Source organism: Hippocampus comes, unplaced genomic scaffold (genome assembly GCF_001891065.2).
Source record: "Hippocampus comes isolate QL1 unplaced genomic scaffold, H_comes_QL1_v1.1 scaffold78, whole genome shotgun sequence".
In the NCBI taxonomy this organism is placed as follows: Eukaryota; Metazoa; Chordata; class Actinopteri; order Syngnathiformes; family Syngnathidae; genus Hippocampus; species Hippocampus comes.
Genome location: NW_017805798.1, coordinates 2506600 through 2646097, shown reverse-complemented (window position 1 = coordinate 2646097; position 139498 = coordinate 2506600). Strand labels below are relative to the sequence as shown.

Sequence of the window (139498 nt, the reverse complement as noted above, 5' to 3'; positions counted from 1 at the left end):
CAAAGACAGCTTCAAAGTTCTGATATTTTGAAGTACTCTAAGATCTGCTATTGCGTTGTAACACTCATGCACCGCATATTGTCCAATCATATTGAGAATAACAGCAATGTTCAAAAGTGACTTGAAGCCCAGAATCCTCAAATCTTTTTTTTTCCCCCCCACAGTAAAGCAGAATCTGCAAAGACAGCTTCAAAGTTCTGATATTTTGAAGTACTCTAAGATCTGCTATTGCGTTGTAACACTCATGCACCGCATATTGTCCAATCATATTGAGAATAACAGCAATGTTCAAAAGTGACTTGAAGCCCAGAATCCTCAAATCTTTTTTTTTCCCCCCCACAGTAAAGCAGAATCTTCAAGCATTTCTTGGGGATTTTGTGTCTTACTCGCTATACTTCAAAAACACTTTGAGCGTTCCGAAAGGAACTGTTGAACATAATGCATGTGCTTTTTTTTTTTTTAATGTAATCAGTTATATAACTAGTAGGCGGGGTTTGACTTCATGATCAATTTGAGCAACCTGGGTGCCATCCAGTTGTAAACACATTGAGAATAACGTCGATAGCATTAATCCACGAGGAGGATTTCAGGTGCAACGGTAAGCAGAAGCCGCAATTAGACTTCGCCGCGCCAGCCGGGGACGTACAGGGAACCAAAATTCTGTCCTGTAATATTTGTCGACGGGGGTTGGGTGGAGGTTTCAGGGGTGAGGGGGTTGCGAGCGGACACGTGCGCTGGCCGACATGCACCAATGACAATTCGGCCTTTTTCAACATCACAACCCGTTTTGAAAATGTTGATTTATTGACCATTGATTTACCATTGGCATCCATGATTCTTTTCTTTTGTCACTTTAGTAACGGTTAAGAATGTACTCCCAAAAAAAATTGTGGCTCATCTGCAGTGCGTCTGGCCTTAACATTGTCATCTGGCCCTAACAAATCCACATGACTTGTTCATTGTTTGAATGTCCGAACACTAAAAATGCTTCTTTTTATAAAAGTGTTAGAAAAAGTGAAATTTTAACCCGGGATCAGGCTGTATTTCTTTTCAAAGTACTCATGGATCATCATATGTTCATTTTTGTGACTAATTTCAAATGAGAGCGTTTTCAATTCCCGTCACTTCAGGCAGGAGCAAACCATTTTTTTATTCTATCGAGCATTCTGTTTCAGGCGGTGTAGAGTATGGGCACGCAAGTGACTGAAAAGATCAATGGTGTCAAGTGAGCACTTTGCCAAAGGAAATGTACCGAGGACAGCACCATTACCTCCATAATGAGACAATAACAATCACACACACACACACACACACACACATACACACACACACACACACACACACACACACACACACACACACACACACACACACACACACACACACACACACTACTATCTCATCTGAATCCACTAACCCTAACCCCTAACCCCAACGCTAACCCCTCACCCTACCTTATTTCACAGGATCACTCAGCTTGGAAAAAAAAAAAAAAAACACACTTCTCACTTCCAAAATACTCTACACAACAGCACACAAACACTTGTTTTTTTTCTTTTTTAATTTTTTTTTTTTTGTTTGGGGGGAGGCGGAATCCAATTTTTCATCATCAATCTATCCACTGTAATACCTTCTCGCCCACTCAATACTCCCCACGCAATTTTTCTCACTTCAGGCTATTTAAAAACATGCGAGAAGAGCGGAACTCTCTCTATTGTATCTCCACCAAGGACCAGAATTCTCCCAACATGCATTTTCTATTCACGGTCACCACCAAGGCTGGAGTCCATCCCGTCTGTCTGAGAGCAAAAGGCAGACTGCACCCTGAACTGGTCGATAGTCGATCAGAGGACGCTTGTGAATCGAGGATTGAGTGGAAATTGATTTCAACCCAGCTGTGTGAAAGGCCAGAATGTCAGTCATGACACTAGCAATGGTTCGGCCCTGCCGTCACCCTTCATTCAATCAATAAATCCGTCTCATTGCTTTCATAATTTAACATCACGGAATTTGTCACTGCAAAGCATGCAAATGAAATCTGCAAATGGAATTAAATATATTTAGCCACTGATGACAAAAATATTACAGTAACTTCGAGCAGCTGAGTTTCAGGATCCCATTCAAACAACCGCCCCCTCCCCCAAAAAACCCACCTCGCTTCTGAACAGTGTTGCGTAGACTTTTTTCATATCCGCTTTAACTATTAAAAGTCCTCGAGGAATGAAATGAGGTAATCGATTGCAATCACCACACATTTTATGTCGATTTGAGGATAATTCATAAACGGTAACTGTAACAAATGACAGGGATGGTAAAAAAAAAAAATTTAGGAACCACAACATGCATGAGTCATCGCTGTGTCATTGTCCACATTGTATGTACATTCTGCATACAGTCCAACACGGACTTCTCTAATGGCTGAGCTGATGGGAAAGGGGATGAGGGGATGTGCATAAGCAGATGGACGAGAGCTCGGGTGCATTGTGGGTACATGTTTCCCACCCATGTCTGGACTAGCCTGATAAGGCAAAAAAAAAAAAAGCTGGCAAAAGACCAGGCGTGTGAAAGCTCATGTCTGTCTGTCTGACTGTCCTTCACCCCCTGATTCATGAGCTGCTTCTCACTCTTCATTCTGACATTTCCACAGTTCCCGTGTTCCCTCACAAGAGTTAGACCCTGGTGAGAAATCTCTTGCCGACAGTTAATCATATGTCAACCCAGATTATTTTTTTTTTTATGAGGCTTTCCTCCAAGAATGGGCCCAATCTTACGTCTGTCACTTATCAAGGGCATAAATCTGATGGGCAAAGAATTCAATTAGGTCACAGCATGTAAAAATGTCTTGAGGTGTCAAAGGTTACAAATGGTCAAGCCTTGGCCGAGGTGTCTTGTCTTGTTCTTTTCTCATTGTCTCGGCAAGACCTCTTCACTCACCTCCCTTCGCTGAAATGTCGTCTACGGTCTCCAAGCACCTTATTACTACCCGTAGCCTTGACCCGCCTCTCGGCGAAATGCTTTTTCCTCCTTTCCTGTCTTTGTAGCGCAGAAGTACCGAATCATCTTCCTGATTACAGCTCTTCCCCGGAGTCCCTGTCTTTGGCTCCCCACGCTGCCTGACCACAACTGTCAGGTGGAGCATGTGGAAGACCCGGGTCGAGGGGCAGTTGAGGTGCGGATAGAGGATATGAGCTCAAATCCAAAATGCCCGGGTGGCTTGTATTGCCAATTAATTTAGACGACGTGCTGCAGTTCAGAATGTAATAATCCCCATTTTTTTTAATTAAGGCTTGCCAACCTGTAATTGTCAGGGGGAAATAATGCCAAGTCAAGTGGGCAAATGGGACAGACCACAATCTGAGTGCCGATCCGTGCCAAGAGAGCAAAATTAGACTCAACAGCTAGAAGATCGAATCTGTAAAGCTTCAAGGGAGTTGTTTTCAACCAGATGCTCATTTTTTTTCTTCTTCTTCTTCTTTAAGCTCTTAAAAAGGGTAGAGGGAACTCTTGGTTTATAACGGTCCAAACTTTGGACATTTTAATAACAAAATGAACTAGTTTGTGTAACGGCGACGCAAACAAAAAAGCACACCCAGCTACTGAAGTATTTACTGCTTTCATCTGACTGCTTTCTATTTACGACCCAGAAGTGTTTTTTTTCTTCATCAAAATATTTACTGACATTTTGATTTTACACTCCATTAATTTAGGTTATAGTGTTCCGACTTGCTATGACCAGTTTAATTAAGAAGCTTTATGTCCATCGGAGATGGAGTGCCGGAGTACAATTTATACTATCCACGACAAGTTTGTCGGAACGGGATCTGGTCTTGACAAACCACTCCAACACCAGACTCCTAGCACAAGGCGTTCACATTTGCGCATTCGTGCGCTTGAGTGGGTTTATTTGTTTGTAAAAAGGGAGCATTGAATAAAGATGACGGCTAGGTTATCTGCTTGCAATCGCTGCTAGCTAGCTGTCAATCTAGCTAGCGATCTAGCCACCTACTACTAAATCAGAATCATAAACCGAGAACACCTCCAGTGTGCGAATCTTTTACATTACGTTAGTGGTTAGCTTCATTTTATACATGCGGGTTTCCTTCTATACATGTGTGGAAAAGCACGTCACCAGAATGAAACGTGTTCCTGAGTCGTCATTAAAATGAAAAATGTTCAAAGCAATTTTGTTTACATTTTACGTGACGATATCTGTGTCAAAACAACCGTATGTGACGACCAAGCGCATGCAGAATGAGGCGTTAGCTCGCGCGTGTTTGTCGCTGGCATCGGCGTGTCACGGCGACACGTCTCACGGTGTCACGGTGAGGGTTAAGTGTAATTAAACCGGGCACTGACTCCATCTGATGCTCGGCAGCACCGCTGCCATGTGACTGCCACTTTAATTGCTTTCCTCTCCCTCTATTCCCACCTGACTAGCCCGTTCTATCAATTTATTCAATTCCACCGGGGACATTCCTCCGCACAAACATGCAAATAAGAGAATAGGGATAGTGAATTCCAACGCAACACACGACCTGGAGGATTTGTGCTATGCATGCTAAACCGTGTTACGGGCCCACAGTGTGATTCAGGTGCATTTCTGAAATGTGGAGTGTCCCTAAATAGATCCTCCTCATTTACAGGCTCACTGCAGGCTTTCTTCGTCTGCTTCCATTTGGCACAAGACACTCTTCTGCACCTGACCCTCTTATACAAGACGAACACGCTCCCTCACGCGTGCACGTATGCCAGAACACACGTGCAGTTGAGGTCCAGCAGCCTTGTTCTGAAACGTTCTCGTGTCAAAACATCTGAGGGCCCTTTTATGAATTGATATAAGATGGATGAGGTCTCTTCACAGCCTCGTGGAAAAAAACTGGGAAGCCGTAAGGGATGGAATCAACGAACGTAGCGCTTTTTCTGGCCAACCAATCGAGACCACACGTCGCGGGGGTTGAGACACCGTTGGCATCAAAAGTGTGTCAAGGATTTGCTTTATGTAACCTGGGAAGATTGTTCCTGCACATTCGGTGGTATCCGCAGCCATTTACATATGAGAAACGCTGAATGGCTTTCAAATGTTATTCCTTTTTGGCACTTTAAAAACAATTACGTCGAGTCCAGCGAAATCATGACGATCAAAACCGAAGAAATCCCTGTTAAAAAAATAAATAAATAAATAAATGCACTTTAAAAACAATTACGTCGAGTCCAGCGAAATAATGATCAAAACCGTAGAAATCCCTGTAAAACAAAACAAAAAAAAAAAAAAAACGCAGACATGTAATTGATTGCTTAACTCTGTAAAAAGTCACCCCGCTGCGCTTAATATATTATTTAGCAAAGGATCCAAATGCTACAGAAATGACCTTTAAAGTACATATTTGATGGATCTTCCTCAGAGAGAGCCTATTTTAATGTACTTGAGAAAGGTTTCATTCCAGTACTAAGAAACTGCCCATGTCGGCGCCCCGGAGGATGTGCAGTTGCAATTTTTGGGAATGACATGGCCAGAGATTGAACGCTGCCAAACCAGACGTCAAGTCCTCTGCATGTTTTGCAAAACTTCAGCCCAGGTCGCATCTTTAAGGTCTCCACGGATATACTGAATTATTTTAGGAGGGCGAGCCGTACCGGTGAGGGCAAAGAGGTGTGATGTGAGGACATCCATTGTACTGGAATACTTCGATGCGATGCGCACGTCTCTGTCCAGGCTGCTCAGTAAAATTACAAAACGGAGTCAACAATCGTCCTCTAAGAAAGCGGAAGGGAATATAAATGTAACAAAAGGTGAGTTTTGCACACTCTTTGCTAAAGTGACTCCCCGTCAGCAGTGTCGGTCGCCGGTCAACATTTTTTCCTTTGAGTCATTGTGAACCACAGTTTATTCATTTTTACACTTGTATAAGCTGGGAATCGAAAACTGGCTCTTTTTTTTTTAACCGGTTCTCTGTAAATCCTTTTTGGGAAATCGTTTGTTATCTTGTCTAAATATTCCGCTTAATGACTCTTCTTGGGGAAAAATAAAAATAAAAAATACCCAGCACCATGACCGGGGATTTGCCACTAGTGAGGCGACTCAAAGCGCCAATTTATTCGCTTTGATTGGGGTTTCGTCACGGCCAGAATGACGGAATAGCGAAGAGGAGAAGAAATTTCGAAATCTTGAGAACCAAATGCCACAGAGCCACGTGGGGGGATTTCACCACTGGGAAGGTGATTCAAATTTCTCATCACCTTCAAATTTGTCAGGCCTCCTGTCTCTCCAGAGGCTGCTGTTCCTCTAAAGTGGTTTTCTACATAGTCATGCATAAAAATATTTTTCCAAAACCAGGACAAAATGGTTTCTGTCTCAATGAGTTGCGGATCACGTTAATTGTAAAAGGAGCACTGTAAATAGTTCCAATTGTTAGCAGCCAACCTGTCATATCAGGAAACTTAGCCAACGAAAAAAAAAAATGTGTATATGGATATACACACTGTATAAAAGACGAGAGCCAGAGCGAGACTCAGCCGTGGTGCTTTTTAAGGACCTCCTGCTCCACGCATCTTTGTCAGAAGGCAGAGAGTGCCGCAACAGCACCGCTCGCCATGATGGCGTGACGGCCACGGCGCTTCATTACATAAGGTTGCTGGCAGGGCTGGAGACACAGAACACCCGCCAACTGTCCCACAGAGCAGCGGGCGCGCATTCATCACAGGACAGGCTTCCCGAATCCAATTTGCCATCCCTCTCTCTGTCCGCCCGCTCATTCATTTCAACCTACTTGAATTGTCTTGCACTGTTACATTTCTGATTGCTTGTTATTTTTCCCTTCATACTTTATTTTCTTATTTATTTATTTCTATATTTTTAATTGATCTGAGCCTACTTTTTTTTTCTGTGCCCCTAGGGATCGGGCTGCGTGGCAAGCAGCACTGCCCAGTTAAAATATAATTATAATTAATAATAATAATATACATCCATTTTCCAATCCGCTTATCCTCACAGGGGTCGTGGGGGGTGCCGGAGCCAGTCCCAGCTGTCTTCGGGCAATAGGCCGGGGACACCCTGAACTGCTTGACAGCCAATCGCAGGGCACATAGAGACGAATAACCATCCGTTCTCAAGGGAGGGGCAAGGAACAACTTAGGTATAAACCGATGCTTAAGACACTTCTCATCTCATCTTTGCTGCATTTTATTTTGACAAATTGTTCTTTGGTGAGACAACATTCCAAATATTGTATTTCATCCTACAAGCCAATTCCCACCCTCGATCTGCCTATAACGCCACAGGGGACACGCTCCCCCGATAAAAATCGACTACTATTTTGGCCGAAGGCAGAGAGTTGAGCCTACGACCGCAGATTCCGAGTCGTCTGCTGCCCAAGTTGCTATAACAAAGATGAAAAGGCGCTGAAGTGGGGGTGGGGAGGGAACCCTGCATGACTTATGCGGAATTATCCTCCAGTGTAAGCGGTCTACTTTGGTACAGCATGAATAGAGACATTTATAGAGATGGACTACATAGACAAATGTTATGTAATAAATCAGGGAAAGACTTTGGGACTTGCAGACTTCCACAGGGCATTCAAAATGTTTTGGAAGCTTTTGATTCTCGAAGACGGACGGCAAAGGAAATCATGCTATGACTGTTAACGAGTCAAGACAGAGACAAATGCGTTATTTGCAAAAGTTTGTCGGAAATTGTACAAAAAAAAAGGTGAAGCTAGTTTACTATTATTGAACAACGGAGCCTCTCAGGTGGAACGCAGTGCATTCCTTTGCTGGATGACATCAAATGTGCCCATTTTCAAACATTCACCCCCCTCCCCCCACCACCATTTGAAATACTGAAAATAGAAAATATTACTTCAAGGTTCAAATTGTTACTGTGCCACAATAAAATCTGTGAGTTAAGCACCACCACAGCCATGGAACTGTTTTAATTGTCTCCTTTAATAACGCTTGCTAAGCCTGGTGCTTCTTTGTGGCCTCAAGAAGTTCGCTGAGGTATGTCTCCTTTAATAACGCTTGCTAAGCCTGGTGCTTGTTTTAGCGTCAGTGTTGGCCTCAAGGAGTTCGCTGAGGTGTCGTGATGACAATGATCCAATAAGAATCTGTTCTCAATTGCCTTACTTAGTTATTTAAACAATGGCTGGATGAAAAACAGAAATTCAGGGTCATTCAAAGTTCTGTTTTGTTTTTTTAATTCAGCAACATGAGCACGAAAGTGATGGGATACGACAGTATCTAAATATATTGGCCACGTCGGGGAGAAGGAGAGGCGGGGCAAAGAAGAATCGAGAGCGTGACAAGGACTGAGAGATGGATAGGAGGACGGAAATAGCGCTGGTGGCCATGCCTTTCACCTTCATTTTCCACATCGCAATATCCAATTTGTAGGAGCCACACACTCACAATCTGGTTTACTTTTACGACAAGTCTTGCATTTTTAAAAAAAAAAATGTAATACTTGCACATATTCCACGTGAATTCTGGAGGGCACATTGAGACGTTGTCATCCCGCATCAGCGCTGCAAGATTTAAAGCTTGTCGTTATAGTTTGAGGGAACATGGAACAGTGGTGATAAAAATATAAAATGGCACACAAAACAGAGAAAGCACGGACTGGACATTGAGAGAAGCGTTTCAAAGTGAAGGCTACAGTTGGGGGGGCATTGGGAGGGGGGCGGTGAGTGCCTTCTTGTTTGTACTGGAGAGGCAATTCATTTCTACGAAACGGAATTAGGGCTCTTAGCCAGAGTGCTCTCCTGTTACGCTGGTTGAGGCAAAGGAATGTGAACTCTGAAAAGGTGAGCTTGTCTGTGCGGAAAGACAATGTTTCGTTTGTATTAAACGCACTCCGACTTCATTGATTTCTTGATACAGAGTGCATTCACTTTTCTTGGGTGATCTGTTCCACGTGGATTTCCACAGAGGTTGACTTTTTTTTTTCCAAATTAATTTTTTGCCTTTATCACGAACCCCCAACACACGGTTTTTAAGCTTTTACCAAAAGGCCCTTTTCCAGTTCTTACTACTCAGAGCAAGCAAACCAGACCGCAATTCTCTCTATGTGCCTTAAATTTGTTTTCTCCAACTAATTGCAATCAAACAACAATAACGCAGCGGTAATGAGGGTCACTTGCATTTACTCCTTGACCTGGGACGAGCGAGAATAAAGTGACTGAGCCGAGAGTCAAACAGAGAACCTCTCAACGATGAGGCGCACATTCCGAACCACTACTCCGCATTCTGCCTTGCCGCTGTCCATGGTGCTACATTTCGGGCCGTTCAAGCAGTCCTGCCCAAGCAGCGCAAGAGTTTGGGCTTCGCAAACAACATGAACCGCAGCTTGATTGATCACCTCCGTCTAATTCGGCGCACGGCTTGGGCTCTTCCCCAAAGAGCTCCTTTCAAAATTTAATGTCCTGAGGGGGAAGCCATTTCAATCAGTGAGCCTTTTCATTACCTTAACAGCCTCAACAGATAAGCAAGAGCAAGTCAACGGAAATACATCGACGAGTGCATTTACTAGCGTGTGTACGGAGTGATTGAGTACGCATCGATCGGCCGTAAACAATGTCAAAAGGAGACGCGGGTGTACGCGTGTACTATGAGCAACCCATGCAGGGCTGTGTGGCAGATTAAAGTAATGAAAGTTTAACTTCAGGCGAGGAAAAAGTCATCTGGGATAGGCTCAGAGACGCGGGTGTACGCGTGTACTATGAGCAACCCACGCAGGGCTGTGTGGCAGATTAAAAGGGAAGAGTGTAACTTCAGGCGAGGAAAAAGTCAGCTGGGATAGGCTCACCGCGACCCTGTTCAGGGTAAGCGGTGTTGAAAATGGATGGGTGGTTGGACGGAGGCCGCGTGTATCCGACCGATACATCATCAAAAGCGCCACATGCAGGCAAAGGAGAGTGCTCGGGAGGGAGATTGTCCGTCAAATTTACAAGGTTGTTCGAGTAAGGGTGTTGACTTTATATTCGTCTTTAATTTAATCCCACTTGAATCATGAAGCATAAAGTGGACATTTGTAGTAACAGTAGTACAAAGTAATTCGGTCACACAGACACTTTAGTAATGACGTGACGTCTTGAATAGACGTCTCCATATAATGAGGAGCTCGAAAAGCCTTTGCCTCACTCCACCAAAATATTTCTACCTCCTCCCAAATGGATCCTCTGTAGAGATGAGATGATAAAGAGATGATGCCCTTATGAGCTGGACCATATTTGCTTCCGTATAAAGTGCCGCCTGCCATCATGGATGTGTTCGGTTCACATGAGAAGGCGCAGTTGATTTTGGAATGTGAATGATGACATATAACGATCTTTGAGGGACACCGGTTACTACACTGGATACCTGATCATGTTATTAGGTTACAGGGTGCATGAAAGGGTGAATAAAACAACGTGGCACACCAGCTTTGCAAATCTAGCAAAGAAAAACATATATCATAAAAACAGGACGCCGTTCGAGTCAAAATCGGCGTAACGCTACATAAATGGTGCCGGCCCGTGCTGCACATACAGTACAATCGTCAGTGTTCCCATACCGTTTTACGACAATTTACTGGCTTCATGATTTATTAATTAGCCCTCCATCGACAGTAAATCATTCCCGCTAGCTATTTAAAGGTGTGAGGTCGATGTTTAGACTTAATACATCCACTGCCGGTGTGACGTAAGTAGCGGTTCTCACGACAGTGTGGAAAAAGTCGGTGGATGGCTATAGATAGCGGGGCGTATTTGCCTACTGGTGTGTGGGAACTATCCACAGCTGGAGGTGTTTTTCCAAATTATGCATTTATTCAGAAATTTCAGGTCCTTTCAGTGTCTCATAAAAGATTCAGCAGCCGAGCGGTGAGCAGATTCATCCTGTACTGTCTGCGTGTTGCCTTCATTCCGGACAAATGCATTTCCGAACACAAGCAACAACAACAACAATAAAAAGAAAAAGCACAAACATGCGTGACAACCATTTGTCTCTTGGTAAAAGAAGACGGATGTTTTAGCAAGCAGAAAAGTTAGGTGGCCGTCTCTCCTAGCACGGGGAAGAATCCTAAAGGGGAAACGACGGACGTAAATGAAAGACGCCTTAATTGGCAGCTTATGTTTTCGCCGCGGCTCATTAGCGGCATGATGATTTTTTTGAAACCGTCCTAAATGGGCTCTTTGCTGCTTCGGCGAGATGCAAACAAGCGAGCGGTGAGGAGGCATCCTGTGAACCTGGTGCTTGCCACCCAATGGGAAGGACTGTGAAAGGGAGGCAAAGCCGAAAGGTGCGGGCGCGCGACAAGGCACTCTTTCCTCCACTTTGATCTGACACATCGTATCTGCTCTCCTGCACTTTGGGTTGTGTCAGGAAGTGTGACAGGAAGAGCGAGCGGGAAGGCTGACCTCAAATGCACTACTACGTGTTGGGGAATATGACTGATGTCTACCTTCGAGCTATTCTGACATCACATCCCAACCAGAACCAGGCAGTAAATCGGGTGCGTGTGTCAAGTTATGATGCCACATGGAAGTGTCGATGATATTTCCTGTTTGGATTTTTGCAGTAACTTCCTGTGGTGTTGTTGCAGCCAGATGATATATTACCAACGTCCTATTGTCTTGATTTTGATGATTTTGGCGGCGCTGCTTTTGTTTTTACCGTAAAAATTCGGAAGCACGGTTGTTAGCGGCTCGCGCATTTACCTCACAGTTCCGAGGTTCTGGGTTTTGAATCTTGGCTCTTTTTTCATAAATGTGTAAAATAAATAAATGAATGAATGAAAAGAAAAGAAAAGAAAAGAAAAGAAAAGAAAAGAAATTGTGCGACAAGTAAAACTGTTTGTGAATGTCTTGTGAACGTCTTTACAACCTTTGGCAATATTTATTGAACCCTGGGAGAAAAAAAAACCCGTTTGCAAACAGTGAGCTATCCTCTTCAAATTTAGTGGGAGCTTGATTTGCTTGACTTTTGCCACAGTAACTTTGGACGTGCTTGCAATTTGCACATTGTGGATGTTACTGTTCTCCCACCGACGAGACGGCTATTTTTGCTGCATGGCTTTCTAACTTCTGAATGTAAATTACAGGTCGAAAACAAATGTGGCAATTACAATGATGACAATAAGTCACGGAAGTAACGTCTTACTATTACTGCTCGGGATTTAAACAAATAAGGCGGTGACACCCAACATTTACGCTCATGTTTTTTGCGTGTGGTAGACTTTGATAAATTCCACATATGTTATGCAATGGAGGACATTTTTATGTCGGCCGTTTATTTTTAGCATGAGACAGATCTATTTATTTTTCAGCAGCAGCGTGCCTCATGTATTTTGCATAAGGCAGTGTTATATATGCTTTAGGGTTGTGTGGGAGGGAGAAACAAAGAGGAGGAAGAACAAAGGGACCGAAGTGTGGCTTACAAAAAGCAGCGAATCAAGGAGGACTGAGCGACATGATGGAATTTGGAATTTAACAGTCCAAAACTGGACTTTCTGTCAAACAATGGCGACGGAGGCACCACATTTCCATCTTCGTGGCTTTTCAGGAAATACATTGCGCTTCTTTTTTAATCCCCTTGCATTAAAATTAACCACGGGGATGGCGGGTATGCTGTTTTTCAGTCTCGACACAAAGATGAGAACGCCAGATATTTCTCAGCAATCCCCATCAATACCTCAAAATGGGCCAGCGGAGGTACACTTTAACCAATGACATATGTCATATCACATCAAAACGACGGGGATACGTGACCCGAGTTTCAAAAAAAGAGCTTTTAGGTGCCAAATAAGGATGAAATGATTTGTCTGTTTTCCTTGATCTGTCAAATTTGACTCGTGTTCACTTGATCCTTTCAAATGTGAAGAAAAAAAAAACTGTCGTAAAATTGTAAACGTGTCAGCCGTCAATGCTGCCTACACCTGAGAAGTGCGGCGCAGGCAGACAGCGATGAGATTTCAAGTGTCTGATCAAAACTTCAACGTCTGTCATATGCAATGAAGGAAATAAATGGAGGGGGGGCAAACAAGAAGCGGGTATCGAGGCTGTCTGAGCAAAGCAACAAGTTACACGAGGCCGGCACAAACAACAAAAAAAAAATTGTTGCAACCGTGATTATAATGGGGAAAAAAAAATACAATTCTGTAAATCTGGCAGGCATTAAAAAACAACAGTGACGCAATCTTTGCAATCCCGATTTTCGTAGACAGGTGCACATGCGCTCGGTGTCAAAACTGGCGTATCTTTATTATGATGCTGGGGCAAGTCTAGGTTACCGTGTTTGTGAATTTGCCAATCGGCATTGCTCCTCGTTGGCCATTCCGGCAGACCGAGGGCGTTCTCTATTAAATGTCCGCGGTGCATCTGACAATTTGGTGACGGAAAAAAGACTTGACTTAAGAGCGGGTGAAATCAGGTCTAAGTTGTTGCGCAGATGGTGTAACGCAATTTGGGTGGATTTGATCGAGATTCTGCACTCCGCTGATACGTGTGGTGAGTGCCATCGTATTTCAATCAGAAAATGTATGCCATTAATATGCGTTTTCAATTGGCTTGGAATCAGGTCGGATGTGCTCACTCCCACAACGACGCAAGCGCCTATTTTTACCTGCACCCGTCAACGAAAAATGCCAAAAGGAAGTAAACTCGTGTGCAGCGGTAGACTGAATTTTGTGCCACACTTGAACACACAAATGATATGGGGGGGCGGGGGGGGGGTGCATGTCTGGTTTTATATTTGTCGTAAATATTAGCATTCCAACACATGCTACAGACACCTACAGGACTGAGGTGTAACAGCAACAACCAAGACAGTACAGTGCGATCAGTCAAGTCGTAGCCCTCAAGCTGCACATTATTGTGCGAGCGCTTCAGTCGTTAGCTTTGACTTTCTGTCACAGGCGATTTACTCACAGAGTGCGAGTTGGAATTTAAACTTCTCCCAAAACCAGCTTAAGGAGGCCATTGCTCTTGTGCAGTGACACCACCCAACCACGGGTCGATGGGAACCTGTTGTGGTGCATTTAATTACTCGCTAGATCTTATATAGCATGACAAATGCAGCTCGTGGTGATTTAAGCCAAAAATAATAATTAACACAAGTGGAAAAAAAAAAAAGCAATTTGATGATCTGATTTTTTTTTTTTTTCCTTTGGACCTCCCTCACTGACGGACAAAGTGTCAATCAATCAAACGTGTTTGGACAGCTTTCGATGCGGCATGATAAGCAGTCCCATTACCGTGGCAAGAAATTATTCCATTTTAAAATGCCACGAAGAATGTCGACTGCACGATACAGTACATACCACAATGGACGCAATTTAATTTTGTTAAAAGAAAAGGCATCTTTTGGCAAAAAAAGATGGCCAGTGCTTGCCACGAAACCGCAAGCATGTTTCGGTTGTTTCTTGGCAAGCACGCATTTGAAATGCAAAGAGAATAGACACGGAGAACGAAGGAATAAACTGTTGTTAGCTAACGCTAACATGCAAATGACGGCAAACACAGCCAAGCCTTGGATGTTGTTTGGAGAGCAAAGATTGTAAACAATGAGGATGCGCCCCTGAGTAAATAAAATGATCGCTATCTCAGCCCACCTGGTTGGCCTTAAGAGCCCACACACACACACACACACACACACACACACACACACACACACACACACGCACATTTCCACTTTAAATCCTCAGCATCCGCAGAGGATCCTGATGGATAAAATATAAAAGGATGACAATTTTTTTTATTGGCTCCCTATTGGTCATTGGATTTTTTAAAACGGCCAATGTCGTCGAGGTGCACCAAAATTCCGAATATCCGGCCCAGCCAATAATTGGTCAATCACTGTTAAATACCCACTGAAGACCTTATTTTGACACTTCATTACAATTAATTTCATAATCCCCCTGTACAAGTCACGCGAGTTTTACGATGCCAACCTCAAGTTTCAATCAAACCAATTCCCATGAGAAGACAGTCACCAAGATTGACAGGTCAGCCTTTTATCACGCGTGACGTGTGCCATCAAATCATTGCGAGTAGAATATGTTAATCGTGAAAAAAGGTTGTGGTGCTTTTAGTAGCACTTTGTCACTCAAAGTAACTTGTTTTGTTCAAATGACGGCGTAAGAGACAGGCCGTGCGTTTGCTGCAACATGAACTGTATCAGCGGGACTGCAATCAAAAAGCACATTTATACTGGCTAAGGAGGACAGAGAACACATCTGACAGATGACACATTTGCCGCCTTCACACTCACGTACGTGCGCATCAACTAGAGGGCAGCGCTGGGCAGGTAATCTCTGGACACGGGAGGAAAACGCTTGCCACGCAAAAATCTGCGTGACGGGCCTGTTGGATTCATTTCACACTGACACAATTGACGTCTGCCTCTGAGCATTTGAATATAATGCCGCGGTCACACCACTGAGAAGTTACGTTATCTATTTTTATACATTTAATAACTGCATTGAGTTGAGAGTCGATACGACTCAACATTGTCGTTCGTTGTCTTTAAGTGTTGTAATCCGTGTTTACCGGCACTTGAAAATATCGCCACCATCGTTGACATTGCTCCTTCCTGGGTGGTATATATCAAGATGGTAAAGTGGTCACAGTAGCAAAACATTTTTATAAATTGCAGTATGAGTACAGGCGGAGGTACAGTTTTTGGCACTGATGACCATACCAGCAACGGTGCATCCTTCCTGTTGGTTGACTGCTGTTGGTTAAGTGGAAGTCATCACATGACACATCTGTGACAGTGAGCTGTGAGGTACAGCGCGACCCATCCATGGATTTTCTAATTCGCTGATCTTCACGAGGGTCACGGACGGGGCGTGCTGGAGCCTATCCTAGCCGTCTTAGGGCAGTAGGCGGGGGACATCCTGAACCGGTTGCCAGCCAATCGCAGGGCACACAGAGACAAACAACTATTCACGCTCACAATCACACCTCGCGACAATTTCGAGTGTTCCATTAGCTTGCCACGCATGTTTTTAGAATGTGGGAGTACGGAGTACCCGGAGAAAACCCACGCAGACACGGGGAGAACATGGAAACTCCACACAGGAAGGCCAGAGCCATAAGCTAACCCCACACCTTTGCACTGTCAGACCGACGTGCTAATTTATATATCTATATCCCTGGAAAAGATGACTGCACACAAATGAAATTTACAGGATAATGCACTGACAGTAAAACTTTCATTCTCCCCGAAAGTTAGGTGGGTGACAACTCCCCAGACACGGGGAGAACATGGAAACTCCACACAGGAAAGCTAACCCCACACCTTTGCACTGTCAGGCTGACGTGCTAATTTATATATCTATATCCCTGACAAACGAAATTTACAGGATAATGCACTGACAGTACAACTTTCATTCTCCCCGAAAGTTAGGTGGGTGACAACTCTCTAGAAACCCCAAAAATGACAGCAGAAAGCAAGGCAGGGAAGCCCCCTCTTCTCAATAAATTACAAATTCTGCTATAGTCTGCATTTCACAGTTGTAGAGTTTTGTGATTGCTTTGGCATTTCTCACAGCGCCTTACGCAAACTGGCTGCAAACTCCCATTCATCATCTCGTATAATATCGTACACCTCATTTCACATTAATTTCGGCAAGCACTCTGAGCAAGCACACACACACTCAAGATAGCGCAGTGTTAAATCCTCTGGCTGATTTTTAAGGGGTACTGGACATTGGATTGGAATATTTGGGGTGAGAATACAATTTTGAGCTCGGAAATTGAAATCATTATCAGTTAAAGTCACTGGAGCAAATCCTAAAAGTGTGACAGGATATTGTCATTTATTCAAAGCAGAAATGAAGAACAACCACGTGTCCGACTGGACATCTTCTGGAATTTTATTTGCCATGGCGCACAAAAGCCCAACATGATCCCTTCAAAAAATGCTAACATTAGCCAAAACTGGCAACCCTGTCATTGTTATTGCCCAACTTTTCAGCAAGCTCACATAGTTTGCGGTTTGTATGTACATAGTAGGACCGGGGGAGGGAAAAAGTCGACCAGTTCGACCAAGTCAATCACAAAAAATGGTCAACACAAAATTTTTTGCCCCGAGGAATTGCCGACACCATTTCCAGTCCATTGTACTTAACTCAAAACCACTCTCACCCCTTTTGCAGTTTATTAGCACTATCTCTTGGTGGAAAATTGACACTGCAGTCAATGAGATTTTCCATGTTAGGGGCACGTCTCGTAACGTGTCGCCACAGTGATTATATGTTTGGTAGTTTTTGAACCAGATTTCCTTCCTGATGAATCCCACTCATTTTTTATCCGGGTTTGGTTCCGGGTAACACAGGCACTGATTTGAAATTAGCATCTGGCTAATCATTAGCATGTTCGAGTTGATGACGGGGATTTGAACCATGATCTCCTGTGATTAGTCGATTATTCGAAGTCAGTGTTGTGATCGTCAATTCTAAAATGACTGGACGGTGACAGACCTAGTAAAAAGTCTTCTTGAAGTTAATTTGCCCCCCCCCCCAAAAAAATTGGAGGAGCTTGACCAATATGCACCTCTAACAGCATAACGTCTACGTGATGCAATGAATATGAAGTGTAATAATAAATCTCTGATTTTTTTTCGATAAAAGAGGGACGTTTCAAAGGCAGCTCATGATGATATTGACTTAGATAATCCTTGGCTGATCTGCGTGCTATCGAATAAGTGTCATGAAAATGCCAAAGAAAGAAACAAACCAAGAAGCCCGAGACAATCCTTTGATGCTCAGGACTGAGCTCCAACAACGTATGATGAGGTCTCACATGATCTCAGACACAAAAGCAGTTTTTTTAATGCATCTTGGTTGAAATATTTCATCCCAAAATATTTTTTACTTAGACAACCTCAGGTGTGGTCGACTTCAGAGGTTTGCGCGAATGCGCTGGGAACACACCAAAACACCTGGTGTGAGATTGAGGGATCACAGCAACTTGTACATATTGAGGAATGCTCTCACACACACACACACACACACACACACACACACACACACACACACACACACACACACACACACACACACACACACACATATGCGCACGCACACACACGTACTCACGTTCAATCAAGAGTTACAGCGAAATCCTTTTTAAGCAGGCTATACATATGCAAATGCTTAACATTCGACACCAGCTGTGTGCTTTTAGATCAGAGCGAAGGACTTCCTCCAAGAGCCTCTCGGATCAAGAGAGGGCAAAGTGGCTCATAAAATCAAGGTATGAAAATTAGCTAAACACGTGCCTGTCAACAAGTAATACAGACTGTCACACGATTCACATGGAGAACTGACACACTGGCCCTGAGTTGAAAAAGATAAGATGTGCTAGGATGACAACTATAGCCTAGTTTTTTTTTTTTTGAAAAACAAAAAAAAAAACACTACTGTCAAGGTGCGCTGTTGCTCTGTCAATTTAAAAACATGCCAACTTTGGTTTCACGCTGCACAGTGACATCGTCGAAATCGTGAACCTCCTCAGTGCACCCGTCAACGTTCATTTAACATCTCGCCTCATCCGTCTGCACAAATCTCTTCTCGTCCGCCTCTCTCTGTTCAAATCAAGCTTCCACTTCCAACGCAACCATGAGCGAACCAAACTCCACACTCACACTTTTCCCCTCTTGGATCTTGCATCGTTCAGATCTCGAATCTTTGAAAAATCTCCCCACTGTCCATCTTTGTCCTCCTCCACAACGGCACTTCTGCCACACTCGTGTATTACTGAAAACGTCAATTCCTGAGCGCATTCAAAGACATCCAAAGACTTGACACAGTGCCCCCAGAGGCATTCAAACATTTGCAACCTCTTTTATGAATCCGATGCAGCTTTGCGCTCTTTTTACCTTGAGCAGGCGCACAGATGGCAGGAAGGCTGCGTGGCACAGTTTCCTGATAGTCCAGTTGATTGGCCGCGGCGCGTCCAGTTGGTTCATGGCGCCCACTCTTCTCGGTGCCTGGAACCTTCCCCCGGCACCAGGATCAAGGTGGGGCAGAAATGGGAGAAGATCTCCAGCTCCAAGCACCGCAAAGCGCACAAGTCCCAGGGCATGACCCTCCAGGCGCAACCATCAACCACTCCTGCCAGCGGCACCACTTTTGAAGCCTTTACTTCCCAGAGGAGATGAAGCGCCCCGTCCTCAGGTCCCTCGTCCCTCTTTCCTTGCCCAACACAACCCCCCACCCCACCCGACCCCCTCCTCAGGCCCACACAGATCCACAGAGTCGGGGGCAAGGCTGGAAAACCGGGAGCATTACTTTCCGCTTCCACCCGCGGCCACGCAAGACAAGAAACAAGACTGTGCGGTATTTCCCCAAGTGGAGCAGAGCCGAGGAAGAAGAGATAAGAGCGTGCAGAGCGAGGGGGATGCAGGTAGAGAGAAAAAGCGAGAGAGGGTGGGGGGGGCGTGAGAAAGAGAGAGGCAAGCAGCGCAGTGGCGAATAGCGCAGAAGGGAGAGCGAGATGGAGCGCAAAAACGGAGCAGCGTGACGGGCGACGGGTTACATTTTCAAGCTGCCTTTCCGCCGCTGCCTCCCAAGATGAGATCGAAAGACGGAGCGAGCTGAAGGAGGTGACAGAAGGGGAACATTTGCTAATCAAGCTGAAATGAACTCACAATTGAGGTTGGGGGCGGGGGGCATGTAAGAAAGGTTGTGTTTCAAAAAAAAAAAGTGATGAGACTGAAGAAGACGGCACGATGAATTGGAAGGCAGTGCGGCAACCGATGTTGGTCAAGAGGGAACTGGCGGAGGGGCACCAGTGGCAGCTCGCTTCCTTACAAAGAGAATTCTGGTGGAGCAGGAAAATGGAAGATGGAGAAAAAATAATAATAATTAAAAAAAAAAAGAATATAGCCACTATGTCCACAAGGAGTGTGACCTACTTACTGATGTGCAGATGCTCCTTAAATTGGCTACGCAAGGTATCAAAAAGCGAATGTCAATTTTCTGTCTCAGAATCCTCGCCGGCTTCCCCCGTGATGAGCTAATCAGGCTTTCCACAGCAGGAGTGAATTTTTATAAACAGGTTGAACCGGTGTACGTCCTTCCATGTCACATCATACAACGGTTGGCGGTTTCTCTCCCAATTTATCGACACATACGACTAGTTAGTGGACCGCAAGCGCTTTCTCTCAGTCAAGAAAAGGTCACGTGCCAAGGCTACAAGGGCAGCACGCTGGAAGGCATAATTACAGAAAGCTTCATTTACTTTATGATACACTCCGGAATGTTTTGTGGACATACTATCGGAAATTGACTTTTGACTGACTTATTTACAATTAGCGGGTCTCTGGAGTGCCTGCCCGTCCATCAATACGTCGTCTTCTCTTTGGCCCACTTTAATGCAGCAGTGGGGCTAATTGACTTACCCACACTTACATTGGGTTTTCTCCGCCCATAACATGTTTACGAAGGCTGGGCTAAGATCTCAGTCCACTTTCAAGCTATAGCCAGAATCAGGAGCCGAACGAAATAGCATTGAGCAAAAATGCACACATCCCCCATGGCGGTGATGCCCCTTTACAGTAAAATGGTAAGCAGAGCTGCAGTGTGTTTCATTGGGTGCACAGATTAGTGTTATCTTTTGATACCCTGCAACTAGTTGACTACTCTGTGTCGTGGGTGACGTGGTGGTAATAGTGGAAGCATCTGTTTGGTGATGTGTCCATGTGTCACAAATGCACAATGTGGTGTGTGAAGTGCTGCCTGCATGAGTGAAAATGCCTTAACTCTATTTATAGCCACTCAAATTTTATGTTAGGTGTTCATTACGAAACACATAAACAACCCATAAAAACGAACAAAACGACCCCCCCCCCCAAAAAAAATGGACCTACATGTTTTTCACCGGACAGCGACGATAAGTGAAAGTGGAGTCACCCACTCACAGCAACACGTTCGTGTGTGTGTGATGTGCTGTGTTGAGATGATCGGAGCGCACCAGATACCGTGAGATCATAACTGTTAAATGCCTGATTTTCTAATTTCTGTAAATGACCTTTAAAAAAAAATCTCTTGAGATTGACCAAATCTTTATGTGTCCACCAGGCCTTCAATAAGCAACCAACTATCTGGAACACAATTCCATCCACGGTGCAATCAATAAAGTTGTCTGACAACAAGCCATCAAGGAAGCCATCCACATCAAACAAAGTCGTCTCCGAAGAGAGGAGGGGGGCTGGCACCCTCAACTATCGTCTGCTTGGAACAATGTCCTTCCATCCCTCCCCAACGGATTTTCTCCTTTCATGGGAAGGAGCTGTTTCGCCATCAGCAGTTGAATTGATTTTGAGTATATTTTTCTCGTCCGATATCTAATAACGGCTTCCATGCAATAAAGTCCAACAAAGAAATTTTGGTAAATTCCAACACACTACAGCCCATAGTCTATTTTTGCACCTTTTTTTTTGGGTGTAGCTGTTCTGTATGAATGGCACAAAAAAAAAACGACTGGTGGGACAAAACTAAAATTTTCCACGTTTGGCGCTTGCAACAAAAATGTAAAGCAGAGGCCGGACAACAATGCCGGTACGAAAGGCAATTCCACAGTGACACGATGTTCACTTCTCCCCCGCTGTTGAAAGGGGGGCTAAATGATAAATGTCGTCACACAATTGCGATGACCTCATCCTGAGAGATGTCTCTTCACATCCTCAAAGCTTCAACTAAGGTGAGCAAATCAAAGCAAACATTTAAAAGCTATCCTCTTTGCAATTTCATGGAGTATTTTGTTGTGCTTGGCTTTTTCAGCTTCAGATTACTAAGTGGATAATAAAACACTCATCAAAACAAAGCCTGAGCAGAACACAAATGACCAAAGTGTGATGTGAAAGATGATTTTGCATGCCTGGATTTGTTGGGAAGTGAGATAAAGTCACTAAGGGATCACACGTGTTGATGACTGGGGACGGGGGTGGGGGGGAGGTCACTCTCTGCATGCATGCACGTGTAAAATTCATCTTATAATTACAAACCTGAAAGGGGAAAGGAAAATGAAACTAAGCCGTCAAAGAGCAAACAACTTTGAGTGGTTGTTATGTCCATTGAAGCACGACGTCTAATGTCCTAACACATCGACGACCATCCTCCCCTCGTGTATGCCATTGGAATAACTGCATATCAAAACTAGCCCAATTTATCTTGAGGCCAGCACCACGTTGTCACAGTGGGTGTGTTGCGCTGTTGACGGTCAGCGAATGACATTAAGAATCTTCACCTGACCACCTCCCCGGGGGACCTGCAAGACCTCAGAGGGGCTGTCCATCATGTGCATGGAATTGCTCGTGTGTGTGTGTTCAGTATAGCAACCTTTAACTTGCCACCTTTTGTGTGTGGATCTTTCGTTTTGTGTGGCCCACACAAGAAGAATGCTGCCTTTCCCCCTATTCGACCGGGTGTGCATGTGTGCGTGACTTCTCATGTCAACCCTGAGATAGGACTGGAAAACATAACTCAACCTGCTTGTGTTCCCTCCTGACTCTAGATGGCAGCCTCTTCATGCAAAAAAATACCACCTGAGCCTGGGCTCACGAGAAAGCAGAAAAAGTGTGAGATGTGACAGGAACTGGTAGACTAGGCATCGGTGTCTGATCGTTAAATTCCTGTTGAGAATGTTTGGAAGCAAAACGATTGCACTGCCTGGGCCTAAACAAAAAAATGAAATGGAAAAAAAAACAAAAAACAAAATTGTTTCCTTGGCCACAAGGGGGCACTACACACACACACTGGGCTCCTCTTCCAGTTTCAATATTTATCAGCTTCAGTATTTGACGGGGTGGTGAAGGGGTATAACTAATTCTGACAACATTAATATATATTCAGGCACTTGCAGCCAATAAGACAAGGCAAGATGGGATCACAAGTGATTTATTCCCCTCACGGGGAAATTAACTTGGAAGAGCCACTATTTTTTTTTTTCTGAATAATTAAAGGGTTTCATTTCTGTGGGCATAAATCAAATACACGGGAACAACCATTTTTTTTAAACCACATTGCTTTAAATTATTGCCCTCTTGAACAACAATCAAGAAAGCAATTCTTCTTTGCTCTGATGGTTTTACAGAATTTGCATTTCCTTGTTCCATGGCAGGTTTTTCCAAGTGGTCATCATGTGAGGCATGCATATCGTAAATTACACAGTGGACTGTGGAGCAGGAGTGAATCTGTGTCCAGTGCCATCCGAGCTCCTCGCTGAGGCACAGCGCAGCGCGACGTGCTGACCCTGTGACATCATCTATCTGCCCAGTGACAGGAGTGACAGCAAGGTCCTTTCCCACGTGTCAATCAAACAAAACCGAGCTGTTTGTTTCCGGGGGAGACGGCACGCACAAGGTGGTTGAAGTTAGAACCTTGGTCAACGCATTCTTCTTATGTCATCAACCCAGCTTTGTCGAAAAGGATGTCCCTGAATCAGTGAAACAGGGTGCCAGGGAGACGGCACGCACAAGGTGGTTGAAGTTAGAACTTTGGTCGACGCATTCTTATGTCATCAACCCAGCTTTGTCAAAAAGGATGTCCCTGAATCAGTGAAACAGGGTGCCGCACTGTGAATTTAGAGCACTGAGCAATGTCTTCCGGGATGCTGACTCACATCTTCTTTTTTTTTTTTTTTCATGGGAGAAATGGGAGAAAATGTAATCCATTTGTGATAGCCAATCAGAAAAGCAGGCAATTTAAATACACATTTTGACATCCTTTATCTCTTTGAATGAGAGTGCGTGTTAACGGTCACATGACATTTTTTATTTCGGTTTATTCCGTCTCCTCGTGAGATATATCCTACCTGTTTTAGAGCCCTCCCTACTCCAACACGCCTGATTCAATAGTTCATGCTTGTTTCGGGCCTCTACAGAGCTTGCTGATGAGCTGGTCATTTGAATCTGGAGCGCTGAAGTAGCTGCGATTGGCTGGCAACCAGTTCAGGGTGTCCCCCACCTACTGCCCGGAGACAACTGGGAGAGGCTCCTGCACCCGCCCACCCCCGTGACCCTTGTGAGGATAAAGTGGATTGGAAAATGGATGGATGGATAGATGGATGGTGTTGAAGTAGAGAGAGAGAGAGAGAGAGAGAGAGAGAGAGAGAGAGAGAGAGAGAGAGAGAGAGAGAGAGAGAGAGAGAGAGAGAGAGAGAGAGAGAGAGAGAGAGAGAGAGAGAGAGAGAGAGAGAGAGATCTAAAATGGGCATGATATGGCTCTCGAGGAGCCGGAGTTCCCGATGCCTCTTTTAGCACAATGTGCAGGGGACATTTGAGAGCGAGGACAAGGGCTTGATTTCTCATGATTTTGAAGCCTCGTTTTCTGTTTTTGATAGTATATGGTATATTTTATAGACTTGCAGATTCAATTTGTTCCATCTTTCCAATCCGGTAGGGGTTGGTTTGTAACAATACGTTTCCGATGTCAAAATTTGGCAGTAATATTTATTTTTGCCATACAAAGACTGACCTACACGACTCACATTCCCATTGGTTTTGTACTGTACAGTATGTTATGGTCGGGGTTGAGAGGAATATCACCTCGGTGATTGACCGGATCCATCAAAAAGTCCATTTTCCACACGGCAAGTAATACGGTCACATTTCTGGAAAAACACGTGACTGAAGGCATGCGCTGACAAAGTTGTCCCTTATGGATGGATGGCGGAATAAGCTCTTATCTAATTTGGCCCGCCTCTGTGTGATGCTTTCCCCCAGGAGGATGCTTGGGATGTGACAGTTCAATACCGCTCTGAATATACACACACACGCACAGCAGCCCTCTACTCCCGCTGCCCGGAGGAAGCAGGAAGACCTCTGCTGAGTCGAGTATCGTCCTCCATCTGGAGAGAGGCAACGATTATGAGCCTGCGTACGGTTTCCGCACCATATCCATACACACACATGCTTTCTCACCCAAATATCTTGTGCATTTGTTTTTTTAGTTCTTAACAAAACTTCCTGCAAATGTCTCGAGTCAAATTTCAGTGCTGTGTTACAATTGTGGTAATCTTTAGCGTTTAGTATTTGGTAAGAAACAGAATTTGTGCAAATGTTTTGTTGGGTGGAAAATATCTGATATATGGGCAATGACATGCATTCCTCACGCGGTCGGTAAAGTTTCAGTTTCGATTTATTCAACACTGCCGAGCACAACAACAACAACAAAAAAAGCTCCACGAGCCTCATTGGGGTAGGCACAACAATCCACGGTCACACACACACACACACACACACGCACGCACGCACGCACGCACACAGGAATATTTGATGTCCAACCATCTGCGCACACACACACACCTTGGGACAATTTAGAGTTTTCAATCAGCCTGCCACGCATGTTTTTGGAATGTGGGAGGAAACTGGAGTACCCGGAGAAAACCCACGCAGGGAGAACACGCACACTCCACACAGGGAGGCCGGAGCTGGAATCGATCCCTGCACTTCTGCACTGCGAGGCCAACGACGCGCTACCCACTGGACCACCGGGCCGCCTTTTTAATCGTCTATAACAGTAATTGTTATGAAGTGATTATTTCAAAATAGACACTATTTTGGAGGAATGCAGATAAATGTCAACTCATGCCGGAGCGGCAGTTCCCCTTAGAAAATGACATTGTGGAGTCAACTGGAAGGATAATTGCTTTTAAAACAGCGTTTCCCCATCACGAGATCATCCCAGAGCAGATGACTCGTTTGCAACGTACGCGAAGTCTCGACGCTACTGGGAGGCCGTTTAATGGAGGCAATGGAGGTCCAGTGGGCTGCGCCATTAACTTGTTAATGCTTCCTTGAGAACGATATCTTTAATGAACTGACAAAATGACTACCTTCAACCCACGTTTTACATCTCCGCATGTCAAAATGTGCCTTTTTATGGCCCTAGTCAAGTAAAATCATGACGGCATCGCCAAAGAGCAATTGTGAAACAACTCGTGACACCTTAACAGCACTCGAAAACTGCAACGTGAAATGCTGCCACATCTGTCCATTTACATTCAAAAGCGTGGACTGATGGTGGAGGCGCCATCCCTGCTCTTAAGGAGAAATTAAGGGTTGAAGGTCTTGCTCAAGGACACTTTGCTATCGTCTCTGGAGGAGGGAGTCACTGAAATTCCAATTATGTGACAACCACTCTACCTCCTGATCCTGGGTAGGGGGGGGGGGCAGGGGGGAACAACAACAACAAAAAACACAGAAGGCGAGACGCGACACATTATGGATTTGGGGAAAAGAAGTGCAAAAAGCAAGTTCGCTACATTTCTGTTCACACCTCCAAGTTGTTTGGTAGAATTGCTCTTTTTGCATAATGTGGCCGAGTTAAAACAAGTGAAGCGGCAGGAAGCTTCGCGGAAATGGCTTTGAGGAAGAGAACGCTTGAGCTTATTTGTACTTAAAACAATATGAGCAATTCACCGGGGCATTGTGGAGAACAATGAATATGCTGAAACCAAATCCGCGCAAATGGTGCATTTTTAAATTCATTAGTCTCTTCACTGAAGGCTTACGACTGCATACAAATGACATGCTTATTGATTTTGGAATTGCAATGGTGTGAAACGCGTGTTCTCAAAGGAAATGCGCATTTTGATGGGATTCAAGCCAAGCTCTAAACTTGTTTGACATGGCACTATTGGGGACATTACCATTTTTTCCGAGGCCTCTGGAAGTGCCGCTAAGTTTCAGTGGTGAAACCAGTTAACAAGAAAAAGTTCCTCAAACATTGTCAAAAGTCACACGTGACCTCCTCCTAACCTATCTTTGTGCCAACTCACGTTCATCAAGAGGAGAAACATTTATTTCCCCCATTGAGCGCTGACCTTTACTGTCACTTCAAAACAATCAGAAGCCTGACAAGCTGAGAAATGAAGCCGCCCCTTCATCAAAAGATCAAGATTGTTACCGCGATGATGACGGATTGGAATGCGACGAAATCCCAGATGGAAGGCTTGGCGAAGAGCAAATTGAAATGATCTAGTCAGGCACACAACAATTAAACAATCCGTGAACAGCTGATAAATGAAAACATATGAACTCAAGAGGATTAAAAGAAACACCTTGGACGTTTCCGGGGCTATGCGGGCCAGACTCGAGCTCCACACGAGATTTTGAAAATACATTTCATAAGGGTAAAATCTGTTTTTGGGGGTGGAGAGGAACGATGAGGGAACATTTAAAGGCCTTTGTTTGAGAGCATGATGGTCCGTTGGCACAAGCTATGGTCGTGCCGACCCAATTTAAGAGTAGTCCTACAGTATATTGCGCGCTAGACAGACATGAGATCACTTCAGTGCCCATCTGTTAATACCCTCAGCTCCCCGGTCTATGCTGTCAGTTCAGGGATCTGATGGGAGATAACACACACACACACACACACACACACACACACTCCTTCTTTGGACCCCGTGAGCCTTTGCTATGCCAGCCATCAGGTTTACGTCCAATTTTAAGTACACTCTGTTCCACGGGTATCAATTGGAAGCTAACCACGGGACTAGTTGGAATATACTTTAAATTGGGATTGAGAAGGGTTTATTTTTAGGTACTCAACCCTTAGTTCAGATAAAAAGATTGGGGAAAGGGATTGGGCCTGGGACGTAGAAAAGAAAATAGCCACGGGGATAGGCAAACATGCTAAACATGGCCATGGGTTGAAGTGGGAGATTCCAAGAAACAACGATGGAGGAATGTCATGAGCCGACAAGGTTGGCAATGGGAGAAAATGCTTCAGTGTCTTGCATCTGGCAAAGAATTAGCTCAGTAGAGCCTTAAATAGATGGGCTGACTGACTGACTGGCAGAGTGGAAGCCATTGGGAGAGCACACCATTTACTCACCGTGGCACTCTGCCAGGTAAATAAAAAAAAAAAAAAAAAGAAGTGTATTCTTTCATTTTCTTAAGTCATGCCAGTGTTAGCTGCAAGCCATGCAGATTCTGTTATTTTAAAAAGAGACAGATCTTTGGTCATGTGGATCAGTCAAATTCTAGATGTGAACTACGACAGCTTAAGTTCACAATAAATAAACTCTTCCCTCGCCCGATTTTGAATCGGTCGACTTATTTTTGAATCATAGCCACTTGTAGGTCATGCCAGGCATCCAACGGGAAGGGATCGACAGCTCCAGGTCAGTCGTGCTACAGTCGGCTGAATTTTTGACGTGTCAGAAAAGTGGTCAACTGTAGCGATAAGATTTCTCAAACTCTGAGGTTTTATCTCGCCTGTCCAAAAAATGGACAGCATGCCAGAATCGTGTCATAAAGGTCATCTTTCTTCTGATTTTTTTGGGTTTTTTTTTTTTTTTTTTGGGCAGATTATTTTTGAGCATGAGCATTCCATGTCCACAGACTGCTAGCCTTCACCTTCTCCCCTGCAAAAGTCAGAAAATGTCGATTTCCAGCACTTAATGTTCCTAACCCTTTGAGGGACAGCGGTTAGTTACTACAGTGGACAGTTTATCATGTTATCAGGTTACAGGGTGCATGAAAGAGTTAAGATGAACGGAAGTGGCCCTACCAAAGAGCCAAGAAGTCAAGTCGTGACTCTCAGGTGGTCTATGAAGTGCACGCAAGCACTTGCCCAGCTTTAGTATTCTCTATCGTATGTTTACGCATGGCCCTAGAAAATGAAAAAGGCACATCAGATATGTGGATTAAACTAGTCAAGTGAAACAGCGCATGATATAGCCTCCTGGTCACTATAGCAACATGGATATACCATGATCATCATCTTGCGCATTATTAAAAAAAAAGAAAAAAAAAAAAAAGCTATACCATCAGCTCAGTGCGTCGCAAGCATTTGGCGATGGCTTTTATGGCAATGAGGATTATTGCCACACGAAGCATGTCAAGCTCCAAAGCAGACAGCTCTCGGCATCAGACGCCTCGACTTCAAAGCAGCGGTTGAAAGGGAGACATCGGCGGATATCCATTCATCAATGTGTCGCTAGATTCAAATGCCAAAAAAAAAAAAAAGACAAGCCTCAATCAAGAATACATCAGTCCATGTTTCGGCTACACTGCCGCAAGGTGAGAGCTGCAGGGTCGTAGTTTAAGAGACTGTCCATAAAGGGAGCCCACCTGTGTTTTACGGCATTCGGTGGCATACAATGTTTGGAGGTTATGAACAAGTGAAATTCGACATAATTGTGTATTTAAGCAATTGAGGATGAATTGAGATGCATCCAAAAATGGTATGATTGATTTCGTTTGTGGTCCAAAAAATAAAAAATAGTATGGTATAGTATATGGCCCAACTCCTCCTGGCAGTATTATTCAGCGAGTGATATTCCCACAATTCCGTTCAGAACATTTGGAGAAAACCCCATGACAATTCAAGAAATACAAATTCCATAATCAATCGAGGAAATGTGCTTTGTAAGTCGAATTTCGATCCCGCCCACTCCGAGTCAAAACGTCATCAAAATTGAAGAACGACATAAAACTGTTGGCCCACGTTGAGGTCTCAAGTGCCTTCCTCTCTGACCGCTATTATGGAAATTTGCAGACTGTCGTACAGTGCGTAACAGTTTGTGCAAAATCCACTAAATACTTGTGAGAAGAGAAGCAATGATGCAATCAATACTTTGGACAGATTTTGGATTTGGCATTGTCTGACCACTGCCCACACACAGCCACAAAAAAAAAAAAAAAAAATTAATGAGGGCTAGAGTTTTTGAAAGACAGCAGCAGGAGGGAGGCGAGAGATCATATTTCTGCATTGAAAAATTGAATGGGAGCCGTCTAAATGGCAGCTGTCTGGGGTTGAAGCAAGACTGAGCATCTCTGAAACATTTCTCTCTCTCTCGGGTGTCTCCACTGCTGTTCCTCTCCTCCTGCGCCTGAATGAGAATGCATTAGACGAAGAAACTCCAATTACAAAGCTTTGATCAGAGCCCAGGCTGGAAATCTGACAAATCCATTTGAAAAGCCACTCATATGGAGAGCGTGTGAAGAAACACGCTTTGGAAACAGCACTCTGGGTTAAGTGCCTTTGCCACCCAACGAATGCAAAGTGAGGGACTAAAAAAACAAAAAACAAACTCATTTAAGTCATTGGTATTTGGTGGAAGAGCTGTTAGATGACAAATATTACTTCCGTATTCAGTTCACTTAGGTAATGGGCTATGATTTTTGGGTAAGCTCATTTGTGATGTTACAATTCAACATGATGTTACCAGAGGGAATATAAAAGATTACAAAGAGGCAGTAGGCGGTGGACAACCTAAACCGGTTGCCAGCCAATCGCAGGGCACACATAGACGAACAACCATCTGCGCCGAGGGACAGTTTTGAGTGTTCAATCAGCCTCCCATGCATGTTTTTGGAATGTGGGAGAAAACCAGAGTACCCGGAGAAAACTCACACAGGCACAGGGGGAGAACACAGGAAGGCCGGAGCCGGGATCAAACCCACAACCTCTGCACTGTGAGGTCGACGCGTTAACCACTTGCCCACCAAGCCGCCCACATACGAACTTCGACACACATGTTATGTGTGTGTCTATATACCCGCTGTGTCATTTTCGCCAGAGACAGAAAATTACGTTGAACACGCTGCAGAAAAATCAATGGTGATGTGAGGGTGTCGGGCATACAAGAACTTCCTGGACTACAAAGTCCAAGATTCCTTGCAGATAGAGGAAGAGCATGCGCAGAACACAAACCAAATAACGAAGGAACTAACTCAATCATGTTTGAAACAATGACCCAATGCCTGGGTTAGAAAAGGAGTAACCCAGGGGTCATATTTGGGTTTTAAAAACCCGAACAAGGGTATTTTCAGTCTTTGGGGGAGGGTTTTTTGCGCTTGTTGACATGGCCTTTAAAAACCTGAATACTGCCAATATTTGGGTTTTTAAAGGGTTATTAACTGCATGAAAACACTCTAATCGATGCTCAATACTGCTCCTGACAGAGTTTTGTTCTCTGTACCCTTTTCCTCTGTATCAACCATTTACAATACCCGATGTATTTTTTTCCCTTTGCTATTTATAGAAAGTTTCATGCCCAGATGGCATCATGGTCAAAACGATCCCCATTCGCACGGACCCTCCGAAAACACAAAACCATTCTAACGCGCGTCACGCAACTAAGTGGCGACTTTTCTTCTTCACACCACGAATGCACGCGGTTCCAACACCTCCCACCACATTTGCTGCTCAAAACAAACTCTTCGTGAGACCTCCAGCTGTTTCCAAGTTACCGTCGCTACGGGTGTCAGTCAAGAAAACCCCCAACAGACAACATCAGTGTCTTCAAATAACCATCATAGTTGTCCAATCAACTGAAACGTGTTAAGCGGATTACATGTCAGTCAAGTCTCAGGTTCTCTGACTCAGCTCACCACCTCAGTGAAGGAACTGAGGATGAAAGGTGGGGCTTGAATGCCACAGAGGCAGGCCAATTACTTGGATCTCACACACACACACACACACACACACACACACACACACACACACACACACACACACACGCGCGCGCAGCATTCGCTACCACATGCTGCCTACCTCCACAGGACATCTTTCCACTTGCCTTTGCTTTGTAAATTAAATTCCCTTTAATTAGAGTAAGGTGCATTGTTCAGGTGACGCTGATAATTTACTAATTGGTGGCGGGCAGGATCGTTCTGCCGCTTAGTTAGGTCGTACCACTGATTAAGTAAATGATGCCTTCGCGGAAAGAATATGATGCTAACTACGCTTGAAAAAAATGAACATTGTTTTAGATTTAGAGCAGGGGTGTAAAAGTGCGATCAATCAGATATTTTCAGTCCAGTTCTTTTAATGGTGTCACAAATCGCTGAGGCGCTAAGCACCCTCACTGGTGACAATGTGACCAAAAAAAAAAAAAAAAAAAAAGGTGGACTACAGACGTGTGTTCATGCGAGAGAAGCGATGGTTTTATTGGGTCACTGACAGAAAAAATATTCTGCTCAATTACTTCTGCTGGCAATCAACATGAAAAATGATAGACCCCAGATCCATCACAGAGTGCAACTCGAAGGATAGCCACGTTCCGGGAAACCGATAATGACTTTGGCGTGTTGCGACAAGCTGTCCCTACGCATACGACGACATGCGAAGCGATTGCCATCTCCCAACCTATAAAGCGTTGAATAACTACATGAACAAAAAACAACAGAAAAGCTCATTGCTTTATGATGTCTGTGCATTACGAAATGACTCCTGGTTGCCAGAGGGGAAAAAAAATTGTACGGTTTTCTTTCCATGTGTCAACGTTTGTTGTTCGAGGACCTGATCATTTTCAACCGAAACGAGACATGAAGTTGTTTGATTCAAGCAAATGCCATTCGCAGACCATCTGCGCTGTTGATCGTCGCTCTTCCCACTTATTATTTAACACTACTCTGCCGCGATGAGCCACGTCACCCACATATGTCTGCCAAACAGCAACTGTTAATCTCCATTTGTAACAAAACCAAAATCTCGCCCCCTGTTTTGCGCAGCGACTATGGAAGAACAATGCCCTCGCGCTCTCAAGTCCCACCGTAAGAGCCGCAATGGGGCACCTAAATGACATGACCGACTGAATGAATAGTCAAATTAATTAGCTTTGCGAAAGCCTTCCCTAAAATCTTCGGAGAAGCAATCAAAGATGGGATACGACGCTTGAACACAGGCTAGAGGAAGTGGAAAGTAATAAATAGATAAAGCAACGCTGAATAAGAAAAGCTGTGAATCATTAAAGATGACTCCGGCGACTATCCATTCGAGGTCTTGCTTCATCTAGAATGTCACTCGGATGAATTCAAGCCGGCTAAGAGAGTTTAACTTTGATCGTCGTCTCACACTGCCTTTGCAGCAGCAGCAGCACACAGTCAGAGTCTGCACACGGACAAACGACACTAGCAGGGGAAGTCTGTGTAATTACTACGACAAAATTCATTATTTGCAGTAAAAAAAAAAAAGGTAAATGGAAACTAGTACAGCTGCGTAATGCTGTGGCCACGTATCGAGTGACAAAGCTCATGACAGTACGGAAACATTTGCTGGACAAACAAAAGACCATTGGAATTAATTATATTTTTAAAAAGACTCCAAAGGCTGTAAATGTCAATAAAGATCCTTTCTATGAGTCCGGGAAACACTTGGAGATGAATCTTTCCTGGATAGAAGGCACCATCCTTTTTGCGGGCGTCAAAATCTAAGGTCAAAACATTTTGGTGAGGGCAAAATTTGCTTGCGGATTTCACTTCAGGACTCTTGAGAGAACGCCAAGACGCTAGCAGATGTTTAACTGCAATTTACAGTAGTCTGTCAGCAATATATATGCTGCAGCATGATCTGTTTCCATAGAAACCACTAAGAACTCGTCAAGTATACCAATGTGCTCGGATTAAATTAAGATTCCAGTAAATTTGTATTCCCCGGGGACACGAGAAGCAAGTCCTTAGCATGCTAACAATCAATGTATGCAAGATGTCAACAGAAGAGGCCATCGACTTGATAAGAGGAGAAAGTCGGAACCAAACGCACAGTCGCGCTGTTTTTTATTAGGACTTTGTTTTGCTTCAACTAATGATCCATGGCTAAATGATGCTTTGCGCTTATTTAATAGCTGCCGGCGGCTTCATCTCATTTGCAACAAAGCTAACCAGCGCTGACACTTGGCAAAACGAGCTTCCGAACATGCGGCGAATGTGCGCGTTGTAAACATCGGCATTCGGGAACGGGCGCACACGAGCGCGTGATGCATTGTGACAACCTAATTACTATCTACCGTTTTGATTAAAGTGTGACATAATTGGCTATTTTCGTTTCTTGACACAAGGCGGCCTCGTCGACTCACTAGCAAGAGGGAAGGGACATAAATGGGCCAGCGCAGAGTTGAAAGTGGGGCTCGGGTGCCAGGGGACGGATGACAGTGGGCAACGTGCCTGTTTTCAACACTACTGTGGTCCAACTGTGACACAAGATGACAGCCAAATAACACTTGGTCGGTGGTGAGCCGCAAGGGTGAGACTCCTCACAACATGGCGGCTCACACAAGACAACCGACACGAGCTGAAAAAACCTGCCCAAGTCCAAGTCTGGTTGTTGACGGGAATTTAAGCTAGCCTCACTTAGCACGCTTCACCCATGACCTGTGGATGGTTTCGTCATCGGCAGGGCATTTTCAAACAATGACGCACATGCCACAAATACAATTACAGAGGCATATGCCCCTTTTGTCCGCCCGCCCCCCACATCGCTGGGATAAGCGGTGCAGAGGAATGGATGGACGGGTGTTCCATTTAAATTGCCACCGCCACATGATGGTGGGACAGTTGGCAATCTTATGCGTTGGTAGGAAGTAGATATGATGTGGCTTGAAGAATCACAGGAGCTCCTCTCAACTTTTCATCGACACTTGTGAGGCACTGTGAAGGCTTTTGGGGCCAACATATTTTTTAAATAATTCTCCCTATGACAAACCCTCATTCCGATGACCTTGGAACATGATGGAATATGTAACTAAAAACAGAATACAATGATTGACAAGTCCTTTTCAACTCAATTAAAGTACACGATACGACAGCGTGATCAGCGAGATTAGACAATGGAATTGATCCGAGAGATCGCGTGCATGCGTCCGTGCTGCCGTTTTGTTTAGCAACGGCGATCTAACGGGCACAACGGTTCACAAATGTCCGCGTAAAATCAATAGAGTCAGTGAAACGAGGTAACTAAGATAACAGTTGCTGACGCTTTTTTAATGTCCCCGATGGGAGTGGGAAGGCAGATTTATGAGTGAGACGATAATACAGCCGAGACTAATCGGGGAACATTGTCTATGAGAAGGCGGGCCGCCATTTGTGGAATACTAATATCACTCTTTCAGATGCCGTCGACTGACTGGATTGTCATTGTTTCTTTTCGTTGGTAGGACGACAGAGATAGCAAACAGGAGCTCATTTTGTGAGCAGCCACTGAAGAAAACTGCCGTTTGTTTGGAGCTTGTCGTTCTGGGTGTAATGTGCGGGAAAACATCCGTCTTTTTTGCTTCTAATTGTGCCACCGCATTCCACTGTAAATCACAGACTGTCTGTTGTTGCCGAAACAGATCTCCCTTTGAAATGAGTTGCTCGCTGCTGCCGAAAGCAAAACAATGAGCTTGCATTTGGAAATGATCAAACTAATTAGGTGGCAGATATGAGTTATGAAGCAACTTTCCGCAGTTTGGGGGGAGGGGGGTGAGCCTTCAAGAGGATGACACCATGCCTGTGAATATCAATTAGCCTCTGTAAATGATACCCTCGAATTTCCTGATAAACCCTCAAAGAGGTGATCCGTTATCCATTCAGACACGCGCTTTCATTATTTTGGTTGAAATTGAACAGAAGTAGAAATGCTCAGTGCTTTACTGTGCTACATTCCACAGGCATCCAACAATATTTACAGAGAAATGCAACATGCACCCATAACTCGGTGTACGGTTAGGCGGGCATGACCACCTTGAAGGGGAACTGATCAATAGAATGCCAAACGGTTCGTAAAGTTGATCCCGTTGTGGAGGAAGTAGCACAAACAGATGCCAGGCTCTGGAGTAGCAAAGCTTGACAGGTTGAAAGGTTTGGAACTGTCACATTTGCTGCTTTTTGTGCAACTCACTCACTCACTGGCCACTGGATGCTTCACTATATGGCAAAGAACTGAGGATTTGAGAAAGAAGATGGTTACTTAGTTTATAATTGGCAACACAAGGGGGAAAAAAAATATGCAACGAGACCAACACTTGAGCGCAAACCCACACCGGGTGTCAATTACCTTATCAATTCTTCAGTCCAAATCTTTGTAAACTTAAGATGGCTCCAGTCACACTTAGCGGCTGATAACCCAAATCCATAAATGTTGGCAGCGAGCGGCCAATTCTGTACGCTCTGACCTTCATTCACAAACGCCAGTGATGATTTCAAAAATAGAGCAGAGGTTTCATCATCACCACCCAGGCTGTCTTTGGGGAAAACGTATCAAAGCAGACATGGCATTCCATCTTCTCCAACCCGGGCGATCTATGCTAGCACTATGAGCACAAATGATCAAGTACAAGTGTTCCAGCATAATTTGAAATTGCATCCTACCGGAGATGGTATTATGTCGTTGGCAGCGCAAAACTGTGAATTATCGATGTCATACTTGAAGGAGTCTTCAATATTCACCGAATCACTCACCAGTAGCCAGTAATTGTCATCTGAGAAGAATCATGAGCAAGACTTTGGAGATGGCTTGACAATGTCGAACAGCACGGAAGTCAGCATTCCGAGTTCACTCACATCATTTTAATTTGCAAAATATGCCTCCCAAGTTGAAAAATCATTGCCTTGACGGAAAGAATTCACTTCCTTGGTGTGCTTTTGACTCGTGCGATGCCACCACGTGATGGCAAAGGGGACAAGAGTTCAAACGACCAAAGAACCAGAAAAACAGAACTGCCGCGTTCACTTGAACAGGCTCAGATTGGCCAATTGAATCAGTTCATTCGTGAGCAATTTCAGTTAAGATCCTGAATATTTAATTCTTCATACATCTTGTGACTTTTTTTCCTTTGGTGGCGTGCCGTGATATTTTTTCAAATGTAAAATACGTGCCTTGGCTCAATAAAAGTTGGGAAACACTGGGGACTGGGATGGCAGTTCTTAGACAATGACAGTTTTACTCCTCGGCTAAAGCATGGTTTCATTGTCACTTTATTTGAAAGTGTTTGAATGATTGGCTCATTGGTTTAGTCTTCATTGAATGTTGTGTGTACGTATGTAACTTGCGTGCATGTTTCTAAGAGGAACTGGCAACTGTCAAAAATCCTAATCAGATTTTTTTTTCTTGTCTTGGAAGATACGTCAAAACGTTGTCAAGCACGTATAGTGATAAGGATGTTGCCGAGCCTAAATCATCTCAAGATCAATACTTTGTACTTAACAACACATCACTTGTGGAAAAAGACAATTCGGCATCAGGGGATGCCTTAAGACGGACTTATATTTGAGCCAGAATTTTAAGAGAGACTACAGAAGCAAAACTAACATACAATCATTAGAACACATTTTTTTTCTTCAGGAATACTAGTCAAGAACTAACAATATTAATAATTATATTGAATCATATATAATCGGAAACATTAACCAAAATGTTACTCTTGAAAATTCCCATATTCCTTCACAGCTTGACTCGCCGTCACGCTTTACTTAGTTGACAGTCCCGGCCGGGTCCTCCTTGACCCTCCCAATCGGCTGACTGATGTCTGGGGAAATCAATGGAGACCAGCGTGTGTGCGTCCTCAAGAACGTCTTACCGGTGGCTGCTGAGAGCCCAGCGCCCCCCTTTTGGTGGACCCCCCTCTGGAGCTCAGCCTCTTCCAAGACTCGGAGAAGCGCCCCCTGGCGGTGGGACGCCCCGGCCCCGACGCCCCAGATGCGACGGACGCATCATCGCGGGTGGAGAACGCTTGGTCCTTGCGCGTGTCCCTCCGCTCGGCCCACTTCTTCTTGGAAGCCATCGCTGTCGAAATGTGGTGAGGAGGATGTGCGAAGTCGGGCGGCCTTCTTCATCAAACTGGTGCCACAGGTGGCATGCCCATTTTTTTTTTCCAAACTCGCCTGTCAACTGAGCCAAGCTGACAATGAGTGTTTGTTCTCCTCAGTCCAGGAAATGCTGAAAGAGAAATCTTCCTTTTCCTTCCTTGACTTTGGTCTCAGCGTCTGTTTTGTGATTTGGGGTGGGGGGGGGGTGAAAAAAGAAAGAGCAGAACAAGTGCTCACTCGGCGCTGAACTCTGCTGCTCTTCTCGTCTCTCTGGTAGCCCGGTCGGAGAGGAGAGGCGGCGACACAGAAGCTGCACCCTGTTGCATGTGCTCGGAGTGCGGCTCCTTTTGCCTCCTCGCAGAAAGAGGGAGGGTGGGAGGGAGAGGGGAGGAGGGGGTCTGAGGGTTTCGGAGATCCAGGTGGATGATTAAAAAAAAGAAAAGGTAAAAAAAAAACCCCAGAATGGTTTCAGAAATTAGGAGATCCGCTTTGAATGACAAAGAGCAACAGATAACGACACAGGTAGAGAGGAGAGGAGAGGAGGAAAGGCTCCTGGAAAAAGGGAGGGGTGATTCTGTGGAGCCTCGGCGTTAGGTTGTTCACTCTCTCCCTGAGACCAATCTGAGCTCCAAAACCTGAATGCTCGTCCTCCTCTTTGGCACGCAGTTAACACAGCTCACATGAGCCTCGTTTTGGTTCCTGCAGGCAGTTTCTGACGAACCCGACATATGCGACGTCGCACAGCACAAGAAGGCACCCGAAGTTACCTTCTGCCTTACTTGCTATTTTTCATTCGGTTCATACGAGATGTGTCAGGATTTGTGTCAGTTTCTCCTTTCCAAGTCCTCTCCCTGGAGTCTACTTTCCCGGCATTTCTGCCTTTTTGTGCACCGCTGGAAGTGTTCTTGTGTGTGGTCACAACTATCTTGACGTCGTACATGTCTTCAAACTCGATCCGCTTGGTCAATCTTTTGAGGTTGGAGAAGAGCGAAGGTGCGGCAACACACAGAGCTGGTCAGCTAAATTGGGAAGTTGCTCCAGCAAGGTGACGTTCTTCTTGGCCAGGAACTGTCAGATGCTCAGGGCGTTGTGTCATGGTGAAGCGATGTGAGTTGTCGAGCCACAACTCTCTCCCTCCACGTTCTTCAGAGTTCCAAAATATTTTCACATAAAAACAATTCAATGAGGAATCACCCATTCCAGGTTCCGTTGCCCTCTTAAAACATTCAATCATCCAGGCTTCTTTTCAGAGTTCCAAAATATTTTCACATAAAAACAATTAAATGAGGAATCACCCATTCCATGCTCCATTGCCATCTTAAAACATCTTTCAATCATGCAGGCTTCTCGACTGTCACCCAAACATTAAAATAGGTCAACAGCTAACGTAAAATGCAAAACACTCTCCCCTTGATAATAATTAAGCCAGTTGGTGGTGAACGATTATTTAAAAGTCAATTATGATCACTGGTCTTTATCATCGCTTCAGACTCCAGATCTTGACCCGCCGCTGCTTGTAATTGATTGCTGATTAATCATGTCTTAAAGCAATTAAGACTAAACGGAGAGCATGGCTTAATTGCATCCGGCAGAGGGACTGCTGAAGCAGCCTCACTTAGCTTGACATCAAAATGAAAAACAAGATATAGATGACATAATTGCTAGCGACCAGTCCAGGATGTACTCCGCCCGCCGCTTGTTCAAAGTCAGCAGGGATCGGCTCCTGCTCACCAGCTAGCCAAGTGAGGACATGCGCAATGGAAAATGAATGGATGGACCGTAACAGTGGCCATACGTTGGCATAAAAGCAAGAGTTCTGCTCCAACCATAAAAATAAAACAAAAACAAAAAAAAACTCTCAATGAATTCATCATTCCTTTCCCACTGTTTCCTAACTGTACAAATATTTGGGAAACTCCAGAGCAATTCTCTTATTTCACATTGCCCGGGTGTTCCATATAAAGTATCTCATCTCCAAGCTCTCAGTGGGAGTCTCTGATTTGGGCGGCAACGATGAAGACATTCTTCTGCTGCAACGCAACAAACTAGGGAATGGACAGACACATGTAAGAAGAGGCGGTAGCGTCAAACTCTGGGGACACTGTTGCCGTCGCCCACAACAACCATTCGACACCTGGGAGATAGGCTTTTGACAAGTGTGTGTGTGTGTGTATGTGTGTGTGTAATACATACAAGAAAATAAAACAACACAAACTCCCTGAAGGCAATGAATAGAAAGAGTCAAGTGTAGGAGTAAAAAACAAATCATATGCACAGACAAAAATTGATTATGACCACTGGTAGGATCTAGAGTACAGCACATGGCTACATAGCCATAAAAAAAAAAAGACGCATTCTGTAAGCACTTCACGAGTGCTTCAAATAATAAGAAATCATGCCGCATGTAACATATTTCTGTATAATTTGTACGAGGAGAGAGGCTGTATGCAAATGTCAAAAGGCAAAAACAATTTTCACTGAAACACTTGACTCTGAAATTCACTGACAGAATGACAACTGTCGCCGTAGCCACACTATGTTTTGCCTGCCTGACACGTAATAGATGTTGACGGCCTGTATTTTTGTGAAAACGTTCTCTGAATTTAAAAAGCGCCTCAGAGGCATCGGAGGTGTTCCATTGTTGCAGAATCCCCCCCTACTTGAGGGAGATAGGGTCCCAACTCTGCTGCAAATAGTGATGTGAACAATCAACACCCTCATAAAGTTTGCATAAAAGCACTTTAAAACGAAAGGATCATTAAGCATCAACACCCGGCTGCATTCACAGACATGAACCCAAACTCCATAAAGGACTCTATTTAGCTGGTGAAGGATTCAAAACAAACAAACATAAAAGTCACATGAGGCTCACCTATAGTATAGAGGGCTCCGTCCTTTTAGCAATTACCCACAATGCACTACCGGCGGCCATATTGGAGGCCTGTTATAAACAAGCCATACACGAATTCTATCGTGTATGGCTTGTTTATAACAGCCCTCCAATATGGCCGCCGGTAGTGCATTGTGGGTAATTGCTAAAAGGACGGAGCCCTCTATTAGCACTGCAGTCTCCTGTAGATACACAAACAAGCAAATATGCACACGGGCACGACACAAATGGCATCATAATACCAGTGACAAAAATTGAACATCGATTACACGGGCTATTAATCGTGAAAAATTACTGCATTTGAGGAGCACCTACAAAATGGACAGCTCGACCGCAGATAAAACTGCATCAATGAATGAAATCGAACCACAACAAGATTCCACCAGATGGCGCCAAATAATACGTTGTTTTTTTTTTTTTAAATTCCCTAAAAAACAATTTGCAAAAGTATCAAAAGAAATGCGCTTTCGCACGTGTTCCAATAGCTGATGGTCTGTTTTAAGAATTTGGGACACTGTGTCGCCTCCCACACGCCCACCCCTTTTCTTTACCATCAAGCATCCGCCTCCACATGGTTTCCATAGCAACAACGTAGAAAACTTTGATGTTGCATCATCGGCTCTTGATTAGAATCATCCCGTGCATGTATCACCTCGAGCAGTCATGACCTGTTTCTGCACACTCGCAGCACCATTATTACGTTTTCATTTACCGAAGTTGATGAAGCCCAAAGAAAAATCCATGCATTACAAAGTATGCCGCATAAAACTCCTCATTAACGGTCACAAATGTGAATATAAGAGGTCATTCCGGGTGGATACTAACAATCAGTTTTTCGGGAGTCTTTTTTAATTGGCCTGTCGAGGCGCAGGGGATATTGTTTCTTTCTGGGTGTGCTCTGTCCAATTGTGATGAAATAAATACAAGAGAAAGAAAACAAGAAAAATGTGTCAGTGCAAAAGCGGCTTGCGGGGTCTGGGAGAGCAGCACGACACCCTTTCACGCTTTATAATAGATATTGTCGCAGAACGGAGAAAAGAGATGGATTTTCCAAAGTGACACTCGACATGCAGGTGTAATAATTTCCATCAGTAACCGCTTGAAAGTGCGCTGGAACATTTGAGTTGTCATGACTTTCTCCAAATTTAAATACAGAAATTAAGCTGCTGGTCGGGAGGCGGGGGGAAAAAAATGATTGTGCGCTTCCTAATCCAACTTTTATAAATCCGTGGCTTAGTTTTCCGGGCTTAAATCTGAGCTTTTGAAATTGCTGCCTGAAAATCTTGAGCATTTATCACCCACTTACAGACATTGAAACTCAGCGACAACGATTTTGCTCTCCCTCGGTTGCAAACATTCAAAACGCAACAAGTGCAATGATTCTCGAGCGCAGATGATTACATTGGTTGCGTGATGAACACAATTAGTGTTTTGTCATTTGCGATCAGTTCCGGAGAACACTGGAAATTGTAACAAGTGACCCCCGTGCATAAGAGGGGTTGGTAATGGCAGCACTTCAAATGCAAAGGAGCATAAAGCATCAACACCATGCTTCTAGTACGTAGCCAATTCTTTCTTTCAGTATGGTGCCTAGACAAACGAAAAACTGAAGTGGCCGCAGATAGGAATTTTATGTGAACATTTGTCAATTGGTCTTTTCAGAAACAAACGTAGCTTTTCTGAAGAGAAAGTACACGATCATCAGTACCGACAGTATCAGTACGATGCCTTTCCCGGCCGGGCAAAGATAAAGTTGTTTCTTACCTTGATCTCTGTACACAGTGGGGTGAGAACTCTTCTACTGTGAGACTTCCTCGCCATCTTCCTCTGAGGAATGAACCCCCCCAAAAGGAAGAGAAGTTGGTAAGAAAACATTTTAGAAAGAAAAACGCTTCCAAATCGTTTTCGGGTGATGTGAGGAACACATGAGAATATTACATTTCGATCTAGACAAGTGAATGCTTAAAAGCTGAGGCCGGACCGGAATCTTGTGCACTTAAGTGAGGAACGATGTGGACTGGTATCGACCGATACCATGACACGGTCAAATGTTATGATGCGGGGCTTTTGTTTTGAAAGAAGTTGAACAGTAAGAAGTTGGAATGGTTTGAATTGGTGAAGGTGTGTGGAAAATGGTGATGAATTTGGAAAAATGCATCCGTTCGGGGCTTTTATTTTGAAATCTTGTTAATGAGCTGAATCGATCAAGAAATGTGGAAACTGAAGGTAAATGTGATTTTTTTTTTTTTTGTTAATGAGCTGAATCGATCAAGAAATGTGGAAACTGAAGGTAAATGTGATTTTTTTTTTGAAAAAAAAATTATTTGGGGCTTTTATTTGGAATGTTTGGGGAATTCGGGGGGCTGGGGAGGTGTAAATAATTTCCTAGATGTCCTTGATGAGGTGAGAACATTTGAAAGTTGGAATGGTTTGAATCGGTCAAGAAATGCGGAAGTTGGAGGTAAATATGTTCTATTATCTTTGCTCGGAAAATGATATGGATTCTCGAAATGGAAATGGAACTGTAGAGATCCTCAATGAGATGAACATTTTGAAGTTGGAATGGTTTGAATGTGTCAAGAAATGTGGAGGGTGGACGTAAATAATGTACAAATGGACTAATTTGGGAATTTGACATTTCGGGAAATTGGGGAATGGTTTGAATAGTTTCAAAGGTGGTTTGAATAAGCTGAACAGTTTGAATTTGAAACTTTTTATTAAGGTCTCACTGGGACTGAATGATTTTTTTTTTTTTTGTGGAAGTTTTGGAATGTGAAAAATATGAGCACAATTGTCCAGATTGTCGGGAATATGTTGAATAGATTTGAATCAGTTGAGTGTCTTCAGCAATCAATAATCTGTTTCCAATGTAATTAGCTGGTTGGAAGTGTTTCACCAACATCAATAAGAGCGCGCATGAGTGTTTGGCGAAGGAACCTATAGGTTCTCTTTGCATATCCCATCAAAGCCTCGCCTCGCACTAATGTCTCATTTGGATTCATGAGCAGACCTTGGCATCGGCTCAAATACTAACAAATGAATCTCATGCAAGAGGCCAAAGTGACCGACAACTCTCACTCAGGACTCTTTGTGCTTCTCTACCAAAATTTCACCACATCCATCCTCCTTTGCACTCATCTGATTTATTTATCCACGAAAAAAACGTGTGTGGCCTCCTTCCTCAATGAATAAATGTAATCAAATGTATTTCAGAAAATGACTGGGATGAATGCCGGGTGGCCTTGTTGAAGCGTGACAAATCCGGTGTTCCGTAAGTGGCTCATTCATGCCTTGTCTCATATTTTGTTTTATTATTCATTTCATGTTAACAGATAGCTCGGCTTTGAACATGGAAAGCAGGGGTGGGGAATCAACAGCCTGTCTGCATAGTGAGAGTATTTGATCTGGCCTGCCCAGTAATTAAAAAAATAATAATAATAAAATTACAACTTTTCACAATATGCATACAATGTTTTCATTTTTGGAATATGGCAAAGCAAAGAATCAAAGATAAGTATTACATGTGGAATACAAAAGTTGGAAGGTATGTCTGATGGAGGACTCAATGCGACTATCCAGAAGGAAATTTGAGTGTCAGAAGTGGACTGACTGAATCAATAAATAGGTAGAAGGAGGCACCGATGAATTTCTTGAGGGTATGACTTTGATTCAACACAAGGTCGAACTGTGTCCATGGGCGGAGTTTCCTTTCTCATGGTATTTTTCGTAGACACGTGCTGGTAGAAATGGGCGTTTGCGCCATTGTGGGAGTGAACACAGCTGACTTGATTCCCGGGGCCAATCGAAGCTGCTCATCTCATTCCATTTAAATTCACCGCAGCAGAGGCATACGGTCTACATGATGCACAATGAATAATGCAGTCAATGGAGCCGGGTCTACAATGATTCAAAGGGTTCGACGCACACTGTTGTCATATGTATGAATGAAATATGATGACATCCACAACACATATCAGCGGAGCGCAGAATTTGTCTGCCTGCACTTTGATCAAATCCACCAAAATCACATTACACCAACAGCGCCACAACTTAGACCTTGCTTTAGTCTATTAGATGCTGTCTACTTTCTCTCACCAAATTGTCAAGTGCGTCAGGGTCGTGTACGAAAAAAACAGCATTGTTCCACCGGAGCACCCAGCGTGAAGTACTGTGGTTTGCCAAAGTATGAAACACAGATGCTGTCTACTTTCTCTCACCAAATTGTCAAGTGTGTCAGAGGGGCGTGTACTAAAAAAACACCATTGTTCCACCGGAGCACCCAGCGTGAAGTCCTGTGGTTTGCCCAAGTATGAAACCCGATAAATTGAGACGAAAATGAAGACGCGCCATTTTTCACACCGAACGCACATCTGCCGAGCTTCCAAAATAGGGACCTTGTGGAGCTGCTTTATTATTTGGGATTGAACCAGTAAGTCAACGACTTCATTACTGGTCCATGGTACAAAAAAAGGGGGCATTGTACTGTGATGAATAATATCAACAATGTCATAAATTAAAAACTCATTCACTCCCAAAGACATATTTCTTTTAAGACACATTCAATCCCAGGTACTTATTTATATATATTTTTTCACAACCCCGGGTAAAAAAAAAAAAAAAAAAAAAAGAGTCTGAAAATGGCTGGTACTGAATTAACTTCAACTCAACTACTATTAAATTAAGGTCGACTACTATTTAGTCATTTGATCCAATGAAACACATGAAGTAACTAAAAAAAAAAACCAAAAAAACAAACATCTATTTCTTATACATGTTTAAAATATGGTAACAATTGGACCCCCGAAAAAAAAAATAAAATGAGGACCCCTGAAACTTTCTTGAAATGGCCGCTTCAAATCAAAATGGCATCCAACAAATCTTTTCAGGACGTAGTATGATATAAAAAGCAAAATGGCCGCCGAAAGGAAATCACTTCTTTTGTAAACCAACCGGTTGCTGAAATGAAACCCTTCATAATTACGATTCAAAAGTTACACTGCCATAAAAGTACCCGCATCTGATGCCTACGCCACCGCAACATCCCCACACTAATTATGATTTACTCTTTGTGGTTGACGGAAAGGTTGGGGATGCATTTTTAAGCAGGCTGCCGCCATCAATAATTCATGTGCCGCCTCTATATACAGACAATGAGGGCGGGTGTTTCTCTTTTGCAACTATTTGTACATGTATCCGAGTTCGCCGGCTTTGTTGATCGGGTCCATGTTTACACAAAATACTCGAGGGGAACGAATCCAATCAGAAAGCAAATTGACTGTGCAGCTGGGGCCATTTCCTTTGAACGTATTAAGAAAACGCACAAATACCTCCAGAGCACAAGGTGGGATTCAAGATGAGCGCAAAGCAAAGGCGGCGTTCGACAGGGGAAAGAAAAAGGCCACGTTGCTTGACTTCCATGAGATATGATGGACTCACCATCGGGTGCTGGTAATTTTTTATTTTTATTTTTTGTACATATAAATCGGAACAGACCTCAGACTCTAATGAGGGAACAACCTGTCTGCAGCATAAAGCCGCCCGGAGGCAAAGTCCCATGTCAGTGTGTTGTGGATGAGCAGAGATGTGCAAACACACCAAAGTTGTAAGTCAAAACCTTTCAAGAAGAAGCGCGCATTACATATGCTAGAAGGTGATTAGCAAAGAGCGCCCAAAGTGTAAAAGTACAGCAGATCTTTGGAAGGAGAAAAAAAAAAACTGAACAAAACAAAACAAAAAAAAACAAAACATAGTTGTTGGATGTATTTATATTTTATGCAGCGGGCTACTGATAATAATTTATACATGTCGAGCATATGGTCGTGCCTGCATCCAACAGCCAACAGATGGAGGGTCAAATCAAGAAACAGAGAGAATATGGAGGCAATTATCATTTATTCAGTGCATTGGACTACACTCGTTCCCGACCACTGTTTGTCGAATTCATTTTTACGGCCAAGTTGGTGAAAACACTCGTGGAAATCATTGAGTTAAAACCGGCTGGTTTCTTACCACTCTCGGTCACCGAGGCTCCTTGTAGGACTTACTCCTTGACCTTTTGAATCCTCTTCTGGGGGGTGGGGGGGGGGAGAAAAAGATCCCTCTTATCTTCAAATTCGGTGGGGAAAAAAAAAACAGGAAGACTTAAAAAATATGGAAGAGATGAGGAGAGAGGAGAAGAGCACACGGGTTGATTGGCAGAGGAGAGGAATGGAGGCTAGGAGAAGATGGCTGGCTCCAGGAGTCAGGAAAAGCCACAGGTGGGCAAGGTGCCCCTGTGTGTGCGCGCGCGTGTTTGTGTGTGTGTGTCACACTGTCAATCCGTATTAAAACACATCTGTAGGTGCAGGAGACCAACTGTGACAACCTGCGCATTTCCCACACTCCTCCTTTTTATTTTTTTTTTAGCCTCATCCTCATCAAATGGATCTCAGTCACTAATCATTGGATTGGTAAAATGTGGCTGACGGACAAGATTTGGGGACTCTGGGCCTAAAAAGAGGAAAGTGACCTCATTTGGCTACCATGGAGACCACATGGATGATTTCGTCTGTGCTATTTGGTCATAAAGTTCGCGGTGCGGACCCATCAGGAGACTCGGCCATCTTGTAAGGGGGGTAATTGGAGAGCCAAGTGTGTGTGTGTGTGTGTGTGTTTTCTGAACATTTGAGCATCTCTCCAGGGCCAGTTGCTAGGTGAGGAAGCTATGAAGCTCACCATCTCCCTACCAAAACACACACACACACACACACACACACACACACACACACACACACACACACACACACACACCTAAACCACACAAAGACATGCGGTTTGATGGGTAGGAAGGTTAATGCTTGCAAATAAAGCAAAGTCAACAGTGGGTGGCTAAACATGTGTTAATTTGTGCCATGAATTAATGACGACATCCCTGGGATGCCACAGCAACTCAGGAGAAGGATTCACGTGTCGGGACGGCCATGATTGGTCTCACTGATTGTCATTTAGAGCCCCTACATGCCTCTGCGTTGTCTGGCAACATGAGTGTTATGTCATATGGAGATATTAACATGGAATGATAAGGCTGTATTTTGCCAACCGTATCAGCAGTATCGCGATAATCAAAGCAATGATAATAAACGGAACTTTTCCTGACATCACTAAAAACTGAATCCATCAGAACCGTATTTTGGCATAAGGCGGTGATTAGTTCACGTTCTAATTAGAGAATCACTGAGCTATAGGAAATAATATCGCGGCGCTCAGCATCGTAGCAAAATCAAAGTATGATGGGAGCAAAATCAAAGTATGATGGGCAATCGGTCATCATTACAAACAAGGAGAATTTGCTTTCCCTCGAAATATTGTCGGGAGGCCTCAAGGAAGTATTCACTTGGGAACGTGGACTGAGGAGGTAAGACAAAAGGATGCGTGTCTTTCACACCAAAGGTGACGGTGTGGGTGGCTTTTAGCTTTGATGGAGAACAATAATCAGAACATCTGTGAAGGACGGAACGATGATTTCTACGCTTTCCTTCTTTTGGCGCACTTCATGGTCGCCTTGTTACGGCAACAAAAATTGCAAAGGAGAGAGAGAAGAAAAAAAAACTCCCCAGCTGCGGCACAGAGAGACGAGCGTGTCCTTTCAAGCACGCTGAACGCTAAAGTCAGCACACCGAGACGATGATCGACTTCTGCAGCACAATGTGCTCTGAGGAGAAGTCAGGAAAAGTAAAGCACTCTGTCAGGTCTGAACTCAACTCTGAGTTCCAAACCCAAGCCCTGCAAATGACAGTCTACTGCCCCGCTAAAAATATATTATGAGCAGTTAGAGTTAATGAGATGAAATACAAACATTCCAAAGCCACTGCTAGTAGGGAGGCCCTGTGGCCGCTTTTTTTTTTTTTTTTTGGACCCAAGTAATCGTTTCAATTTGGGCTTCTCTCGATCCTTAAAACGTTAGCGAAGAAAAACAATGAATGTGCAGAACAGCATGGCGGGTTGACAAAAATCCGCACGTTGTGATAGTAACATGAATGCACCAATGCAACAGTTTGATCATACTTCCACAAATTCACTCAGCAATGTGGTTACACTGCGACTAAATGGCTTCAGGAGGGCCTTCATAAGTCCCACGCTGGGTTGTAGCATTTCAACGCCGCGGCTGCCTCATGTCCTAATAACCAAAGTGAATTGAAGTCCATCGTGAAAACACAGCGTAAGCGCTTTGGACGACAAACAACTACGTCGTAATCCCGTTTTTATTGCATTACTCCGGGCCTGATTACAAAAGCGCCACACCGTGCGGAAAAGTACGCCGCAACGCTGCTAAGAATAGCACAGACCACAGGCATCGCATCCAAACTCGCTCACGCGCAGGGTGGATGAGGTTGACGGGTTGAACCCCATCTGCATCTTTTTTTGGGGTGGGGTTTCAATATCGCCAACCTCAGCACAATAGCGTGTCACATTGTCGTACAGTGAGGTTCATATCACGATAATTTCGTATGGTGACAGTTTGGATATCGTTACATCCCGAATAAGTTCACTGCTCAGTGTCGACTCGCATGATTCGTCCATGCTCCGCATACACACACAATGTAATGAATGAAGTGCTGCCTCTTCAAGTGAAAATACTTTCCACGACATCGCTTGCTTGCTTGTTTGTTCAATCACATAGCTCCACCCATGGTCGTCATCCTCTGTTATTAAGTTCTACTTCTGCTTCTATGAGTGTCATGTTGTCACTTTTTTATACCTCTTTGCACTTTCCCTTTTTTGGCAGTATCAGAACAAGAAATAGAAAAAAAAAGACCAAAAACAAAAACCTAAGACCTGATCTTAAAATCTGACAAGATGTGCTTTGATCTATCTCTTTTTGTTTTTATGTTCCACTTTCGCGGGCCGTCAAGGTGACAATAAGTAGACAGCAGATTGACATCACTCCTCGGAGAGGAGGGGTCGCCATGGAGACGGACCCCCGTGAAGCAGTCTGAATCCTTTAATTATTCAGGAACGGCATCAGCGGGGGAATCAAGTGGAACCGCTCAAACCATTAAGGGGTCATATCATGGGGTGATTTGCGAGAGGGAGAAGATAAACGAACCCGTTGAAACAGCTAGGAGGAGAATCCCGTCTCCATTAGAGGCTCAAACTGGCTTAACATCAGGTACACCATTGACAAGAAATTGTCCATCATAATCAGTATGTTTTTTTTTGTCAGCCAATTCTATACAATTGCATTTAGTTAGTAGTAAAAAAAAAAAAGTGAGATAGTACATACAGCATTGTACATTATCCTTTTATTCTGTTTAATTAAATACAATCAACAGGTTGACATAAAATATTTTCAAGTCACGAAACATATTGTACGAATTTCAAGTTTTATAAATGTACGATAATAATGTCATGGTTTCAGTCATCAGGATGCCAGCCATTATGTGGGTTATCCCTCTGATAAAACCTTCCTTTTTCTCTTTTTTATGCATCTGGTGGGTTTGTCCTGTTACTTTGTTGTACAACTGACTCTTCTGGCACTTACATAGCACTTGCAAAGAGCTATACACAGTAGCTATCAATAGGTGAGGGAATGAATATGGACAGTATGTATAGTAGCAATCAAGACAGCGCAGCCACCCACTTTCCCACTCACTCACTCACTCACACACACACACACACACACACACACACACACACACACACACACACACACACACACACACGTCTTACAGTGTTGTATTTTTAGCCTTGGCATTTCTCTGATTGTGTTTGCACAGTTCAAATGGTTGTGTGTTTCTCTACATCATGAACAAAATGAAAAGTTAAACAATCCTCTTCTGTGTTCATGTGAATTACATCAATCATCTTTCAAAATAATGTGAATAATGTGCCAGTATTTCTACGCAGCAATGTGAGCCATGCGGCGTGTGTGCAGTGTGGAACCTTTGTATTGCGCTTCCTTTAATTCTTTTCTTTATTTTTTTTAATTAAGTAAATTTTAAATAGGCCACTTTTAAGTTTTAAATGGAATTTACTCAGTCAAAACTGGCACTCAAGGGGTTGTAATGGGCTGGGTTGTGGAAAGACAGTCGTTTCGAACCTGATGCTAGAAATGCTAGGCTGCCCCCATGTGGTCAACTTGATTAAGACAAACGGTCGGAACGATTGCACAAAATAGTTCTTCTCCTTTTGGCTTGTCCCTTTTCAGGAGTTGCCACAGCGAGTCATTAATTTCCATCTTTCCCTGTTCTCTGCATCCTCTACTCTGACTCCAACTACCTGCATGTCTTCCCTCACTGCATCCACGAATCTCCTCTTTGCACAAAATAAAGAACAATACAATATATATTCATTTATATAGCACTTTCACCAGAGATTCAGCGGTAATAAAGCGCTTTCCAAAAATTCAAATGGTTAAACGTTCGGCACTGTACATGTAAAGTGTTAAGCGGTCGATAAAAATGTCCCCTTCAATTTTCACTAAACACTTGTATTGATACAGTTGAAGTCCCCGTAAATGTACAAGACATTTAAAATGTCTTGTAAATTTGACAGACCATAGAACAGAATGCCGTGAACGACCCCAACAAATTAAAACGATTAATAACACTAAAAAATCACGCAGAATATAAAATTAGGCAATATATTTATATGAAATTATCGTTGTAAAAAATACAGGTCGGAACAATTAATAAGAATAAAAATTATATATTAATCGTAGATGATTGTCATTGTGAAATATCGACCTACAAAACAAATAGGGTCCCCCCCAAACAACATTTTTTTAGACCTCCAGAAAGGGGCGTTGTGCACTGGCGAGAAGTCCCGTTTTAAAGTAATGATGCACGATTTAGTTTAATATTTAGAGTTTACCTCCCAGAGGCGTCGTCTTTTTGTATTTTTTTTGAAGAAACGACGTATCCTTCCTCACGCCTTGTCTGTCCACTTGAAAGGGCCCCAAACTGTCCGAGACTAATGCAAAGCATTGCTGGGAATGAAACAACATGGCGTCCATTAACCATGCAAAGTGCATTTTGTGTCCAGGCTTGCAATTGCTAGCCTCTAGCTCCTCTCTACCAAGGATGGGCAACGATAATAATGACACCGAGCTGTTCTTTACGTCAAATGGTGGCATCTAGGGAAAATGCATTCAATTGTGCCAGGTAACAATCGATGCGAACGAAGCACTCTGGGTCTTAAATAGTGTGGTAGGGGCAACTCGTGCCGAAGCCAAAGTGCGTCACTCGGCGCCATTTTAGCCACGCCACCGACAAAAACACGAAAAAATATTTGTTTAACACTATCTCCACAATTGTATGCTACACAGTTCTCAGTCTATGCACGTTTTCATAATTTATCTTAAAAATTTGCTTCGAAACAAATCTTTTGTTACAGTTCATCAAAAGGAATGTGTTTGCATTTATTTTACTTGTATTATAAATTTATGGACAGTTTACCAGTGTTAAATTGCTGTTTGAAATGCATTGCCAATACTGTATGGTTGACACGTTTTATGATGGTGATTTTGACTATGGAACAGGGTTGTAATAGTTTGGGATTTTCCCATTAGTTGTTATTTCATTTTGACTTGTTTTTCAAATTTCAGTTATTTTAGTTTCCTTAGTTTTTAGAGCAGTAATAAAGTAAACTACAATTCCCCAACAGTTTTTGCCGTGCTGTAGAAACAAAATGAATCAATTTCAACTAATGTCCAAAGGCTCATGTATGAAATTATTCGACAATGTTTTTCATTAGTTTTCGTGAACTACAATAACCTGTTCTGAATCATTTTACTATAATGGATGCTTATAGGTAAAATAATGATGTAGTCTCAGAAGAAGCACTTTACAACAAAGCATACATGTTTATTTCAGTAACATCATCATAACAAATGCCAGGTATCCATATTGAAATAAAAACACTATAGAAAACCAGTTCACCCAGTAGATGTACAGAATGACTTATAAAACACTATAATTACAGTTTTTTAAGAACAATTCTCTCACGGATTTGCCCTTTTTAAACAGTAGAGTGGTTACAAGGCCACACATTTTCACACACTTGTCATCAGTCACTCATTGGCACGTATCACTGCGCAGTGGGGGAGCCCTGCTCACATCCAAAATGGCCTCTCGAAAGATTTATACTCAAAGGGATACGCTCAACACAAAGCACAGCTGCGAAATTATATTCAACAATCTATTGTGTAGGCCAGGGAATGTCTTCACATTCCGCTGTGTATGGATATTTGAGAAGGCTCTCACCGCAGCTCACGTGGCCTGCACTTTAAACACCCCGTTAAGACATTCACTCCAAAAGGTGCTTCACATAAGGCTGCAGTACAACCTCAGGTGGTTTTCCAGTTACACAACAAAATGTATATTGAAATAAGACAAAAGCAGAACGACCTCGCCGGAAATGACTTGTTTAAATATGCATGTGAATACAGCTTGTTGTTTTGCACACCTAAGCCCCATCGGCTTTATTTATGACACGATGTTGGCTTCTCGGTTGCAGTCGTGTTTGAATTGATTGATCCCGAGTATGTCTCGTTCTAGTTTTGCTCCCCGCCTAATATGATTTCAATTGTTTTCATGTTGTGACAAATGCACCCCGCCCCTCTTGCTGATGAGATTCCCTTTCTCATTTATTCAACCATAAAAGAATATAATTGCTTGATTTGTCGTCTCATTTGTTATTCCAAGCCTTATTGCAAAAAGGTCCATTTGCTCACCTGGGCTTGTTTTGCCTTTTTTTTTTGTTTTTTTTTAAATAAAAGTGCATTGACTTATAGGCCCATCCTCACACATACACACAACATACCAAACACAACATATATGCCATTGTTAATAAATTAAAGTTCAGCAGTTCACATTCATCAGCCAGGTGTGTATGTTTGTCTAGTTCACATTAGCTCATTGAGGTCCCATGGCTTGTTTGAGCAGCTCCAGGTCCCTGCATGTCTGCTGAGCCGCGGATGGCGGACAGCCATACGCTTGGAGAGCGAGCGGCAAGAAGCGCTCCTGCAAGCCCAGGACGTGGTCCCCTTGGCCCGCCTGGAGACACACCCACGGAGGCGGGGAGGCGCTGCCCTGGAAAGCCCACAGTGCCACACTCTCTGCAGGGAGGGAAATATTTGCCTTTTGGGTTTTGTGATGCCACCACATGCGGGTAATCGTCAGAGTAGAAGTCATCGCCACAGACCTTTATTGTGCAAGTCGGCCGCCTTGGCCAAACCGAAGGGGACGAGATAGTGAGCGACATCAGGCAGACCCTCAGGTTGGCCTTGGGTTGCCATCAGCACGATGGACCTGTTCACCAGGACGACAAACAAGTCAGCCATATTTCCAGCCGACAAAAACGTTAGGTTTCGGCACTCGCCTCTTTGGTATTCCGGTCGTTAAGTGCTGCTTCATCTTGGCGTCCATCTTGACAAATGATGCTTTCTTGGTGACTTTGCCAGAGCAGGCGTCTACGGACACCACAAGATAGCCGGGCTGAGTGAAGGGCATCATCTCCTCATTTACCTGATAGACAGATAAACAGTAAAAAAAAAAAAAAAAAAGTATTCATTTTGTCAGCAAGCAATATGCATTTTTTAACAGCATGACAAATCTACATAATTCAATGTTTAATGTAAGAGATCAGATTTGCGAAATGGGGAGGTCTTAAAGCCGCCCAATGTTGAGATTGACTCAAGGAGCTTAGAGGCGTTGTTAAACACTGGCAATCAAGGGGAATTTGTGGGAACTAATGGGAAGAAAACAGGAAATTACAAAACTTAACTTTAGATATTAATAAAGGATTTAAACAAAGCCAGGAAAATATCATTCAGCATAATCCTGGAAAAAAATGATTTCATGCAAGTACAGGTGAAAATGAAGAGCATGTTTCACAAAATCACAGAGGCTTAAGTTTGAGGAAAATGCTTTTTTAAAAATTGCATTCTGAATGGGACATTGCTGGTGTGTTTTTGGATGGAAGGGGGGGGGTGCATTTTAGGATGAGGCGTATTTAATTCTCCAAAGAAATTGACCGAGAAGCAATTGAAAGCTTTGATAATGTTTTGAGCAGTCGGATTTTACATGGACCTTCGCGTCTGACGAAACAAAACGTTTCTGTTCATACTTAATATTTCCAAATTCCCCAGCTTAACCTCTTGTGGAAATTTTCCACCCCAATTAGTGGGCGGCTGAAGTGTGATGTGTGCTCACAGCAATGAAGGACATGTTGTCGCCTCTTTTCTGCTCCTTCACACTGAGAGACTTGACTTGCGTCTGGAGGTAGGACGTCCACGGCTCACTGGTAAACACACGCTGAGGAAACACAAACAAAAATTCACTGGGGCCGACATTTCCGACACAATGTATGAAAATCATGCTACGGTGCTCCTCTGCCATATTTCCTCAATCTGCAGCTTGTCGCGGTTTTTACTCGGGCTCAACTGATTGAGTGGCTGATACCATAATTCTCCAAGAAAAAAAAGAAAACCAAACCTGTTTGGCTCCGCAGTCCATGCAGGGTTGCGTGTCTGGCGCCGGCATAGGCAGGACAGCTGAGGGGGTTTTGGCATACTTGGGGTAGGCGTTACTGGTGCAGTTGCACGTCCGCTGGGAGGACGTTGTGGCCATGACTTTGACTCTTTCACAGCCTTTGAACGAGCAGTAGCTGTGACCATCACGACCATGGCGGGCTCGCAGGTACAGCCAAAGCAGCCTGGGGGGGGGCATTCATTGAGTTTCAATGTAAATTAGGTCTATTGAGCGCATTGCCATCTTTATTGAAGCCGTAGAGGATAAAGATGTGCAAACTTTACAGTCCTCGCACATCACGCTGATACAACAAAGCAACTTGGCCTCTCTCACCCGACATTTTGGTCGAAGTAGTACTTCCTATCCATCGGTCTAGACTCCAGATCAGACAGAGAGAACACGGGCCCATAGTCGGTGATGTCATCAAAAGTATTGCTCTGCCTGTCGTTGATGTCGGCCACAATCTGGAAGGTGGTGGCCGGTGGGTAGCACAGTCCGAACAGCACCCAGTCATCTCTAATGGAAAAGAAACATGGGTCCTCTTACATACTGTCTGGGAAAAAAAGGACTTTGACTTTTTTTCTTCTTATTTCCCTCATTTTAGAGTGGTAGCCCTAAATGTATATCGCTTTTCAAAAAACTGAAAATACAGCTATTGCTTTGACATCTCAGTCACACGTTTGTGGTCTCACTTGTCAAAGTTGATGAGGGAGAGGACAACCTCTCTGGGTGCGGCTCCGTTCCAGTGCAGTGTATAGCTCTTGCTCATCATCAAAACAGGCTGATACTGCTGTGACAGCGCCCCCTGGCTGTTAATACCCCTCAGAACCAGAGGAGCTGCAGGGTACTCGTCTCGGTTGATGGACAGAGAGAGGCTGGGAGCACCTTGGGTCTGGATATACACCTGACGAAGGGTGAGGAAGAGTGTGGATTATACAACGGCGTATACATTTTACATTAGATGCGAGTGAGGTGCGAGTATCCTCTGCTGCACCTGAGAGTAGCGGCCGCTGCATATCACTCCGTTCCATGGAGGCTTGTGAACACAGCTAGGATGCTGGATTAGGTAATTGTCAGCCCTGCCCACGTATGTGTCCTTGTAGCCTGTCACTGAGCCGTCCACATCATGGAAGATTGAATTCTTGTCTCCATCCAGGTCATTCTCCTCAAACCACTGACCCGGACGACCGAAAAACGACCGCAGGCCCACCTGAGGATGGGGTATACGGAGGGCGGTTGCGAGACTCAGTGAGTAAACATAAAAGTGGATGCGAGTGTGCTTACAGTGGCGTGGAATTGGAGTTGCGACATGTTGTTTCGCGGGGTGAGCTGCCAGGTGTTCTTCAGGCTGAAGCCAACTGCGCTGGTGTAACGCTCGGGCGTGGGGATGAAACCGCGGAACGTGCTGCGGGTCAGCCGCACCGGGCCGTCGTAGATCTGGAAGCCTCGGATTGGGAACGTTCTGAAGTGGAAAAGCATGCGCAAGTCGGTTGTTTGATAACAGCGGATGCGCAGTGTCATTTTACAATTTAGAACAAGCTAAGATAATACATTAACTGGTGAATAATTTAAAGGTTTGAACATAATATTGAAGATTACATCATGGCTTTCGAGTTTTTACGAGTGATGTCGTTTATCATTTGGATGCCCTTAAATTCCCTTCCAGGAATAATGGAGGAAACGGTGACATCAACTTCATTAGAAATTCTACACAAGAAAAAAAAAGAAAAAAAAAAAGAGGCACTTTCGATGAAGTCATCAAAATACAGCCATGAGTCATGTCACTCTAGGAAACTACATGCGTGCTTGAAGGAACCAGCTCATTACTCTGGCAGTAAATCAGCAAAGAACTTCCTTCCACAGCCTCACGCAATACACAAGCAACTGCAGTATCGTCCGAGTTCCTTGTTTATTTTTTTCAACCACACCTTCCTTCCCATTCTGTACGTACGTCTGTTTGATCTTTTCACTTCTATAGAACCAACCCGTCTTGCCTCACCTGTTTCTCGGGAGAGTTCTCATCTTCCCATCGGTCCCTCCTAATCCCCAGTATTTATTCTGTCCTCCGTTGGTGCCCCGGTTTCGACTTTCTCCCACAAACAGAGACTGCGTCACCTCCTGACTGGAGCCCTCGTCCTTTGGGTAGCTGCCCTCACTGCAACAGGAGCAAGTTAAGACAAAGTTTAAAAAAAAAGAAAAAAAATAAATAAATCTAAAGCATGGCTTTCGTCTCCAGCAGTGATCCTCAAACCAGTTCCAGAAAAGGTTTTATTTAATTATTTTTATTCTCAATGTTTTACTCGTAAAAACAAGTATAATTTAAGTTCGATTGAATTACGTGATATTTTGGCATACCATTTGAGCGAGTCATACGACGACCATATTTGAGACTCACTGGTATAAAGAGCCAAAAGATGAATGTTGTTGAGTGAGTGGTGAGGAAGTGAAGAAAACAGCTGCCTGAAGCCTGATACGGGCTCAGGGTTCCCATATGTACGCACCTGGCAAAGGATAATCCCACTCCATTGTCTGCAAAGCTGTTCACAAAGACAAAACAAATGACTTGATAGAGAAATGTCATACTTTTGGCATTCCAAAAAAATCTTTAGAGTATTTCAACACGGCTCATGATTTCTGCGGCAATTGTCTCACCCGGAATTCTGGATGACGATGTCGCCGCCCCGTATCCACGCCCCCATGTCGTTGTTCTTGAAGGAGACGAGCGTGTCGATGACCGCCGCCACTCGAGGTTGGCTGGGATCCGCATTCCGGTGAGGTCGGAATCTGACAAGTAAAGCAGAAAAAAAATGGTGTCAACTTTTCACTTTTCAACCATCATCTGGCTTCAACAAATCCCTTTGCGCATCATGTGAGATTGTGAACAGATTTAAAGCCTGACAGCTCGAGAAATGAGCTCAGATAATGACTAATAACTGGCCACGCATTGATGAGTTTATAGAATGTGAGTATCAAATCTTGATGAACCATGAAGACTTTTGTCTGCAAGCCTTCTTTGCTATGCCCTGTGGGTGGCACAAGAGGGCAGATTTATTTCACGTGGGGGCGTTGGGGTGAAGATATTCATAGCTTCGGCACGGGCTGCCAAACGAGATTACGAGTGGTTATTTTGGCCAAAACGGCAGCCATGAAGAAAAAAAAAACGGGCATGTAGTATTTTCAGCCCTTTATGATTCTGATCAGTGCAACCTGTGGGCACCATGAAAACACACAAATATAGACTACAGTACTCTGCGTGCAATTTTATTCATCCGAAATCATATTCCCGGTGTCACAAACCACGCTCTCTTTTCACATGTAATATTAGTACTGAGCACACATTTTAACATTTCCAATTCCCGCCCCAACTCAGCATGGCCAAGAGTCCCAGTGGATACGTCGGATTTTTCCGTGGAGCCGAGGGCCGAGTTTGGGAAGAGAGGGCACGGTTATGTGTGAAACCTTGTTATTTCTGTCAACACAAACCTGTCGGGACCTCCGCTAAAATGCAACACTGTAGTAATATGACCATTCACATACCGACAGCTAAAGCCGCAGAAAATATACTGCTTTGGAGAGAGCTATAAATAACTTCAGGCATGCAGACAAAATTAAGTAGGCCAAAAAAATGATATTTCGGAAGAAAACTGTGAAATACAGGTAATAAGATGTAACACAACCTGTTACTGGACAGCAAAAGCACTAAGGTCAAAGACAATTTGCTCAAGGACGTTGAACCATCTCCACTTTGCTTGATTTGGATTTTTTCCCCCCCATAATAATGAAAACAGAGATGACCTGTTTGAGAGTCACACAGTCATCATCATCATCATCAAGCCTTTAACGGCTGTGCAGACAACGTTTCACGCAACAGTAAATGTTAATGGTCATAAAACAGTAAAAGCAACACAACCATTGTAAAATGAATTTTTTTTTTTTTTTTTAAATTAGCATGAATTTATCCATAACTCATTACAAGAGATGACTGACAATGCAATGCTTAAATCCGAGTCTGCATCTCAGGCTGTTGTTTTAGCAAAGCGCTGCAAATATGTCAAAAGTGAAAACGCACTTCACAGTTAATCCTTTGATCCTCACTAATCTCAGTTCCCGGCAGGTCCGCTAACATCTTTTAAAATGAGGGAGCAAAAAAAGTCATAATAAGCAAATGAAAAAGCACAACTCGCATCCAGAGGTCTCTCAGGTGACGCACGGTTTTAGAATCATATCGGTCTGGATTGTATGACCTTGGAGGCATTCCAACATTAGAGACTCAAGTGTATTTGTATGAAAAAAAAAAAAACCTGGGAAAAAAAAACACACCTGGCACTGTTGTCCAAGCACAGGTATTCTCTGGGGTCTGCGGCACTTGCGTTGGAGGTCTTCACTCCTTTATCAATGAACAGCCCGGCCTGCATGGTGACGAGACAAAGGCAGTTATTGACAAAACCGTACAAGGATCGAAGTTCTACAGTATTTCATAATATGGTATATTTTTACAGCGTGAGAGCACAAGTCGACTGACTTCCAGAGCTCACACAAGACTCCTGTGAGTTATGGGGGTGTGGGTAATTTTATTTATACACGCACCCACACACACAAACGCTTAATAAGATAATTCGTTTTGTATGGTTTAAATGTGCCTGAATGTGCGTGTTGGGGTGTAAGAAAAAATGCTGTGTGTCAATCCTGCGGTCTGTGCAAAGTATAGTTGAGCCGCTTCCTCTCTCTCCCTCACTCGCTCCCTCTCAGAGCGGACAAAGAACTCACAGTTCACCTGACGACCGCTGTCATTACACAACAGAGAGGCTTGTTCTACAGCCAGTTTCTGTGTGTGTGTGTGTGTGTGTGTGTGTGTGTGTGTGTGTGTGTGTGTGTGTGTGTGTGTGTGTGTGTGTAAAACACCCACGCAAGTCAGCAGAGGGTTACGCACTTCATGTAAAAACATCGTATTTTACCGCTCACCAAAGTCAAGTAACACTTGAGTGAATATCACTAAAAGGTACTTTTGAGAACCCGTTTCACCCCAAAAATCATTGAAATTTTGGGTTGAACTTCATATCCATTGCATTGAGGAGATACTACGCTCTTGGAAATACAGATTGGCCCAGCTCCCACGCATTTTTACTTTGTAAAATGGACACGACAACAGCGAAATGTGTGTACTTGCTGACGGGGTGGACGTTTTCGCTCACGTTAGCATTTAATGAGCACATGTTGGACCCTCACTTAGCAACATTATTGACTTGGCAAGCTGAATGTGTGCTGCTAAACGAATATTTCGCTGAACAAAAACAAAAATAAACCAAAAAAAAAAAAAAAAACCCACTTCATTTAGTTCACTATGCAATGTCAAAGGCTCTTATTCTAATTTAAGCATTAATAGACACAGAGGAGTTAGCAGAGCTACATCTCAAAATGGTGTACATCCATTGGAAAAAACATCATATATAGGAAATACATTTTAAGATTATATATGCAAATGTTTTCAAGTTTCATTATTCCGCTACCTTTTCATGCTGACTGAGTGATTCTGATGAGGACACCAAAGACACTTTTTTTTTTTTTTTTTGTGATATTGACGCCCTAATTAATTGAGTATGTTGTCCTTGCGCTACCTTGAAGTTAGAATGAACGCGGTTGTTGTAGAAAATGCCCAGTGGCGTTAGTTCTGCTTTCGTTTCTGGTACCAAGCCGTGAGAGTCTCCTGTGGAGGAGCTGTGGAACACAAACCATATGCCAGCGTCCTGGAACAAACAAAAGAAGGTGACAAGGTCAATTACATTTTGGAGCTGGTATCGAACATGCTTGTCAGTCAGCCGCAAAGATGACGACTGAAAGAAGGCAGAATAAACAGATGCAGAACTCCACGTGAGATGTGGTGCTCGACACGTTACGATGTCCAGAAAATATCCCCTACCTGGGAGAACATTACATACGGTACCTCTCCACATCTTCTATTTTATTACATCAAAGCGCCTCAGCGGTGTAATCGCGCCAAATCCGAAGAAGGACTCTTAAGTCCTTTTTTATTGACAGATCAATTTGTTACATGCACGAAATGATTCACCACGGGGATCTTTTCATTTATATAGGGATCTTGGTGTAATTACCTGAGAGCCGGCAGCAGCATTGCCGATTAGATTGTTGTTGGGGTTCGCGATCCAGAAGGTTGAAACCGCCCTGGAAAACAATCACAGCACAAAAGGATATGAAGAGGGCAGCGGCTAGGCACATGGGAGATGACCAGACTATGAAATCGGTGATCTTTCTCAAACATTCCCCAATAATCAAGCTCTCCAACATAAACCCTGGACAGGAACGGCCCAGCCAAAACACACAAGCACAGAAAACTGCTGGAACCAGACGTCAGAGGTTCTCTCACAGTGGCACTTCTCTGACTGTGACGGAAAAACATCCGTTCGAGAGGAGTGGATGTTGTTTCACAGATAAAAGTTGCGCCTCTCACGTGGAATTGGACTCGCTGTTGTCCATCAAAGGGCGTTGACGCCATCTCTTCCCACGGTGACTCCCTGATTCAACGATTAAGTTTGCACATGTGTATCTTTTAACTACTATGATCTCATATTTATTGATGCTACTGCAGCAGTGTGATTACATCAGAACTATCTTCAAATTCAGAATGAGCTGCTAGGATATAGACAGGGAACACTCCCATTTTCATGGTTCGGCATTTGCAAAGTTGCATATTTGCCGATTTCCGGGTCAAGCTGTTGTGGACTGAAAAAGTCTTCCCTGTCTCCTGTATTCAATTGAGGGGAGGCGCTTCATATTTGATTATTTTTGCTAATATTTGCTTACTTGCACTCCGTGCTCGGGGAGGGAGTGTAGCCCTTGTAGACTTTGTCCTTAATGCTGAGGCAGAGGGTCTCATTGCGGTCAGTCGGGAGCAGAGTACCAGGTCGAGTCAGCAGCCCGAGGTTGCGGTAGAAAGTGTTCCGCTGCTCGATGCCGTCCTCCAGGAAGAAGCAGTGGCCCAGGGTGTCATAACCCACTGTGTCCTTCACCTGGTCAAGGAGACACAAACCATTTTTTGTATGGCGACAATCAATTTTACACAATGAACGAAAAGCCTCAAAATCAATAGAATAATTGCTATCAATCACCTAATCAATTGCCTCCTAAATGCTACAGATTATATGCGGAGGCACTTTGGCATTTGAGTAAACTTGTCACCAACTATCTAACACAATTGATTTATTTAATACTTTTTTTTTTTTCCCAAATACTCTAATGCGCCTCTTTTATGTTGTGGAACCCATCTGAAGCCAGGTGGCAGATGAAAAATGCTCAGCCTTAGGGTTCCTGTCTTTTCAGGAAGTCATTATCCACAATAGTTTAGTTCAAGGTTCACATAGGGGTGTTTTAGCGCATTACTAATCGTGTCTGACTTCCTCTTTTGCACAAACAAAGTGCTGGGAAAGCGTCACAGATGACGGTGGCGTTCCCACAAAAGGGTTTACTGATTAGCGCTGAGGGAAATTGGCTGGCAATTGCTCGTGGCAGAATGTTGACAGGAAAGCTCCAAGGATGAGTTGAGTTCATCTTGGCATTTTGTGTACAAAACAACGTTGTACTTTCCATTTCCTTGATGCTGAGAGAAAAACGATGCCCATACAAAAGCCACAAGGATGAAAGCCAAGTAAGATGATGAGCCATTGACGTCAAGACAGTGATAATGTCGACAACCGCCCTCAAACGCTTGACGTCAATCAAAATGTGCTTTTGTACATGAGCTTGGGGAGTACAGGAATGTACAAATTTAAAGTGGAACCTCGGTTTCATTCGACCCATTTTTCACGCTCATCGGAAGCATTTCCAAGTCGTGTATATCAACAGAGGGCAAAGCATATCCCTCAATCCAAACTTTGTAAACAACTCCAAGCAATAATCTTCCTGTCTCCTCTGCAACATTTGTGTAACACAATACATCCTGTCAAAAGTCAGACATTCAAATTAAAAGTATCACCACACATTCCTGGGCAAAATGGTAGCTTATTTAACTATCACATTCAAATAACAAGCACAAAATAGTTGTGTGACCGATGATGAAGCCACAATAGGGCCAAATAAAGTGAGGTGAAACTGTGATTACCCTGTTGCGCTTTTAGTTTGAAGGTCTGCATTTTACATAGTATGGCAGAAAGTTCTCAGTGGCAGCCATTTGATGAAGAAGGTGAGAAACGCAAGTGTCAAAATAGACACGTTATCTTCAACAGTTTTTATACCGAACTACTGACCAGCAAGCCGTTGGTGGCATGAATGGTGAGGCAGCGAGAGAAGGAGTGGTGTATGGAGAGGCCGTCCACATAGGTGGGCTCCCAGTAGCCTCCCTTCTGGTCCACGTCGCCACACATGTGGAAGTGGATCGGGTAGCGACTCCTCTCGCTCTGCTGGCCCATGTTCTTCAGCTCCACGTAAGATAGATGCACCGAGGAAAAGTTTCCAAAGATCTGACATAGTGGGGGAGAGAATCCGATTGTGTGTTACAAAAGTAGACCACATTGGCTCTGTGAAGGCTGATGATTAATATTACACAGACAGCAAAGCGCAAAAGCATAAACCACACGTACGTAATAATGAAGTGCAAACAAACACTCTAAGAGGTCTTTGGTCTGTGTGTGTATGTACTGGTAGTGCGTAATCCACATGGTCTGGTATTCGTTAAGGGGGATTGGTAAAGCCTTCAAGCAAGCGGTAACTCAGCGCACATGACAGCTCACGCTCTCGGTTCTGCGCTGACACAACTGCAAAATGGTACATACTGTACACACCAAAAAAACCCCCAAAAACATTTTATAGCGAATAACTATGGATTTACACTAGGATGCTGTTTTCCTAATTGCAAGAAATTTTTAGATTTAGATTTTAGATGATTAGTGGTCGTGGGTCAAAATGTACAAAATAAAAATTGTCAACATTTTTCATGGTCTGGAGCTTGTTAGTCTTTTGCCATTTTATTGTGTCATTTACGGCCAGAAGAAAAACAATTCAACAAGTAAACATGCACTTTGACTGAAATGTGACCAGGGTGTGAACAATGTGGGGCTGATGTGTTGATCAAATTGATTCTTTCACTTAATTATCAGAGTATACAATTGTATTTTGTCATTGCAGATTAGAATTTTTATATATTTTTTTAAATGATGAGGTGTATTCCCGGACAACATTAGCCTCGTTGCCACTTAACCATTTCAATGGAGTTATTTGCAGGGAACCGAGTTTCAATTTTGAGCCAGTTGAGTACTTTTCAAACAATGGAACTAAAACGCCAACATGTCAGCTTTAGAAATATTTAGAGTACCCCTGGGAACGCAGGTGCATAAGGTGAGGACCGATGTTGCCTCTAATTTTCCATGCGTCTGAGCATTCGCACAAAATCCCCCTGAGCATTCCTTGGACCACGGTGAGTTGTGTCAGACATGCTTGCGCAAAGAAAGCTTCGAGGGAACATGAAGACATTAAGATGAGGAGGCCGCCTTATGTATATTTCCAGATGGAGCAGACAGAATGGTAATCTAAAGAGGACATGGGAAGAAGGAGGATAAATGGCCATGACAGAGTGTAGAAAAAAGATACAAGCAAGAAAATGAATAATGCCCCTCATTAGCACCAGAGGTAAAAACAGAACATTGGCAGAGTTTCACAGAGAATGTAATGTCAGTCTCAAGCATGCAGAAACCCTCAGCTCAATTTAGCACCTCGGAACACAAAGCAAGTGGTCTGCACTATCACGTTACAAACCTTGATGTGGCCTCCGTAGGTGTCGTGGCTGTAAAACTGACACAAGTTGTTTCCGTAGCAGGAGTTTTCCATTTCTCCGTGGATAAGAATGTTCCTGGAGAGCAGCGCCACCTCAGCGCGCATGTCGACTCCATCGATGATCTCACCAACGTGGCTGTAAAGAGGCTTCCCTGTGCCGCACACACATGCAGTCAGCATGAGAGGATTTGGCGAATTGGCAGAACAGGAGAAACGCTATCAGAATGTGACGGGCCGGGAAGGAATGTACTGGCAACCGTGTTGACCCGTGGGCTGAACCGTTCACCTATGTTTCTCACCGGTACCGGCACAGTACTTTGCAAGATTTCAACATGGGAAAAAAAAAAAAAAAATCAAATCACAATCCCACAAATTAATTTTATGCATCAGATGCTAACATAACTAGCATAGAGCAGAACACATATTTGCTAATGACCAGCCTGGAGATACCAGAGAAGCTTGACAGCAAATGCCTTTCTGTTCCCCCTGAGTAACATGTCTGTCCCAACCTTCAAAAAATGAGTAGTTTTACTTTATTTTATTTGTACGATACAGCTGCTAGCTTCGCTTTATACGTGTATGACAGTTAAGAATGGCGATGTTTGATACCACTTTTTTTTCAAACCGATATATATTCACTCTTATATCAGTACCTGCCCATCCCTTGTTAAGAATGTTGAAATGTTACTTCAAACATCCATGAGACAGGAAATTAGGATTTCAGGGGGGGGAAAGAGTTTGAGCCAGAAGCAAATTGCTTCACTTTACAGTGTTTCCCCAAAAGAACAAATTATAGAGAACCAACCAGTATCACATAACGCACTGCGTTGAAATTTTGACGATCCATTGTTCTAACCAAAAGTGGAGTATTCCAAAGAGGTAAGTTAAATATTTACTGCCCACTACAAAAATATGCTTAGCCGCAGCCACACCTCACACTCGATCCAATAAAATAATATACAGTTGGAAGAGAACTTGGTAAGACGCTTACAAAAACAAATCAGCTCCCAAAGTGCTGTTGGCAGTGACAATGCAGAGCAGCTGCTTGGTTTTAACAGCGACTCAAAAGTCAAGACCCGCGGTTTATCACATCCTTTTCTGCAGGAAGGGAGTTGGTCTTTGCCGACAATGGAGCAATGAAAAATATGTCTGACAGTAGGATGGACAATGATGTTTGGGTCAGACATTGCTCGCATTCGGGAGGGGAAACATGCAGCCTGGGGGTCATGGGCCACAGGCAACAAACATCAGGTGGGACACTGTGGAGTCGAGTTTGGTTTCGGGGGGAAAGTTGGCAGGTGGGGGAAAGTTTGTCACTGTGGACAGGGTTAGGAGTTGCCATATTGTGTACCTGTTAGCATAGCAGACGAGGTTACCAAAACGATCTGGAGCTGTCCGAAGGCTTTAGCTGCCAGCTGTGACCACTGTTAGTGTGGGCGGGAGTCAAATACAACTGGACGGATCGGCAGGGGGGGGGGGGGGGGGGGAAAGAAAAAAAAAAAAAAAAAAAAAAAAAAAAAAAGAAAAAAAAGCCAAAGGAGGAGCTTTTCGTGATAAATATTGTGTTAAGACCAAAGTAAAAAAAAAAAAAACCAAAAAAACCTCTAATATCTATCGGAGGATATTGCAAAAACGAAACCAGGGTTGGTAAAAGCACGCCGTCTCACCTTGTATTCGGACCTGCGTGCTTGTGCAATGAGGGCAAGGTAGAAGGGTAAACTCTTCAGCTTGATGCATGGAATAATCTGTACTGGCAATAACAATCTGATTGCCAGGGTGCCAAGTCTGCTGCACCTCATCCTGGAGATTCAGCACCACTTGGTCCACCGCATCCACCTGAAAGCCCGAGATTGGGAACCCTAGGAAAGGAAAATAATAATCATGAATTTCTAATTTCAAAAAAGGAATGACGGGGATTTACCATGCAACATTTTTCTGGGAAACATCACAATAAAAGGGGAAAGCAGAGAAACCTCCTGTCTCTATTAATGTTTGACAGGGTGTGGATATGTACAGTCACCTTGAATAAACAGCGCAAAGGGAATGTTACGTGATTTAAAGGCCTCGTATTTGTCATAATGATGTGGTCACAAAGGCCTAATCTCTGTGGGTCATCTGACACACCTCATTTTTTTACCTCCGCGCCTGCTGAAGAAAAATCCATCACTACTTAGCATTGCAAGTTCATCAGGCCGATAAGCAAAATTTCTCATCACGACATTGCATATAGTATGTTGCAAAATATATGAGTACATAATGCATTGAAGAGTTTCAACATTTCATTCAAGGTAATATCCAGGACTTACACTGAAAATAAGTATCGACATCCTTGTTCAAATGACAAGTGAAACGGTTCATCGATTAGCAAATGAATCAATCTTGTTGATAATCGGTGAAATTGTTTCCGTCCCTTTTTTGTATTTTTACCCCATTTCAAACTGTACAAATGCTTGGAATTTCAGCTATTCAACAGTAAATATCCAATTTCTGGAGCACTTGATGAAAACAGACCGATTATGTTTGTGTTGAAGAAAAAAAAAAACATTTGCTTTTACTTTGAAAAACCATGATCAACATTTTTGCCCATTTTCTGATGTAAGGGTCTAAACCAGAAACTGTATCATCATTAATTCTCATATGTGCATTTCCTATACTGTCAATGCCCTGTTTTCAATAAAGGGATGGGAATTTAAATGTTTTTTAAAAATCCGATGCAAATGATTCATCGCATTAACTAATATCTAAAAAAAAAAAAAAAAAAAAAAAAACCTAAAAATTCACAGTATAACAACAATAGTCTCTAAAAAAGCTTATGCTCGACACAAATACACCATTGTGCGCTCCTCACCGTTCTTCCACTCGCTGTAGGCCGAGACGGAGAAGCGCACGCCGTTGACGGTGGTGAAGTTCCGCCTTGCCGCAGCTCTCCCTCCAGTGTCGTGGTTTTCGTGTTCCCTGACGTCCTCCGAGCATGACGCGTTACCACCGCCCACCACGGAGACCAAAGCCCATGCCTGCCTGCAGAGATCCGGGCGAGGAGGAGAAATTGTTTTATTCTAAAAGTCAAGAACTCACAAAAAAGTGTCATCACATGTGGCGTCAGAAAATATGACATCAGCAAATTTCAACCACACAAGTGTGACGCCACCACGAGTACCTGTGATGCAAGAACATAAAAAGTCATCAATGCAACCAAAGAACCAGGAACTGACTTTGGGAATGTAGCAAAGTGGCACGCACATCTCAGTCCTGACTGCTGTATACAATGTGTCAACAATCAGCTGACAATAAGGCGACTGCATATTTTGTACACAAGTGTTTAAAAATATACACCAGATGATATCATCCGAATGGTGGCGCCCAAAAGGGTGTGTGTGGATGCTGTCAGGCATTGGCCTCGGGTCTGGGGGTGTACTCCTGTCCTGAATTTCATATGTCGTAATTATTTTCGTTTTGTCAAGATTCCAAACAAGTATGAAGACTTTGTATCTTATGGAGGAAGATAATACGTCATAAATCATCAAACACGCCTTCACAGGTCCACCCACTGGAGGACCGTCTCTGAACTGGTAGAGGCAGATTTAGATTCTCTCAAAGTTCTGCATGGAAAAAAAAAAAAGAAAACAAAAAAGTTAAATGCTGGTAAAAAAAAACAAAAAAAAAAACACTGTCTTTTTGAGGATGAAAGTGGTACAGTGCATCCAGTAGACACACAAACCGGATCCATCTGGGGCACCGCACTGTACTGTCAAAGTGGAGATCTTCCCGGGGGGAAGAACCTTTCACCTTGCGCCGCGTTGCGAATGCTGATAAAAGCACAAGCAGGAAGCACAAGGGAGAGCGCAAACGGCGCACTTTTCCCTTCAGCCTCGGCCACCGGTTGATCTTCACAGCCTTTAAACGACCTCATTATTGCTGGGTGTGTGAAAGTGTGCAGTGCTCTCCTGGGAGACAAAAACATTAAATACAAAAGGCCTACTGAAGGACGGTCGACTTTGGTTTCCAAAACAAGTTCCAGCTCATTTTCTGTCCCAAAAATGTTTTGTTTTTTGTTTTTTTTAGCAACCTTATTTTGGAATACTGAGCGGAGTGAAATTATTTTGTTGAAATGACTCTAAATTTCATGACGCACTGAGGTTTAGAGAACGCAGCTCCACAAGATGGATAGCTTGTGTTGCCGTGACAGTCCCACGCTATTTGTGCAAGTGTTCATTGTCCCACTCAGTTCTATGGATGGAAAGCCTGAAAGACTTCTCAACTCGAGTGAGACTTTGAACTGCACACTGTGTAATATATATCAGCTGGAGGTCTCCTATCAGGCAAATCCACTGAGAGCTGCGGTTAAATCCCTTTAATAAATGCTGAAAGATTAGAAAGTGTGCATGTAAGCAGTTGTGTGTGTATACACACACACACACGCAAACAGGGCTCTATCATCTGAGCCATTTGAAGCGCTGTGTTGTGGATTTGAGTGGATTTCTGCGAAGACCTCTGTGCTGGCTCGGTACCCTGGAGTGAAACGTGACACTGGAGAATCTGGCTTAGCGTTTGACTTGTCTGCCAAGAGGCGACCGAGCCGGGTCCGGCTACAAATAATCCAGAGCACCGCTAGACTCAGACTGGAAGAAACATATGTGCTCATGGGTGTTGGATACACAAAGCCCAATTGAGCAATTCAACAATCTACGTCAATATGTTTGTCCTTTAAAGAAAGAGGAGAGATAGACACTACATTTCCTGAACAGCCAATTTTTTTGTACAAATCCTGGAAACTTTACGACTATAACCTTGATATCTGGCGTGTGCTTCCTTTCCTGGCAGAGAGCGGAAATTTTGAGAAAACAGGATGAGAAATGCCACGGAATTTTTTAAGGTAGAATTCCACACGGGACAGTATAAGAGAGCATTATTCCAAACAGTAAAGCCCGACACAGCAAAGAGTTGTTGTTGGTCGTCTACGTAGTGAGGTGTCAAAAAGTGAGAGTGTTTCAACGGAAAACAAACCAAATTGAGTCTGAAGGGACCAAGAAAAAAAAAAATCCTCCCAGTGACGCACAACAAAAGTACATCAGCACAGCAATTTCCCCCGAAGCTCAAGGACTTCTTTTTTCCGAAACAAACATTTTCACCTGCTTCTGTTTCTGCTGACCGCTCAACAGGAAAATTAAGATTTCAATATGGTATCACATGAAAGTGGGAAAACCACGCCACGCTGAGCGCATCAGTGGAGGGAGACATGCAGAGAAACAAATACAAATCAATGAGGAGAATGAAAGTCTCCGGGATTTATTCTGGGCATGAGGGACTTGGTCATGAAAAGTACACAAACTTAACCTGAGAGGAAGTGCAAGAAAACTGTTTGCTGTCACAAAGCGGAAACTGCGGGAGTAAAATACCGCAGCGTCCAGAGCTTTCTCACAACACTAGCTAGGCCTAGTAATTGAGCCATTTGCAACAGGCGGTAGTTTATATACCGCGTATGATAGTAGCGTGGCACACTCGAAAGACCAACTGGCAAAAAACCGTTGGCTTCATGTTTATGTTTTGTTTTTTACCCCATAGTCGATTCAGTACATGCGCAACACGCATCCTCACCTGTATTTGAGATCGTAGACGTATCTGCTGCCAAGCGTCTCTTCAATGGCTTTCTTAGTTTCGTCCAGAAGACTTTTGACGGCCGAGTCTCCGACGGCAAGCGTGACGATGCGACCCGCCGGCAGGGACCGCAGCAGCTGGGTGAGCCGGCGACTGTCATTGCGGGACTCGTGGGTGTCGTAACGTTCCCTGAGTAGGATGTCGGCCGTGTCCTGATCCACCACACGCAGGTTGATGCCTCGGCTAAAGTTGCGCTGGAAAGCGTCGCCCCCTGTGGTCAGGCCAGAGGCAGGCACGCTTTTGGTCAATAAAGACCAGGAGACTCGTTCTGTGCCATGGAGCTCCAACGTTCCACCACTCATGACAGCAATGAACTTGCGGCCAAGACCGGGTACTTCAGGGATGTCTTTGCTGTCGGAGCGCCCCGTGAGCACGATGGCAGCGTGGGAACGGTAGCGACATTTGGCTGCACCGATGTGAAGGGCTCCGCCATTTTCAATCAGGATATGTCCTGTTCTCAAGGTGATGTTCTTCGAGCCGTCAGCATTGTCCGCAAACACGACACGACCTGCGACAAGACGGAAAGTTGGAGTTTTGAGTTCACCAATATGGCAGTACTCGCAGGCTACAGCATCAGGTCTCGGAAAACACTCCGGTTTATGCCGTTGGGCGGGGTCCGACGAGAGATCTTGGAAGTTGAAGTAAGCTATATTAAACTAAAAAGGAAAACCTGTTCATAGATTAACGCCACTGCGTCAATGTACCAGTGTACACTTTGATTCAATACATAGATACGTTGTCAAATAAGCGAATGAACGAGGTTTTGTAAAGCGCTTTAGACACAATATGGTGCACTCGATTTACCATTTTTAACAAATTGGATTTTTCTTTTTTTGGACTATGGAGTGTTTTTCGGGAAAAGTACAAGAAGTAACCAATTTAAATTCATTCAGTAGTCGCTTGTGAACACAAGTAGCGAGCACAGATTTTGGGGGCGAGTCCAAGCTCTCCTGGCATAATTTTGTTCAACGTGAATCTGGCACCAGAACGTCCTTACAGAGATTCTAATATGTCATTAAAATGATCATTAAGCTTCCACCTATTTGGTATGCCCATTTCCAGTGAAAATGTTAAATTACATAAAATGCTTTAAAAAGTGTTATTTTCTCTTAAGACAGTCTGTTTGATCCAAATTGTTTTGTGTACCTAAGTAATTGCCCAAAAAGAATCATTAGTGGTCATTGAAAATGTGTAGAAAAATGGTGCTCATCATCTGAGGTAGCTCCTTCTTCGGCGTCTTACCTCCTGATTGGATGGTGAGTGAACGGAAAGTAGCAGAAGACTCCAGTCGAAATAAATCTCCCCTCCTCGCAACAATGGCTTTGTCTGGCTGGTGGCCTGGGTTCCAGTTACTCAGGGACGGGTTGTGATCGGGACAATTCTCTGCAAAGGATTCGGTGTAAAGCACATTGAACATTAACTTATTACGAGATTTATGAAAGGGCTAGCATGGCTCAAGTGGTGGTGTGGTTGTCTCTTATTTTGAAGGTTGTTTATGTGCTGTATTATTGTTTGAACTGTTCGTCATGTCATAATGCCTTACAACAACTTTAAATGTACTTTATTGCCTCGTTTTTGATCAACACTTGGGCCTACTGCACTACTGTACTTTTAATGTTGATCATAACGGTGGTACTTGAAGAGCCAAGTATTTTTTTATTTTCCAGTGGTTACTTGGTGTAAAACATTTGCCAACCGCCGCTTTAAAGGATCAAAAAGGCTTACCGTCTAAAATGTCACCACTCGTGAGACTAAGTACAAGTATAAGGCTGAGGAAGAACGCTCCCATGGACACCCCGAAGCAGATGAGCGTGTTCTTTCTCAGCCGGAGGCTCTGAGCCCACTCCCGACGATGGCTCTCCTCCGACAGGCTGAGGGCGGCTTGTCGCTGCGGCGGCCGGCCATGAGGTTTGATGGGTGGCGGCGGCGGCGCTTTGGCCGGCGGGGGCGAGCGGACCGGAGCCACCCGACCGGGGACGTAGCCCGGCGAGCGCTGGTGATTGCCTTTGGGGGGAGCCGCAAAGACCGGGAAGCGGCTCGGACCATCACTTGTCGGCATGGTCGTTACGTCGGCTGACGCCTGCTGTTATCTGAAAGGAAACAAAAACACAGAGGAGGAGGAGGTTCAGACAAACAATTGTCATTCAACACTGCATGTTTAAACAAATGAGTCATGTCGGCGCTAAGGAAAAGATTTTGGGGGGGAAAAGTGGCAAAGAGAAGAAAAACAAAAGCATGGAATGTTTTTGGGATAGGGTTTGCGTGAACACGTAATTTGAGTCACATTTTTGCGTGTGCACTGAATGAACCCATCTGATGGAAACATATTAATGGTGGTAAAGAGTGAATCAAGACTGTTATGCGGGGGTCATCAGTTTATGACAGTGTTCCCTTTCTATAGCGGCGACAGAGACCGCGGTAGTCACTGTGCAAGTAATCTTGTGCCTCGAGCTGCAGCTCTGAAATATTTTTAAAATGAGTTATTCTACTGATTATCACATAGATTCATCGAGTAGTCAAAAGAAAAAAAAAGCCAGTCTGTGTATTGGGCCTGGGGGTTAGTTGTGGCCGTAGTAGCTTGTGTATGAAAGTGCTTATGATGGGTTACATGTTTAGGTATGTTAGTCAGACACATTGAACTTTATCTTCTGCTGTAAGTATAAAATGATCCCCAACTTTGGACATTCTCTGACTTTTATGCACTCTTTCCACCTGGCTCGCTGCCATCACACCAAATTATTTCTATGTGGAGTGGTGTATCAGTCTGCAGTAACAAAAGGCCGTGTGGAAAAAATTATTACAGCAAAGTTTTTAAGGCAGAGATTTTGCTTTTTTCATTTTTCGAGTCAAGCAATTATGTGCTTCCAACATACGCTGCTGTGCAAACCAGTTGAGGACCCCATGTCTAAAGGCATATGTCAAAGGAGGCAAGTAAAAAAAAAAAAAGTCAGACAGAAAAGGTCAGCAGTGAGGAAAAGACACTAAAAGAGCTCATAAATGAACATATAAACTACAGGAGGCAAAAAAGGAAACAAAAAATGTTTACACTCGGGGACCACGTTTGCTTTTTAAATCTGACACGCAAGCCAGGCCTCTACTATAATAAATGAGCTAAACATATAAAGCATGTAATATATTAAACTTATGTGGTGGACCCAATTAAGGAATCAATTACAGGAAATGTGATTATGAAATTCTAATGCAAAACATTATCAGGTAACTCAATTGCCCCCTGGCTGCTAGGCATCCCAAGTCCAAAAATTGGTTGTAAATACTGGACGATGACAACATTCCTGAAAGTAACACAGTTTAACCAGATGGCATCAATTACAATCGGGCAACAGCGTTCTACTTCCAGCGCTGCTACTAAAACACTGAAGTAGCACAAAGTAGGCTGCACTCACACGCATGTCAGCAAACACATACTGACATATCGAGCAGAGAGTCGCACACCTGCACACACAAACAGAAGCAGAGAAGATGACGCTGCAGGAACAAAAAAAAACCCAAAAAAGGCCTCTGCACAACTCAAGTGACATCATCTCCCAATCATTAATGTCTTTACAAACAGAACATCGGCAAAAGCGCGAATCAAAACGCTGACCGTTCGGCTTTGAACTGAAAACGCCTGCACTGCAGTCAGGCGAGGTCATCACCATACTTTCACTGACTTCATTTAAGATGTTGTTCAAACATCCAGTGGATATAAAAAGTCTACACACCCCTGTTCAAATGCTAGGTTTTTGGAAAAAAAAAACAACAACAAAAAACAAGACTAAGACCAAGCATTTCCAAGCTTTTTCCACCATTAAGGTACTCTATTACTGGTACAGACCAATTGTGGGTAACACCCACCAAAATGTTTACTATTGATCATCATCACAAGCAGTTTGCAGTTTCAGGTGCAGCGCAGCGTGACTGAAGCTCTTTTCAGCTATGCAACTTCCTTCCGAAACTTTCTCATACTCCCGTGCAGTAAGGAAAAAATAACAGACAGCAGGAGTGTGTGATGGGAAGAATATCTGGTAAGGAAAAAAAAATAAAACCCTGTTCAAATGCTAGGTTTGAACAGATTAATATTATGTAGTTAAAATAATATTAACTAACATTTTTAGGACTAAAACCTCAGTTAAGTGTTTGGTGAACACTTGGCCCTACTAGGGAGATACAGTACACGGTACATATTTTAAATAAAATCCCTTTTTTAAGAAAAAAAATCATTTCTGATTTTAAATTTGAAAAGTCAAGTCAACTTTATTGTCAAATGTGCTCTATGTGCACCATAAAACACAGATCAAATTTCCTTACTCTCTACCACAGGAGAGAGAGGAGCCGCTGCGGGTAAATAGAAACAATTCATTGATTCATGGCCCAGACCCTATGTATTACTGTATTTTCATGTTGTTCATGATGGTGCTACTTTTAGAGAGCTGCATGTGTTTTGAGGTGGAATTTGGTGCAAAAGATTTTTGAACCACTGATCAAAGTCAAAGTTGATTAATTGGAGACATTCCTTCCAGTGAAAACAGGCGAGCTGCTGCTCCTGTCCAGGTTAAAGCCTCAACATCTCTCGGTATTGGACATGACACTGAGCACAAGGCTACACACGCGCGCGCAACATTTCCTGGAGCTCCTGCTACTGAATATCAAACAGATGTGTGCGAAAGACCCTCACACGTTGGTCAGTTTCACAAGAAGTAATTTTGCTACTTTGGAAGGCCACGTTCCTTGTGGTTAAAAAAAAAAAAATACAGCTGAGCGATTTGTTGTCTTGTGCAGCCCACAAATGGGCACGACACAGATGTGCCACATGAAATGACACAAACGTGTAATGAACGATCCGCGGAGAGGACGGGGCAGTACTCTCCTCATTCTTGGCAAATGCACGCATCACTTACAGTGGCATCAAATAAAGTGACTTGGATCCGGTTCTGATTAAGCAGCAGTACAGATAATTTACGGTCTTGTTTTGACCACATCTTCCCAATTACAGTGAGTCACTAATAAGTCAGAAACAAAAAGAGGAAATTAAATGTGAATGTGTGCTAGCTTAGCAGATGTTTTGCCATTTCTGACAGTTTGTTTAACAAAAGAATAAGAACAAAAGAAGGACATGACATGACAGACAACACCGGGGATCGCTGTGAAGCTTTCTCGCAGTTAGTGGAAATGTCGGGTTCTTACGAACCCCGGCATCAGCTGACACAATGTGAATCCTCTCCCGGGCGGCTTTGTGATGAGTTAGTTACCTTCGGTGGTGGTCTGGCTGTCCCGCTCCCGCTCTCGTCCATTCGCTCCGAAAGCCAACTCGGAGACGAAGGAAATAGCTCTGATTCACCCTCGCCGTTGGCTGTCAGCGTGCCTTTTATATTCACCTTTTCTCCACATGGTCGATTTTTTTCTATGGCTGTTGATGGGCAGTCGTCGCCCCCGCCTCCGACGGCCAACCCGCTCAGCCACCAAAAGAAGAGGACTAGCGCAGGCGCAGCTTGAGAGGAAGTGGTGATGCGTTCACGATAGTCGGTCATTATAAAAAACCACTATTACTGGTAAAGTAATACTGCAGTACACCACGTACTTAAGGCGTAACACTAGGTGTAGTAACTGTTAAGTATTTAAATTGAAGTTTCGTGAGAATAGTAAAGCTATAATGTTGAGTGGTCTCCATTTTTATGATAAAGTTTTCTGTTGGCAAAGTGTTATTGAACGTCTCAACAGGCAACGGTGGAGCCCCATTCGTGAAGGGGAGGGGCTTGTTTAAACCAAAGACTCACTGCCACCTGCTGGAACAAAAGCAAAACAACATTATCGTCAGCCTTTTAGAACTGGGGCGTTATTTGGGAGTTCGAGTTCTAAACCAGTTATGGGGTCCTCCTCACTCGTGAATCGTAAAGGTTTTGGATGTTAATGCTTACCATCAACTACAATGTGAGAATTTAAGGACAGGGATGTAGCTAGTCATTTGGAAGACCAAGTGAAACTCAGTCTTGGCAGCTTCCACATCCATGTCTTGTCGTGACAAAGGTTTTTTTTTTTAACCTATCCTGTTAAAACTCACCTATTTGCAGTTTCTAATGAAGGGAGTCTAAGAGCTTCGTTTTCACAAAAGCAGTCATTTGCCACCATCTTGTGGCATCTAAAGAGAATTGCAGTACAGTATAATTATTTTCCGTGGTGAATGGTCAATTACTCATAGGGTGGTTGGCGGCTGTATTGCATTCCTTTTATTTGACTGGACAAAATAAGGCTTATGCAACATTCAAATTAATAAAATAAAAGTCAGCACAAACAAGAGTTCTTCTAAATGACCATTTTATTTTCACTAGCCACATCTGATTTAGTAAAGTTAATATTGTTATTACAGTTTGAGTCCCATTTGTATCGAAATATGCGGTAGAAAAAACAGAATCAGAAATGCCAATAGTGCCGAGCAGTAGAAAACAATGAGGGCTGTAACTTGATCTGACAGGTGTCACATAAAGTATAAATGTAGAATAACAGAGATGATGGCAATTTGGTTTTAGAAGGAACAAAAAGTACAGGCGTAATATGATGTCCTATTTACAAAGCGCACAAAATAAAGAGCACTCTTACTAAGACAGAAATGAACGGTGGTCTTGTAAAAGAAATCACCCAGGACCCGATAAGACGCCGAATCCTGAATCAGTCGATGTGAAGAGTTCTACTAGCACCCATATCTTGAACATGATCCAGCGTCAGACATGACTTCAGGCTTGTAGGCCAAAAAATAACAACGAAGAAATGGCATTGCGTGAAAGGTGACATTTGCTAATCTCAGCTCTGATAGTGAATGGAGTCATTAGTGCATTGAAATAGCTTGTTTGGCCTTGTTCAGCGATAAAAGGGTAAGTAAACCATCAACAATGGAACCAGAAATGGCAAGCAGGCAAGAGCGTGAAAGTAAAGCACAAAAAGGGTCCCTGGAACGCCGAGCTATGGCATAATTTATTGTCGATGTACATGCATGGCGAGTTAGTAGGTGTGGTGTTCATTCAATCTCTATTCAGATATTCTAAGGAAAACAAAACCTCTTCATTTTTAATCTTCCTGAACAGGAAATAAATAGACTCCAGGCACCACTAAAGGCCTAAGGGGGCGTTAGTGGTATACGTCTTCGGCATATTAAAAAAGACAAACTAAATCTGTTATAGTTACAGTATATCAGTAAATACAAGCGATATATTTAATATGATCTATCGATATGGATCCTTTAACATCCTAAAAACAAAAAGAGGAACACTTTCAGAATCAGCAGTCTTCTTGACATGTTCTTCTAAAAAGACACAAGATTTCTGCATAGTGATGCTAATCTGAGAGTTACATTGCACGCTAAACTTCCCCCCCAAAAAAAAAACAAAAAACAAAAAAAAAAAACTCAGATCAGAGGAGGCAACGTCATCAAGTGTGGAGATGATCTCTGAGAGTCTGTCTCTTTGTGATATATTCTACTAAACACTTGGAAACACAGACCGACACAGGAGTTTGTCCCACACAGTTCTTCAGTGACAGTTGATATGTGCAAATATCATGTATAATGTACTGCAACAGTAATAATAATAATACAAAAAATACTAATAATTCAACATCAGCTGGATTGGAGAGCACAGTCCAGTTTGGATTGAGGCTGTTAGAAACAATGACATGATCCTTGTGGCCTGGTCGGAGGTTTCCATTAATAAGTGAGGAACGCGTCCTTTGTAAAAGGCAGCAAAAATGTCACATACACACTTGTACACGGGCTCTTCTTTACAAGTATGTCGTTTACTCTCTTGCATTCGCATACTGTAGCAATGTGCAATTGTGCAGCGTGTTTAAAAAAAAACAAATAAAAAACAAAAAACGGCTAAAGACAAAAGCTAAAACAATAAGGTTTTAGTTTGTGTATTGTTCAAGGTTCACAGTTGCAGTGGAGTGGACGGGACTGAACTGGAGCTCCAAGTAGCACAGGTGGTACATCATCATTCTACCACCAACACGTCCACAGAGGCAAACAATGCTTGCGTCTTAGCAAAAAAAAAAAAAAAAATTGCCATGAAAATAATTAAGAACAGAACCAAAACAACCATCAATATTATCTCGACAGCTTTTCCATCTTCTACAAGTTGACCAACTCGTGCGCGATAAACTGCTTGAGTCTCTCCAGGTACTGTCCGTAGAGTTCGACGTCATTGTGTCCCGCCCCTTCTACCCACAGTGGCTCCACGGGGCGCTGGCAGCGCTCGTACAGCGCCAGGCCGTGGGAAAAGTCGATGACTTCGTCGTCCGTGCCGTGGATCACCAGAACCGGCGAGGTTACCTTTGAAATCTTGTCAATGCTATGGAGAGAGTATGAAAGACACACAATTATAAAGCGCAGCCGCGACAATTCAACAAGTCATGGAGGGTTTGACGAAGAGGAAAAAAAAAAACCTCTGTGAAAGTTTGATAAAGACTAGCTGATAAATCTGTCATTATAAAAATAAATCTAGTGGTGACTTCTACTCAGTACTGTGTGCTTTATGAATTGAATTTCACGGTTTGGGGAATGCTGTGGACTACAACTGAAAGGCTGTTTGCGTTTCTTGTTTGACACAACATCCTGCTGCAATGTCGTCACTCTATTTACAGAGCTCATGCTGCTACCAGCTGATATAAGCTGATCAGCCAACAGCTACACACCCACTAACCAAATCAGGGTGTCGTCCACCGATCAAAGTCCACGTGTACCAAACCAGACCGTCGTGAAAACGGAGCTAGTCATTAGCGCTACCTACAAGCACCACCTTTTCCTAAAAGAGGAAAAAGGAAGTGTCTTGGACAATGCATAGCCACTGAATAACTGCAGCACGTGCTATACTAAAGCGGAAGCCAGAACAGTGGCATCTCAACTGACAAGTTTCCCCCGACTTAAGAGTTTTTCAAGATTTGAGTCATCGCTTGGACAATGTTTTTGTCGTGAGTCGAAAGCAAAAAATTGAGTTCCGAACACGTGCCAGCCAACTTCACAATAAGCAGCAAAGGGGTGAAGAATGATTGCTTCAAGATGTTTTTTTTTTTTTTTTTTGCATTCCCATTTGAAGTCGACTGTAAAACTATACCTAAAAGAATGAAAATTACATGTTCTGTATTTAACCACACCACATAACTTACGAAAGTCTGCTAGTGTAATGCTGGCACACAGTGCAAAACACGATAGACGGGCTAACAAAACTAGGGTCAATGTCACGAGTTATAACCCTTCAACAAGGAATATTTGAACAACTGTGCAGCAACACATTCTACAGGCATTCTACACCACTCACAGGCATATCTTCTTCATCCATTGAGAAGAACGACTCATTCACTTATCTGGTGGTCAAACCACACACCAGATGGCGCAGCACATCGGGGGCCATTGAGGCATGAAATGATGCATCGTATTTTATTTTTAATTCTATTTATTTGTTATTACTAGAATTTTTATCAACTAAAATACTGAAGAGTGCTATTTAATTTTCCTGATCAAAAAAATAATAATTCATGAGTGCTTTTTATGAGGCTGGAACAGATTATTGTCCTTTTCATTCATTTCAATGGGCAAAGATGATTTGAGATACAATAGTTTAGAGTTAAAAACAATGTTACAGACCAAATTTAATTCATAACTCAAAGCACCACTGTATTTTAGAGTTGCCACCCCGCCTCCCCCATCACATCCATCAGTGAACTCACTTGGGAAAGGCGTCGAAGCAGTAAGTCTTCTTGGTGTCGGGGAAGGCCACCCTCATGCCGGAGGTGAGCGGAGAGTGCAGGATCACTGCGGCACTCTCGTAGCGAGAGGCAAGGTCCACAGAAGGCACTGTGCCAATACTTTGGCCATACACAATGACGTTTTCTGGACGGATGCCGTACCTGCGAAAGGAGACACGTTTGGGTAAATCGTGTTTGCTCTGCCACACACGCTGGTGGCTCTCCAAATTGGCCATCTGATATAAAAACAAACAGCTTGGTGGGCAGGTGGGGGTTGCTGTATTTTGGAAGCAGCTTTGCATGTTGATTTAAGCAGGGAAGAGGAAGGCACAGGGCACTCTTGTTTCTAATTGCAGTCCTCCAATTAAACGAAGGTTAGAAATATACATTCAGTAAGACATAAATGCTGCTCCATGAGCCACCACACACACACACACACACACACACACACACACACACACACACACACACCGAAGGCCAAATAACTTACTCGTGACTCACCTATTGCCGCCTCCTAAATCAAGCACACAATCATGCAATGACGCTGAGGTACTTTTGTATCACTGACTCAGCGGGGTGAAATATCAAAAGAAGAGCAGATAGAGCTGACGAGAGAACACTAATGTTGGAAAAAATGAAAGTGATGGGGAGGGTAAAACAAAGGCAACAGAAGACATTCCCCAGCAGATTATCGCGAATGTGACGCACTCTCGTGAGAGTCAGCTGACTACCCGAAACCCTGGCTCCAAGCTCTGCTATTTCCCATGGTTAACGACGCACTGCTTTTGCGGTTTGTGGAATTTGAGAAAATGCTCTCGAGAAAATACTGACTACCGAAAGTAAAACAAAGACCAAAACTGCTTGTACCCAACTCGGCACTGCTGACATCACAGGCCAGATGTTCCGAGCTCATCACAAAGAACGCATGAACAACTGATATGACTCACATTTACAGCAAGCGCTAAAGTGGATGGTGACAAGTTGAAAGCGCGCGCGCACACACACACGCACAGGTGTGCGTGTGCGTGAATATCTTGAAAAAAGCATGATGTTTGTCTAAAAAATAAATGCGCGTGGCCACAAACGCACATGAAACAACTCACAAGCAGAACTTTATATTTACAAAAGGTGAGTCACGAAGAATACACACGCAAAATCAAAAAAAACGTGAAAATCACAGATGGATTTGTGGCTCTGAAAAACATGAAATAGCAGATGTGTTTAACGGATGTGAAAAATCGCACCTGTGTTTGTGCGAACAACTTCGAAACAAATCTCTCCCCTTGAGTTGCAGCACGAGTCAGACACGAGTGGAGCACCCTGATCCGCCGTCAGCGTCAACCAATTGGCAGCATAAGACTGTATGTATAATACACAGATGACTCATTTTTCAAAATATTGTACGACATTTGCAAAAGGTGAAACGTACAAGTCGTCCATTTCAGCAAAACAGTCGAAGTCTCCTTTTTTTTTTTTTAACATTTAAAATGTCAGCTTAAATTTGACATTGCTTGAAGAGGAACCTGATCCTTCCGCTCGCTTGCACTTAGACCGTGCTGTGCCTTTTCCTTTTACCCAGGCTGGCTTGTATTACACAGTTCACTTTTAAAAGATGTTTACATCGCTGAACATTGTTACGGGACATGTTTTAATATTACATCATAAATAATAAATGACTGCTGCTACCTGCGAGCTGCACTCACTGCAGTAATTTCGTTGTTTTAATGGTCATAAATATCCCACTATTTCCTCAAAGATGATTAAAATTCAGGTTATATGGCGCCCGTTCCTGGTCATGGCCAAAGGTCACCGTGAAGGATAGTAAACACACAATATGGAGATTGCTGGTTGATGGTCAATTCATGCTCCTGTCAGGAGGCCTTTAAATGGATCGCTTTGTGCACCACAGTTGCCCGCTTTGCCGTAACAGCACGCCAGCATTAGAAATTCTGAAAGAGTGTTGACCCTTGGACTCATGATGTTTTCCTTAAGCCACGAGCGACATGATTCTCTCCAGTTTCTCTCTTGTTTATAATAAATGTTTTGTCATTGTGCGATAAGAGTATATTATCTTGTGCTTATCAGGGGGTTTGCCAGTTTCACTCACTGCATAAACCCTCCCCACATAGATCTCACAAACAAGTCCATGTGACAATACTGTCGGACGGTCCTGCCTAATTATCAGGTGACAGGATGCATTATGTCCTTTTGAACCAACGACGTCATTGAATCAAATGAGGAAGCAACGAGCACACGTCGAAACACAACAGATCAAACAAGATGCCTTCCGTCTTGGTTTGAGAGCATCTAGGAAAAGCAGCTGCGCTTGTGGGAAGTTGGCAGCACAGCACACAAGCCTACAATTTGCTGTGGAGGGAGTCGAGGCTTGAGTAGACCTTGCCGTACCATAGTCAGCCATGCGACCATGGTTACAGCCCTCCCCCCCACAGCCCCTCATCAGTTTTGTCTTGAGGCACAAATCCAATCTTTTATACCTCACATCCTCCCTTGTTCCTCGATTCTTGGCTCTTGAATGCCTGCTGTCTTTTTTTTCCCCCCCAGGAGTGGAAAACAACCCAGAGAGAGCAAGTATAGCAATAAATGATACTTTTAGGACATCCGGAACATATGCACAGACGCATTTCTCAGATTAAAGTGCCATTTGTTCTGCCGATGGATCAAGACAGACAAACGTTTTACGATTATGCGCTGGTGGGCAAATACATGCGTTTGTTTACCAATTTGTTGTAGGACCATGATGACAACAATTAAGCTACATGTAAGAAAGTCTGCTGGGGGACCGCGATCCCTGCAGTAGACCATTGGTTCTCCACTGTTGTCATACAGCGACGTGCATTTTGCCGATTGTAGCTAAATTGAAACCAGCTAACAGACATCAAGAACAATTAATGAAACATACTGTTTTAAAATAACCTTAAAAATGCATTTGTATATCAGATTTTAACGATATGTTCAAAATGCCTTATCAAGAAACCATTTATGAACATGACAATTGCAAATCAAAGAAAAAATATTCTTAACATTGACGTCTGGAAACAAGAAACGTCATATGTACGGACCGCTGGAACCTGTCTGGCATTCACCAGTTGAGAACCACTGCTGGAGACATTTTAGTCTTTAAGGACAAGCGGGTCCTATGGCAAGCAAACAGCCAATTGGAAAGAGTGGAATTTGACATCTATATGCCGATGGACCAGAAAGTGAGTTGCTCTTGTTTGTTTTTCTCGACCACAGAGTAAGAAGGCCTGGGTCTGAATGCTCATTGGAAATCAGTTGCTAGGCTACCACTGAATATTAGACTGGCAGGTTTGACTGCTGGCCCGCCTCCATCACGGAGGGCAAGGAAAATGATACCATTCAGCCGAGAAAAACACACACACACACCCACACACACACCCACACACCCACACACACAGAGTAGAACATATGTCACACTTTACACATTGTACAGCATGATATAGTCAGTTTTAATCTTTAGTATGATAATTAGGGCTTTGCGTTTGCGTCTGATGACTCAACAACTGAACCACTCCCTGCTCAGGTGAAAGAAGCTCTTTGTCCAGCGGCTAACCAAACCACACGCAGGAGGAGATTGTGTGTGACGCAGGAGCAGTGGTTGCGCTTTGTATTCAAAGTAGATGGCATCGCTTTGTCCACACTCTGCCAAATGTTACACTTACTGACTGTGACAAAGTAACAGCACACACCTCGGGCAAAGTAAGTAAAAGAGAAGGGGAACTTGACAGAACAGAATGTGGTGGCTTCAAAGGGCGGTGTCAGACAGGACCACTGTGTGGGGGGCGGGTTCGGTCTTGAGTTTGTGATGCATTTCCTTTTGAGCTAACAAAGAGATGTGCAACAGGGATGATGGCTAGGCCACGCACTGACACATTCTTGATTCAGTCAGCAGGATCGCACAAAGTGGGACGTTTGACAGCGGACGCTCGCTTCTCATCGTTGCGCTCCAACAAGCGTTTCATACATATACATCACACTGAGATGTAGGTCATGTGTAAAATATCCCCCACTGACACTGACGTCCACACGACTGGCAGAGGACGAGACCTGGCTGGCTGTTAAAAAGTACGCAGGGTGGCGTCAATATTATGCCTTTGCTGGATTGTGGGTAATTGGCAAAGGCGGCTGGAAGCTACGGTACTGGCAGAGAGAAACTATCCCAGAAAACCGAACCTTAAATGTATAACACTAAACATATTTACGGTGTCACTGACAAAACATAATGAAAACAGAGTATTCTTTGATAGAAAAGTTGAATTAATTATCTGATTATGAATCTATTATTTTGTGGACGAGAGTGGTGGTCGGAGTCGCTAGCTTCGGCTATTCTGATCGCCGCTAGCCTTAAAAATATGAAATATTTCTAGCAGTGGGATCTCAGGATTGGCGGCAAGGAACGAGGACGGACACATGCCGTGAAGCTCTATCTTGGTCGGCGAAATCTTACGTACGTCCAGGAATGCACGGAGAACTGTGCTAAGCGGAACTTTTTCAGCATGGACGTTGGATTATTCAACACGCACCAACATCACAATTTACAACACTGACGTCAGTGCATATCGGTGACGCCATAGAGTATTGTACTTCAGCTCGACATTTCATCACATTTAGTGTCGACTACCAAAAAAAAAATAATAATAATAATAATCTGATGTCATTCAAATGCTACAATGTGCTACTTTTCTTAGCCACGGTCCTACACTGCTTTCGCCTAACAGTGGCCTCCATTGTCCGAAGAGCCCAGACGTAAATGCAACGTAAATGAATTTGCAACTGGGAGACTGACAGCCTCACATCAACTTTCTAATGTTGCTGCAGGAAGCATTCCTAAACGTCTGATTTTCTTTTCACTGAAGAGGTCCATGTGACTGACACTGATAGGTCAATAACTTCCCTTTCATGAACACTAACAGAGGCTCAAATTCTTGCTCCAGATATTGTAGTCTGACCCAAATGGAAGATTTCGATGGACTCAACCAGAGTGTCATTATGCCGCGCATGTTATTGCTCACTTGCCAAGTTCTTTGTACATTCAAATGTATTGTGACTACTCCAACTTAAGCCACGCAGGAAACGCAAAGAACACACACTCATTCACAAAAACATTTGCCAACGGTCAGACAAATGTCAACGGAAAGAATCTTCTTGGCAGAGGTAACACAGAAGTGCACAACTCGGGTCTCATTCATCTTTTTTGGTTGAAGCTGCTGTTGGCCGTTTGTCTTATAGCAGGAAACGCGTAGAACATTATACCATTTCCCGTTGCTCCTCCAAATAAACAATGGGGCGCAAAAGTGGTTGACGCACGGGTCGCACATCAGATTTAAAGAAAGAAGGAAAACGAGCGACGCAATAAAACGGTGTGTTTCATCATGCTTGACGACATCCCCGAAGAAGTCATGAACAAAAAAAAAAAACACAACGTTAACGATATCATCCCATGCGCATGTAGCTTCCTTCACTCTTAAGCATGCTCACACATGATGATGCAATGTCCATTCAGTGTCTGACATTCACTCCAACATGTGTCCGTCACTTTCAAGCCTCCTTACCGTGAGCGGAGTGCCTGCCAGGCGGCGTCCACATCAGCATACAGGTTCTTCTCGGAAGGTTTCCCAGAACTGGCGCCGTAACCAGAGTAGTCGTAGGAGAACACGTTGCAGTTGATCCGTGAACCCAGTCCGATGTAGAAGCTGCTCATCTGGCCCAAGTCCACCGCATTTCCGTGGGAGAACAACAGCGTGTAGCGGGCGCTGGGAGAGCAGCGGACGAACATGCACGCGATCCGGTTGCCCCGGGAGGTGCGCGTCATGAAGCACTCGATGGCTTCCTTCTCGCGGGACGAGTACTGCCAGTCGGCGCGCTCAGACAGGTGTAACGTCCACCGGCTGCCGCTCTCATCGCACATCAAGCTGTAGGTGGGCTCAGGGGGCAGGAAAGCCAGCTTGGCCGTTATCTTGCTGGGGCACGGCGGGCAGCAGAAGAGGCAACAAAGCTCGCTGAAGGATAAGTGGTTCATCCTTGAAAAGCAGGAAAGATTTGTCTGAGGAAAACACCATGCAAAGAAATCATTTCACTCTTTACTAATGACTCATTAAGAACAAGGTGTGTCAGAAAACTCCCGGGACTGACATCACAAAATATATATTTAAGTTTTCCCATTCAAAGTATTATCCCTGGAGTCGAACACCCTCTCAACCTTGTCTGTCATATCTGCATGCACTGATGAAAGGAATCTTTCGGGATCCTCCACAGCGTCTTGATGTCATCCACAACTTCAAAACGGGTCCGCCACAGCCGTGCATATTGATGGGGAAAACCGATAGTTTTGCCTTGAAATAACCAGTCCTGGAACTTTTCTTAAAGGCCTCTTTTACAAACTTGAAAAGAGAAACGTTTATGTTGTTTCACAAATTAAAAAAAAAAAAAAAAAAAAAAACTTCAAAATACCACAAGGAGCAAGAATTAACAGCACATTCCTCCATTTCTTTTGAACACCCCTGTTGAAATGGCAGAGTTTTCGTTCGGCTTCTGTGGTTGAACAAAACGTCTACTTTGGGTGAGGGGAAACTTGCTTTGGTCTACTCGTTAAGTAGAAGTTTGGACTGTGGGGAGAAAATGATATTTGGGCATTAGGAGATGCAAGGTTCTCTCGAAGCAGGTCGATAGGGACACAGCCCCATCTGTAAATAGCGCAGCTTCCCTGTCTGCCTCAAGGTTTTACAAGCACTCAGGCATCAGTCAGCTGGCACCTGGGCCCCACCTAAGGCTGCCTTTTGACTTATGTGATGCTCCTGAGAAGCAGAGGTGCCTGCAGTTAAGATTAACGCTGCACTTTGTCAAAATCTGGGTGGTGGAAATGCTTCATTCGCTTCCGGGAAGGCGGCGTACATTGCACACGTCATTTCCAATGTAGGCTTAAAGGGCCCCTTTGTAATGACACTCTGCGTGATGTATTTAACATAAATGTCATTGGTTTGGCAACTGTGTCATTGTCCTGATGCGTAATGGAAATTTTGAGATGACTTCCCACTATGCCAACCCTAAACCTGGTCCCTTCATCAGATGGGTATTATGATGTTTGTGATGAAACTGAGAACTCACCACATCCCACCGTACTCTTGCCGAACTTGTGCAAGTACTATTTTACTGTCCTTTTGTGGATTTGGCGTCAGTGCAATTCAGAGTGTGGGGTTCTTTCTGCTTCTGTGCTTTACTGAATGTGTCAGATAGGAGAGAAAGGCTTTCTGAAGCATTTGCCACATGCCTTCGGGCCAATGCTTGTCCCACAAACATGTGAGCGCCCCCCCCCACCCCCCACCACCACCACCACCACCATTTTTGAAAGCGGCCATCAAATGCAAAACTACTTCAACTGGCTAGAACATTAGGTGTAGAGCCACATCAACCTACTGTCTTCAGAGATGTAAAGATGGCATTTTATTTAGAGAAACATATTTAACCATAAGTTTGTTATTTTGGTTGCAGTTTGCAGTGATGTAAGAATGAGTTGATTAGATCCTATTTATTTGTGCCATTAGTGGGGATGCACTGCAATAAAAATTGTTGGGTGAAACTGAAAACCACAAATGAAACCAAGGGCAAACACCTTAACGCCTAAATATATACAGCATACTCGTCAAACCTGAAAGAACAAGACGAAGGTTTTTCTCTTGAAAAAAATATTAAAATTGGAAAACGCTTAAGGAGAGTTGCGCAGTTAAGGCATGTCTTGTGAAAACACCAAACCACCTAAGCAACACTTTGATATGGTGTCAGTCTCTCTCTTCCTCCCTTGCCTGCCACCACGCATTCATGTTCAATAGTCTCTGATGGTGTTGTGCAGCATTTCCCTAACCTGTTCGGATTAAGACCACCATTGAGTACTCAAATATAAATACAGTACTGAAATTGTAAGTACTCAGTCTATAAAACAGACTATTAGTGCATCCCTCGTGTGTGGTGTGATGTATTGATGATCTTGAGTATCTAAAACTGGTTAATATGATTAAAAATTGGTTAAGTGTGTGTGACCTGTATTTAAAGTGTTTTTGTTGTGGTGCCAATTATCACCAGAAAAATGATCACTTTACATTGATGAGGTCTTGATAGCTCCAGCAGACAGAGGTATCAGATTAGAATTGGTAATGAACCGGAGTCTATTGACTCAAACTTGAATGGAGGGTTTGGATGGGTGACGAGTGCCTGCATTTTAATTACAGAGAGGTAGTCGGCTTTTATTTTAATTTAACAGAACCTCATTAATGTCCCCTGCTCTGGTCTAGTGAAGGTGCAGTGGCATCTCAAAGCAGCTAAACACATAGAAGGGGGAAGTTGTTAGTTTTCACATTTTAGTCAACCCTTAGTCCATCATCTCCCCGGCTAGTGGGCAAAAAAGCGAGCCCTGCTCGGTGGTGCATTGCCGGGGACTCTAAAATGGTGGGAAAGGCAGCAATGGGCGAGCTTACACTGATTCTAAACTGGTTGGTTGAGGTTGCAGTGACTCGTCAGTGGTGGTAATTAGCGATACACGCCTATATGTGTGTGCGAATGTATTTTTTTAAACAAAAACTGAAGATGAGAATGTCGGTCTGTGACATTACCTGGATGTCTGCTGTGTTTCCCTTCCAGTCTCCAGACGATACTCAAGCTTTGTTTTTTTTTTTTTTTTGTCGTCAAGCCAATTAATGTATCTTCTTTTTCTAGAAGACAGGAAGATGTGTAGATGTTATCCCAAACACGGAGTATCCCCACGGTGCTGTCGGTCGTCTTGTAGAAGGGCGATGCTGTATGGTAGAGTCACTGGCGTTCAAAAGGCTTCGTCCTCCACTTGAGGCAGCTTCCGTGGCGGCTCCTTTTCCTGCCTCCGCTCGGTTTCGTCCACATAGGATTCTGAACGTAACTTAACGAAGCCGATTAACATAAAAATCCACACGATTTGAAAGCGACATGTGTTACTACAAACAGTGGATGATATTTAAATTTATTGGCGGTTTGGCATCAGCCCGTGTTGAGTATTAACAAGCAGTTGACACCAGTATCACTTGACTCACGAGACATCGCCGCTCAGATTGCTATCTTGCCTCCGGGAGGATAAAGGGCGGTGATGGACAGCGTTGTGAGCCAATGGCAGCTGCACGATTATGTTTACTCCACCTATAGGACAGTTTGTAGGCGTTAAATAGGCGTACACGTCATCATTGAGTGGCGGTGACTGACGTTTCGATTGACGTTGACAAGAACCAATACTATTGGCGAAACTGCCGATACTACAAAGTGTCATATTTTGTCCGATGATTTATAGCTTTTTTTTTATGTTTGTCGTGAGTTATTTGTTACATTGAAATATTCTACAAAGAAAACACATGAAAGAAAAGACAAAGATCACTTTGAGCATTGCGCCAGTGGGTGGCGACAAATCTGCCCCATTCCTGTGGCGAGGGGAAACTACTTCCGGGTCAGGTTTTCCTTCTCGTGTAGCACGGTGGTAACATTATACCATGTGTGAACTAGTAACACCGAATTAATCTCATTATGAGTTCGCAGAGGGGTAACACGTCTCGTTCGCGAGGCCAGAAGTACCAAAACACCATCGCCTTCAAAAACGACAAATATGGAGCGAGTGTACAAGTAAAGGTAAGACTTGTTTACTAGACTATCGAGGGCAGCAATAGACTGTACTTGAATATGCATAGTACGATTTTTTTATTAGTCAGTAGCTTTGTGTAAATTGTAATCTATGTATCTTTAACATGCTGTGAACGTAGAAAGCAAATTCCAAGATCCACGATGGACTCTGTCAACACTGCAAGGATGTTCTTGAGTGGAAAGTCAAGTACAACAAATATAAATCTCTAACACAGCCCCGGAAATGGTAAGTGTAATGTAAATGTACAGAGGGGTTACCCTGTGATGACCCCAGGACCCACAAAATATGCTGTATCCCAGACTGATGACATCCAATCTTTGCTTTTAGCTGCTCTTGATTGAGTCAATTGTAACCACTGCAATAAACAGAGGAACAAAAATATAATTACAGGAAATGCTTTTATGAGAAACACTACTAGGCCAGAATTCTGGAACAATTTAGTAAAAGATGTACATACGATGGTAACTGAGCGTACCTTCTCGCCCCATGTGACTATGTATTCTTACTTCACTTTGCAAGCTTGTACAAATACTGTTCATAAATCCAGGCCAGAAATCTCAAACTATCAGATGAAAAACAGTAAGTATGGGGCTAACTGAATGTGTCTTGTGCCTCGTGACAACGTATTCCTATGACGTGTGCTGTTTATGACCTTAAAATGACCCAGACCCAGGACCTCTTACAATGCTAGATATAGTTTTTTGTTGTTGTTGTTGTTGTTACAAGAATATATACGTTTTCTTATTTCAGTGTCAAGTGTTCTCAGAAGACTGTGAAGGATGCTTATCATGTCATTTGTAAGCCCTGCTCTCTTCAGCTGGAAATATGCTGCAAATGTGGGAAAAAGGAGGACATTGTCATCCCGTAAGTACCCCTTGACGATTAAGAAATGCAGAGAACCTTTTACCTTGTTGTTTGATCTAAATATCAACCTATTTTCAGTCTAGAATCAAAGAAATACAGTATGTCTTAGTCGTGGACAACATCTTCAATGGACATTAGCAAAATTATGTTTTGAAATAAAATTAGTGCTGTGGTTTCATTTTAGGGGAATTTCTTCAAACAGGCCGGTTCAATTTGTTATACTCGTTGAGCAGTTAGTTTGAAAAGGCGAGTCAGAGTCGCCACTTTGAAGTTCACTTGATTTAACACTAGAGGGAGGCAAAAGGAAGTGCCAAAGCTGTCACTGTCATCACTGGAGTTAAACTGAAGGTCCAAGTGCCCAATCAATGCCTTTAACAGCCTTTAACGTCTCGTCTCACTGCCACCTGTCAAGCATTGAAGCACCATTCAGTAAATTATTATTATTATTATTATTGTTGGGGGGGGGGTAATCTCACCCTGTAATTGTCTCATTACACTGGTCAGCAGATTTTACCACTGTTTGGGAGCGCATACCATACACGTTACTTGTTGACAGGATGGCAGCTAAACACTGATGATGATAGTGATGATGGTAATGATTTCTCTGCCACTATTACAGAGTGAACTCTCATCTGGACCAAAAAGAAGAGGACACGGGTAGCAAAAACAAAGGCAAAAAGTGCACGAAGGACATAGAGAACTTGGACAGTGATGATGACTTTGATGATGATGATCATCATCATCATGAAAAGGAGGACTTCAGTGACCTTGAGGACAAAGAAGATGAAGATAGTTAATCAGTACCCGAAAATGACACAGAGCAAGTCGCCTTCACTTCCCGATGTGTCCCGGGTTTAAAAGGTGGAGACCTTATAAACCCTGTATTGAAGTTCAAACACAGCCATCAAATATTCACACCATCTTATCACGGCTCGCTTGCACAACACACCGGTTCTCATTTTTCTTACATTTGTTTTATGCTGTCGTTTGCGTTTTGGCAACGTTAGCGTGCCGCAGATCTAGCGCTCTTGATCGTTGATCATGTGTCATTGATGCAACTATCACAGGAGTTCATGCTTTTCCTTCCTCAAGGGCGAGTCACTGCGCTCACAAGACTAACTTAAATAGCATTTGATATCCCTCAGACAATGCTTTTGCCTGTTATGACAATGATCACATGTTGATCTGCATCAAAGTTGTTCAAATCCACGGGCCATCAACCGTTTTGAAACTGAGAGCTCCTTCTTTGCTTCTGATGAATGCAAAGGGTTACCAGTTTGATACACCCTTCTGAAATAATGCTCAAATGATCTTTCATGATGTTATGTTCAGACACTGATCCCGTTATCAATTTCTCACAATGACGTATCAAGGTCGGAAACAGATGGATATCAATAGGCAACATTTTATTTCCATGATGGTGACCCCTGTTCAACCCAGTGCTAATATTTGAGCCTATTTGTACTAAACCTTGGTTAAGTTACATAATTGGTTACTCATCCACTCACAAATTTCACTTGTCGGCCACGCACCTATTTGCCCCTAATTCAAGTCTAAAAATATTCCTGTTTCCACCTTCACACTTGATATCCAAATCAAATAACAGCCCAAGAGTAAAGTAGGACATTAAAAGTCACCATAAGTAAATATATTGCTGTACAATCTACTTCTTGGTATACAGTAGCTCATTAAACATGAAATAAAATGTTTAGAAACGATTTATTTTGGTCCAATTTATCACAAAAAAATGGCTTTTGAACGAGGTGTGTCAACTTCTGATAACTGCTGTCTATATTTGTTTTCTTTTGAGTGAGCCCCTCTTCTTCCTCCTTTTCATTAACCCTTTCATGCACCCTGTAACCTGATAACCGCTGTCCCTGAAAGGGTTAAGTAAAATGAATTTAATAGTGAAGCTGATAAACTGATCTGCTCTATATTATTTCTTGTACATCATCGTGGCTAAGGAAAGTATCAATTCAAAGAGCTCACATAATTCAGATGAGTACAGTGAGTTATGGCGAACACATTGCACCACCACACCAAAAAGGAAGTGAAAAGAGCAGACAGTTCGTAGCCTGAAATAACCTTCAAACAACTGGTGGGGTTCTTGAAAATCGCATTGTATTGCTTAACCATACAAAAGTCCACGTTATACATGATGTATAAACGGTATTGTGACATTATGAAGATAGAACACGCACCACACATTATTTTTGATATTAAAAGAGTAATTGAACTCTTCACAACATTGTTCATTCATTTTGAATTCTTTTTGTATGCCTTTTCCGTGAAAAATCGAAAAGTTGTTTTTACAATCAAACAAAAATATTGAGAGCTTTGGTGGCGGGGTTTTGATCTAATCACAATCTGATTAGTATTATTGAATCCTTTATTTGGGTCCGTGTCGTTCTAATTGTTCAATAAAACAAGCAGCATCCGTAGCTCATCTGTCAATCAAATGGTGACATGAGCGGAACACCCTGTGATTCATTCCAATACCCGTGAAGAGCAAACTCTTTGAAACTAATAAAAGGAACTTCAACAATGTGTTACAACAAAACTTTGAACGGAACGAATCTGCAAAGACCTTTGAGACCGGTTGTCGGAGCAACAATAAACACGAAGCTCCATTGGTAGTTTCTCTTGCGCATTTATTGATTTATTTATCTATCTCTATCTATCTATCTATCTATCTATCTATCTATTTATTTATTTATTTTCGTGACGTATTGGATCTCGTTAAATTGTGCAAGTGGACACAACGTATCATGCAGAAGTGTCGGTCCCTTCTTTCCTTAATGTTTGGTGCCAGTTGAAACTGGCCAAAGAAAGGGACACTGTAGACACACCCATCTGCTTCTCGCTCTCCTATTGGCTGCGCCTTTCCTCCTTGGTCAGGTGTGTCCCAGTCGGCCCCCCTCCTAGCCCATCCCACACCACACGAGTCGGCCGCTTTGGTAGACGATCGACTCAAAGTCGCAGTCCGACGCAGGTGAGCGCGCGACTTTCGTGTTTCTCTGAAATCGTGATGGCGAACCCGGACGGAGCCGCGGAGACGAAGCGCGTCTTCAGGGGGACTTTGATCCATGCCACCCGCGAAGAAGCAGCCAAGGTCCTGGAAGATGCACTACTTGGAGTTGATGCCGACGGGAAGGTATATTTTTAAGTATTCGGTTGCATTTTAGGCACTTGCGTATTTTAATTCAAAACTATTTTTCCGATTCAAATTGCACTTTTCATTTTTTTCTCATTGTCATATTTAAGCACTATTTAGATTGCAATTGTATTAATGTAATGATTATATAATTATCACTGGCATCATTTTTAGGTAGTAGCACATTACCAAATTTATTATTTTACGTATTTGTATTCATTTTTATTTGTATTTCATGTATTTTTAGTAGGATATGTGATATGTTGTACATTATTTTACTTATTTTTCGTGTGACTGCTATACTTGTATTGTTTAACATTTACCTATTTTACGTATTTGTATTCATTTTTATTTGTATTTTATGTATTTGTAGTAGTTTTAGTAGGATAAAACAAATATGTGATATGTTGTCAACATATCACATCCATTATTTTACTTATTTTTAGTGTGACTGCTATACTTGTGTTGTTTAACATTTACTTTTTGTATTATGTCTATTACATTTGTTCCTATTAATCGTTTTTGTGTTGTGTTGGTATTTTTATATATTTATAATTCATAAAATGTGTTGAAAAAATGTAATCCCAGTAGTTCTTAATATTATATTAGTAGCAATGAAACACTTTGTTTTTTTCTCCCCCCCCCCCCAATTTTGCTGCTGTAGACTGCAAATTTCCCCAGTGTGGGACAAATAAAGGTTATCTTATCTAGTATGCATATGATGATGCTGATGGGAAAGTACCTTCTCACGTTCACTGAACCGCATGAGCTGAAGTTGAGAATTCTTTTTTTTTTCCCATGCAAGCATTTCTGTTAGAATTATTTGCCAATTAATCAAGTTCCATTCTGTCATCAGATCGCCTTTATTGGTGAAGGTAAAGAGCTGCATCGACTCTCAAAAGAATTTGCATTCAGTCCATCCTCAGTAATTCAGTTGGAAAAACAGTAAGTACAAATGCTGTACCTATGCCTACGTTTCACTTATGACATCGACTTCAAGACAGTATGCGTAATGCAATAATCCAACTAAAAGGACTGTGGATACGTGACCTACAAATAATATACGGTGCACTCTGCGTTGTAGTGAATTCTTCATGCCCGGAATGGTGGACACCCACATCCATGCCCCTCAATACAGCTACGCTGGCACGGCTCTGGACATGCCCCTGCTTGACTGGCTCAACACCTACACGTTTCCGGTGGAATCACGCTTCAAAGACCAGAATTTCGCACGGGAGGTCTACACTCAAGTCGTGGTGAGCGCCTTGAAATGTGTGACATGTACATTAGATTTGTATGTACACCACACCCTGTTGTTACACAACCTGACACTTTAGAAACGTATTTACTGCTTGTATGTACACCACACCCTGTTGTTACACAACCTGCCATTTTAGAAACATATGTACTGCCCTTGTTAAACTCATTCAATACCAGCCAATTCTGGACCCAGTCTGAAAAGACGTTTAAAAACGTCTTTGGGAGTGAATGAGTTTTAAACAGTGTGTAGGCACTTGACAAAACACAAGTCTTAATCCTTTAATTGGGTCCGTGTCATTTGCAGAAAAGAACTCTGAGAAATGGGACAACCACCGCTTGTTACTTCGCCACAATACATACTGACTCCTCTCTCTTGTTGGGTCACATTGCAGGTATGAACATCTTTGCCCACTCTTTTTTTTTTTTTTTTTTTAAAGGGTGAAGCAAAACTAATAATTGCAATGTTGAATTGGTATTAGTATTATGAAAGGGTCCTTGGTAAAATGTCTCCCCTGTAAGGGATCCCAGTGTGTTGAATCAAAGAAAATGGTGGTAATGAGAGAACCATCTACATGCCACAACAGTGTTCATGGAGGAGTTTGAAACAGTCCAGACAAGTGTGGGTGTTTCCACACCCACACTTGGTTTGTGGGAGAATTTCGAAAATGCATAAAAATTATCATACCTAATAAACAACGAACACAAGCCCCCCCCCCCAAAAAAAAAAACTGAGATGGAAAATACTCAGTGTGCATGGAAACTGACATAGCAGATGAATTTATGTGATGCAGGCGATGGGTCAAGTATCACCCTAACGTGCCTTGTTGCTGTTCGCTTCACAAGTGTCAGCAGGTGTCTGTACAGGGCTTGTGTTATGTCATCTGCTGCTGACATGTGAATGAAAAAATAAAATGGAAGGTTCTACAAAGTTGGAGCATGTGGACCCACATATCGGTGTTTTGCGCTTCTTTGAGAACAAATTATTAGCCCACCATTCATTTGTCACTGTCAAAAAAGAAAAAAAAACATTCAAAAACCTTGAATTTGCCACTGTGAGGTGTTGTGTGTCGAAGTTTGAGAATTGTTATGTTTAAACCCATTTTGGAATCAAGCAGTGGTGAGTCGATGTGAGTGAAGCAGACGGCTACTACGAAAAAACTTTTTGGGATATGCATGACAGCTAAAATAGGAACAGAATTTTTCTTCATAACACTGTGAGCAAGAGAGATAATTCACTTTCAGAAACAAACATGTTTTCCTCCACTTTCTGCCCAGTGCCAAGGTCCGATTTGCGAACGTATCACGTTAACTCATTCAGTACCAGCCAGTTTCAGACCCGTTTAAAAAAAACAAATTTGACTTTCAGTCTTGGTAAAAAAAAGCAAGGAAAAAAAAAAACCTAAGCATATGGGATTGAATGTGTGAAGTCTGAAAAGACATATAAATATGTCTTTGGGAGTGAATGAATTAATAATCCTCCAGTATGGGCAGCTTTTGACAGATTTCTCTCATTTTGTTTCCGAATGCAGAGATTCAGCTGCTGCTCAGTGGAAGGGCGGATCTATTCAAGTGGAATAAAAGGCCACTTCCAAATCTGAAACGAATCCATAGCTACGCTTTGCGGAAAGCCTTGATCTAGCATTTTTTTCCAAATAACTAAATTAACTACATCATATGAACAACTTATAATCGCTTGATTGATCGATTGATTTTATCTCTACCCTGCCGAGGAAAACGTTTGGACACCCCTGGAACAATGCTTCTTTTATCCGATTGTACAAAAAGCTAGCATGCTTCCAACAGAGTGAGATTGTGTCCTTTCTTCTTATAGACAAGTTGGGACAGCGAGCCTTGGTGGGCAAGGTGTGTATGGACCGGAACAATTCAGTGAAACATTACAAAGAGACCATTCAAGAGTCCCTGGAGGAAACCCGTCGGTGTGTGTATAAAACATTGATTTATACGCATCAGTGTGGTTTGTCATTTGTGGACGGTACCGGCAAATAATTTGTTTTTCTTCCTCGAGGTTCATCGCTGAGCTCTTGGAGAAGAAGGTGAGTGTCTGTCCGTGCAGGAATCTTCCAAAAAATGCCAAGTCGAGTGTTGTACCCATTTGCTGCTGCGTTTGTGGAGGCAGTGTAGCGGTGTAGTCTACAGCGATAGTTCTTGCATGGGCGGTGATCAACTGTTAAGCACGCCGGCCTCACAGTGCAGAGGTGCTGGGTTTGATTCCGGCTACGGCCTTCCTGTGCGGAGTTTGCATGTTCTCCCCAGTGCCTGCGTGGGTTTTCTCCGGGTATTCCGCTTTCCTCACACATTCCAAAAGCATGCACAGCAGGTTAATGGAACACTCTAAATTGTCCCTGGGTGTGATTGCGGGCGCGAATGGTTGTTCGCCCGTGTGTACCCTGCGATTGCCTGGCAACCGGTTCAGGGTGTCCCCCGTCTCCTGCCCAAAGACAGCTGGGATAGAGTCCAGCATGCCCCGTGACCCTTGTGAGGATAAGCAGATCAGAAAATGGATTGATGGATTGTTGCATGGCAGAGTAGGAACTCTTGTGAATTTGGCAGAGTAGGCCAAAGACAGTCCTTCATGCTTTCAGTTGGTTTCAAAGTGACTGCAATTTTGACTGACATTTGTGTCTCTCCCCGTTGGGCAGTATGCTCTTGTGAAGCCTGTGGTAACACCTCGCTTTGTCCTGTCATGCTCGAGCACCTTGTTGGGACAACTGGGACAGCTCGCAAAGAATAACAACCTGCATATTCAGGTGAGCTCACCGTGGCAACCAAACCTGGCGATGTCCCCCCGGCAACAGTTGCCAGAGAGCTCAAGTGACCTGAAATCTTTTAGGATTCAGTTTTAGTTGTACACACAAACTGTTTTCAACTGCTGACATGAAATAGTCCAAATGAAGTGCTACAAAAAAAAAAAAAAATCATAATAACACAAGCAAACAACACACCTTCATCAAAGACTTTGCGTATATGTTCCCGGTGAATGCAAATTGAACATGTGTCTGTCTGACAACCATATTCACTCCCAGAGCCATATCAGTGAAAATGTCGAGGAGGTGAAGATTGTGAAGGAGATGTTTCCTGATTCCGATTCCTACACAGATGTCTACCACAAACACAACCTGCTTACCAACAAGGTGACAAAAAACAATTCCCGATTGGTCTAAAAATGCTCTCGTCGACACTCGATTCATTGTGTTGTGACTTCACAGACAGTGATGGCGCACGGCTGCTATCTGAGTGATGAAGAGTTGGCCTTGTTTCGAGAGACAGGCGCCTCTTTGTCTCACTGTCCAAACTCCAACATCTCGTAAGTTTGACTGATTCACCTTCGTTGAGCCTTTGCCGTGACGCAAGGCAAACGCAGACAAATGATTTGGTGTTGAAACAATTTATCTACTCAGGTTGTGCAGCGGACTCCTCAATGTCCGTAACGTGCTGAACCACAAAGTGAAGCTCGGCCTCGGAACAGGTGGGAACAGAATGACGAGACCGACTTTGAGTTCACTTCAAAAATGATGAGCCAAAAAGTGTTTGCCTGTGCCTGCTCTTGACCGTGTGATCGATCCCTTTCATTACGTCCTGCGTCAGACGTGGCGGGCGGCTACTCTGCCTCGATGCTGGATGCTGTGCGGAGAGCCTTGGACACGTCCAAAATACTGACCGTACAGGACCCGGAACACGTGACGCTCACCTTTGAGGAAGTGTTCCGGTTGGCGACACTCGGAGGCAGCCAAGGTACAATACAAAGTTGCATTCTGTATTCGTCATGTTGATGGAATCCATTTTAATATGCGAAGGTTGTGGTGTTATCTTGATGAATATGTCTTTTGTTTCCAGCTCTGTCCCTGGATTCCCAAATTGGAAACTTTGAAGTGGGCAAAGACTTTGACGCCTTGAGGGTGAACGTAACCGTTCCTGGCGGGCCCATTGACTTGATCGAGCATGACAAACCAAAGGTAGTTTACGTTTGAGCGTGAAATACTGACTAACGCTGTGTTCCCAGTTGTTCGGTTTGCTTTGGGCAAGAATAAACTCTGGCGCAGTTGCTTTTCGTGAGGTTTTGTCCAGTGAGAACATCGTCATCACCCTTGTCACATTTGCTTTGCTTAATAAACAATCATGCCGTCTGTTTGGTCACACGCGAAACCGAACCTTGGTGGTCATCAAACAAGCAGGCTGGAACAAATTGAAAAGGCTGACTACATTTGACCGTGAGGCGAGTCTTTTTCGCCCTCATGACTTCTGCAGTTTATCACCAATGCATCTTGTTTTCGGATTTTCCCAAATCCTGTCGCATTTTAGTCACAGCTTCTCTTTAAACCACAAATATCGTGTTTACTGTTCAGAATTTTATGGATGAAGATCCATGTTGTTTTGAATCCACAAACTGAAGCATTTGGATTGGTACAACAAAATTTGAAAAACATATTTTAATTAAAGAAATCCAATTAAAATGAGAGTCCTTAAAAAAAAAAAAAAAAAAACAACAACATAACCAAAATACATTTCGATTTTATAAAACTAACTGAAACATAACAACAAATGCTATTTTCAGCTTTGTCAATTTAATGGTTTTTCAGAGCTTTCGAGTTTCGTTTTAAATGTTTGAAATGTATTTATTCTGGTAGTACTGCAAAATCCCAAACTATTCCAATCTTGTCAAGCACACACCCTCATCATCCCGAAAACGGCAATGTCAAGTAAACTGCAAAATCCCAAACTATTCCAATCTTGTCAAGCGCACACACCCTCATCATGCCGAAAACGGCAATGTCAAGTACAATGCAGCCTTCCAGTTGAAGGCCATCGGCCAGGGCATGAGACAAGCAAGACAAGTTTTTTGTCTTTTCTTCTATGTGTGATATACAGTACCCAACACAAAAAGGCTTATGTGTGGAAAAAAAAAGTTTGGCATGTCTTTGGCTTTAGAAGGTGTGGCTTGTCCATTGAGATGCTCAATAGATTGAGCGGACAAAAACTTGTTTACATTTTTGAACCGCGACGTAACTCATGTTTCTAAAACGCTCTGTTTTGTTCCATACTAGTACTCAACGACAAATGCAAACGCAGACTCGGTTCTTAAGCTGTTCGGTGCGAAAACAAAAAGATCCAGGCAAGCTAACTGATTTCTCATCACTTTACTTTCAGATTATTCTGGAAAAGTTTTTGAATTTGGGTAAGTGAACAGTTACGATTCATTCTCGGTTGATTCCTTTGTGTATGACATCCTCGACATGGCAGTTTGGTTCTTGTTGTGCAGGTGACGATAGGAATATAGTGGAGGTTTATGTGGCTGGAAGGAAAGTGGTCCCATCCTCCGAGAAGCTCCTCTACTAAACGTCACATGACTTGGATTGAATTGCTCGAAATGTTGCTTCCCCTCTAATGATTGATATTAGAAATGAGTCACGTTCAGGCTGTCATTGGATTATATGTAGTGGCCAAACTTTGCTATTCATTTGCAAGTGGAAGTTATACAACTGCATACAGTAGTCTGGCACGTAAAAAAGACTGCACTATATCAGCAATATATATTTAACTGCATGTTTTTTTTCTGTAATTTAGCCCACAGTATGGCTAATCCTGCTTGTGCTTGTGCTAATTCAAAAGTGCGAAAAGTGTGGGGCTTGGTTGGGGGAGCTTGAGAAAAAAAAATGCACTCTATGCCTTGCCATTTAATACAATATGTGTGGGTGTAACCTTACTTTTAGGTTTCATAAAACCACTTCATTATCCCCCCCTCTTTTTTTCAGTTTTTTTTTTGTATGTTACATTTGTGTGGCCTGAAATATGGCATAAAACCTATGCAACAATTTTATGAATATACTCCCGTCATTGTCGTATCTGGTGTGCTTTAAAAGTCAGTGTTTTGGTTTCAGATTGCAAAGGCACATGATCTTTTTTTTTTTTTTTTTTGAAACATTTTTTAATATTCCTGAGTTGTTCCAAGAAAAATCAGTCATCTGTCACGGTCAAAGATTGTACACTTTTGGAAACCTTATTTTCAAAACAAATTGCTAGAATGTAGCGCAACCAATAGATTGCATTTGAAGTGTGTATTCTGCTCATCTTCATGCTGGATAACTTTCCCATGCCCACAGAGTAGCTTTTGGCGTCCTTGAAGCAATCATCACTTAAAATTGGAACATTCCCTACTGGAGACACACAAACCTTTGGAATGCACCAGTTGATACAAGCAAAGAAACGGTTTAGTAGAAACGAAAGTTATGATGTCCCGCCCTTCTGATAATATAAATACATTTTAGGATGGGGCCATGTTACAGCCTTTGTTTTTTGTTTGGTGGTGTGCCATGAGATTTTGCTGATGTCAAATATGTGCCTTGGCTCAATAAAGGTTGGAAAACATTTTGTTCGAGAGATCCACAATTGGCTGAAAACCACACACACAATGGATTTTATGGGGCTGTTTTGGGTCAAATGCCGTTGCAACTTGACTTTGACATCAGGGATGGCACCTCTGGATTGCCATACGAGGGAAGTGGTTCCCCTTTTTAAGAAAGACGGCCAGGCTGGTGCTGAAGCAGAGGATCCGTCTGGAAGGCGAATCTCATCTTCTGGCAGAGCAGTGTGGGTTTCATTCTGGCCATGGAACAGCAGACCGCTCAACAGGGTCTTTAAGGGTGCACCGGAGTTGGCCCAACCATTCCCACTTCTGTTTTGTAGAGTTAGAGAAAGCGTTCGACGCATTGCCGGTAGTAAGTCAGGTTCCTTTACTGTTAGGCTTGGACTCCAAGGATGTCGAGTTCATCACCGATTTTGCTCCTAACTTTAATGGACAGAATTTCTAGTTGCAGCAAAGACGTTAAAGGAGTCTGGTTCGGAGAATCAAATGTTATGCGTACGTAGATATGACTAACACCTCTGCATTACTAAATTAAAAAAAAAAAAGTTTGGCGTTGCTGTCCGGTTTGGTGAATGTCAAATGACCTTGTTACAGCTAAAGAAAATATTTTACTACCTTATCATGGTTTTCAGCTGTGATTTTAGTTAATGTTCAACCACAACGCTATGACGACCAGGTAGACTCCAAGCTCCAAGTGGGACATTTCCCAGCAGTCGCGAGTGCGGCGTTGACTGTATAAGTCTGTTGGGGAGATTTGAGTGCGTGTGTGTGTGTGTGTGTGGGGGGGGGGGGGGGGGGGGGTTGGAACTTGAATAAGTTCGTTGAAGCCAGAGTCCTCACTTGCTTAAGATATGATCACACCGCCCTCATCTGTTCTTTCGGGGAAAAAAAAATAAATACAGTATGCCTGAAAGACGAAATTCGGGGCTTAGTCAAAAATCATCAGCCAATCCGAAAGCCTTACAACCAGGAAGTGATTTTGTTTTTAGGAAGTGGCTTTGCCCAAACTTTCAAAAACTGGTTCCTATTCTTCAACCTGACAAGTAAGCCCCACTGAACGATCACATTTATTTATAAAATAATTCAGCCAATTTGATTATTTGTGGTGAGTAGCAAGTATTTGCTTTTACGGGTAATGCTGTGTGAGAAGCAACTCAGGGGTGTACATTACTGTGTAATATGCTGTTCATCAGAGCTACTGAACTGTCTTCATTTTTTGCAATACAATAATGTCTATTACACACTACAGTGTTTTTCACTCATATGCGCTTGAGTCATTCATGACCTTTCAGTGCGGTAGCTTTTTTTTGGGGGGGGGGTTGATTTTTGAATTTTTAGACAGACGCGCATTGCTGCCCAATAAATAAGATAAGATAAGAAAACCTTATTGTCACAATGGAGAAATTCGCAATTTATAGCAGCAAAATTTGGAGGGAAGAAAGTAGAAAACAAGTACAGTATTTGCATGCACAAAATAAATGTTAAAAACTGAATTGTACACAGTACAGAATGCAATATAAAAAAATAAAATAAAAACAAAATACAAAATAAATTCAGCTTTAACACGATAAGTTTCACTTTTTAACCACTGGGACAAGCTTCAACAAGTGGCACACAAAGTGGATAGATACATTTATCATTATGTCTTGCAAGAACTGTTCTGTGACCTGGGAGCCCCACCGATCTGATTGGGGTCTGCAAAGATGCCCCTGTTCCGAGCCTCTGGGGACCAGAGGGTGAAAGCTCAGCCCAAGTGGAGGAAGACGAGGCGCAGTCGGGTGATGGATGAGGATGACTCTGTGCCTACACTGACTCGGCTTTGTCTACTGAGCTTGGCTGACAATATGAAGAATGTGTGGGTGAAAGATTACGCTGATAACTACATAGATCATTATTCTTTCCTTCACATCATGGGACCTTTCAATTTGCTCTGTGAGTCACAGGCACACTTTACATATGCACCACACTGATTAAAATTGCCATATCAAGTAATTATGATCTCACCCACGTAACTCTCTGCTGTGCCCCCTCCCGCTCTCTCTAATAGCTGGCGAGTTGGTGGAAGAGCTGACACGTTTGCTGTGCTCGAGAAGGAAGCTTTCCCGTGCTGCCCTCCATCTACTGATAGTACCCCAGCTGAGAGGCCTATCCCTGGAGACCTGTCCCGGCCTAGTTACCTCTGCCCTGTGTGCCATGATTGCTGCACGCTGCCAGGTCAGACAAACTTGTTGGGAAAACTGTATCTATATACTGCGTCATACTAGATAGTGACATTGTAAAAAAAATAGTTACCTAAAATATCAGCGTCTCTGAACTTTGAAGTGGTACACAAGTTTTATGAGTTGCTTTAAAAAAAAAACATGACCTTACATTTAATTTTAATACTGATGATGGCAGGTGTGTGTTGACTCATATTTAACATGAGTTTAAATGTGATCCGTTTATTTTGAACGCAGCCATTTCATAGTTATTTGAGGATCTGCACACTTTGTGCGACCGCATAATTTCAGTTGTTTGGTTCACTTCCACTCTCCACTCAGTTGAGTTGTCAAGGTTGTCAGTCACATTAACGGTGGAAAAAGTTTAGAAGTGATGTGTCTCTGTCTGATTTTTTTAATCACAAAAACCTGGCCTTGGAACAAGGGTGTGTAGACTTTTATATTTACTCCATGTGCTGTAACACAAACAATAGTCTGTCTTCAAAGAAGTTTACTTCCTTATGAACTGCTGTGTGCTTAGTATAACCTCACCTGCCCATACAATTCTCCTATTGGGTCATCGTTCTGGATTCCCAACTACCACTTGTCTCTCATCTGAGGACAAAGTATGAATGCAACTGATGTCTTTTCATACATTCTGTAGGGCCTGCGCAACCTCAGCCTATCTGGAGCTCAACAGCTACCTTCCAGGGCGCTGTCAGACACCCTGCGCTGTCTACCTGCCCTGCGTTCACTTTCCCTGGCGGGCACTTCATGTGACGCCGGTGTCATCAAGACCATCGTCCTCTGCTGCCCTTTACTTCGCCATTTGGATGTATCCGGATGCCACTTACTCTCTCCCGCTGCGCTCCTTCCCCTCGGCGGTTTCAGTTCTTTGTCTAAATGTTCGCCTTCTGGCTCTTCCTCTTCCACATCTGCGTCTCCGCTGCGTCTGTGTAGTTTGCTCGCTCTTGATATTGGCTTCGGGGAAGAGGAGGGAGACCTTCTCGCGTTAGTGGCGTACCTGCTCCTTGCTCTGCCTTACCTAGAGAGATTGGCTGTGGAGAACCTCTTGCAGGCTTGCTGGCTGATCCAGCACAGAGACTTTACAAAGGTGGATGCATTCGCCAGTAGAGAAAGACTGCCTAGGTTGGAGGAAGTGTGGAGGGAGAGCAGGCGCTCACAGCAGACATCTAAGACGGCGAGTGCCGAAGCGCAAGATGTGAGTGAAAGTGAGGATGATGAGGAAGGTTGCTCTCAGAATGATGCAAAGGAAATAGGCAGTGATGAACGTCTAACACTGCGCTTAAGAGATGTGAAACATTTAACATGTGAGTCTCTGGACATTTTTGGCTGTTTGTGCCCAAACATCACTTCTATATCTGTGAGAGTTGAAGAGGAAGAGAACGATGGAGGAAGAAGTTTGCCCTCTCTTTTGGCAACAGGGCTGCAGTCGTGGTCAGGTCAGCTGAGAAGTCTCTCCGTGCAGCACCAAGGCCCTCTCCAGGATCTCCTCCCTGCCTTGCAAGTGTCAGGTTCCTCCCTCGTGTCACTCACCTTGGAGGGAGTGAAAACGAACCCTCAGTCACCGCTACTGGAGCTCATCCGGGCCTGTCCCAAACTCAAAGACTTGCTCATCCGCGCAGAGCCTCCCACCCCGGCTCTGCATGGAGAGCCGGATGAGCGCGAGCTTCCAAGTCTGCCCAACCTTTGCTCTCTGACACTCAAGTAAGACTACAAATGATATTTAGCACAACGGAATGTGAACAGAAGGTTGAAGACAATCTTCTCTGTGACATTGGTTGACCTTCTAGTTGTGTTAATTTCACATTAGCTGCCAAAAGTGATTTTTTTAGTGCTTTCTAAAAAAAAAAAAAAATCACACTATCAGCTCAAATGAAAGAGCAGTGGAACCTTGAATTATTGGCCTATCTTTAGATTGTTTGTAACATTGAAGATTTTTTTTTAGGGACCTAAAAACACTCAGCACAAAATTATTGTTTTGTGCTTTTTTTCATAGCCTAAAAAAATGCCCAGCGCAGTATAAAATTATTCTAAATATATGGAATGAAAAGACGTCAAGCCGGTGCAAGGAAGGCAAATCAGGAGTGATGTAGCTGAACCAATGAGATGACACAAAAACCTTGTTGTGGTTTCTGGACTAATTAGAGATAGTCTAGGTTTTGTAGAGACAGATTAGAATTGCAATATTCACGACATGAGGAGAGAAAAGCAACAATTCAGAAGATATCATTGGACTCAAGTTTAGGAATACGTTTTAGGTTAAAAGGCAGAAACGGTACAGTGTTAATGTGTTCATTGATGTGTTTTGTCTGCAGTTTCTCATATGGGCATCACCAAATGCGGCCTCCCATGTCCTGGATGTCTTTGATGAGGGTGATCTACTGCCTCCTGACTGGTTCCCCTTTACTCCAGAGGCTCTCCTTGGTCTCTTTACCGTGTCGACTCAACCATATTCTGCAAAATGTACTGCGGTCTGGCTTCCGACACCACTCTTTAGGGAGCTTCTGCTCACTGTGTTCTCAAACCACTCGAAAGAGTGACACACCTTGACCTGCAAAGAACCGATGTTGAGATGATTACTGTGAAAGGCATAATGCAGCGGAGCAAGAGACTAAAGTGTGTAGACGTGAGTCATTGCTGGCAAATCAGTCACATGCAGTGGACAGAATGCAAAAGGTCAAGTCGAGCGCAAGTTGTCTGGGTGTAGTGAGGAGATGTGCAACTTGCATACATGGCAATTTTCCGCGGATCCGCCTGGCTTCCGACACCACTCTTTAGGAGCTTCTGCTCACTGTGTTCTCAAACCACTCGAAAGAGTGACACACCTTGACCTGCAAAGAACCGATGTTGAGATGATTACTGTGAAAGGCATAATGCAGCGGAGCAAGAGACTAAAGTGTGTAGACGTGAGTCATTGCTGGCAAATCAGTCACATGCAGTGGACAGAATGCAAAAGGTCAAGTCGAGCGCAAGTTGTCTGGGTGTAGTGAGGAGATGTGCAACTTGTTATGCAATTGAAATGACAACCATTTTAAAAGTCAATGTTTAACCTGCAAACAGTCTTTTTCTCAAATCTTAAATCCTGCCGTTAATATGTAAACAAATTGTCTCCTTGAATGTTCAAATCACGCAATGCAGATTTTTAAAGTCCCGATAACGTAACGATAAATATTTTAGAAATTTGAAATGTGACAGAGAAGAGTGTTGTGGTGCCGCAGGCCTCTGACAGCTCACACTTGTCTTTGTAGATATTGTTTAAAATAAATCAGCCCTTTGTCCCAAACAGTAAGTAGCGCTCACCACTTTCCCTCCATGTTGCTTTCAAATTAGCCGGGTGTGTGGAGAAGACAAATTTGAGTAAAATGTGCTTGTAATCGAAATATGTTTTTTATTAAACTGTAACAGAATTCAATTACTGTACATATGTTTTGTATCCTTAATACGTTACTCCCCAAGCCTGATCATATACCAATTCACTAACTATACTGTGCTACTTAATACTATACAGACTTCCTGTACTGAAATAGAGTATCCCATCTGCACCAATTTGTTGATTTTTTTCCCCCCTAAACTGAACATATCGCTTCTGTGCTGAATAAAAAGGTTTTACGTAATGTGGCTAACATCTATTCTAATAAACAGTGCGTTCAATTCAATATTATGAGGGAATGTTACATAATTAGAATTAATAATTTAGAATATTAATTTTTGCATGACCATTTAAATAACATATACGGTATTGATCTAGTTCTAGTAGATAGAGACAACTTTTAATTTGCTCCCAAACGAGAATGACGAAGCTCTAATTTGAACTTTCACAGACGCCGATGGGCGGTATTGTAACAAGTTGTACGGTGTGACCACTTGGCCCTGGAACATTCGGCTAACCCAGAACAAAAAATCAAACGCACTAACTGGAGAATTATAATAACACGTCACTCGGAAGGCGACTTGCCACATACTCGTCCACATTAGCCGGGTAGCAGGTTGGTGTCACACGGAGGACGATGGTACGCAAAAATTTAGGAATTTGCCATTTTTAAATGTAAGTATGCAACATGTTCAATGTCGCGTGCAAGTAGTTACCCCACCGACTCCGATGAGTGTTAAATAATGCTGACTTTCACTCCCAGCGTTGTGTTGGAATGATGACGCTAACGCTAGCAAACAGCAGCTGTTTTCTTTTTAATCTTGTTAATATTTTGTTTTTCTCTCCTTGATTTGCGCATCGAAACAAATATTAACGACGAAGAATTCAGCTCTGCGGTTAACTATTACAGTGAGACCTTCTTCCAAAGGAGCCGAAAGAAGGAGAATCAACGATGAACATCCGATTTTTGCCAATGCAAGGTAATGGGAAGGCGTGAGCAAACCGAGATGGAGTGGTCCGAAAGCTCGAGTTTCTTCGTCCATCCTACAGACTGATGCCTTTACACGAATGAGACCAAGACGCTGAGCACCTTCTTCATCATGGGCAGGTTCGTTTGTGTGCTGAGAATGTACTGTGTCACAAGAGTACAATGACTGGTGCCTCAACATATGTCAAACCCAAGCTACGAGTTTTTGCACAATTACATAGACATCCCGGGGCGTTTGCTTTGGTAATTGCTCAAGAAGAGGTGAGATATATCTGACAGGATAACTAGTGACTGCTTCATGCTCATATTGCCCTGAGCCTCCAACAGTTCCCCTCCTGTTCGTGATGGAGAAAGCTCCCTACTCACCTGAACTATCTCTGTGTGATGTACAGTATGTCCACCCCCCATTCCCAAACTCTCTGGGATCATCAAGGGGGGACCTGTTCTCCAACAGTTCCCCTCCTGTTCGTGATGGAGAAAGTTCAGGTGAGTAGGGAGCTATCTCTGTGTGATGTACAGTATGTCCACCCCTCATTCCCAAACTCTCGGGGATCATCAAGGGGGGACCTGTTTTTTTGAAGATGTGAATGACATTGAGATGACTGTAATGGAGCAGCAGAGGATCCAATCTTATCTCATGTGGGGCCCAAGAGGTAGCTTCCGTCTTTCTCAAATTACATGCACACACAATGGCTCATTTAATGCTATATGGGCCCAACGTGTTATGCATTCCTGAATGCGTCAACCTCAGCGGTTGTCAAAAGGTGAAGTAATGAAGTCTTTCACGTTCAAAACCCTGCTTGAGCTGATTTTTGTGCGCATATATTGTCCACACAACGTATATTAACTCTCAAAGATGTTCTCGTTGATTTCAGGGATCTATGCGTGGATTGGAATCAACTTTGTCCTTGGAAAATTTCAGCATGCGCATAATGGTAAGGACACCAAGGAATGGTGTTTTACAAGTTTCCCAGTCTGTTGCGTTTTTGTTAATTCCAAAAATGTTGTGCAACATGAGGATTTTTTTTTTTTGTGACCCAGTTATCACCTGCTGTAACCTCTTTCTGACCTATGTCCTGCTCTCCTGTCAAGATGGAGACGCTGTTGTAGAGATCAATGTCCCGGGCAGTGATCAACAGGCGGCGCTGGTGAGAAAAAGGACTGCTGGTGTGTTGGACATGGGCGGCGTTTCCACACAGATTGCATTTGAAGTGCCCAAAAGTGTAAGCTTTGCATCTCCACAACAGGTTATTATCCACGACCAAATATGTTTTTTTCTGCTCTTTGGTTGTGTCACTCATTCTTTCTTCTGCTCCCTGGTTGACACTGTGCACCATTCTTGTCCCGTGGAGACCGTCTACTCTCCATGCATCACTTACTGTAAGCCTGTTGCATGTATCCGTAGCAGGATGTTTTACTGATTTTATGGAGAGAAAGACCTTCAAACACATTTTTTTTAAAAATACAGTTTAGGAATTTTAAAGAAATGAAATTAATTTTTATTACATTTTTGTAAATGATTTTAATTACAATTTAAAGGTGATCTTAGGTGTCTTAATAACATTTAGAACTTTTTCGGAGCTATTTGAAATAAATTACGCAATCTCTCCATTTGAATATGGTGTATAAGTTTATGACTATATCATCAATTGTATTAATTTTTTTTGACTAGGTCAAGGACAACCTCAGATGATCATATTTCAGGCACTTTTTAATAGGTACATCTGCACAGTATAATTGGATAAAATCCAACCTCTGTATTGGAAATATTGCCTTTGAAGGATAATAATGGTATGTTTGGAATAATAACGTGGATAAAGGAGGAAAATAACATTTGTAGTCTGCAAAATAAAATTCCTTCCTGGAGCGCATCAACTTTTATGTTGTATGTTGAGCGATTTTTAATTCCTTCTGTGAACACCCTCATAACGTAATGCATTTCTATGTCAAAGTGACTTTCCCCAGTGAATAAATACAATTTGACGCAGTGAATAAATAGACATACTTCATGTTGATGTCCTGCTTCCACTTGTGCTCAAATGTAAAACTATATATATATATATATTTTTTTTTTTTTAAGTTTTAAATTGCAAATGATATCAATGCAAACTTTGTGTCATTTCTTTATTTTTCGTTTTACAGTAAACTTGCACTGGGAGTAGGAATAAAGAGTTCTCTTTTTCTAAAAGGGGTTCAGTCTGCCAAACTGCAACTTGTGGAGTTTGCTGTCACCATAGCTCGCGGTTGTGACTCAAATTATTTCGTGCAACTCAAGTCGAAAAAAACTTGGCGGTACAAGCGACAGCACTTACTGTAGCTTGAAGAACTCACAAAGTCAAAGTGCCGCTGTAATGCAAAAGGTGTTGTTGTCTTCATATCAGTCAACAGGAGGCAATTCTGGAAGATTTGCGAACAGACATCCCAGTGCACTTCAACTTCCTGTTCTCAGATTCTCACGTCGAAGTCATTTCCGGAAAATTGGAAGGTAATTCAATGCAAATTGACTACCTGGTATTTTTCTTTCTCAATTGTTATTATTATTATTATTATTATTATTATTATTTACAGTATTAGAAAGAGCTCTTATAATCCAGGATAGTTATACACCACTGGATACTGCCACCACAGTAATAAACATATTAAGAAAGTAATCATCTCTAACTCTGAAAATCAGAATTGGGCATTTATTCTTCTCAGTTGTCAGTTTGATGCAGCGCTTGAATTGAACTCTTTCTGCATAACCAGGGCTCACCAAACTAGTTCAAAGCAAGCTCTACTTCTTGGCTATTGATCAATGCAAAGGGGCTGCCAGTTCGATCCACATTTCTGAAACGTGTTCAAATGACCTTTGAATTATATATGATTAAAAATTCATGATTTTCATCACGGTGAAGCCACTGACCATGGTGATTCCTTACAATAATTTTCAACGAGGACCTGGTCCCAGCGAGTGCCATGCTGGTGACCCGCGGTAAATACTGTCCATCAATCAGGTTTCTCAAGTGCTTATCCTAGCAGGGCCGCAATCTTATCTCATGTGGGGCCCAAGAGGTAGCTTCCGTCTTTCTCAAATTACATGCACACACAATGGCTCATTTAATGCTATATGGGCCCAACGTGTTATGCATTCCTGAATGCGTCAACCTCAGCGGTTGTCAAAAGGTGAAGTAATGAAGTCTTTCACGTTCAAAACCCTGCTTGAGCTGATTTTTGTGCGCATATATTGTCCACACAACGTATATTAACTCTCAAAGATGTTCTCGTTGATTTCAGGGATCTATGCGTGGATTGGAATCAACTTTGTCCTTGGAAAATTTCAGCATGCGCATAATGGTAAGGACACCAAGGAATGGTGTTTTACAAGTTTCCCAGTCTGTTGCGTTTTTGTTAATTCCAAAAATGTTGTGCAACATTAGGATTTTTTTTTTGTGACCCAGTTATCACCTGCTGTAACCTCTTTCTGACCTATGTCCTGCTCTCCTGTCAAGATGGAGACGCTGTTGTAGAGGTCAATGTCCCGGGCAGTGATCAACAGGCGGCACTGGTGAGAAAAAGGACTGCTGGGGTGTTGGACATGGGCGGCGTTTCCACACAGATTGCATTTGAAGTGCCCAAAAGTGTAAGCTTTGCATCTCCACAACAGGTTATTATCCACGACCAAATATGTTTTTTTCTGCTCTTTGGTTGTGTCACTCATTCTTTCTTCTGCTCCCTGGTTGACACTGTGCACCATTCTTGTCCCGTGGAGACCGTCTACTCTCCATGCATCACTTACTGTAAGCCTGTTGCATGTATCCGTAGCAGGATGTTTTACTGATTTTATGGAGAGAAAGACCTTCAAACACATTTTTTTTAAAAATACAGTTTAGGAATTTTAAAGAAATGAAATTAATTTTTATTACATTTTTGTAAATGATTTTAATTACAATTTAAAGGTGATCTTAGGTGTCTTAATAACATTTAGAACTTTTTCGGAGCTATTTGAAATAAATTACACAATCTCTCCATTTGAATATGGTGTATAAGTTTATCACTATATCATCAATTGTATTAATTTTTTTTTGACTAGGTCAAGGACAACCTCAGATGATCATATTTCAGGCACTTTTTAATAGGTACATCTGCACAGTATAATTGGATAAAATCCAACCTCTGTATTGGAAATATTGCCTTTGAAGGATAATAATGGTATGTTTGGAATAATAACGTGGATAAAGGAGGAAAATAACATTTGTAGTCTGCAAAATAGCACTCTAATATTGCACTTTATAAAAAAAAAAAACACACACACAGAAATGATGCAATTGAATACAATGTAAAGAATTCAACAATTTTTGCTATATTTTTGCTTCACTTCAATGGACATTGTGCTGCTCCTTCTGATGTGCATGCTCTGGCCACCTGGGGGCAGTATAAAACAGGCACACGGCAAAGAGTTTCTTAACCGACCGCGTAAGCTGCTCTAATATTAGTAGTTCTTCAAAGAGGATAAAGAATATATGCCTTTGTTGATTTGTCCAGCTACACGTGCACTGTTTGTCTTCAAATATCTTTTGCTTGTTGTGAAAGATGTTAACTTCTACGCCGCTGTACAGTCGCCGCAAGTCAAAGCAAAACTCACCAGTCAAGTCACTTGTATCGTAAGGCACCACCACTAACCATTTTGTTTCAATGGGTACATTTCTGACCGTCTATACAAACCACTTGTCAAGCAGCTCTTTTATCGGCTCTCATTAGATTCGTGTACCTGATGAAAAGTCATGTCGTAATCGGCATCGTTTTTTATGCATTGTGAGAAATTAACCCACACTGTGATCTCATTTAATAGTCTTTAATTGTCCCATAGGAGGAAGTGGCCAAGAATTTACTGGCCGAATTTAATCTGGGATGCGATGCCCATCAGACTGATCATGTGTACCGTGTGTACGTGTCCACTTTCCTGGGTTTCGGTGGAAACGCAGCACGCCAAACATATGAGGAGAGCCTCATAAAAAACACCACCATGCAAAATAAGTGAGTGCCTGACCTTCGGACTCGTTTTCCTTTTTCCCTTTCGTGAACATCTCTGACCGATTTCACCAGGCTGTTAGGTCAGCATGTCGGCGAGACGGAAAAGACGCCCCTGCTGGACCCCTGTCTCCCCACAGACCTGCAGGATCAGATCGGCACCTCTGAACAGAAGCTCCATGTGCTCGGCACGGGCGACTTTGACCAGTGCCGACTTAGGCTTCAACCCTTTCTCAACCGCACCAATGAGCCTCAGACGTCTCTGAACGGCATCTTCCAGCCGGCCATTGACTACAACAACAGCCAGTTTTTTGGTTTCTCTGAATTCTACTACTGCACAGAGGACGTGCTGCGCATGGGCGGAGACTATAACGCTTCCAAATATGCCCAAGCTGCCAAGGTAAACAGTAACGTGCCTCATTAATGAATGAGTTGAGAGTAATAAGTAGCAACAGATGCTAGGAATACTGTTGTAGGGTTTTTTTTTTTGTTTGTTTTTTTTTTTGTTTGTTTTTTTTTTTGCAATTCAAACAAGTGTCAAGCATATTTAATTTGACTTTGGTGGTGCCGCTATGAAAAGGAGAGAAAAGTAATCTCAGACTCATTAGCAAAACCAGTATTTGAAGAGCAGCAACCAATCTTAAAGGTGTCTACCTGTAAATGTGATTGTTAAAACATTCAACTCAAAAGCAAATAAAAAAGTATTAAAGTTTTGTGTTTACACAAATTGGCCTCAAACGCTGACTGTTAACAAAGCTTAATACTCGACTGTCACTGTGCACGCTTATGCATAAATACACAAAAAAAAAAAAGATAACGTCTTGTGATGACTGGCTGATAAAGTAATTTCACATTTTCAGAGTTACTGTGCCACCCAGTGGAAGACTCTGAGGGAACGCTTTGACTCGGGTTTGTACGCTTCCCACGCTGATCTCCACAGACTCCAGTAAGTTTCTCCCTCCTAATTTTGCCAAGGCAGATTTTGTGTCTTAAATGTGCATCAACAATTGACACGAAAAATTGTCATATATGTCCACAGGTATCAGTGTTTTAAATCTGCATGGATGTATGAAGTATTACACTCGGGCTTCTCTTTCCCGCCTGACTATAAAAACCTGAAAACTGCATTTTTAGTCTACGATAAGGAAGTCCAGTGGACTCTCGGAGCCATTCTCTTCCGAACACGCTTTTTACCTTTGAGGTAAGCTCGGCTTTCATTTGGGTAAAGTTGCATTCCATTCTTTCCATTTTCTGTTCGTCCGACTTAGGCTTCACCCCTTTCTCACCCGCACCAATGAGCCTCAGACGTCTCTGAACGGCATCTTCCAGCCGGCCATTGACTACAACAACAGCCAGTTTTTTGGTTTCTCTGAATTCTACTACTGCACAGAGGACGTGCTGCGCATGGGCGGAGACTATAACGCTTCCAAATATGCCCAAGCTGCCAAGGTAAACAGTAACGTGCCTCATTAATGAATGAGTTGAGAGTAATAAGTAGCAACAGATGCTAGGAATACTGTTGTAGGGTTTTTTTTTTTGTTTGTTTTTTTTTTTGTTTGTTTTTTTTTTTGTTTGTTTTTTTTTTTGTTTGTTTTTTTTTTTGTTTGTTTTTTTTTTTGTTTGTTTTTTTTTTTGTTTGTTTTTTTTTTTGTTTGTTTTTTTTTTTGTTTGTTTTTTTTTTTGCAATTCAAACAAGTGTCAAGCATATTTAATTTGACTTTGGTGGTGCCGCTATGAAAAGGAGAGAAAAGTAATCTCAGACTCATTAGCAAAACCAGTATTTGAAGAGCAGCAACCAATCTTAAAGGTGTCTACCTGTAAATGTGATTGTTAAAACATTCAACTCAAAAGCAAATAAAGTATTAAAGTTTTGTGTTTACACAAATTGTCCTCAAACGCTGACTGTTAACAAAGCTTAATACTCGACTGTCAGTGTGCACGCGTATGCATAAATACACAAAAAAAAAAAAGATAACCGTCTTGTGATGACTTGCTGATAAAGTAGTTTCACATTTTCAGAGTTACTGTGCCACCCAGTGGAAGACTCTGAGGGAACGCTTTGACTCGGGTTTGTACGCTTCCCACGCTGATCTCCACAGACTCCAGTAAGTTTCTCCCTCATAATTTTGCCAAGGCAGATTTTGTGTCTTAAATGTGCATCAACAATTGACACGAAAAATTGTCATATATGTCCACAGGTATCAGTGTTTTAAATCTGCATGGATGTATGAAGTATTACACTCGGGCTTCTCTTTCCCGCCTGACTATAAAAACCTGAAAACTGCATTTTTAGTCTACGATAAGGAAGTCCAGTGGACTCTCGGAGCCATTCTCTTCCGAACACGCTTTTTACCTTTGAGGTAAGCTCGGCTTTCATTTGGGTAAAGTTGCATTCCATTCTTTCCATTTTCTGTTCGTTTGGTCAAAAGGTGGCGTACATTACCACAGGGCACGCATTGACTAAACATTGACACTCATATTCATACTTAAAGACAGTTTAAAATTTTTAGTGAACATAATATCCATGTTTTTGGAACGTGGGAGGAAGTTAGTTGACCAGAAAAGAAAAAGGAAAAAAAAAAATATGCAAACCCCTCCAAGGTGCCCATATTCGAACCCGAGAATCTCCCGGCGTTGAGGCTGATGCTCTCGCGATATTATCAAGGGAAATTTTTTTTTTCTCATTTTGCTACACTTATTAAATATTTAACCTTCTCTCTTGTGATATCGTTCTGCTATGTTCAACAAGTATTGTTTATTTAGTGTCTCTGCGATTTTGGAGATTTTTTTTAATGTACTTATGAAAGCTGGTGTCTTTGTTTTGATGTTGTTCATGTTTATCCGCGGTAAACATTGCGCCGTGTGAGGCTCTGAGGAAGCGTTTAGTTCTCCGTATGCCGAGAATTGAGTTCTATGAAGTCATGAGCTTCATTTTTCTTTTTTTTTCCCCCCTCCAGGGACATCCAGCAGGAAAGTCTGAAAGGAGTGCACTCTCACTGGCGGCACAGCTTCTCCTTCGTTAACAACCACTACTTATTCCTGGTTTGTTTCTTCATCGTTCTCCTGTCAATCATCTTGTACATGCTGCGACTTCGCCGAATCCACCGACGCGCCGCGCAGCGCTGCTCCCCTTCCTCTGTGCCATGGCTGGAGGATGGCTTGGGATCACCGACGCTCCCCATCAACCTCTAAACACCGGTGCAAGCGCTTGCCATTTGGTTTTTGAGGTTTCTTGGCCAGGAAGCTCCCATTTCAGACTTCGGGCCTTACTGAGCCACAAAAAGTGTCAGTTATTGTCTTTGTGTCATGTTAGAACCCAGGTGGAGGAAATGGTTATATTTTCCTACAGAAGAAACTAAACAATATACAAAGGTTTGCCATTTGGTTTTTGAGGTTTCTTGGCCAGGAAGTTCCCATTTCAGACTTACTGAGCCTTACTGAGCCACAAAAAAGTGTCAGTTATTGTCTTTGTGTCATGTTACAAACCAGGTGGAGGAAATGGTTGTATTTTCCTACAGAAGAAACTAAACAATATACAAAGGTTGGACTTTTTTTGTGTGGGTGATCTCTTCGTTCTGTGTTTTTAAGGAACATTTTTTTTAACCTTATAATTCGCATTTAACGCCAAATAATCCATCTTTAAGCGGCAGGAGCACTGCAAATGTTTAATACTGCCCGTGCCGGTACAATTGTGTGCGTGCGCGCGCAAAAGAATCGGACGCAACACTCGTGCACATGTCTTGTCACTGTTGGACTCCTTCAAAACACTCTTCTATTCAATAGGCCTGCTGTTTTTCTTATGTCTCGTTATTGCTGTAACGTCAAACGTATGAGGGCTGGTGCGGCTATTTATGGTGCGCTTCATTTTCAGAAGCGGTCGTAGGACTCATGATGATTATTATAAGTGCATGTAACATGTTATTTATGCACAATTGGTGTCATGAAATGTTTGTCGGACTGCGATATGCCAATAAAAAGGTTGTGGTATGAGTTTTCTCTTGCCCGAGGAGATGAGAAAAGACAACCATTTGATTTGCCTCTCCCTTCTCCAAATATGATCCCTCAACCATGAAGTGCAACGTTTCGTGAGGGGTTTTCGTTCGTTTTCCCTCCCCCCTTTTTTTTTTTTTTTTTTTTTTTGTACAACTTGTTCTCATTATTGTCACGAGTGAACTGGAGCCTATCCTAGCTGTCATTACATAGACAATCATTCGCCCTTTTTTAAAGCTAACTTGGTTGTTTTGGAGGGAAGCTTACACAAGCATGAGATGTGCAATTCACATAAAATAGGCCAGAGTAGGGATTTGAAAACTCAACCTCACAAATGAAAGGCAGATGTGCTGCCCAATTGAAAAACTGTTGAAACAATTTGCAAGAAACCTTGCAAAAATGCACAAATCGGACAATTTGGGAATAAAAATGTTCATTTCAAAAGCAAAGATAATGGTCATGTTAATTAATGTGATGTCATTGTTATAGACTGATATGTGTGTTCAGTTATTAAATCCACAAGGTCAATGTTTCCACTCATTTCAATACTTTTTTGTTTTTATCATTATAGTTTTCCATTCATTGCAAATATGAATGTCTATTTTTTAGTCATGACTGAAATAGGTTTGCAGATGATTTCACCCTTTTAATTACACGCATATAAATTTTCCATTCCCCTTTGCATTCCATTTACAGTCGTTGGAAAGGAGAAAGCACAATGTTGCGGACTTCATAGATTTGACTACTATATGTATTACAATCCATGTTATCAGGCTGTCTCCTGAGGTGCCGAACCCCACTTATCTATTCCAGTAGCAGTGTGTTGTAAAACTCATTCGAAAGTCTCAGAAAATATCAAGATAGAACTACTTTTCACCCAGAAAGTGCTCCTCTCCGTCTAAACTATCTTGTTTTATTTGATTTTACTGTATGCCACTGTATTATCAATAATGTAATTAATTTTTTAGTGTTTAATTTTGATTTATTGTTTATATAGTACAACAAAAGTTATTGGTTTTTGATTTGAATTTATTTAAATTTACAATATAAACATATTTTGAATAAAAGGTGCATGTCAAAAAAACTCGACGAAAATTCCTTGAAAAATGTTGCTTTTTTTTCACTTTTTAAAAGTCACAATCAGAGATTGCGCGATCGCGGGGATAACCAAGTGTCAGAGAGAAAACTTCTCATTGGCCACCACAAGTCCAAAAGCCCGCCCCATTCGCAAGTATCCATAATTCGATTGGTGAATTTTGGAGCCAACCACGCCTATTCGGGGAAACGTCACTTCGGCTCTCCTACTCCAGTGAGTGGTGACGACCCAAGATGTTGTGGCGGTCCATGCTGCGGACAACTCGCTGATAAACTCGCCACGCATGGAGTTGAGCTCAGAGCGTGTGCTGGCACCGCTAGAGATGTCGCAGACGGTGAGCCAAGGCGGCCAGCCCATTGACGGCGACTACGAGAGTTTGCCGCCTCATGTCTCGGTGACGACGCACATGACAGCGGGCGCAGTGGCTGGCGTGCTGGAGCACACGGTCATGTACCCCGTGGACTCCGTCAAGGTAACTGACTCACTACCAACCGCACCGCCGCACCTCCCCCTAACCCGTCTCACACCCCCAACGTGGACGTTATTCTTCGTCTGAAGGTCACGGCACCGCGGACGGTTTGTCAGCTGGCTACTCCAGTTCTTAGCTAACAAGCATTAGCTTTAAACTATTCAACCTGCCTGTCCACTGTTAGCTTGTGTTATTTAGCTCATTTCAGGAAGCGAGTTAAGAGAGAACCTGCTGTCGTGGATAGCATGAAAAAAATGATGTCTTCATTTTTTTTCCGTTCGCGTGTCTCCTCATTTTCCCGCTGTTAGTGTGACTTGTAAGTTTGCTTGACTACTAGTCTCCATTGACGCCCAGCAAGAGACTTCATAAACAATGTAGTTATTAAAATTAACTTGGTATATCTTAACGCTACCCAGTACAGCGGTGCCTTTACTTGCGAGTATAATGGCATTTAATGCTAACAAACTCAAATCACTCCCATCTCAAATCAACTTTCTCCATTGAAAAGCAAAGCATACAAATTACATTAATCCGTGCCACCACACCAAAACTTCCCACATTTTTTTTATTTCATGTTTTTAGAAAAAAAATATTGCACTTTATCATGTGAATGTAATTATATAATAAAATGGAAAGTAGGCAAAAAAGTGTTCTTAGTAAGTGTTATTAAGCTCCATGTCTCGTGTGCGTTTGTTCGCAAGGGGAATTTCATGGATGGTGCTTCCTGTCAGCGGAGAAGAGTATATGCTCCTCCTTCTCCTCTGACATATGAAAAAAAAAGAAGTTTGAACATTGCCAGTCTGGTGACTGGTGATTGTGTACTTTGGCTGCCAAATCCTTTGATTGACAGTTTAACAGCAGTGAACGAATTAATCCACTCACCAACTTCCTCGCTCCGCATTCTCTGAGCCTGCAACTTTATTGGTTCGGGCCCGCGCCGTTTTTGGAGGCCGGCTGTGTCGTATACTTCTCAGCCCCTCAGACTGCAATGATATTGTCCGACATTGTTTTATTTCACCATGTTGTGTGTGTGTGTGTGTGTGTTTGTTCCTGTGCTGCTGCGACATTCTCAATGGCGATTGGCTCTTGGTGACGCAACACCATGAAACGTTCACATTTGCAAAGAAGCAAACTTTTCGCTTCAAACGTTTCATCTGGCCATTTGTACCTTACTGCATCAACTGCATAGGCTATATATGAAAACAGAAACGCTCAGCTCACATTTGTTCGTTCAATAAAGAAAAGCAGTAGCAGGTATATTTAACTTTTCCATTTAGTTCTGTTAGCACAATCAATTAAACTATGTTAGAGAGAAGGTGAAAGGAAGCTTCACCGGATATACAAAGCCAACACACCCCTGTTCAAATGGCGAAGGGCCACAGTTCTCACAATAAGATCAACGAAATTGACAATAGTGAGGTTTATTCCTACGCCTACCCCCCAAGTAGAGATGAGTGAAGAAAAAAAAAATGGCTCCAGATAAAGCTTACTTTGCTCATCCGGGGCAAACGGCTGGTGCAGGAACACCACTAGTGGTCTGTCTTTGCATGTATGACATATAGGAGCGTTTAAAAAGTGACCCACACCTTCATTATTAAAAGGTAAGATTATCTCTAAATTTTACAATTAAGAATGCTCACAAATCACACGTGACTTCAAACAATTGCAGTTAAAACAGGTTTTGTGATGCACCTCATATTGACAGATATTTCGTACAGTACAGTATAAGTATTTGTTATTTCCTATTAGGAAAAAGGGAGGGCCGCCTCCTCCATCTATAATGAAGATAATGTCGTGGTTTTGCGTTGATCAAGTGGCGTCAAGAACCGTCACTCATCAAGATGATATCCTCTTGTGCCGTCTTGCCAAACTGTCCTCCGTTACTCAAACTCCTTATGCCATTTCCTCTTGAGCTCATTTGGATTTTTGTTTCAGGCGCCGTAAACTTCTGCAGTCATAGCAGAGCTTCTGATGTCAATAAATGTTAGGTGTGTTTATTTGGAGTCCGGTGGACCTGCCGAATAATGACTTCACTTCCCGAGATCTCAGTCGAGGGCACACCTAATGTTTTTACGCCAGTAGTGTGAAGGGTGTGTACGGGTGGTGGTGGGGGGGATGCTTATCTGTTCTCCACACTCTTGAAATCGGCCTCACGCAGTGAAGGGTGTGTGCTCGTCAGCGCCCTTGTGCAGTATTGATTAAAAACGGCCGGGGTTGAGGTACTGCGACAACTTTGACATGGTTTAACACTGGGTAGTGGAAGACTGCGGCCAGAACTGTATTTCATATACTTTTGCTCAAACAGACAACCTGTGTCAGAAAACTGTAGACAAGTAACATTTTCAGTCTTTTTAAGTTCTCCCCCTAAATCAAACAGCAAAACAATGAAAGGGTAAATATCACGATGAAATGCCTTTTGCTCTCCTCGTTAGAATGACTCTGTCATCATAAGATGTGGCAGAAGAATGAAATTATGAGTCATTGTATTGCAAGTAGCCAAACATTTGCGCACAGGCGCGTACCATGCGCAATCTTTTATAATGCATTTCCTCAAACTATTTTTACTGCTGTTGGTTCGACGTGATTTCGTCATGTCCCACGCACTGCTCTGCTCATTGTGGTGTGCGTAATCTGTGGGTAAATGATACTTTAAGTTATTTGGTTACGTATTTTTTTTGAAGCGATGGGAGAATGTCTAAATGTTCACAACTGTTTCAGTGCCAGTGTTGCACTGAAAAGAAGAACAACTGCCGCCTGGAGGAGTTGTGTCATAGTGTGGATGTAGCGCCACTTCCTGGAGTTATGTTTTTCATTTTGGGACGATCGGTATTCTCTGTTCAGTATACATTCTCATTCCGTTTATTTTAAGGACTTTGATTGGATCTGAATCACAAAGTGACTCATTTCCCTGTACCATCATGTGGTTGGTGCCGCAAAGATTGACACACATCAACATCAGCCACGATTTGTGTTGCCGCAAGTTCCCGCATCTGAATTAAACGGAAATGTAATTGTAGTTCATTGTGAGCGCAAAAAGGAAGGAAACGCATTAGAACGTGCCGAGGAAGATAGAGCGGGGCCTATCTTTCCCAGCCAGCGGCGGCTTCATCTCCCTGCAAATAAAAACAGGCTTTGTGCTGCGCGGATAACTTGGCATGCTGGACGAAAACAAAGCGATGCTTCGTCCTCACACACCAGGTCGTCATCCCTCCGACTAAAGAGCCCTCAGCTGTCACAACGATGTGACTACTTTTGAGGCAACAATGCGTCCCGAAAGTCGTGTTTGGCTGACAGCGGATATCCAAATTCAGCCCTTTTCTCTTATTTGTGATCCCCAACTGCAACTTTGTTTTCTATTCAAAAAAATAATAATCTTGTTTGTTTGCAGCAGAGCATATACATCCTAATCGGGAATGTATCTTATCACCCCAGGCAGGTTTCTTTCCCCCCATTTGGAAAAAGTCTGATGCCCTCACGCATATCCCAATTGTGACACTCTCGAGGAAAAAAAAAATAAAACAATGATATTGAATGAGTGCCTTTTTATTTATTCCAGACAAGGATGCAGAGCCTGCAGCCCGAACCCAATGCCCAGTATCGAGGTGTGTACGAAGCCCTGAGAAGGATCATCCGCACAGAGGGCTTCCTCAGACCGCTAAGGGGCCTCAACATCACCATGATGGGCGCCGGCCCTGCCCACGCGCTCTACTTCGCCTGCTACGAACGGGTCAAGCACTCCCTCAGCGGCGTCATCAAAAGCGGAGGAAACAGCCACCTGGCTAACGGTACAAAGCCTCCCACCCCGAAAATCCTCGTTTTGGCAGCATGTTGAACCAGGCATATTGTGCCCCCCTCTCAAGTTAACGCATCCATTCAAAAGACCATTTTCTGTAATTTGTCCTTTTTTATAATCTCTAAAAAAAAAAAAAAAAAAATTGTCTTCACAGGTGTGGCAGGCAGTGTGGCCACTGTCCTTCATGATGCCGTTATGAACCCGGCTGAAGGTAACAACACAACACAACACGAGCCCTTGAAAATACAAATACAAACTATACTTGTGGAAAGGATAGACTGATATGAATTATTAATAGGGCGTAACCAGAAAAATAGCCTAGTCCAAAATTTGTGGTCGTGTTTCAGTCATAATAAAATCAAAAATACATTTTCTTTTAATGTTTAATTAATTAATGTGCAAGTAATGTTTCTTTGGTTGGTTTGTTTATTTGTTTTTACTGTTTTGGTGTGCAATCTTATGCAACACTCATCAGCTGGTACAAGTCCCAAAATGTCTGCTTTTACGAGGATACTTATGAACAATTATTAATTGAACAATGTACGTTGCACCTGGCAGTGGTAACAGTGGTACAGGTATTTAACATTTTGAAGACATAACATGTAGTGTACTTGTACACCACTTTATTACGTCACCCCAACAATAAGTGTTTTTAAATGAAAGCAAAACATAGATTTTATACCAGTGAATTATCACTCAAAAATTTTCAGAGTGCTAAATGGACTTCGCTGTAACTCGGTCACAGTTTGGCTCTTCCACAAACACTACCAGTTCCATCACTTCAAGCTTCATTTCGCGCTCGTGGTGCCTTCCCAAATGTTCCAGAGTGAAAAGCCAACAACAGTGCTACTCAAGTCAATATTTCATTTAAGCCTCCTAAATATGTTTCTGTTATCATGACTCAGTGGTGAAGCAGAGGATGCAAATGTACAAGTCACCCTATCGTGGACTTTGGGACTGCGTTTGCAAAGTGACACGCACGGAGGGCGCGGGCGCCTTCTACCGCAGCTACAGCACGCAGCTGACCATGAACATCCCCTTCCAGGCCGTTCATTTCATCACCTACGAGACCATGCAGGAGTGGCTCAACCCCCACAGACACTACCACCCCGGCACGCACATCGTGTCCGGGGCGGCGGCCGGCGCCATCTCGGCCGCCATCACCACGCCGCTTGACGTGTGCAAGACGCTGCTCAACACGCAGGAGAACGTTGCGCTCAGTTCCATGAACATCAGCGGCCATTTGTCGGGAATGGCCAACACTTTCAGGACAGTGTACAAGCTGGGCGGCGTGGCGGCGTTCTTCAAAGGGGTGCAGGCCCGAGTGATATACCAGATGCCGTCCACGGCCATTGCCTGGTCCGTGTACGAGTTCTTCAAGTACTTCCTGACCAAGCAGGAGGCGAGACCCGCTTCCAGGAACGGAAAGTGAACGTGGTCTCTCCGAGATGTTTGAGGAAGTAGCCGAGCAGCGACACGCCTCCTTGTTCCCGCACTGACGTCTGCATGTTTTTTTTTTTTCCGCGATGACGTCACTCGAGGGCAAAAGAATCGGGGACACATTCATACAGTCATCGTTCAGCATTCTTTCCTACACACGAGAGGGCCATGTGTGTATGGAAGAAAGAACGTTGTCTTGAATGATGTTTAGACATCGGTAGTATTTATTTATTTGTGTGGCTTATAATTTTAAGGGCTGCAGAAGGAAGCAGCGCAACGCTGCTTTGTTTGCTTTAATGTGTCTATTTATAAGGAACGAGCGGACACGGAGAAATGTATCTTCACTCCAACTTCCAAGTGCCTCTTTTGCGCCAGTCTGTCAGCATATTTTTATTTGCACCCCCAAAAATCTTTGCTTTTTATATATTTGGACATTTTTTATTATTACGGATGCTTATTTGACTAGATTTCATTCACTGAGGAAAATTAATGTATGAGACATTGATAGGTACCACTGTATTTTAAAACAATTTACAAAATAATCTCTCCCAATGTTCTGAACTCCCGTTTCCATGCCAACGCTGCACTGAGTCGAAAATGCCATCGTGGATGAAGCTCAACTTCCCATAGCTGACATCATGGGACTGGACTTCTTTTGAAAGCAAATTTGTCTGACTGAATCAACGGCGCTTGCTTCTGCTGGTTGCAGCCAAATGCAGTGCTCCGTTCTACAAATGGACGGGCAGAAGGACTTTCATAACCCATGACGTCGCTTTGCCACCCTTGTATGCCAATTCATTGATTGCTATGTCATCGCTGTTCATTCTTGGAGTGTCTGTCTGCATAAAGTTGTTCACTAATGATCCGCCTCTACTGGACCGCATGGCGGCAGTACACCGCTGTTGAATCACGCACACACACGATACGGTCCGATGTAATTGACATGGGGCAGCTATTGGAGGTCCGACTCTTGTACATAAATAAATGTTGCAGATTTTTTTTTTTAAATCAAATACGAAATACATATTTTACTCCGTTTATTTTATTTTTTGAAGACATTTCCCTATCTGAAGACAGAAAAGCCCCATTGGAGTGTTTATTTTGGTCATTGTGTACTACCCACCAAAGACATTGTATGGTATCGAATGACATTTTTCTATGCATCTGCTTTTTCATTGTGCCCACTCCATTAGTCCCACGTAGTCAGAGCCAGAGGCTTATTTTTTGTTTACAGCCACATTGTGGTGACCACTGTGTGTCTCTTCCTGCCTCAACATTGTTTCAAATGTGGAAGGTGGATTTTTTTTTCTCCCCCATATTTACTAATCTACCCACCGGTGCAGTGGCAGTTGAAGAACTGTTTCGTTATTGTAGGTTTTCAATATGTTTGGGTGTTTACATGTGGCATTTTTTTCATTCATTCTTTTTATATACACTATATAAGCCATAGTTGCACTTCCCATGAGCTAATGGGAATTATTTTTCTGAGCTTTATCGATTTGCGTTATCTTTGTTTCATGAGGTAATCATGTCTAATCAAAGTGAAGAAATATGCTCACGTTGTCTTCGTCGGTCACGAAACTCTAAATAAAACACCAGAGTGCAGAATAGTGGCATGTGAGTATTTTTGGATGTAAATATGTTACACTTTTTGCGCACAAATAACTGAAATGGCAGACCGAATGTCAATGTCAGACCATGCATATATGAAATCATTGTGACGATGCTGCGACAGCATGTAACACTGGAGCTGAAATAAATGAGTGAGATATGATGACTTGGTCAATGTTTTTTTTGTGTCTTCGAAGCCTCAGTCGTAATTTAAGTTTAACAAATTTGTGTTTGCCAAGAAGGAATATTTTATTTACATTCCCATCGCTCACGCAGGCCCGTTGTCTAATTTGTATCAATCCAATGTGGTGCCAGCAGAGGGCGGTATTGGATTGCATTCTACTTTAAACGGGACCCAGTGCCTTACAGAACAATGAGAAACGGAGTCACATGACTTAACCTTATTAAACATTAGCGAGACCTATATTTTACTCAAACAGGACTGCCTTTAAACATGAAGGGCTTGGACTGCTTTACTGTGGAGTATAGCATTAGAACTGTTGCACTTGCTAGAGACCTGAATCACCCATGAACTAGCTTTAAAATGATTGACCAGGGTACAATTCTCAAACAAGTCCCATGACCAAGGACATGTTTGAGAATTGTACCCCTAGATTAAAACCGTGAAACCGTATTGTCATCACCAAATTATGACTATACCTGCATAAAGTACTTAAATACCAATACCGAAACAATACCACAGTAAACGCCAACTGGGAGTTGTAACGTATTGTGGATTCGATTTCAGTCTTCCCCAGCCCTTTAGGCTGTCTCCCGTTGTCGCCTGGGGGGCCTGGAAACCTGAATAAAGTATGCTACAGTCTACTGTACGCTCTTTCGTTCTTTCGTGTACAAATACATATTTTTCAGGAGCAGCTAATCAACAGTTTGGAGCCTCGTTTTTGGAGGGGGGAGAACTGCTCGCTATCTGCTGACTAGCAAAAATATGCAGCATTGTTTTATTTTTGACGGCAAGGTGCCGCGGTACTTTTCAAATATTGTACATCACCATGTGAGCCCAATTGCACCTCTAAGATGCCTGAATCCTATAACCTTGGATTTTTCTTTCAAGAACTTACTTGGACTCGTTTTAAGACCTGGATCACATGATCTTGAACTATGTTCAAATCTGAGTGGGACTCCTTGGTGAATTTTGACCGGTGTTCCTTTGCATAGAGCTAGAATGAGACCTGTACAAGTTGCATGATACCCAAATCCCATGTACCGAAACTTTTACAAATAAACCAAATGACCCACCTGGGATTCCATTCAACCTGTCACATTAAACCTCGAATCACCCTAAAACTGGTCGGACTTGCTTGAAACCTTGAGAGCATGATCTTGAACAAGGATCAAAATGGATTCACATGATTTAATTACTGACCTAAAATGACCTGGGATGACTTGTCAGATCACATAACCCGGTCCTAGTTTGAGACCTGGACTAAATAGCCAAGATCTTAAGACCTGGACCACACAACCACAGAAACGGGTGCGACTTTCCATATCACCTCGGTCAAGCTTGAGGCTTGGACCATGTAAGTGTCCTTTCAATGACCTCAATGTGCTCACAGTAATTCTGCTACTGCTTCTTCCTATGCTGGCTGTCATTTATTGGACTGTTTACATGAAGGCAGATACTTGCTGATATGCTCCAATGGGACAAAAACAAGACTGATCTGATGTTCTTATCGAGATGCAGACAGTAGCGAGCTTTATTCAGAGCCGGCATGTCCCAGCACACGTACACAGGTGGTGTAGAAGAGTTGTCCCTGATTTGGCCGTGATCATTTTGTTTATCCGAGGCCGACAATGGACGCTCCCATCTTCTTCTCCTTGTCGGCTTCATCTGCAGCCCATTTGCTTGACTACTTTACATCTTTATGCTGAAGATAAGAGCTGGAAATTTACAACAGCCTCTTCTCTCAACGCACGCTGGTCTTGGCACACAAACATTCACACAGTGCTAGCGACTAGAGGGGCAGGATTCAAAAGTATGTTCATTGCCTCTCTGCCTGGTAACATGGGAGATCCTGTTACATTATCCGAGGAAGTTTATGATAGCGCATGAAAAGATGAAGGCTGGTTCAAAACATCTTATCGGACCCACCAAATTTGTCAGGCAGTCACGGCACATTGCAGCCCTGACAAAGGCTACCTTTGTGGTCAGGTTTGGTTTTCTACTCATCCCTTGATGGAGATCTGCTGTGTCTTCAAAGACACATTTAACTCTTCATGGGGCACTCGCACCCGGAAGGAGGAAAAAAAATCAGCCATTGAAAATTGAGGTCAATTGTAAATAAGACTTTTGAAGAATATCTGACATCCTTTGCTTGAAAGGTAACAACACCGCTACAGAGATGCTAACTGTTAGCCCATGAGTCTCTGGAGTTTCCCATTGTATGTTAGCATGATGGTCACAGAGGCTGTGTGGCTATTTTAAATAATAATATGTAATTCTATGTTTATTTAGACAGCAACATTCAGCCGAGAGTGGCAATAAACAGCATCAACCCTATTTTTTTAATTTTTATTTTATCTTATTTTTTTTTTAGCGGATCATGAAAAACCTCTGTTGCATCATAGTGAGAGGTACACTGTTTCCTTACCCGGTAAAGGGTACATTGTACTATTAACCGCACTTTCAAGCCTAAATAAACAACATGTCACTCCTTGGTGTTCCTAACGGGAAGTCGTTAATCTAAAGGCACACATACTAATGCCTCAGTGCTTCTCATCAGTTACCTCCAAATCCAGTTGATCCAGGCGTTGCAGGAAGAGATTCCAAGGTGCCAAAGATGAGAGGATAACGGATTTGGCGCTCCGTGTACCGTGTCTCTTTGAGTCACAAGAAAGTGCCGATATTTCAAAATAAAAGTAAAAAATCGATTTAATTTTTTTTCCAATAAAATGTGCCCAGTTAATGTTACAAAAAAATGCTAAATGCCACATGATCCCCCGGCTCGCAATCATTTAGCACAGTGTACTGTGGTACCTCTGCACTATGAGGTTGACGCGGTATCGAATCCACCACCAAAAGGAACGCTCTGATATTCGGAGAATAGACTATTGGGAATACAGTACATTAATACGATTTCCAGGGGTGCACGTTCGGATTGAGGCTGTACTTGTCGGTCTTCCGATGGCGTTTAGGACAATGTACCACGTCTCTGTGCGGGCATAACAATGACAAATTCCTTTATCGTATTCAACATGTCCGCATGCGGCCCGCCCGCTGAGAGACACGGCTAGATCACTGTCACATTCCCATGGCCGTCAAAACAGACGCTATCTGCCCTCTTCATGTCTAATTACCTGTTTACGCTGAGAGCCGCGCCGATGATAAGAAGTCGTCATATGGATGTCTCGAAAGTCAAGATGGTCTCTTCCGCCCCCGCCTCCCCCCACACCCGCTTTGACCGACTGGTTGGTCCACTTGGAATGGTCACACGGAGGAGCGGAGCCAGTTGACAGGTTCTGCGCTTCATGCCACGTTGACATCTTGCGATGCTCACGCGCAGAGATAAGAGGAAGCTCTTTAAGATGTTTGTCAGTCGTGTTGTTGACATGGTATGTTCTTGTGTGTGGCACTCGCCCTCCTATCAAATCGGCGACGACTAACCCGTGTGAACTCGCCACTCGGATTGAACTTTCCCGACGGTTGCAGCCAATCGTGACGCAGCCGTACCACCTGACCCTGCACAACTCACTGTACTATGGCGTTATCGCCGAGTCATCGCATTAGTGCTTCTTGTCATTCCTGCGCGCACAGTTGCTCTATCAGCCGCATCTCGAACCGGCCACAACGTTAGATTCAACACAAAAATGGGGCTAAAGTCCACGTCCACACTTGATGAATTTACTTTGTGGTGTTCTGTTTTGCACGTTTTGCTTGCAACTTTTCAAGTGGGTTTGGTCAAAAAGCTTGATTTACATTTTTTCAAAGTTTGAGTTCAATGGCATTTTCATTTGGTATCTTTTTATTGGAAATCACACAAGAAAGTGCTAAGATTTTGTACACCTTTTTTTTTAACATGAAGACAGAAAGTTTCATATTAAAAATAATTCAATAAATGCACAGCGTTTTTTTGAAAATGAGAGCTATTTCTTGAGTACTGGATGCTCATTTGCGAAGGCTCCCAGTTGAATACACACTTTTGAAATCACAAATTTGATCAAATTACTCTTTGTTTTACAGTATATTGTGATTAATATGAACAGGATTGAAAGAAAAATTGTCAAGACATTGATGGTGTTCATGATTTCCCACCATAACTCGAACTCTGATTTAACACAGCGAGCAACAGATACCGGTAAATACAAATTGTAACAGTTTATTGCTCTAAATCACTGACAGTGTTTACATTTTCAAACGGAAATTAAATTCAAATTTTCACTTTGACAACATTCCTAGGAAATCAGAATGCCCTATAATTAGAGAGCTATTTTTAAAACAGGCCCGTGGGCTACTCATTTGGTCCTGGAGGGGGGCGGGGGGGGGGGTACCCGGTGCTCAAGGAGCCGTTAGAATGGGGGTGGGGGGGAGCATTTCCCTAAAATTTCCAAAGCTATGAATTATTTTCATCATGAAAGCAACTCGGAAATATTCTCTAACTGTTGAGACCATTGAGAGTATTTAGATTTTTTTTTTTGATTGGCCATAGAAGAGATCGTTATGCTAACAGTTTTTCTTCAAAGTAGAAACCAATACAGACTATTGTGGTAACAACACTCAAAAGCCACATTGGCAGAGTCAATAAGCATTTTATTTGATGCTAGTTTTTCACCACAACGCCGGCCTCCAGGCCCCGCCGTAGTCCCACAAGTACGGTCTGTACTGGTACGCCCGACAGAAAGAGCTGAAGAACACGATCGGGTCCAGTCCGTCCGCATTGTACGTGTCCTTGAGGAACTCCGACGCCTGCTGCTTCCTTTTGGTTTTGTACCTGCGGTTCTGAAACCAGATCTTCACCTGGGTCTCGGTCAGTCTTAACATGCCCGCCAGGTGGGCTCTCTCGGGGGCCGACAGGTACTTCTGGTGGTTGAACTTCTTCTCCAGCTCCAGCACTTGGAGATGCGTGAACGCCGCTCGAGAGCGTTTGGGTTTTTCCGTGGATGCGAAGCCACCCGGCTCGGACGTGCCGGGACAGGATATGTCCAGAGATGCTGTGAATAGGGAGATAGGATCAGTCAATAAATCGGAAGGGAACAGCATGCCGAGCCAAATAATTAAGCAATGTATCCCAGTCAGATGTTGAGCTCACCTGTGTGGTCCACCAATGTGGACTCTGACAACGTTTTGGCGTCTTCTTGCCATTCTTCCTTTGACTGGGTGCAGCAATTCCCCACAAAGGCCGCGTTGTCTTTCAGGGAGAGAATGTCCTCGATGAGGAAAGACGTCCGAGGTTTGACCGGATCAGACATGTTCCCATCCGCAGGTCCACTTGTGAGAGAGGCCTCTTAGTGTCAAAGGGTGCTCAAGTGCTGCGTTCTCTTCACGCGTGCGCACGCATACACACTCGCACACGCGCACAGTCGCTTTTTATACAAGCGCGGGGGCGGGTTTGTCAAGGAGGTGTGTACTCAAGCTCACGTAGTAACTTTGGCTGCAGTTGTTTGGCACAATAATGAAAAAAAAGGTTTTAGTGACTGGATAATTTTTATTATTATTTAGATTTTTTAAAAATGTTTAATGTATAAAATAATGAATAAGAAAACATACATTAGTACATTTCTTTAAAATAACCTGTAAAAAAAAGAATTTCCCTTTTTTAAAAATTTCAAACATTTCAAAATGCATTAAATTATTAATTTTTCAAAATGTGTTGGTCACAAAAATAATGTTATAATAAGAAAAATAATCTGTAAAATATCAAATGAAGTGAAAAAATATCAGCAGTCAAATATGAATATGAGAAAATAAGCATTAGGTCAAATTTGAGACTAAAATGTTTTGAAAGATACTTTTAAAAATATATTTAAAATAATTAAATAGTTGAAAAGATGAGAGTAACAAGATCAGAATGTTTTTTTTTTTAATCTATAAAGTGTTGGACCGAACATATCCAAACAAACCACTTTTCAAATATAAGAAAAAATAAAGAGCTAAATACTGCATAAATTAAACTATCTATTTTCACATCACTGAAATTCTTCTATATTATGCAGCCCAAAGCTGAGCGTCTGCGACTTCCGGGAGGTAGGATGACCTGTCCTGGGGGGGAAGCGCAGGTCAGAGTGGGTGGTCGTATCCACTGGGCCGCGCTAATGACTTCAGCACATTTTGACCGGCTCCTGGACGGACGGACGCGTTCATTGTTTGGTTGTGGTGGTGGCCCAAGAATGATACATTTACTCGCGGTGTCCTCTGGGAATGGGACATTTCGGGGTGACCAACAGGCCAAATGAAGTGGTAGGGGGTTGTATCTGAAATTTGAGAGCAATCACTTAAAAAAAAAAAAATCAAATGGAATTAGTCAGAGCGCCCATCTCAAGGTTAGTGTTGTCACTGCTTGACGCAACCTGGTTGAGAGACCTTGACTCAAAAGGAGAGAGAGGGAGGTGAACAGTGAATAAAAAGTCTACACCCCCCCTGTTCAAATGACAGCTTTTTGTCCTATCAATAAAAACAAGAAATCCAATGACAATATTTTCAAAACTCTCTCCAATGTTTATGTGACCTCCAACCCGTAGAAATCAATTTTTAAAAAAATCAGTGCAAGGGGAAGAAAAATAAACAACTGAAATGACGTGGTTGCACAAGTGAGCACACCCTCTTCCTAACTCGGATGTGTCTGTTCAGAATGAACCAATCACATTCAAACTCATGTTAAATGGGAGTCGGAACACACTTGCCACCTTTTAAAGTGATTTTTCTAGCAGAACCGCCAGGCGCCAGAGGTTTTTTTTCAAGACAAGAATCCATTTTTGTTGTTCGAAAGTGATGCTTCTTGCAATTTTGCTGCTTTGGCGCTTGAAGGGTTAAGTTAAACACAACTGAACTGTACTGAGCCAGTGATTCATTTGCATACCACTAGAGGCAGCTTGCGTCGGATAGATATGGCTTTTCCACGACAGAGCCCTCTGGCCAATCCTATGAATTGTATCAACATGTTAATGCGACACCTGCTTGCATTAAGGCAAATATATTTGTTTTTCCTATTACAATTTCATCTTACCTATTTTGGACTAGCCAGGAAAACCTTTCATGTCATGCTTCGTGTTATATCCTGTACTTTGATAAGACTTGCTAAAATGAACATTATCATGAGCGATTATTATTGGATATGTTAAGAGTGATTTCCCATCTCCGATTTGCTCGGCAAGTGATTAGTACAGTTTGCTGGACGCAAATCGGGACTAGCTTCTTGTGTTACTTTTTCTTTCGACGACTGTTACTTCTATTAGCTACAACGACTCTCTCTTCTTCTTTGCATTGACTGGATGTCCTTTGATACCACGCTGCCTCTCACAGGTCAGTCTTGGTACTACAACAGGCATCTTTTGTCAGTGGTGACATACAGTACAAGCCGATTCCTTCCTCATCATGTGTGGGGTCGCTCCCATTTAAAAAAAATGAAATAAAATAAAAAATAGGTTAAGATGTTTCGAAATCACTGTGTGTGTGTCATACATGTCCAGTACCTGGTTATTTCTTTGCTTTGCAAGGTCACTAATAACTGTATTAGAGCATGTGTTTTCATATGGATTAACCAAAATTTCTCCCCATATTTGTTGTGCATACATCCTAATCACACTCTCACATCCTGTCCCCCTGTTCAAAAAAACGGGACAGCAAGGCGCGAATGACTGTAAAAGCATCCGCTTAGAACCAGAAAAGAGGTTCTTCCCAGGCTTTAGCGATTGTCTGGTCAACATAGTATTAAGATCGCTTCCGTGATAGGTTTCACCTTGACTCTCTTTCTTTCTGCCTGGGAAAGTGTTGACTTAGAGGCACAGGCATTTCTCTCATTTCAGGTACCTTACAGTTACTCTTCTACCAGTGTTCTCAAATTTTTGACATTGAGAAATAGAATTTTTCTTAAATTGAAAAAAAAAATCAGATGGATGGATGAATAGCACTCTGTAAATCATTCTTAATAAAAAAATGATTACAATGTATTTCACACACAAAAAAAGATCAATAAAAATGGTTAGTACATGTTTAAAAAAACAACACTGCTTCAAGATTAAATGCAAATGTATTAAATTTAAAATTGAAATACAACTGAACTGCACTTTGGCAGCGGTTGTTTTTCTTACCACTAGAGGGAGCCTGTACCACACTTTGAGAATCCCTGCCGAGTGTGCAAGCATTGTCAACATTTGTAACTGCCGTGAACATGTGCAGCGACATAGCTCGACTCGTGACCTTTCACACCAGGAAGCTGTTTATCTTGCACAAAATGTTTTCTTTGAGCCACGCCGACTTGTTTCGTCATTAATCTTCTGTTGTTTTCCTGCCGACGTCTTTGTCCGAGGCCGTGGCGTAACGTTACATGTGTCAGCTTGCTCCGCAGCACCCGGGCCAGCCGTTAGTCTCCTTAACCACGCCACTGACTTGAGTGGAGTTGGAATTCGCTGTCATTTGGCACGCAATGTGGATTTGTGGCGTGAGCAAAATAAACGTAGCAGTTGGGGACAACGTAACACTTCGGGCTCCGTTTTTGTAGGCAGCGAGCATATGCTCGGTGTAAAACTTGGCGCATCTTGATTTTCATGCAAGGGTGAGTTTAGTTTACCCGTCTGTGAATTTGGTAGACTATGCTATCGCCATGTTGGGCGATCTGATGAACAGAGGGCAGAGGTAACGGGTTCAATTCCAGCTCCGGCCTTCCTGTGTGGAGTTTGCATGTTCTCCCCGGGCCTGCGTGGGTTTTCTCCGGGTACTCCGGTTTCCTTACACATTCCAAAAACATGCATGGCAGGTTGATTGAACACTCAAAATTGTCCCTCGGTGTGAGTGTGAGCACGGATGGTTGTTCATCTTTGTGTGCCCTGCAATTGGCTGGCAACCGGTTCAGGGTGTCCCCCGCCTACTGCCCGAAGACAGCTGGGAAAGGCTCCGGCACCCCCCGCGACCCTTGTGAGGATAAGCAGATTGGAAAATGGACAGATGGATGGATATGTGGCATCGTAGAGAATCGTAGATACCTATTTTACATTACATAAAGCACCATATTGTGTGTGTGTGTGTGTGTGTGTGCGTGTGCGTGTGTTTTTTATATTATAATGTGAGGGTCTTACACTAGCGAGCACTCGAGATAGAGTCAGATAACGTACCAAAAGCCAAACTGCAGCATGTACATCGTCGTGCCACACTGTTCTTAAGCAAAGATTCATCTTGGGAAAGATTAAGATGATGAGTCATGTCGGTTGAGGTGACGGAAGAAATCCCATTTTTCCAGCGTCTCGCCAGCCTTCAATGATACGGCAAGATTGTCAAAGAGGTGCACCATTAAAAAGCATCCGCGTGTACAGATGACGTGATCTGCTTTTTACCTCTCGCATGCCCCCCTCTTTATGTGATGAGCGCACTCACGTCATCCTCGCTACGAGATGGCCCTCATGAAATGTGAATCACCGCGTTGTAATCAAGTATCTCTTCACTCCCCTGTCTCACACACACACACACACGCACGCACGAGAAGATAAAGAGGTGGGTGCCTAATAGGCCTATCTGATCTCTTCAAGTGTCTCTGGACTCCACTCTGTCTACATGTTCATCCTTATCAAAAGAGCTTCACCTCCTCTCCACCTTGAGGGGGTTTTCCCCACAAGCAGGTCGGCTTAACTCATTCTCCACTCTCGTCTGAATAAGACCTATTTCCATGTGTATGTCACTTCTCTGCTCATGTTCCAAATCCACCATTTCTTGTTGGGCTCGCACAAGTTCCGTCCAGTGGCAAAGAAGCTCTGGGATGGAAGTGAAACTTGGTGGCGTGTCCATCAGTGAGTGACAGTTGAATGGAAAGCGTTTCCCAGTTAAAGAGCCTCTCAGTCTGCAGGTTTGTTTACCAAGCAAAGCCGGAGGACGAGACGGGACGCTGAGCTCTTATCAATGGATTAGTCAATGGGACAATGATGAGCTCCTTTTGATAGAGCGCCTCGCTTCAGGTCGAATGTCACTTCCTCCTTTGACTCTGGACTCATTTCTTACAGAAGCCATTAAAATTAGCATATATCTGAGCAATGTGTGACTAACCAGCTGACTAACTACCTCAACTGTTTGTGTAAGTAAGCACTTAGCTGTTTGACTGTCTATTAGCATTCATCTGACCAGCGTATGACTAACTAGCTAACTAAACATCTGTTAGCATTTATCTGACCAACGTTTGACTGACTAAGTGTGTCACTAAGCTATTAACCGAATCACTGTAACTATTAGCATGTATCTGAACAATGTATGACTAACTAACTGACTGACTACCACAGCTGTTTGTGTCAGTAAGCACTTAGATGTTTGACTGTCTATTAGCATCTGACCAATGTATGACTGACTGACTGCCTGCCTGACTAGCAGTGTGTTAAAATAACAACACAAATGAAAAGTGAAATAGAAAATTCTCCTTTTATTGTCGACAACATTAAATTACAAAAAAAGAACAACCCAATAACATACAAAAAGGGTTTTATCGAGGTGTCGTTTCTGAAAGCAGTCTCTCACATTTTCAAAACAAAACGGACACTGAAATCAGTGCAAATGCTCTTTCCTTCTGTACAACCGTCACATATTACAGATTTACGCAAGGATTTGCTTTGAAATGTTTATTTTGAGCGCGTTGTCAGCAGCCTCTGAGAGTGTCCGGTGCACACGTGAAGGCCCCCCTCTGTATTATTGACATCAACAGACACACTGTGATAACTCCAACCGCACACACCACTGTTACCGTAGCCGACCATGCCATTATAATGGCCAAAAGTTGGATTCCAACCAGGCGGGAGGAGAGAGGTCGCCCCGCACAGCCTCCCGTCCTGGACCAGGACCGGCACAGGCACCCTCCTGGGTACCAGCTCCAGACTCCTGTCCTGACTTTGCCGCTTGCACTTGTACCTGCGGTTCTGGAACCAGATTTTGATCTGGGTGGACGTGAGCTTGATGACCAGGGCCAGCTGCTCCCTCTCTGCCGCCGACAGGTAGCGCTGCCGGTGGAAGCGACGCTCCAGCTCACTCACCTGAGCCCGGGAGAAGAGCACGCGGGGCCTCCTGCGAGAGCCCGCGCCTCCTTCGGAGCCGCCCTTGCTCTCGATACGTGTGTCTGTTGAAACACAGCAATGCTAGGCAATTACAATGCTAGCGATGCAGCGCACTTTTTAAATTGAACAACTTTTACTTAACATATCTATTAAAGCGAGAGAGAGAGAGAGAAATATATACGGTATAGAAATTGCGTTTTACTTTTTTTTTGGTTTCTTTAAAATAATGCAAGACAATCGTAAAAAAAAAAAAATACTTTCAATAAATTACACAGGGCAAAAAAGATGCATAAAATGAATGTAAAAATACACTCTGCTATGTACTGATTTTATCTGACATTGATTCCAGTAAAATAAGTGTTGAAACTGACTGGTGACTCTGCAATGCAAATACATTTAAGTTATTCATGAATTTTAGACTGTATTGAAGTCAGGAAGTGTCATTTAAGCTATTACAAAAGCTCACAGACTTATAAAAATGTTTTACTGTTCCAGCTAATGTTTTGTCTTAATTCCATGTTTTATTGTGTCAATTCCAACTTCATGTACAAAACTATAGTCAGCAGTGACGTGTGAATATCTGCATTGGCTTATGACTCTCTAAATTGGCACAGTTCAATAGAATTCATCAACTTGTACAAGAATAACTAATTAAAAGCCATGTCACAAATTCTGCTCAAGCTGACAATGTTACGTTTTAAGACTGGATCATAATAGTTTTGTTTTGTTTTACATTTTGATAACGATGTGTAACCATGTGCATTCATTGACAATCGAAACCACTATTGACATGCTCTATATCTATTTATGTACGCGAAATGTCCCTTCTATGTATTTTGAACACATTCGGTCATATTTCCATCATTGTATAGAACGACTAAAAATGATTTCTAAAGTTTAAAGGACTACGGCAAGTTGTGTTCCATCGATCAAGGTCAGCTAGAGAGGTGCAACTCGTCGTTATCTTACCAACTTTCTTCATCTCGTTGTCCGCCTCTGCTTGGTGTGCGAAATGTTTTTTTTGCATGTCGCGGTCACGCACTGGAGCAAGTTGCTCAGACTCCAAAACTTCATTTTCATAGCCACGCTGCTGCTTCAAAATATCCTCGACTGAAAACGGTGTCGACGCGCCGGGATGCGTCATCCCTCTTTTTTTTGATCTTGCAATTTTCTTCTTGCTCCTCTGTGCTCGATGCCGCCTGACCCCTGACACTGAGTTGCAAAGTGGTCGCCTGTGCAGCTTTAAATTCATGCAAGGGCCCAAGAGGGGAAAAATAATGTGTCTTCGCCGGCCCCCCCCCCCCCCCCCGACCCCAAAAAGAAGCCGACAGACAGGCCGCACGCTCTGATCTCCCGCCGAATGCTTCTCACCTTACACCTGAACACAGCCCACTCGGAAGACTCGAGTGGGTGGGGGGTGCTGGGTACGCTAATTGACAGATAAGTGGGCTCATTGGCGTCTGACAGGCAGTGAGAGCCTGATGTCAGAAGCATTTGTCTGCCATCAGTTACTCATCACGAGAAAGCTAATTCAGTCGAACACGTCATTGGGTCCTCCTGTTCATTCTGATGAAAACGCTCGATTTTTATTTGATGCTGCCAGAGAGGTTTTGTACATTAAATATAAATAACTATATTTTAAACATCTCTCAGATTGTACACCAGTGCAAACTACAACCGCAGGAATAAACATTGTGAAATTAAACTCTTACAAAGTTGGAAATTGTATTTCAGTTTGGAGAGTAAAAAAATATTAAAAGCATGGTTGAACGTGTAAACGGTGCCAAAAGTACTGAAATCAATTTCTCGGTCTGTACTTTCCTTGAGATTCGGGTCCGACCAATTATTGGCGGCTGATTTCACCAGCCAATTTTAGCTCTTTTAAAATGGGCAAAAATCGGGCAATTTTTGTCGCTGATTTTCACCGATGTACAGTATATATATTTTTTTAATACAACGCACAACACAAAAGAGGCTTCAAGCTGATTAATGCCAATCTCATTTGAAGTTCACTGTCAAATTAAGCAAAGAGAATTAACCCTTATACATTGTTCAGAGAAAATAACATTTGGCCTTAGGAAAGGCTACGCCATTAACATGGTAACGGGTAACAAGCGATGGATATTTGAGCACAAACGCTGGAGCATCACATGCAGACAGATAATATATTGATCCTCACACGCATATATTCTTTATCCTCTATGAAAAAAAGTAATGTTACATCATCTCTGAGTCACAGGATCCGTAAAGTACTATTCTTCATTTAGGTTTGCATGATTGGACTACACTGCCTCCCAGTGGCTAGAAGAAGCAGCAGAGTGAAGTGAATTGCTGCATAATCATGATGCACAAACTGTTACATTATTTACCATCCATCCATCCAGCCATCCATTTTCGAACCACTTTATCCTCACAAGGGTCATGTGTGCTGGACCCTATCCCAGCTGTCTTCAGGCAGTGAGTAACCCTGAACTGGTTGCCAGCCAATCGCAGGGCGCACAGAGACGAACACCTCGGGACAATTTAGAGTGTTCCATTAACCTGCCATGCATGTTTTTGGAATGTGGGAGGAAACCAGAATACCCGGAGAAAACCCACGCAGGCCCGGGGAGAACATGCCAACTCCACACAGGAAGGCCGGAGCTGGGATCGAACACACAACCTCTGCACTGTGAGGTCGACCGCGCTAACCACTGGACCACCGGGCCGCCCCTACATTATTTACATTCAGTTTAATTCTTATTGCTTTATATTTTTTTGTAATGGACAATATTACAGAGGGCTAAACATGTATCTGAAGGAAATATGTACCTTTACTTCTACTTAAGTACAGAGTGTCACTACTTGTACCCCTTTGGGTTAAAAAAAAATGTTTACTGGAAAGTAATCCAAGAAAGTCTCTTA

At 43.0% G+C, this 139498-nt stretch overlaps 10 protein-coding genes across 31 annotated transcripts in view; 5 read left to right on the top strand and 5 right to left on the bottom strand.

Annotated features, from left to right (window-relative positions):
- trpm3 (transient receptor potential cation channel, subfamily M, member 3) overlaps positions 1-37853 on the bottom strand; it is a 106569-nt gene extending 68716 nt beyond the window's left edge. For 9 of the 20 annotated variants that reach the window (XM_019885618.1, XM_019885619.1, XM_019885624.1 and 6 more), the window contains exon 1: positions 37272-37852. In XM_019885618.1, coding sequence (XP_019741177.1) covers positions 37272-37475 — 204 coding nt within the window. In that variant the 5' untranslated portion in view covers positions 37476-37852. Of the gene's footprint in view, positions 1-18855; positions 19339-37271 lie in introns of those variants that run through there. The other 11 variants (XM_019885625.1, XM_019885627.1, XM_019885635.1 and 8 more) reach the window with 3 other exon arrangements.
- A 14383-nt stretch (positions 37854-52236) lies between these two features.
- On the bottom strand, positions 52237-75817 carry cemip2 (cell migration inducing hyaluronidase 2). The gene is made up of 24 exons (XM_019885548.1): positions 75585-75817; positions 72061-72425; positions 71578-71718; positions 70276-70843; positions 67529-67698; positions 66348-66539; positions 64663-64832; positions 63159-63371; positions 61720-61925; positions 61011-61080; positions 60516-60644; positions 59221-59309; positions 57553-57684; positions 57402-57437; positions 56900-57055; positions 56185-56362; positions 55895-56110; positions 55593-55804; positions 55234-55416; positions 54865-55084; positions 54583-54684; positions 53750-53895; positions 53573-53679; positions 52237-53486 (listed from the first exon to the last, which is right to left on the bottom strand). Exons 2-24 carry the CDS (start codon positions 72392-72394, stop codon positions 53284-53286), a joined length of 4173 nt encoding a protein of 1390 aa, XP_019741107.1. The 5' UTR covers positions 72395-72425; positions 75585-75817; the 3' UTR covers positions 52237-53283.
- An 813-nt stretch (positions 75818-76630) lies between these two features.
- Positions 76631-89432, bottom strand: abhd17b (abhydrolase domain containing 17B, depalmitoylase). 2 transcript variants are annotated; one of them, XM_019885549.1, is made up of 4 exons: positions 88707-89432; positions 85656-86146; positions 80047-80226; positions 76631-78671 (listed from the first exon to the last, which is right to left on the bottom strand). In XM_019885549.1, exons 2-4 carry the CDS (start codon positions 86120-86122, stop codon positions 78452-78454), a joined length of 867 nt encoding a protein of 288 aa, XP_019741108.1. In that variant the 5' UTR covers positions 86123-86146; positions 88707-89432; the 3' UTR covers positions 76631-78451. The 2 variants fall into 2 exon arrangements, with proteins under 2 accessions (XP_019741108.1, XP_019741109.1); XM_019885550.1 differs by having other exon boundaries at positions 85656-86123.
- A 110-nt stretch (positions 89433-89542) lies between these two features.
- cunh9orf85 (chromosome unknown C9orf85 homolog) lies at positions 89543-92104 on the top strand. The gene is made up of 4 exons (XM_019885551.1): positions 89543-89739; positions 89871-89977; positions 90503-90616; positions 91236-92104. Exons 1-4 carry the CDS (start codon positions 89638-89640, stop codon positions 91411-91413), a joined length of 501 nt encoding a protein of 166 aa, XP_019741110.1. The 5' UTR covers positions 89543-89637; the 3' UTR covers positions 91414-92104.
- Positions 92105-93532: 1428 nt separating this feature from the next.
- On the top strand, positions 93533-100961 carry gda (guanine deaminase). Its single transcript, XM_019885534.1, has 14 exons — positions 93533-93770; positions 94627-94715; positions 94855-95026; positions 95335-95422; positions 96862-96967; positions 97057-97084; positions 97691-97798; positions 98075-98182; positions 98258-98355; positions 98450-98517; positions 98637-98783; positions 98886-99004; positions 100197-100224; positions 100309-100961. The coding sequence occupies exons 1-14, from the start codon at positions 93645-93647 to the stop codon at positions 100383-100385; spliced, it is 1362 nt and encodes a 453-aa protein (XP_019741093.1). The 5' UTR covers positions 93533-93644; the 3' UTR covers positions 100386-100961.
- A 1391-nt stretch (positions 100962-102352) lies between these two features.
- LOC109525214 (uncharacterized) lies at positions 102353-106356 on the top strand. Of its 2 annotated transcripts, none has more exons than XM_019885532.1 (5): positions 102353-102455; positions 103066-103344; positions 103460-103626; positions 104275-105338; positions 105950-106356. In XM_019885532.1, exons 2-5 carry the CDS (start codon positions 103116-103118, stop codon positions 106182-106184), a joined length of 1695 nt encoding a protein of 564 aa, XP_019741091.1. In that variant the 5' UTR covers positions 102353-102455; positions 103066-103115; the 3' UTR covers positions 106185-106356. The 2 variants fall into 2 exon arrangements, with proteins under 2 accessions (XP_019741091.1, XP_019741092.1); XM_019885533.1 differs by having other exon boundaries at positions 102364-102517.
- Positions 106357-110344: 3988 nt separating this feature from the next.
- Positions 110345-116350, top strand: entpd4 (ectonucleoside triphosphate diphosphohydrolase 4; the record flags this gene model as incomplete). Its single annotated transcript, XM_019885537.1, has 8 exons — positions 110345-110477; positions 111266-111325; positions 111481-111611; positions 112839-113005; positions 113075-113399; positions 113860-113945; positions 114039-114200; positions 115957-116350. Coding segments are annotated over 8 exons (1299 nt in total), but the record flags the coding sequence as incomplete, so codon positions are not given.
- A 1943-nt stretch (positions 116351-118293) lies between these two features.
- On the top strand, positions 118294-125561 carry slc25a37 (solute carrier family 25 member 37). Its single transcript, XM_019885535.1, has 4 exons — positions 118294-118557; positions 122111-122339; positions 122502-122558; positions 123253-125561. The coding sequence occupies exons 1-4, from the start codon at positions 118369-118371 to the stop codon at positions 123777-123779; spliced, it is 1002 nt and encodes a 333-aa protein (XP_019741094.1). The 5' UTR covers positions 118294-118368; the 3' UTR covers positions 123780-125561.
- Positions 125562-129490: 3929 nt separating this feature from the next.
- nkx3-1 (NK3 homeobox 1) lies at positions 129491-130930 on the bottom strand. The gene is made up of 2 exons (XM_019885539.1): positions 130663-130930; positions 129491-130564 (listed from the first exon to the last, which is right to left on the bottom strand). The coding sequence occupies exons 1-2, from the start codon at positions 130820-130822 to the stop codon at positions 130182-130184; spliced, it is 543 nt and encodes a 180-aa protein (XP_019741098.1). The 5' UTR covers positions 130823-130930; the 3' UTR covers positions 129491-130181.
- Positions 130931-135944: 5014 nt separating this feature from the next.
- On the bottom strand, positions 135945-137866 carry nkx2.7 (NK2 transcription factor related 7). The gene is made up of 2 exons (XM_019885536.1): positions 137564-137866; positions 135945-136656 (listed from the first exon to the last, which is right to left on the bottom strand). Exons 1-2 carry the CDS (start codon positions 137844-137846, stop codon positions 136166-136168), a joined length of 774 nt encoding a protein of 257 aa, XP_019741095.1. The 5' UTR covers positions 137847-137866; the 3' UTR covers positions 135945-136165.
- Between the last annotated feature and the right edge of the window lie 1632 nt (positions 137867-139498).

Excerpts from the sequence above, each read along its gene's own strand:
- nkx2.7 (XM_019885536.1), bottom strand. The coding sequence starts at position 137,846 with ATGAATTTAAAGCTGCACAGGCGACCACTTTGCAACTCAGTGTCAGGG. Across the intron at positions 136,657-137,563 it reads CAACGAGATGAAGAAAGTTG|ACACACGTATCGAGAGCAAG; the intron begins GTAAGATAACGA and ends GTGTTTCAACAG.
- abhd17b (XM_019885549.1), bottom strand. The coding sequence starts at position 86,122 with ATGAACCACTTATCCTTCAGCGAGCTTTGTTGCCTCTTCTGCTGCCCG. Across the intron at positions 80,227-85,655 it reads TGGCAGGCACTCCGCTCACG|GTACGGCATCCGTCCAGAAA; the intron begins GTAAGGAGGCTT and ends CTCCTTTCGCAG. Across the intron at positions 78,672-80,046 it reads TGCTTCGACGCCTTTCCCAA|CATTGACAAGATTTCAAAGG; the intron begins GTGAGTTCACTG and ends CTCTCTCCATAG.
- gda (XM_019885534.1), top strand. The coding sequence starts at position 93,645 with ATGGCGAACCCGGACGGAGCCGCGGAGACGAAGCGCGTCTTCAGGGGG. Across the intron at positions 93,771-94,626 it reads GAGTTGATGCCGACGGGAAG|ATCGCCTTTATTGGTGAAGG; the intron begins GTATATTTTTAA and ends TTCTGTCATCAG. Across the intron at positions 97,799-98,074 it reads ATAACAACCTGCATATTCAG|AGCCATATCAGTGAAAATGT; the intron begins GTGAGCTCACCG and ends ATTCACTCCCAG.
- cemip2 (XM_019885548.1), bottom strand. The coding sequence starts at position 72,394 with ATGCCGACAAGTGATGGTCCGAGCCGCTTCCCGGTCTTTGCGGCTCCC. Across the intron at positions 61,926-63,158 it reads ATGCCACCAACGGCTTGCTG|GTGAAGGACACAGTGGGTTA; the intron begins GTCAGTAGTTCG and ends CTCCTTGACCAG. Across the intron at positions 53,680-53,749 it reads ACGACCGGAATACCAAAGAG|GTCCATCGTGCTGATGGCAA; the intron begins GCGAGTGCCGAA and ends CCTGGTGAACAG.
- nkx3-1 (XM_019885539.1), bottom strand. The coding sequence starts at position 130,822 with ATGTCTGATCCGGTCAAACCTCGGACGTCTTTCCTCATCGAGGACATT. Across the intron at positions 130,565-130,662 it reads CACATTGGTGGACCACACAG|CATCTCTGGACATATCCTGT; the intron begins GTGAGCTCAACA and ends CCCTATTCACAG.
- slc25a37 (XM_019885535.1), top strand. The coding sequence starts at position 118,369 with ATGGAGTTGAGCTCAGAGCGTGTGCTGGCACCGCTAGAGATGTCGCAG. Across the intron at positions 122,340-122,501 it reads AAACAGCCACCTGGCTAACG|GTGTGGCAGGCAGTGTGGCC; the intron begins GTACAAAGCCTC and ends TTGTCTTCACAG. Across the intron at positions 122,559-123,252 it reads CGTTATGAACCCGGCTGAAG|TGGTGAAGCAGAGGATGCAA; the intron begins GTAACAACACAA and ends ATCATGACTCAG.
- cunh9orf85 (XM_019885551.1), top strand. The coding sequence starts at position 89,638 with ATGAGTTCGCAGAGGGGTAACACGTCTCGTTCGCGAGGCCAGAAGTAC. Across the intron at positions 89,740-89,870 it reads GAGCGAGTGTACAAGTAAAG|AAAGCAAATTCCAAGATCCA; the intron begins GTAAGACTTGTT and ends CTGTGAACGTAG. Across the intron at positions 89,978-90,502 it reads CTAACACAGCCCCGGAAATG|TGTCAAGTGTTCTCAGAAGA; the intron begins GTAAGTGTAATG and ends TTCTTATTTCAG.
- LOC109525214 (XM_019885532.1), top strand. The coding sequence starts at position 103,116 with ATGCCCCTGTTCCGAGCCTCTGGGGACCAGAGGGTGAAAGCTCAGCCC. Across the intron at positions 103,627-104,274 it reads TGATTGCTGCACGCTGCCAG|GGCCTGCGCAACCTCAGCCT; the intron begins GTCAGACAAACT and ends TACATTCTGTAG. Across the intron at positions 105,339-105,949 it reads CTTTGCTCTCTGACACTCAA|TTTCTCATATGGGCATCACC; the intron begins GTAAGACTACAA and ends TTTTGTCTGCAG.